Below are 144,179 nucleotides of genomic sequence, written 5' to 3' on the forward strand. Positions count from 1 at the left end.
GGTATGGACTTGGTATGTGTTAGGATCTATACTGGTATGGACTGGGGAATGTGTTAGGATCTATACCGGTATGGACTGGGTAATGTGTTAGGATCTATACTGGTATGGACTGAGTAATGTGTTAGGATCTTTACTGGTATGGACTGGGTAATGTGTTAGGATCTATACTGGTATGGACTGGGTAATGTGTTAGGATCTTTACTGGTATGGACTGGGTAATGTGTTAGAATCTATACTGGTATGGACTGGGTAATGTGTTAGTATCTATACTGGTATGGACTGGGTAATGTGTTAGGAAGGAAAGGATGCTACATTGTTTTATGTAAATGAAAATTATCACCCTACAGGGCTGAATTCAAAGACAGGTGAATAAAGTGTGAAATGTGCTCAGGTGTGACCATACAAAAAATGTAATATGTAAATCTAAATAAAGTATTAGGTGTAAATAAGTACGATAAAACCTAATTATACCAGATAGTATAATCATACTTATTTACACCTTGCACTTTATTTATATTTCCATATTACATTTTTTCTATGGTCACACCTGAGCACATTTCACACTTTAGAATTGCAGGGAATTGTGATGAGAATTTTAAACTTTAGGCAGAAGTAGTGCAGCTGAATGGGAGAATTATTCCAATTCTGCTTCTTTGGCCTTAAGTTTTCAATTTCCTGTAATTCTCTCTTTATGAAGTAGACCCTATAATCTGATAAGTAGGCGGAGATTAATTATACGGAGTGGGCGGAGCTTCGGGGAAGTGGGTGTGGTAAGTAATTGATAGCTGTGCTGCAAAGTGTCCCTGGAAATATTTTTCAAATGTTGGCAACTATGTATAGACACTTACCTGTCCAGGGAGCCCACGATGTCAGCACTTCAGCCGATTTTCGGATCAGCTGTTGGGTGCTGCCGCGACCCTTTGGTCTAAGGGAAACCAGCAGTGTAGCCTTTCAGCTTCACAGCCAGTTCCCTGCTGCGCATTCTAATTGGCACGGCAGCGGGGGAAGAAGGAGGGGGGGCCGAACTTCCGAGGGACAGCGCCGCCACGCTGTCTTCCGGAAGTGGTGAAGGATACCTGTCAAAAACAGGTACCCGTTCCCCCCTCCCCCCATCCCCCCTGAAAGGTGCCAAATGTGGCACCAGTGGAGGGGAGGAAGCAGATGACTGGAAGTTCCACTTCTGGGTGGAACTCTGCTTTAACCTTAAGGGCCAGTTCACACCATAGAAACGCAGTCCAGATGTGTTCTAGATGCTTTTCTGTATGCGTGTTTTTGATGCATTCTAGTGCGCTTTTGACACAGTCCAGTGCATTTTCCGCCCTCTTTTTTCTTGACCTTAACCGGTTGCCGACTGCGCACAGTATATTTACTGCGGCAGTCGGCCCCGGCCAGGCAGAGTGACGTAGGTCTACGTCGCTCGCCTGTCACTCCTTCTAGAGCCAATAGCGGGCGCGCGCCCGCCTCGGCTCGTTCACGGAGGAGTGCGGGAGTGTGACTAGCGGACCCGATGTCCGCCGGTCACACTACGATCGCCGGTACAGCGGGAGAAAGACAGAGCGGCTTATGTAAACAAGCCGCCTGTCAGTTCTCCCTGTGTAAAAGTGAAGATCAGACAGTTCTACTATGTAGAACTGTTGATCTTTGTTTTTACACTAGTAGACCTGTCCCACTACAGTTAGAATCACGCCCCTAGGACACACTTAACCCCTCCCTGTCCAATACTGTTAACCCCTTCCCTGCCAGTGTAATTTTTGCAGTAACAGTGAATATATATAGCACTGATTACTGCAGTAATGTCACTGGTACCCCCAAAAGTGTCAAAAATGTCAGTCAAGGGTCCGATCTGTCCGCCGCAATGTCGCAGTACCGCAAAAAAAAATCGCAGATCGCCGCCATTACTCGTTAAAAAAAAAAACACCAAAAATGACAAAAATCTTTCCCTTTGTTAGTAAACGCGATAACTTTTGCGCAAACCAATCAAAATATGCTTTTTGCGATTTTTTTTACCAAACATAGGTAGCGTAAAACAAACTGGCCGAAAATGTTAAAAAATTTTGATTTTTACATTTTTTTTTGGGGGAATTTCATATAAAAAAAAGTGAAAAATATTGTTGTTTTTGCAAAAATTACGCTCTTTTTTTTGTTTATAGCGCGTGATCAAAAAATCGCACAGGTGATCAAATACCACCAAAAGAAAGCTCTGTTTGTGGGAAAAAAAGGACGTGAAATTCGTTTAGGTACAGCGTCGCACGACCGCGCAATTGTCCGTTAAAGTCACGCAGTAAAAAATCGCAAAAAAACCCCTGGTCTTTTAGCAGGAAAATCCTCCGGTGGTAAAGTGGTTAAATAAAGGACATGTTCATTACCGTGTGTTTTTGGTGCATTTTACAGCGTTCCAGTACAGTGCAGTGCAGGAAAAATGCAGCATGTTCTACTTATTTTTCTGGAACTGGAACACACTGGAACTAGGGTTGCCACCTCATCCCTTTAAACCAGGACACACATTAATTACACAGGTTCTGTGGCTAAATAAGGTGGTAATTAACCAATTGCCGACCACCCGCTGCAGATATACTGCGACAGGCTGGCTTGGCTTACCTATACAGTGGTTCACGAGAGCGCTCCTAGGGGATGCCGATCCACGGGACCGGCGGCAGCGATTGCCACCGGGCACCCGCGAGTACTCCCTGCTGAGAGAGAAGAACGGTCAGGTGTTGTAAACACAGCAGACCGTTCTTCTCTCTGAAATGATCACAGAGCGCCTGTGATCCTTCTATATCCCTCCCCCATACAGTTAGAAAACACTCCCCTAGGCTCACACTTAACCCTTTGATCACCCCTAGGTTAACCCCTTCCCTGCCAATGTCATTATTACAGTAACGGTGCATAGTTATAGCACTGATTACTGTAGCAATGTCACTGGTTCCCCCAAAAAGTGTCAAAAATGTCAGTTAGGCATCTAATCTGTCCGCCGCAATGTCGCAGTCCCGCTAAAAATCGCAGATTGCCGCCATTACTAGTAAAAAATAATAAAATAAATAAAAATGACATAAATCTTTCCCCTAGTTTGTAGACACGATAACTTTTTGCGCAAACCAATCAAAATACGCTTATTGGGATTTTCTTTACCAAAAATATGTAGCAGAATACAAATTGGCCTAAAAGGATGAGAAAAATAGATTTTTACTTTTTTTTTTTTGGAATGTTATATAGCAGAAAGTGAAAAATATTGTTTTTTTTTTTTCAGAATTGTCTTTTTTTGTTTTTAGCACAAAAAATAAAAATCGCACAGGTGATCAAATACCACCAAAAGAAAGCTCTATTTGTGCGAAAAAAGGACATCAATTTTATTTAGGTACAGCGTTGCACGACCATGCAATTATCAGCTAATATTGCAGTGCCGAATTGCAAAAAATGGCCTGGTAATTAAGGGGGCAAATCCTTCTGGTCCAGAAGTGGTTAAACTCACTTGGTGCCTCATGTGCATTATATTAGCTTCAGAACCTGTGTAATTAAAGTGGAGTTCCACTCATTTTTGTGTTTATTAAAAGTCAGCAGCTACAAAAAAGTGTATCTGCTGACTTTTAATAAACACACACTCACCTGTCCCAGGATCCAGCGATGCGTCTGCCCGAAGCCTCAATCCTCTCCCTCTCCTATCGACTGCGCCAACATCTCTAGTGTGGGCAGCCGGCTGTGACAGCTTATGGCTTCACAGCTGCGTGCGCGCTGTGAATGGCCGGGCAATCTTCTGGGACCTGTGACGTGTACCAGAAGATTGCAGGGAGGGAAGGGGAGATGAGAACTTCTGCTCGAGCCGCCTAGGCGGCCTGAGCAGATGTGGGGCCGGGTACCTGTCAAATCTAGGTACCCGTTCCCCCCCCCCCCAAAAAAAAAAAAATGACATGCCAAATGTGGCATGTCAGGGGGTCAGCAGTATTTAACCACTTGCCGACTGCCAACAGTAATATTACTGCGGCAGTGCGGCTCCCCTGGGTCCAGCGACGTACACTTACGTCACTGGACTCCTAGTGATTCCAGCGCCACACGTGCACCGCCGGAGGCGCGCTCCCGCTGTGTTTAGACACAGCAGGATTCAGGCCGGAGGAGGAAAAGCGGCGATTGCCACCTCCCTTCCCCGATCGTCGGGGAAACTGTGCGAAGACCCGCCTGCTTATGTAAACAAAGCAGGCGGGTCATCTCTGTGACAGACAGGAAGAGATCACAGGATTCAGCATAGCTGAACCTGCGATCTCTGTGTCTGTCACAGAACCCCCCCTCCTCCACACACATCAGTGAGCATGAGGCATACATTTAACCCATTGATCACCCATAGGGGTTAACCCCTTCCCTGCCAGTGTCATTATTACAGTAACAGTGCATATTTATAGCACTGATTACTGTAGTAATGTCACTGGTCCCCCCGAAAGTGTCAAAAATGTCAGTTAGGGGTCCGATCTGTCTGCCGCAATGTAGCAGTCCTGCAAAAAAATCGCAGATCGCTGCCATTACTAGTAAAAAAAAAAAACAATAAAAATGACATAAATCTTTCCCATAGTTAGTAAACGCCATAACACAAACCAATCAAAATATGCTTATTGCGATTTTTTTTTACCAAAAATATGTAGCAGAAAACAAATGTTAAAAAATTAGATTTTTACGTTTTTTTTTTTGGTAATGTCATATAGCAGAATGTGAAAAATATTGTTTATTTTTCAAAATTGTCGCTCTTTTTTTCCAAAAATGAAAAATGGCACAGGTGATCAAATACCACCAAAAGAAAGCTCTATTTGTGAGGAAAAAAAAGGTAGGTACAGCTCGCACGACCACGCAATTGTCCGTTAAAGTAACGTAGTGCCGAATCGCAAAATATGGCCTGGTCAGGAAGAGGGTAAAATCTTCCGGTCTTAAAGCGGTTAAAAATACGCTCATTGAGAATTTTTTTGTCAAAGACATGTAGCTAAATACATTTTGGCCTAAATATATGACAAAAATTGAATATATTGGATATTTTTTAACTGTCAAAGTAGAAAATGTCAATTTTTCGTAAAATTTTCGCTCTTTTTTGATTAATATTGCAAAAAATAAAAAGCACAGGTGATCAAATACCACCAAAAGAAAGCTCTGTTTGTGGGAAAAAAAGGACGTAAATTTTGTTTGGGTACGGCGTTGCATCACCGCGCAATTGTCAGTTAAAGTCGCACAGTGCCAAGTTGAAAAAAGTGGCCTGGTCTTTGAGCAGCCACATCCTCCGGGGCTAAAGTGGTTAATATGTGTCCTAGAATAAAGGGATGAGGTGGCAACCCTATCTGGAACTGTAAGCTCTGGTGTGAAGTGTGAACTATGCCATTAAAAAACCATATAACCTACTTGCCATGTGTTTTTGAAGCACTGGACTGCATGTGGTGTGAACTGGCCCTGAATGTTTTACATAGCTATACCTGAAAATGAGCCAGCCTGCAGGGATGTAGCAGGACCTCATTTTCTGACTGACTTTAATTCATACCCAAGCAACAATAAGGGGTCAGCCATTTCCCATATCAAACTGTTTATTACCAGCAATGGCCTTTATGAAGGGGATGGAAGCTGCAGCATTCCCCTAAAGGATGACACGTGACCTGCAAAACTTGAACGAGAAACTTGTTGTGAGTGAAGTAATAAAGAGGCGTGGCCGAGCCTTGTCAGCTGACTCCATTAACATTAAATATCACCGCCCCGTACAGACGTGATCATTCATCGACTTGTCTGCCAAAGAGGGTGGGAGGGGAGAGGAAAGTTTTGGTGAGCTGGGAAAAGTTAGAGCCGGAGGTTGTGGTCGCTGGCCGGGGACGATGGACGCACTCAAGTCTGCGGGACGGGCGATTATCAGGAGCCCCAGTCTGGCCAAGCAGTCGTGGGGAGGCAGCAAGCATAAAAGTAAGTGGAGGAGGCCAGCCTTTCCCATGGGACGTCCAGACCAGCAGCACTCTCCAGCTGATGGCTGAGCTCAGCACACTTCTCACTGACAGTCTCCATAGAGCCCTGGGGGCAGTGTGTGTACAGGGGGGGGGGGGGGAGTAGTGTGATCACATTATACGGACTTCTGATTGGGGGAGCTGATTCTATATGAACATTGACAACTCCAGCCAGATCTTTTCTCATCACCCACCTAGGGATGGCCTACTATGGTGCACCTTTATTTCCCAGCACACCTCACCGGTCCAACCTACCGCTAACTTGTGTTGTCGTGTCCGACTATCCGTGACCTCATGAACCGTAACGCGCCAGGCTTTTCTGTCCTCCGCTGCCTCCTGGGGCAGGCTTAAAGCGTTCCTCCAATTTTGTTGAAAAAAAACATTTCCCTCTGGGTCATCTCTGTACATTAAGGCCTCGTTCACACTGGGGTGACGCTACTTCCCGGGGTGACCTCACAGGTCGCGGTGTGCTGCTTGCACCGCGACCTCGGAGCGGCCGGCACGGACTTCATAACATTGAAGTCAATGCAGGTTGCTCCAGGTCACCCCAAAGAAGCTCCATACCCTTTTTCTAAGTCGGAGCAACTTGTGTCGCTCCTATTAGAACGAGTCCACAGCTTCTCTATGCCAGGTGACCTATGGCAACCTGTCAGGCGACCAGGTTGCCTGACAGGTCGCCCCAGTGTGAACGGGGGCTTACAAGGATTATAACAAACTTTGTTGCACATTCCTATCTTTTTTGTTTTCTGAAGAAATCGTTGTTTGTTCCTCTGTTCCTGAGTGGGTCTAATGGGAGTGGCTTCATAATTATCAACAAGCTGTGCACCTGCAGAGCTGAGGAAAGCTGCTGGGCCTCCATCCCTTTTGGGGCTCTTTCACATGGAGCTGACCACATTGCGATCCGCTCCGGCACTTTTTTTTTTTTTCACGGAGCGGATGACACTTGTGTCATCCGCTCCGTATGTCCGCATATCATCCCATCCGTTTGTGGATGATATACGGACATAATGTATGTCTATGGGCATTGCGGATGTCAGCGGATGACACCGCTGACATCCGATTTTTGCATCCGTTACATTTTTTAAACAGAACAAAAATAGGGTTCCGTTCCAAAAAACGGGAACAGAACTGAAAGGACGAAAATCGGATGTCAGCAGATGGTCATCCGCTGACATCTGCAATGCCATTGACATACATTATGTCTGTATATCACCCGCAAAAAAATAGGATGATATATGGACATGCGGAACGCCCGTGTGAAAGGGCCCTTAGACGTGTTCCTATTGGGAGTATCTCACCCAAAAAATGACATTTTTGTTGCAGGGGATGCCTGAAATCTGACTTGTATCTTAGGGAGCCAATCACACAAGCAGAAAATATTTTATTGGGGGGGGGGGGTGGTCGGTCAGTATACATTCTGTCAAACAGGTACCTGTCTGTTCCCAAAAAACGTTACAACCACTTTGAAGCAGAGTTGCGCCCACCCCCCCAAAAAAAAAAAATTAAGTCAGCAGCTACACATACTGTAGCTGCTGACTTGTAATATTGGGACACTTACCTGTCCTGGAGCCCAGTGATGTCGGCACTGCAGCCAATGTTTCCTTGGCTGTCAGGTGCTGTCGCTGCCATTGCTGGTCAGGGAACCTGACAGTGAAGCCTTACGGTTTCACGGGTGGGTCCCTACTGCGCATGCGCTAAGCGTGCTGCACATTCAAATTGGCTCGGCAGCAGGGGAAAGAGGCGGGGGCAAAAACTTCATAGGGGCGATGCCGTCTCCCGGAAGTGGGGAAGGGATCCTGTCAAAAAACAGGTACCCCCCCCCCCCCCCCGAAAGGTGCCAAATGTGGCACCGGAGGGGGGGGGGGGAGAAGCAAATGAGCGGAAGTTCCACTTTTGGGTGGACCTCCGCTTTAACTTCATCTTCAATGTTTTCCATGATGCTATCTATCCATGTTTTGTCCTTTTTCCGTTTCCCAGCATCAGGGTCTTTTCCAATGAGTCCTCTCATCATTAGATGGCCAAAGTATTTGAGTTTCAGCTTCAGGATCTGTCTTTTCAGTGCATATTCAGGGTTGACTGATTTGATCTCCTTCCTATCCAAGGGACTTTCAAGAGTCTTCTCTAAAAGCATCAATTCTTTGGCATTCAGCCTTCCTTATGGTCCGACTTTTACAGCCATAGGTTACTACTGGGAATACCATAGCTTTGACTATATGGCACTCTGTCGGTAGGGTGGTCTCTGCTTTTTTTTATAATAAAGTTGTCTAGGTTTGCTATTGCTTTCCTCCCAAGACGCAAGCATCTCTTAACTTCATGGCTACACTTGCTGTCTGCCGTGATCTTGGATTCTAGGAAAAATCGGTCACTGTTTCCATCTCTTCTCCTGTTTGCCAAGGAGTGATGGGACTGTTTGCCACGATCTTAGTTTTCTCAATGTTCGATTTCAGGCCAGCTTTTGCACTCTCCTTTTGCCTTTAAGTGACCCTTTAATAGTTCACTTTCTGCCATTAGGTGGGTATCTGCGTATCTCAGACTGGTGATATTTTTCCTGGGGGTGTGGAGGGCAGCAGCCCAGACCCATGCCCACAACAGAACACCATGTCCTGTGTATGTGCCAGAGAATTGAGACAAACCATTTACCGCTGACAGGTGCTAACCATAATCAGCCTATGTAAAGGCCCCTTTTCACATGGGTGATCTGATCAGGTCCATTTTTCAGGCTGACCTGATCATATCCTCCAGTCTCTTCTATGAAATGGTGGATGCCAGCAAACCCACCACCATTTGATCTGATGAATGGGGGAATAGCAGATCGGATTTCCATCCGACTGCCCCCAAGAGCGAGTTGTGTCCGTGTCCACTCTGCATAGCGGAGCGGACACAGGCCTGTCATCTGCCCACTCAGCGGGGGATCAGTGGAGGGATTGTAAATGGATCCTGCTTCAGAAGTGCCTGTGTGAAAGGGACCTAAAATTTTTATCTCAAAGGAGCAAAAGTGTTAGCTGAAGTTTGGCCTCAATTTTTGTTAGTGTGTTAAATCTTCTAATCTATTCCACCCTCACCCCACCCCTGACTGACAATGCTGCTGTCTGAATGTGCTCATTCATCCAGAGTGGGGGGTACTCTAATACAGGAAATGTATTACTGGATAGGTCACTAGGTGTAACGGTGGTTGAGGAAGCCTGAGAAAAGAGAATGAATCCAGCATGTCTAATGAGTTGGCATCACGACTTATGAGACATGTAGTTGATAGGGAGATGAGCAATACTGAACAGTTATTGCTCGCTGTATAATCTGCATGGTGATAGTGGGTGCCAGGCGTGTGCTGTCACTTTTCAGTAGGTGCCAAATAAGTGGGGAACTCTGCTTGTTAGAGTCCAGAATCTGTATTTAATAGGCACTGGGCTTGAACCATATAAATGCAAGGAAAACTTCAAGCAAGCTCACTGGCTCTAATGAGGCCGCTCTCAAACATTTAAGGTCATTCTTGATCATCAACTTGAAGGTATCAAACCACAAAGTCAGAGAGCCCACAGTATCTTTAATTTGTGATACCATCACATAACAGCCAATGCATTTTTGGAGGCAACAAAACTCCTTCATTACAGCATTGAGGAGAATTTACTAAGGCTGGAGCAGCTGTGTATGGCAACCATCAGCTTCTAGCTTTCATTTTCAACGCTTAACTGAACGAGCTGAAGATGGAAGCTAATTAAGTACTACATACAGCTGTTCCAGATTTTGCTTGCGCTCCAGTTTTAGTAAATCTCTCCCATTACTTCAACAGACACAAATCAAGTTAGTAATTGGAATGAAAACCAAAAATAGAGCCCATTTTTGGCGCATCTCTCACTATAGTTTGCCTGTTTTGCCACTTCTGAGTGGTAGGACACTCATCTCTAGCACCCTTTTGATGTGTCAACTTGGTATGAACCCAGCATTGGCTGTTTTACAAGCAATTAAATTGGTAATCGACCCAAAAGCAAACCTTTATTGCAGCTTACCATTTCTTAGATGTGATCCATGGATTTTTTTTTTTTCTTGTGGTCCATCCAGTAACTATTAGAGCCGGTTCACACTGAGGCAATCTGACTTCGAGGGGCGTCCTGTGTGCACCGTGACTTCGGCGCGACTTGCAGGGACTTCACATAATGGAAGTCAATGCATGTCGCTCCCAGGTCGCCCCAAAGTAGTACAGGACCCTTTTTCTAAGTCGGAGCGACTTGTGTCGCTCCTATTAGAACAGGTCCTGTGCTAATCAATGGCGAGCGACCGAGCGCGACTTGTCAGGCTGATAAGTTGCGCTAGTCTGAATGGGGTCTTAATCAAAGAAATGGGATCTCCAGCAGAAGATTAGTTGCAGAGATGAGACAACCTATTTACCACTGACAATGGGTGCTTAACAGCGATCAGCTTTTTTTTTTTTTTTCTGTAAAAACTTTATCTCAAAGGGGGCAAAAATGTTTGCTGTTACTGATTATAAAGAGTTTGGCTTTAACTTGTTAGTGTGTTTTTTAAACCTGCTAGTTTAACACTACACCTCCCCAGACTGACAATGCTGCTGTCCAAAGGTGCCCTCTGTGCTCATTATTCCAGAGTGGCGGATCTCTAATACAGAAGGTGTTACTTGGTCAGATCACCAGGTTAAAAGGGGGGAGCCTAAAACAGAACTAATGAATTTTGGGTTTAGAACCGCTTTACGGCACATTAGACTTTCACTTTATGGTTTGGCACCCATTTATATATTTAGGTCTCTGTGCTATTATTTACCTGGCTTTGTTTTGCAGAATTCCTCTATCAAAAGCTAAACTCCAAAATCTAGCTATCTGCATTTGCTATCTGTTGACCCACTGACAGTGTAAATGACAGGGCCTTGCTTTTCTTTGAGCAACAATTTTCAGCCCCAGTGACCTCATGATATCCTTTGGGAAAGAGTGCTCATTGGTGCTGGGAAGAGGACTTTATATCTTGCTGCACATCACATCCAAACAGGGAGAGAGGACTACATTTCTCATAATTCTACATAATGTGACCATGGTGTAATTGCCAAAATTCATCAAATCTAGTGATTAAATGCCTGCCCATGCTGTCACTGAGTAGCCCATGGCGTTGTTTTTGTGTAGATCTACTGTTCCTACTCCTGACTTGTTGAGTGAATGTAATCACACTTGTAATTTCCTGCTGGATCTCAGACATTGATTGGAAATTATCCGAATGCTGGCGCAATGGTAAAAGTGGATAGGGTAATTGATGAGCAGTAGATCATCAGCTTGATTGTGTTTCCACAAGTCTTTAGTCATGTTTTGGCAAGCATCCTTATGGGATGTTTCATAAAACCTTGTTCATGCCACAAAGATGCTGCAGGTCCAGTAGGAACAATGTAAACCGGGGTATTTAACATTCATTGAGGTCCCGTCAGCAATGTCTTCCAGCGGAGGTCTGAATCGTGTGTTTGTGCTATGGGTCAAATTCTTCACGTTTGCAGCCCCCCTTCCTAAGCTAGGTTCACATCTCTGGCTGGGCAACATGTTTCCCATTACTGTCCTGAGCCCCCCCCCCCCCAATCCTACAGACAGGGAGGTTTGGACAGTGGGTGGAAGCTGCAAGCTGGCAATTGGTTGCTAGGACTGCTCTGCATCCCTGTAACCAAACACCACCCCCTTAACTTGGGCAGGCTCCCCCACTCCATCCAGCGCTGTCCCGCCTCCTATTGGCTCCTAAATGGGAGAGACTTGGGGCCCCTTTCACACGAGCAGACAATTCAGATCCGCCTGGCCATTTTTCAGGCGGATCTGAACGTATGCCCCATGCATCTCTATGGGGCATCGGATGTCAGCAGAGACATGTCTGCTGACATCCAATCCGTCAAATCTGGAAGGATGGAAACTATTTTCCGTCCGTCCAGTGGATCGGATGGGATCGGACAGACGGTTTGTTCCCATCTGATTCCCCCATAGAGAAGAATGGGGACCTGACAGCCGTCTTCGCACACAGCCCGGAGACACAGCTGCCATCTGCCTGCTTAGCGGGGGATCGGCTGATCGCTCCCCCACTGAGAAAAACGGAGTCCGCTGACGGCATACCATGTGTGAAAGGGGACTTGGTGATGCAATAAATGCAAACTCACCCTAGCTCTACTGCTTGGTGGAATGAATATGGAACGGAGTGTTGGTGCTCAGGCTGCAGCATCCAGATGCATGCAAATGCTTCCAATTAAAGTCCCGTACACACGTGCCGAACGATCGGCTGTCTTTTGTCCAGGGCTTGTAGTACATATTCCTATCGCACACCTTCCTGGTTTGTAGGCTCTTGTGTTGGGTGCTGAAGCAATCACCAGTTGGCAACTGGATTCGATACAAGTAAATACATATTCACCAGCACACCAAGGCTCTTGCAAAAGCAGTCCAAAATTTATTGAAGTTACGATCACATCAAAAAATGGTGCAACGTTTCGGAGCCGCACAGGACCCCTTCGTCAGGCATGCACCATTTTTTGATGTGATCGTAACTTCAATAAATTTTGGACTGCTTTTGCAAGAGCCTTGGTGTGCTGGCGAATATGTATTTACTTTTGTCCAGGGCTGTCGTGTCTGTTGAAAACTGCAAAAGACTGCACATGAATTTTGTCGGCCAACAGCCGACTGCAGAAGTGATGTCATGTGATGGTTAACTTTCCTTGTCTTTTTTTTTTTCTTTTCTGAGCATGCCCAGTCTTGCGAATCTGCTGTCTGTCTGCCGAAATCTGTACTGACTGGTGAACAATTGGCCTTTCTGGTGACAGCCAACAAAAATTTTAATGCCTGCACGACAGATTCTGTTCGGCCGAAAATGCGCTGTCGGCTGTCAGAAGCATCATACTAACAAGCCTACAATCGGCCGATCGGTCATCGGCCGAATATTTACGGCCGACAATCGGTACGTGTACGGGGCTTAAAAAGCATGCTGGAATAAATCTCATCAAAAGGAAGCATTTGTGTGACAGCTTTTATTACAACTTAATGATGCCTGGTGTAAACTTATTGTAAGTTAGGGATCCCTACAATGCACACAGAATTTCACTACGGTTGAAGACTTTTGTACATATGGTCATTGGTGGATATACTCAGTTTGCAGTGTCATTATGCACTATCTGTATTGTGGATCTGATTTTATGTTTAAGTAGAATTGTATTGCCACCATGACATGCTCTATAAATTGAACAAAACCAGTATTTACCTAGAAGTGCTATACCAATAAACTACTGAACTCGGTCTTGTTATGCTTGCTCATAGAATATGAACTACACCCAACAAATCAATATATTTTTTTTTTATATATTTAATATTGGATTTCTTTTTTTTTTTTATGTTCATGTAGATCCAAGAATACATTGCATCTGTTTCTGAGACATTCAAAATGTTTAGGGAAGGATCAGAATCCTATTTCAGTTACCAACTTAATATCTTCAGATGAAAAAAAAAAGGGGGGGGGGGGTGTAGCATGAGAACCTATTAATGATGCCACACAGTAATATGTAAATGTTGTTACCCATAGTTCTTGTAAGTTATTACACAGCCATTCATGGTTAAAAAAATAAACCTTATATTTACTTCCAGAAATTCATTATTTATACTCCATTTTTATACATTTATATGCAGGGAATATATATTAAAACCCAGACATGATTGAACAGGGTTACATCGGCAAGAGTTGCAATGCCTTTTTATTCACCTCCTATGTTTTACATGTTGCATAATGCACTCTGTCATTAATTATGCAAGTGGCCCAAAGCTTGGCAGGCTGGCTGTAGATTTAATCAATAGGATTAAAAAAGTGTAGTGTTACTGTTGGTACAAATGATGGTGGATAATACAGACTTTTTTTGATTGTCTTTTGTAGTGGGACAGTGCATCATATAGACAAATGGATACTATGGAACTGATTGTAGAATGCTGTCATTTAAAATTAACCACTTCAGTAGGAAGTTTGGTCTCTTGGAGGCAGGATCTTGTGACTGGCATTCCTCAATTGCCTGTATCTGGAGTCCATCTGTCCCAACCCATTTTTGTCATTCTACAGATGCATACAGTAAGCTTCGAATGGTGTTGGGGTTTTTTTTTTTTTTTTTGAGAAGCTCAACAATTGTACAACCTAATGGCTGGAACACACAAAGTGCTGCTACTTTTTCCCACAAGTGTCCAGAGTGACACATGCATGTAAATGGCTTTGCCAGATGCTGCATGCCATTGTGAATAGTATAGGCTTATGGACCCTTTGGTATGTTTGAAATTGGCCTGCTCTACTGCAACACATGCGTAATACACAGCTTTGTTCCCTGCAGCTATGTAAAATGCACCCACCATATGTTTTAACTTGAACCCTAATGGTCAAAGCCTGTGTGAAGCTGGAGGCCAGCTTTTAGTTCAGACTGGCACTAAACCTTTTTATACTGTTCGGAGTAAGGCAGCATTTAGTGTTGCACTTTCCCTAATTGTAGAACTGGGGCCTATGAACAAAACACCTGTGACCTGCTGGCATGGAACTTGCCTTCCTACAACTTGCTGAAACTGGAGTTCAGCTTTACAATGTTTCCTGTAATCAGATATTTAGGCTGGGTTTACACTGCAAATTGGATGTGGGTTTCCTCCCAACCAAGCCGCATGACCAGTTTCTCAATGGAGCCGGTTCACACAGCTCCAGGGTCCACACTGGAAAAGGGTCCTGTGTTTTCTGGTCCAGGGTGTGTGGTTCGTTTGTTAACTGGGGAAAAAAAAAAAAAAAGACGCACCGACCCCCTGCTGTGAATGGTGGCCGCAGCTAGAGTGAACCCGGCCTTAGTGGGGCCTTAACCTTGAAAGGGCAGCTGGATGGATTTCCAGATTACTACTCTTCTTGCAATGTCACACCCACTGAAACCCCAAGGCCAAAGGATTTATTTTGAAAAATACTTCCCACAGAACAATATGGGGCCTGGTCTGGCAATAACAGACTACCATTTTTAATACCCCCCTCCCCAAACAATGAGGACCTCCTCTTAAGGATCCCTGAACCTAGGGAGGTTCTTTAGGCCTCTCTGGCATCAAGAACTGGTGGCATTGGCAGTACCTTGGGTCCCTGTGGCAACTATTTCTCTAGGAGTGGTGTCCCTTCATTAGAGCGCAGGGTCTCAACAGCTGTGCCTTCTGTGTAGATATGGCAGCCCAGTCTTTCTGACACCATGGGGAATGCTCATGTGTAGCGGTCTCTGGTCAGCTCTCATCCTACATGAGACTGCCCTGAGCTGGAGATTCTTTTCCTGCTGTCTCAGCTTTTTGTTATAGTAAAGGACAGCCTGGCCCATGTGGCAGGAAACCCCTTGGACCTGCTGCTACATTCGTGTGTGGGGGGTTTTCTCTTGCGTCCTCTGACAGACGCAGCCACATCAGTTTCCTCAGAAATGGGTAATACACCACCTACAGGAGTAGACTAGGCAGTGAAACTATTTAGAAAAACTTTTCACTAGACACACCCTTGGGGGATGTCCCTTTAGACATCACCCTCAGACACCTCCAGCTTACTAATCAGTTTCTTGCTGCCTAGTGTTAGGAGTGGACCTAGGTTTCCCTGCTGGGACTCCGGTGTCGGCTTATTTTCTTTGAGAAATGTTTTATTTCTTTACTCCTATCGCTAGCTAATGTCAGGGGGATCCTCCTGGTGAACTGCAAGTGACAGCCAGGCTGAGGTTTTGCACTGGTTAATCTAGATCCTTATGGTCTCCCAGCCGGGCCAGTGAGCGTGCGCAGGTTGTGGTCTGCCCAGGCCTTGCCACAACGGTGCCCCGCCGGACAGGGACGAGCCTGCAAACAGTTTTTTTTTTTTACGCTGGGACGCATCACCCTGATTACAGCGTAGCCTTCTTGGCTGGCAGCACCCCCACTCAGGGTGGGAGGCGAGCTGCCTCGGAGCGGAGCCCGCAGTCCATGGTATGGTGAGTGATGCTGCCTCCCCATGTCCCTGGGACAATCATCAGTGGGGGATCTGGGCCCACTCCTGGGGATGTCAGAGCTGCAGTCTCTGTAAGATCACTCTGGCCTGTCAGGACAGGTCCTGCCTTCTCTGCTCCTAATGGGGGTGCTATAGCGATGTTTAACGTCGGGGGGGGGGGGTGTATGACCACTGCCTTGTCCTGGAGGGGGTCCCTGAGGTTGATTCCCACTGTGGTCTTGTTCCCTGGGCTCCTGATCAATGGTGCCGTATTCGGCTGCCATTTTGGGTGTGGGCAGGCAAGCTGCATCAATATAAGGGCAGCAGCCATTTTCTGCTTTGCTGAGGGTTTTGGTGCTATTCGGGCACCATCTTGCCGCTCTATATGGGCAGCAGCCATTTTTCCTATGCTTCTATTTATTATGGCACAATTTTCTTGTGGCTCAGGGGAGTTCGGCCTCCTAGTGATCTGAGGTCACTTCCTCCCAGTAGTTTCACTTTCTGCTGACAGCGTGGAGAGCGGCTGCTCATCCTGTTTCTCTGTACACGGGAAGGGTGTTTTTTTTTTTTTTTTTTTTCTCCCCAAAGGAGTCCCAGGGTGGGAATTTCCCCGCTGATCTTGTGTGTGCATCCGGATCTCATTCCCTAGCATCCCTGTCTGTAGTCTTTGAAGCTCTGGCGTCCAAAGTTTATCTTGTCATGTCACAAGTTCCTATTAACCACTTAACCCTGGAGGATTTGGCTGCTTAAAGACCAGACCCTATTTTGCGATTTTGGCACTGCGTGACTTAACGGACAATTGTGTGGTCGTGCAACGCTGTACTCAAAATTTCCTTTTTTTTTTTTTTTTCCACAAACAGCTTTCTTTTGGTGGTATTTGATCACCTGTGACTTTTTTTTTTTTGCGCTATAAACAAAGAGCGACCATTTTGAAAAACAAGATTCACTTTTTTTTTTATGAAATTCTCAAAAAGATGTAAATCTAAATTTTAACATTTTTAGGCCAATTTGTTTTCTGCTACATATTTTTGGTAAATAAAAATCGCAATAAGCATATTTGATTGGCGGTTTGCAAGTTATTGCATTTACTAACTAAGGGAAAGATTTATTGTCTTTTTGCCGGATTGCTGCGGACAGATCGGACCCCCTGACATTTTAGACACTTTTGGGAGTACCAGTGACATTTCGACAGTAATCAGTGCTATAAATATGCACTATTACTGTAAAAATGACCCTAGCAGGGAAGGGGTTAACCTTACTGGTGATCAAGGGGTTAAGTATGTCCCTAGGGGCGTGATCTAACTGTGGGGGCATGGCTTGTAATGTTATCAGAGGCATATGGTCCTACATAGCAGGATCACAGACTCTGTGATAACTTTAGTGAGAATGACTGACGGCTGTTTACATCAGCCGTCTGTCTTTCTCCCTCTCGTGCGGGAGATCGCTAGTGGCCAGCGGACATCGGAGCCACCGGTCACATGCGCTGGCTCAGCAGGGAACTGGTGGGGGTGGAAGAGTGCCCCCTACAGGCTCGCGGGCGACGTAGTACTACGTCTCTTTGCCTGTAAGCGGCTGAGTGCCGCAGTAAATATACAGGAGGCAGTCGGCAAGTGGTTTAAACAGCCGATGCCCTCTCAATCTTCTGAATCTGAGCCTGAAGTGGTGCCACGGAAACTGCCCTCCCTGAGGGTTCCCTGTCCTCACACTCGGATGGCGAGGAGGAGGAGTCCTCCACTGCAGTGCGGGAACGCACTTTGGTGGAGGCACTGATTTGCTCCGTCAGGGAGACTTTGCATATTGAGCCCAGTCAGGAAAGCGGGGGGGTTGTCTTCAGCTCCCACAAAGCCCTGAAGTCGGGTCAGGTTTTCCCTTGCCCCGAGGAGTTTCACAAGACCGTCAACGAGCAATGGCGGCGCATTAAGCACATGCTGGCAGTGCCAAGCGTTTTCAGCGTTGCTACCCTTTTGCAGACGCAGTTTCCACTCGTTGGACTGTTACCTAAAGTGGACCACACTGTTTTTGAATAAATCCACGGTGGCTCCCGTTGAGGACTCCCCGGCGTTTAAGGACCCGGTGGACAGGCGCCTGGAATCTTTCGGTGGCAGGCTCACTACTCAAGCCTGTGTTAGCTTCCGTGCTGGTCTCTCAGACGGTCACGGAATGGATTAAGGTGCTTAAGAGCAACCTGCTGGCGGTGTTGGTTCCCCCGACTCATTAAGCTCACGGCCCAAATGGCGCAGGCCATGGTGTATCTGGGTGACGCGGCCCTGGATGAGGCTCCTCTGGTCGCAAAATTGTCTGCGGTGGGGGTTGCTATTCGCCGCATGATCTGGCTGAAGAGCTGGTCAGCGGACCGAGCCTCTAAGAAGACCGTGTCTGATCTCCCCTTTTTGGGGGAACACCTATTTGGTGACTCCTTGGATGACATGATCAAGGGTCTCACAGGGGGTAAGAGTACTCTTCTGCTCCAGTCCGCGAAGGGCAAGGCGCTCCGTGGTAAGCGGGGTCCCTTAAGGCTCACCGGGGGGGCTATTTCATGCCTCGGGCGCAGGAAAAAAACACCGTTCAAGGCCTCCGGCGGAAACGAGGCTTGGTCAGGTAAGCCCAAGGCTGGTCAGTCCGGTGCTGCGGCCAAGTCTTCCTCCGCATGAAGGGACGCCCTCATCCAGCTCAGGGATGGGGGGGACGTCTGCGTTACTTTCAAGAACACTGGACGTCTCTGATTCAGGACAAATGGGTTCATGAACTGATTCATACAGGGTACAAGATCCAATTTCGATCTCGTCCAGCAGACTGGTTCTTTCCATCGAATCTCCGTCTGTCCCTGGATCATTTAAGGGATCTCAGGGGGGCTGTACAAGATCTTGTCACACAGGGCGTCATTGTCCCGGTTCCTCAGCGGGACAGGTTTCGAGGCTGCTACTCGAACCTGTTAACGGTACCCAGGAAGGAGGGCAAGGTGCATCCTATCCTGGACCTCAAATATCTGCACAATTTTGTACGGGTGCAGAATTTCCAGATGGAATCCTCCCGGTTGGTGGTGGCGTCTTTAAATCTGGGGGATTTTCTGGCCTCCATCGTTAGATGTGCAGATACGCATACATATGCGTATCTATGAAGGTCACCAGCAGTGTCTCTATTTTGCAGTAGCGGAGGAACATTTTTCAATCTGTGGCATTACTCTTTTTGGTCTAGCCTCGGCTCCCAGGGTCTTCACCATGGCCTCTGTGCTGGCTCTGCTGCGCAAGAAGGGGATTGCCGTCCTCTGTTATCTGGACGATCTCCTGCTATGGGTAAGCTTGTATGCCACTGTCGGGCGATCTGACAGTCACGGTTCAGGACGCTCCAGGAGTTCGGGTGGACCATCAACGTCCAGAAGTCTACACTGACCCCGTCAGTGCGTCTGAATTATCCAGGCATGGTCTTGAATTTCGCTCAAGCAAGTTTTCCTCCCGGAGGAGAAACTTCAGACCTTGCAGGGTGAGATCAGAGTCCTCAGGGACAGCGATCTCTCCTCCCTGTGGACCTGCATGCAGTCCCTGGGGCTGACAGTGTCTGCCTTTGAGGCGATCCTGTTTGCCCAGTCTCACACAAGGACTCTGCAAGCAGAAATTCTTGAAAAATGGAACAAGGACTGTCCTTGAACAGCATGGATTTGTTTGAGCTGTCTCATGAGGTCGGAGCTTTCGTGGTGGCTTCGGTTGCCCGCCAGGGCAAGTCCTTTCTGCCACTGTTGTGGACGGTGGTCACCAGATGCCAGCCTGATGGGCTGGGGTGGAGTTCTGGGCACTTTGTGCCCAAGGTGTGTGGTCAAGGGAGGAATCTTCCTTGCTGATGTCATGGAGCTCAGGGCGGTAAAACTCTGCCTGCTACATTGGGCGTCTCAGTTGCATTGTCACCCAGTTTGGGTTGACAATGCCACGGCTATGGCCTGCATCAATCACCAAGGAGGCACCAAGATTGACAGGGAAGTGGCCGAGATTCTGACTTGGGCAGAGGCACACGTTCCAGCTCTCTGCTGTTCACATTCCTGAAGTGAACTGCCAGGCGGACTATGAGTCGTCAGTCCTTGGATCAGAGGGAATGGTCCCTGCATCCAGAGGTGTTTCGCTTCTGTGTGCCCGGTGGGGGACATTGGACGTGGATCTGTTCGCGACTCATCTCAACAAAGGTGGACCGTTCCCTGGCCAGGGCTCAAGATCCTCTGGCGGATAACACTGACGCATTGGTGTTGCCTTGGCACTTGTATCGGCTGATTTATGCCTTCCCTCCAATCAACTGTTCAAGTTCCTCCACAGATTGGTATTAGTGCAGGTGATTCTAGTGGCTCCAGACTGCCTCGTAAGGATGGTTGTCAAGCCTCCCTGGTGGCTGCCTCTGCGGGAAGATCTACTTTCTCAAGTGCCAATCTTCCATCCTGCTTTACAGTCTCTGGCTTTAACGGCGTAGCTGTTGAAAGCCAGGTGTTGAGATGGAGGGCTCTCTGATGCTGTGCTTCCTACCTTGTTGAGGGCTCGAAAGGCTACCTCCAGGAAGATTCATCATCGCACCTGGAAGGCATATATTGCCTGGTGTGAGTCGTAAGGATTGCATCCTCATTCCTTTTCGTTGGCGAGGGTCTTGGCTTTCTTGCGGAAAGGTGTGGAGCAACCTTTGGCTTTGGGCACGCTTGAGGGTCTTGGGCCATTTACTTCCAGCATCCCTTGGCAACTAATTCCTTGATTTGCACCTTTGTTCAAGGGATGCGTCATCTGGCTTCTCCCAAGGAGATCAAACCCCCCCCCCCCCCCTGGCCTCCGTGGAATCTGAACTTGGTTTTGGCTGCTTTGCAACAACCTCCCTTTCTGAATATCCGAGGTCTCTCTGCCTGTGTTCCAGAAGGTTGCGTTTCTGGTGGCTATCACCTCTGCTCGCAGGGTGTCTGAGTTGGCGGCGCTGTCTTGCTGTTTGCCTTATCTGGTCGTTCTTAGGGATAAGGTTGTTCTGCGACCCAACCAATCTTTTCTTCCTGAGGTGGTGTCTGCTTTCTACCTCCAAAGAAGATATTGTGTTGCCTTCGCTTTTTTTGCGAAGCCCAAGCATCCCAAGGAATTTTCTCTGCATACTCTGGATGGATGTGGTCGGGGGTTTACTCGTCGGCATGGAATCGTTTCAGAAGTCTGATTCCTTGTTGTCCTTCCTGGGCACCTCGTAGGGGTTCGGCTGCAACCATTTCCAAGTGGATCAGACAGACTATTCAGGCCTATTAACAAAAGGGTCAGGTTTCTCCTTTCCCTGGAAGGGTACATTCTACTAGAGCCATGAGTGCCTCTTGGGCTTTTGGCCATCGGGCTTCTGTGGCTCAGGTGTGTAAGGCGGTGACCTGGTCGTCGGTTCACTTTTAAGAAATTCTACAAGATTGACTTATTGGCATCCTCTGATGCTTCCTTTGGCCGCAAGGTGCTGTTTGCTGAAGAGACTTTTTTTTTTTTTTCTCTTCCTGGGGTGAATTTTCATTTTGGGGGTTAGCTTCTGTTGGGCTTTTTTTTTTTTTTTTTCCCTGGCCTTGATGGATCGTTGCAGTTTAGTGGTTGTTTCTTCCCACCCCTCATGCCTACACTGCTTTGGAACATCCCATTTGTGAGGAAACGTGGCTGCGTCTGTCAGAGGATGTAAGAAAATAGAATTCTTGTAAGAACTTACCGTAAAAATTTTCTGAGTCCTCTGACAGACGCAGCCCCCGTCCCTCTATTGGGGTTTGTTTGTGTGGTTTTTTTCTTTCCTGCACTGCTTACTACGAAACTGATTAGAAAGCTGGATGGGTCTGGGGGTAATGTCTAAGGGGACAGCCCCTAGGGTGTGTCCAGTGAGAATTTTTTTTTTTTTTTCTAAATGGTTTCACTGCCTAGTCTACTCCTGTAGGTGGTGCCTTACCCATTTGTGAGGAAACTATGAAGTGGCTGTATCTGTCAGGACTGAAAATTTTACACTAAGGTTCTTACTATATATATATATATATATATATATATATATTTTTTTTTTTTTATCCTGCTATGTTGCTCAAGTCAGCTCAACGCCACTTAGTAGTACAAATTTGGGCAGATTTGTTACGATCTGTAGTGGTATTTTGAGTCTTAGATGCTGGCAGTGGTTTACACTGTCTCCAGGCAACTCGTTATGCTGTTCTTAAAGGGGGGTGTGTGCATCCTATACATTAAAGGTAAGCCTTCAGCCTCTCCCTCCAACCCCCCTTATACTTGCCTGAACTCCATCTTGATCCAGCAATGGGTGCATGAGAGCAGCGTCTCTACTCATTGGCTCACACCGCAGGGGTAGCCTTGTCTCCTGTCATTCACAGCCACTGAACCAATTAAAAGGAGGGGGGAGAGGGAAGGGGGGGCAGGGGGGTTGGGGCCAAGCTGCACTCCATGCATGGGCGTCCGCAGGTAAGGGGGGGGGGGGGGCAAATGCGCGCGCCCCCCCCCCGACTCTCAAACTTCCCTTTTCAAGTAGTTGGTAAGCCATTTTATACCATCCTGTGTGTCTCTGTGTTAAAAAAAGCCATCCTTCCTTTTCAATTCCCTTTTTGATCTCATTTTAAGGAAAGTAAAACATACAAAATAAGGTCTAAGACTCCCTCAAAATTAACCATCTTGCCTAATACAAACTTGCATGATACACAACCTATTATGATAGAAGTATAGGTACCTAACTTTCAAATATCAGGCAAACACCTTAATTGCATAGAATAGTTCAGCTTGCTTATCATTAATTAATAAAGCCAACTCCTATCATAAATATGGTCCAGGAACTTAATGCTCCTTCGAGTATAACATGGAACCAAATTTATCATTTCATTATGTCAAAGTGCCTTACTAACTTGATGTAAACATTCGATCTAACTACAAAACTAAGGGGATATTATCCCCTTAATTCATAGGGCCCTTATCCTTCAGAAAAGACAAAAAAAAAGATTTAACAGGAAAGTAAAAAAAAGCCGTTCTTTACCAGTTCAGAGGGCTAAGCGCTGCTCACGTGACTTGTCGGGCCCTCTCCTCTCCCCATCTGACAGCTGCCTGCAGGGGTGGGGCCGTGGAGGGGGAGAGGAGAGAGGCGGCGGGTCACGTGAGCGGCGTTTGGCACTCAAACTTGTAAATGGCTTATTTTTATAAAACAGACAGGGGCACACAGGGTTATTAAACAGACTGTAGCCAGGATTTGAAACTTTAAATAAAACTACTGCAGCAGGAGGGACACTGACACAGGAGCAGACAGGCAGGGAGAGGGGGATGGAGAGAGGACCGAGAACAGGAGGGCTGCTGATGACGGAGGCAGGTAATCTGAACACGTTGTCAGGGCTCAGCAGCCCTCCTGTTCTCGGTCCTCTCTCCATCCCCCTCTCCCTGCCTGTCTGCTGGGGTGGCCTAGCCTACGGAGCTGGGGGAGGGGGGAGAGTGAGAGGGTTCCTCAGGTTTCCTGCAGATCCTTCCTTTTTCTTTATCTCTCCTCCTTCTCAAAGGCTGGGTCCTGGCTAGAGAGCTTAGGAATACTGGGAGGGGGGTGGCAGTTGGTGTAGGTGCATCCTCCTCCTTTGTGTGTGGGTCTGACCTTTTCCCCCTCTTGGTTTCAGGCTCAGCCCAAAGAAGCAGAGAAATCTAAGGAGTTGCCCGCCTGTACCACTAAATTTAAAGAAGGCTGGAGCAAACCTCTCTGTAAGCCTTGCATAGACAAATTGGGCTATAAAGAGATGACAGGGGCGTGTAAGTACTTAATCGCAAGAGTTCCAAAGGCAATGAAGGCCATGAAATCCCATGTTGTCTGAGACCCCCAAACAGCTAGCGGAAACCCTTGTTTCAGCCCCAGAGGAGGGTAAAGAAACAGGATAAGGACTGATTCCCTTGAAGAGCTTTAGAGTGAGGCAGCTTCTTCCAATGATGGCTTTGAGCTTGGGACAATATCTCCTAGATATAAGCTTTCACTAGAAGTGGGCGATTTATGAGACCTTGGAGATTAGAGGAACGGGTCTCCTTGTCCCTGCATGACAAAATGTACCAAACCCTAAAAAGCCCAATCTAGGGTTTCCGGTACACAGCACATTATCGGACTCCATCAAAGTGGGCGGAAGAAAACTATTCTTTCCAAAAAGCTTACAGAAAAGGTTCCCCTTTGCCAAAGATCCCTCCTGCATTTTGTAAAAAGGTTCCAAAATTGGATGTGGCCTTCTCACGATGCGCCAAATCTACTGACCTTGTGTTGAGGACATGGGGGTCCTTTTTAAAGAGCCCATAGACAAAATAGATTCTTCTCAAAAGATCATGGGAGTTGATTATGGCAAATTTAAAGCCAGCTATGGCTACAACAGTGGTGGCCTGGAATTTTTTGAAGTCTGGTTGGACCAGCTTCAGGCCCATCTAGGAGGGACTTCCCAAAAAATAGATTTTGGATTCCCTACTGATGCTGTCTAAAGCGGCCGGCTATATGGCGGACGCATCAGCAGAATCCGTCTAGCTGTCAGCTAGAACAGCAGCCCTGGTGAATTCTTCGCCGGGCCTTGTGTTTAAAATCTTGGTCAGACTCCGCCTCAAAGATAAAACTTTGCGGCATTCCCATTGAAGGGGACCTTCTGTTGGTCCAGACCTAGAAAAGGTCTTGGACCAAACAGCAGATGGGAAGAAAGCTTTCCCGTCAAAAGCCAAGAAAACTCCGGAAAGGCTTTTTTTTTTTTTTTTTTTTTTTTTTTTCTCCCTCAATTTCTCATTTCATCTACCTCTGAGTAGGATTTGGATGGGAACAGTATTTTATTTCACGTTTGCAATAAATATATGGAGTTATGCTTGCAATAAATATATGGAGTTATGCTATGTGTCCCAGCTTCATTTGTATTGTTCCATGACATGGATGTGGTGATTGGAATACATATGGAGGTTTGATTATGATTCACACTGCAGCCTATTCAGGGTCCAATGAATTGAGATCTGTCTGAGTTACAGGCTTGATTTTTGCAGCAGTCTGGTGAGTGCCCACTTTGACGGGGAGCACGTCTGGATGGTGGAGGTTTATGGGGTGTTTTTAGGATTCCTTCACACTCTTCCTCTTAAGAGTTTGATATTCAGGCTGGACTGATCAATTCTCAGCTGTGGGCTTTTTATGCATGCATGCGGTCTTTTATATCAGTGGTCCTCAACTCCGCTCCTCAGGGCCCACTAACAGGCCAGATTTTAGGTATTACCTTGGGGAGATGCAGACTAGAGTACTGCAATCACTGAGCAGCAAATTAGATCACTTGGGATGTATTTCAGTTATCTTGCAAACCTGGCCCGTTGATGGGCCCTGAGGACCAGGGTTGGGGACCACTGTTTTATATTATATGCATATAGATGGTGTGCACATTTTAGCGCTGTTGGTGTTTTAGATTTATTTATACTGTTGAGTGAGTCTATTGAACCTTGTTTATAATCTGGTTTTATAGCAGCAGCTTTTTTTTTTTTTTTTTTTTTTAACGATTTTATTTATCAATTAGCGCTGGGTGAGCAAATTATTTGGATCTGGTTAAGTTTTTTGATTCTCTTGCTCCATTTTTATTTTTAGGATTAATAACAATATTCAGTCCTGGAGGTGATGGCTTGGCCCATCAGAGGCCCTCAACATCTGGGATTGCATGAATAGACAGAAGGCTTTGTGGCAGCCTACATCCACAGATCTGTGGCTTGGTTTTCAAAGATGTTTGGAAACCACCTACCTGCTGAGTTCCTTCAAAAACTGTGTGCAAATGCACCTTAAAGAATTCATGCTGGTTTGAAGCCAAAAGGTGGTCACACCAAATTTTATATTATAATTTTCTTTCTTGTTTACCCCTTTTGCGTTTTGTAAATTGGGGGGGTGTTATGGCTTCAAAGGTATTTTACAGCATTTGTTCACAACTACAAAAATCAATAACCTGCACTGTATTATGTATGTAAAATGTATTTATTTTTTTCCCCCCCATAATTCCTGTGGATGGGTCATTGGTGGTTGAGACCCAGCGGTTGCTGGTGTCTTAGCAACCCTTAAGCAGGAGGCTACCACATTCATCACAGCTTCCCACAACTGTAAACATGCCCCATTCTGAGCAATTCTAAATCTGTATGCCAATTTCTAGTTGGTCTTATTGAATTCTCCTATGTGTTCAAGCAGAGGCAAAAAGCCTACAGAACGCTGCAGATACAGTGGGTACGGAAAATATTCAGACCCCCTTAAATTTTTCACTCTTTGTTATATTGCAGCCATTTGCTAAAATCATTTAGGTTCATTCTTCCTCATGAATGTACACATAGCACCCCATACTGACAGAAAAACACAGAATTGTTGACATTGTTGCAGATTTATTAAAAAAGAAACTGAAATATCACATGGTCCTAAGTATTCAGACCCTTTGCTCGGTATTTAGTAGAAGCCCCCTTTTGATCTAATACAGCCAGGAGTCTTTTTGGGAAAGATGCAACAAGTCTTTCACACCTGGATTTGGGGATCCTCTGCCATTCCTCCTTGCAGATCATCTCCAGTTCTGTCAGGTTGGATGGTAAACGTTGATGGACAGCCATTTTTAGGTCTCTCCAGAGATGCTCAATTGGGTTTAAGTCAGGGCTCTGGCTGGGCCATTCAAGAACAGTCACGGAGTTGTTGTGAAGCCACTCCTTCGTTATTTTTAGCTGTGTGCTTAGGGTCATTGTCTTTTTGGAAGGTAAACCTTCGGCCCAGTCTGAGGTCCAGAGCACTCTGGAGAAGGTTTTTGTCCAGGATATCCCTGTACTTGGCCGCATTCATCTTTCCCTCGATTGCAACCAGTCGTCCTGTCCCTGCAGCTGAAAAACACCCCCACAGCATGATGCTGCCACCACCATGCTTCACTGTTGGGACTGTATTGGACAGGTGATGAGCAGTGCCTGGTTTTCTCCACACATACCGCTTAGAATTGGGGCCAAAAAGTTCTATTTTGGTCTCATCAGACCAGAGAATCTTATTTCTCACCATCTTGGAGTCCTTCAGGTGGTGTTTAGCAAACTCCATGCGGGCTTTCATGTGTCTTACACTGAGGAGAGGCTTCCGTCGGGCCACTCTGCCATAAAGCCCCGACTGGTGGAGGGCTGCAGTGATGGTTGACTTTCTACAACTTTCTCCCATCTCCTGACTGCATCTCTGGAGCTCAGCCACAGTGATCTTTGGGTTCTTCTTTACCTCTCTCACCAAGGCTCTTCTCCCCCGATAGCTCAGTTTGGCCAGACGGCCAGCTCTAGGAAGGGTTCTGGTCGTCCCAAACATCTTCCATTTGAGGATTATGGAGGCCACTGTGCTCTTAGGAACCTTAAGTGCAGCAGAAATCTTTTTGTAACCTTGGCCAGATCTGTGCCTTGCCACAATTCTGTCTCTGAGCTCTTCAGGCAGTTCCTTTGACCTCATGATTCTCATTTGCTCTGACATGCATTGTGATCTGGAAGGTCTTGTATAGACAGGTGTGTGGCTTTGCTAATCAAGTCCAATCCGTATAATCAAACACAGCTGGACTCAAATGAAGGTGTAGAACCATCTCAAGGATGATCAGAAGAAATGGAAAGCACCTGAGTTAAATATGAGTGTCACAGCAAAGGGTCTGAATACTAAGGACCATGTGATATTTCAGTTTTTCTTTTTTAATAAATCTGCAACAATGTCAACAATTCTGTGTTTTTCTGTCAGTATGGGGTGTTTTTCTGTCAGTATGGGGTGCTATGTGTACATTCATGAGGAAGAATGAACCTAAATGATTTTAGCAAATGGCTGCAATATAACAGAGTGAAAAATGTAAGGGGGTCTGAATACTTTCCGTACCCACTGTATAAAGAAATTTGTCAGCTTCAGTTTGACGTGTCTTTGTAGATGTGTTCATACATCTACATCAAGGGTGGGGAACCTGCGGCCCGCACAATTGTTGCGTCCGCCCTCCCCCTCCAATGCCACTGGCCAAGGAGGAGGCGGCAGGACTCAAAGACGCGGGGACTGAAGAGAGGAAGCCGCCGCTACAACAGGTAAGTCAAGTGCACTGGTCTGGGGGGCTTGGCACGCTGTTCACTCTGCATTGTAAGGGGGCACGATGATCTCTGCATTGAAAGGGTGCACGCTGTGGTCTCTCTGCATTGAAAGGGGGCACACTGTGGTCAAATATAACAGGATAAATTTTAAGTTGATGATTTTTTGTACGCCCCCCCGAATGATGTTACAAAAATCCAAATGGCCCTTGGCAGAAAAAAGGTTCCCCACCCCTGATCTACATCAAGGTGAATTCTTCACGTACTTGCACTTTGGCCCTCTTCCTCTGTTTGCATCTAGTTAAAGTTCATGGCTAGACCGATCCAGATTCCTGTTGGCTGACCATTGTGCAAATGCTTTGAGACCGTTACCAACTTAAAATGGCAGTATGTGTTCAAAATGCAAAAATCCAGTGTTTTAAGTGTGTGGTGTGTTTTTACATTCAATCTTGATTTTAGTTTTGCTCAGTCTGACTAAAATGCCATTTTAGTTGACTAAAATACAATAAGTTTAGCTAAATTGTAATATCTTAAGCATTTCAGTATTTCCAAACTCCTTATACACTCTGGGGTAAAAATCTATGGTATTAAGATTAGAATGTGCGCTTTGGACACAGATTTAGTCGTTGTGCTATATTACTACTTTAAATCCAAGTTTCATAAACAAGATGGAAGTGCAGCTCTAAAATATAAAAAAAAAAAGGTAAACTCTATTGGCTGTAATGCCATTGTACACATTGGCAACATTAAATATTAGGAAAACATTTATTTATTTTTTTAAACTTAAATGGTGGTTAGTGAACTAAAAATTTTTGTTGACAATTACTGCTTAAAATGCTTGCGGTTAGTATGGTGTTTAATATAAATTATGAAGCTGCTGGTGAGGCATCTAGGCGAGTATTATAGTGCCGACAGATTTGAGTCTTCTAGTGTCACAAACATGACTTTCATGGTGGCACCCAGCAGCAGTCTGAGGACTCTTGGATATCTACACAAGGGAGGGGCTTTTACATGTAATGCAATATCTGAGTGACTGATGGGTAGCCCCAGTGGAAGCAAAAGCATCATCAAATCAAAGGGAGCTTCTGGCAGAGCAGAGAGCCTTAGAGGGGTTTCAGGCAGAGGTCCGAGGACACCATCTGCAGTTTCGGTCCGACAACATGCAACAGTAGCGTACCTTAACCACTTCTTGAGCAAGCCCATTTCTGACACATGTTGTCCAAAAGTTAAATCTGTATTTTTTGCTAGAAAATTTCTTCGTACCCCCCCAAACCTTTATTAAAAAAAGTGTGTATGTATATGGCAGTCGTTGCAATATTTTGTCACGTGGTATTTGCACAGCAGTCTTTCAAACGCCATTTTATTTGGAAAAACTTCACTGAATTAAAAAGCTAAACAGTAAGTGGGTTTTTTTTTTTTTTTTTTTTTATAGCCCAAACAGATTCTTTTCCCTGAACCCAAGGGACTAGTCTCTGTTCTCTCCCATCAGGCTGATCTCAGAGGTCCTCCTAAGTGTCTTCTGGAAGACACCAATTTTGTTCCTGGTAGTCCCCTTTTTGGTCCAAAAAGCCATGGTTTTCACGCCTGCAGGCACTAGCCTAGAAATCTCCAGTGACTCCCTATGAGACGGGACCTGTTGTCTCGGGGTCTGGTATCTCATCCTCAGGTGGTATCCGAGGAGCAGATATTAAGTTCTTAGGGCTTCTCAGTCAAGTTTGTGAAGACCCTAGTTAGTTCCCGGAAGCATGTCACAAGAGCTATATATTACAAAATTTGGAAGAATTTTAACTCTTGGTGGTCTGCAAATCAAAGCTTTTCTCTAGATGTTCCATCTATTCTAGAATTATTTTCCCCAAGAGGCTGCTGACAAGGGTCTATCCCTTTTAGTACTTTTAAAGGTTCAGGCTGTGGCAAGTGTTTTCCCCCTGTACTCCCTTTTGGCAAAGCATGTTATAGCAAGTTTTTTTTTTTTTTTTTTTTTTTAAGGCAATCGCCAGGTCAAAACCAATTGTCAGATCCATGTCCTACTTGGGAACTAGCTCTAGTCCTTCAGGCCTTGGTGACTGTTCCCTTCGAGCCCCTGATGGGTTTGTCAGTAAAATACTCGCACTGAAAACTGCGTTCCTGGTTGCAGTTCCGTCAGCTCGCAGGGTCAGCGAGTTGCAGGCTCTCAATTGGGGAGCCTCTCCACGATAGTGGTAAGAACCGATCCGGGTTTTTGCCAAAGGTAGCCACTTTCATAGATCAGATTTGTACCACTAACCTTTTTGTAATTTTTCCAAAAAACGAGCGCAAGGGATTTTTTTTTTTTTTTTTTGGATATCAGAAGGGTTCTCGCATACCTAGAGGTTACCAAGACCTTTAGGAAATCTGAGGCCCTATTTATTCTGGGACACAAGGATAATGGAGCCCCTAAGGCCACCATAGCCAGATGGATAAAGCAGACAATTGCCAAGCCTAGAGTTAGGAATGCTTCTCTGCCATTTGTCAATGCGCATTCAACAAGAGCCTTGTCCATGTCCTGGGCAGAAAGGGCTACAGTCTCGCCGAACTAATGTAAGGTAGCCACCTGGTCTAACTTTTTTTTTTTTTTTTTTTTTTTTTTTTTTTTTTTTACACCTTTTGTTAAACATCCCCTGGACCCCCTCTCCCCAGGAGCAGGCGTTTGGTTGAAAGGTGGTCCAGGCAGTGGTCCCTCCCCTAGACAAGTTCTGGCTCATCTCATGGGCTGTCCTGGAAGATGACTTGAGAAAAGCTGAGTTGACTTGCTGGTAACTCCTTTTGAGTCTTTCTGGACAACCGGATTCCCACCCGGTGATGTATTGTGTTTGTTTGTTTTTTTTTTTTTTTTTTTACAGGAACGTCTAGACTAGAGGACTGCCTCTTTATCTAGTGGGGTTAACTGGTTTCCTGTCCTGGTAGGAGGAGCCCTAGGTCTCATGGGCTGTTCTGGAAGACTCTCTCGGAAAAGGAGTTGCCAGTAAAACACAGCTTTGCGGTCTCGGGGTGCACGTGGGCCCCTCCTTGGAGTGGTTGGACACCCGGGGTTCCCTTCCCTCAGCCCCTCTTAACAGTCGCAATGGTCTTTTGTCCCCTACCCTGCACCTGGAGCTGTTTCACCTGGTAGGGGGACACCTGACGTTGACCTGTTAGCCTCTTGACTCAGCAAGAAAGTAGAGGTTTGTAGCCAGGTCTCAGGATCCTCTGGCCGATGCCACAGACACTCTGGTGGCTCCTTGGGGTCAGTATTGGCAGATTTATGTGTTCCCTCTCCTGAAGCTGCTGCCGAGGATTTTGCGCAGAAGGGATTCTGGTAGCCCCAGACTGGCCTCGCCGGTCTTGGTACACAGATCTGATTGGTCGCTAATGCTCCTTGGAGACTTCCCCCTCAGGGAAGATCTGCTGTCTCAAGAGCCGATCTTCCATCCTGCTTTACAGTTGCTGGCTTTAATATCATGGCCGTTAAAACCATGTTTTGAAGGACAGGGGGCTTTTATGACTCAGCGATTCCTACACTGTTGAAGGCTGTAAAATCTACCTCAGGAAGATCTATCATCGTACGTGTGACTCGCTAAAGGTGCATCCTCTTGGACTATTACAGAAGGTAGCCTTTTTGGTGGCTATTAACTCTGCTCACAGAGTATCTGAATTGGCAGCGCTAGCCTGCCATTCACCTTATCTGGTGGTCCACAGAGATAGTGTTACTTGGACCTAATCAGTTTCTTCCTAGGGGATTGTCTATATTTGCCGGGAACATATCCAGATGGATCAGACAGACGGTGGTACAGGCTTGTTCGTTGAAGGGTCAGGTTCCACCTTTCCCTGTGAATGCGCATTCTACTAGGGCACTGAGTGCTTCTTGGGCTTTTCGCCACCACGCGTCAGTGATACAAGTTTGCAAGGCGGCAGCAATTTGGTCGTCTATGCACACGTTCACAAAATTCTACAAAGTATGTGTTGGCATCTTCGGATGCTTCTTTTGGCTGCAAGGTTTTGCTGTTTGAAAGTCTTAAGTCTTTGAGGTTGTTCCAGGTGAGCACCAGTTGTTCCTGGTTGAGCTCCATGTTCACTGGTTTGCTAAAGTGTTTTTTTTTTTTTCTGTTTTTTTTTCCTCTCCCCCCCCCCCCCCCTCATGCAAATACCGTAAAATCCTGTTTCTCTGAAGTTCGAGACGCAGCACCCGCCCTCTATCTTGAGTGGGTTGGGGTTTTTCCTTTAAACACTGCAACTAAACTGAAGCCTATAGCAGTGTATGCCTGCAGGGTGTGGTAAAGCTTTTTTCCCTAAAACGTCTTTCAGGACAGCACCTTAGAGAGATGGCTCCTCCCTCTCCTCATCAGGAAACACCCCATCCACCAGATTTTAAAAGGAGGCTTCTCCCACCATTCGTCAGTTTTTGTTTCCTCCGGCCGAGGAACACCTCTGTGGGGAGCTGGGCTCTTAAGGTGCTATCCTGAGACCGGGCTTCCTACGTCCACCTACCCTTGTTTGGAGACGATTGCTTCTCCCATTCACGCGACCGACTGCAGTGCATGGGCTCCTTCTTCCTCTTCAGTGCTCTAGGCTGAGTCAGGACCCCGCAGAGCACAGCCCTGGGAAGGCATCTTGGAGGAGCGGAACGATTTTTCTTAGACTTCCGCCGCCTTTTTCAAATTTGCCGCCATTTCTCCGGATTGAGTGACGCTCGTCCGGACCGGAAGTGAGGTTCCGGAAAGGGCAGCGTTCTGCAGGGGGCGTATGGCGTCATTTCTGCCGGACGCAGAGGAAGAAGGGAGGAGCAAGCTGGTGCCTTATTCCGGGTCCAGTGCAGGTGCGCTTTGGTCTCTGGAACCGGTACCGAAGCCAGGGGTGATACCGCTGCCAAGCGATGGAAGCTTCATCAGCGAGTGGGACAGGCACAGGCACCAGTAAGGCCCATGTAAGGGGTATCTTTATTATGGCCTATCTTACTGTGGGGTGTCTCTCCATCCCTTCTATCTTTCCCCCCAGTGGCTGGGGGCCTGTCAGGGCACATGGGACTTCCCTTAAAATGTCTTCCTGTGCACCTTGGTGGCCCTGAGAATCAGGCTGACTCTTAAGAAGCATGTGTATGTTTTCCCATTCATGTCTTCCAGGCTAAAGGCTCTGAAACTGTTTTCAAGAGAAAGTGTCCTTCATGCAAAGTTGTCCGAAAGCTGGAAAAAGACACTTTGCCAGGGGTGTATTGATGCACTAGTAAAAGAAGCATCTGCAGTTTGTGGCGACTTAGTCGCATCTGTGAGGAAGGAATTGGATGCTACCATCCAATCCTTTCGGTCATCCCTACAGGATCCTGCCCTGAGTCAGCCATCAGCCTCCCTTTCCTCTCAGGGTTCACAATTGGTTCCTTCGGTGGGGACAGAAGGGGTTCCTTTCACCCAAGGAGATCATTCCCCCTCACATTCCAAAGAGGATTCAGAGGAAGAAGAGGGAGGGGCACAAAGTAGGCCCACTAAATACAAACTATCCTTAGCAAGTAGATGGTCTCCTGAGGGCAGTTTACATCACCCTGGGTCTAGAAGAGGATAAGAAGGAACTGTCCCTGCATGATAAAATGTATGCAGGCTTGGAAGAGCCTAAGGGCCGTATCTTTCCAGTGCATCAGACCATCTCAGATGCAATAAAACATGAGTGGACTGATCCGGAAAAGAAAACCTTCTTCCCTAAAGCCTTTAAAAGGCGATTTCCTTTTGATGAGGACCCAGGAGCTCCCTGGAATAAGATGCCAAAGATTGATGCAGCCTTCTCCCAGGTTTCTAGGTCAACAGACCTAGCATTTGAAGACATGGGAGTCCTGAGGGATCCCATGGTTAAGAAGATGGACCAGCAACTTGAGAGATTCTGGCAAACCATCATGGGGAATCTGAAACCTGCCATGGCAGTAACCTGTGTGTCCAGGAATCTGGAATACTGGCTTAGCCAGCTAAAAGCACACATCACAGCAGATTCACCTAAACAGGAAATTTTAGATTCCTTCTCCACGGCCATAGCCTTCATTGCTGACGCTTCAGCAGAGTCAGTGAAGATGACAGCAAGATCTGCAGCTTTATCCAACTCAGCCAGAAGGGCTCTTTGGTTAAAGACATGGCCTGGGGATACGGCTTCTAAAAATAAGCTGTGTGGACTTCCTTTTCAAGGAGATCTACTATTTGGGCCTGGGCTAGACTCTGTTCTAGATAGAACAGCGGACAAAAAGAAGTATTTTCCTGTGAAGAAGAAACGGGCAGCAAAAAAGCTTTTTCGACCTCAAAAAGCTCAGCAAAATGGCAGACCCCAGGAGAAAAGAAACTGGTCGACACAAAAACCCAAAGGGAAAGGTGTTCTCTTCCATCCTCCTGGGTCAACCAACAAAACACAATGACAAAGCATTGCCGGTGGGAGGAAGATTGAGGGAATTCCTCCCCTATTGGGCAGCCATGACAGAAAATCAATACATTCTGGATATGCTGTCACAAGGCTACAACATAGAGTTTGCAGAGACGCCACCCGAAAGGTTCTTTGTCACAAGCCTCCCAAGAGATGCAGAAAAAGCCCTGGCTATGATGGACCTGCTAAAGGACCTGAGACGACAGGGAGTTGTCTGTCCAGTACCAGTGGAGGAACATCAGGGATTTTATTCCCACATATTTTTGATAAAGAAACCATCGGGGGATTTTCGTCTTATATTGAATCTGAAACCACTAAACAGGTCAGTTCTGTACAAAAAGTTTCAAATGGACTCAATTCTTACAGTCAGAACCCTGTTAACAAAAGGATGCTTCATGGCATCAATCAACTTAAGGGATGCTTACCTACATATCCCTATTGCCCCTCGCTCACAGAAATTCCTAAGGTTGGCAGTAAATCTGGGAAAGGAAATGCTTCATTCAATTCAAAGCACTCCCTTTCGGGCTATCATCCTCCCCTCGTATTTTTACGAAGGTTATGGCAGAGTGTTTAGCTCCCCTCCGCCTTCAGGGAATCTCTGTGGTGCCCTACCTGGACGACCTGCTTTTCTTTGCCCCGTCAAAGGAAAAACTTCAAGAGGACCTGCACAAGGCAAGAGGTCATCTAGAGTCTCTGGGATGGATAGTAAATATCAAGAAGTCGAATCTCACACCGGCTCAACGGGTTCAGTTCCTAGGGTTTCAGATATGCTCGGTGGAACAAAGAATCTTCCTACCAGAAGACAAACAGGTCAAAATACAAAATTTGGTAGCAAGGCTACAAACAAATCAGTGGTGGTCGATCAGAGAGATCATGTCAGTCCTTGGAAACCTGACTGCATCAATTCCAGCCGTCCAATGGGCAAGGCTTCATTTTCGACCACTCCAATATTTCCTCCTCAGAATCTGGGATCACAATCCAGAGACTTTGGACTTAAAGGTAATGATCCCCACCAAGGTCAAGAGGTCCCTTTGGTGGAGAAATCCGATAACCTTGTCCCAGGGATTGGCCTGGTCCTTCCCAGCAGACCAGAGGTTAACAACGGATGCCAGCAGATGGGGGTGGGGAGCCCACTGGAACCAAAACCTGGCACAGGGGGTTTGGTCTCACACCGAGACAAGGAAATCCTCAAATTGGAAGGAGTTGAAGGCAGTCGGCCTAGCCCTAGCTGCCTTCTCTCAAAATCTTCAGGGACTCATTTTCAAGTCCTTTCAGACAACGCCACTACAGTGGCATATCTAAACAAGCAAGGGGGCACAAGAAGCAAAACCCTACAGCTGTTGGCAACGGAAATTCTGCAATGGGCGGAAAGTCAGTTACTTTCCTTGTCAGCAATCCACCTAAAAGGTACACTAAACAGTGTGGCGGATTATTTAAGCAGGCAGAAGATCCGAGAAGCAGAATGGAGCTTGAACCCAGAAGTCTTTATGTTGATAACCAAGACTTGGGGAAAGCCAGAGGTGGATCTGTTTGCAACGAAAAAACGCAAAACTTCCACTTCTCACTCCACAGAAACGACAACTCTCTGGGAGTAGATTCCCTGGCACATCCCTGGAGGTTCAGGTTGGGGTATGCCTTCCCCCCCCCCCCCCCCTTCCAGCTCATTCCATTGGTATTGCGAAAAATCCCAAATGGAAAGAGCCTCGGTGATCCTGATCACTCCTTATTGGCCCAAAAGGGTTTGGTTTTCGACTGTCCTTCCAACTATCAGTCAAACCTGCCTTTCAGCTCCCTCTTCGTCAAGGTCCAGTCTATCATCCAGAAGTGGAAAAGCTAAAGCTCACCGCCTGGTATCTGAGGAGCAACTGCTGAAAAGGAAAGGATTTTCAGATGCATTAATTGCTACTCTACTTTCCAGTAGGAAAAAAGTCACAAGGGATATATATGCAAAGGTTTGGAAAACCTAGAATACCTGGTGTGAATCGAAAGATCAAAAATTGGACAGTATTGTTTCAATTTTGGAGTTGCTACAGGAGGGCGCAGGAAAAGGTTTGGCAGTAAGTACCCTCAAGGTACAAGTAACAGCCCTGGGGGTATTCTTGGAATGGCCCACTTCTTCAGAATCTCTAATCGTCATTCTTCAGGGCCCTTACCCGCTCCAGACCAGTGCCTATCAGAAGCTTCCCTAAATGGGACTTGTCGGTGGTCCTTCAGGCCTTCACAAAGGAACCTTTTGAACCACTGGAAACGGTTACACTAAAAAACCTTACCCTCAAGACGGTCTTCTTGGTGGCAATAACATCAGCAAGAAGAATCAGTGAATTACATGCTTTATCAGCTATCGAACCTTTCTTGCCCATATATCCAGATAGGATAATTCTCAAGACGGATCCAGGGTTTCTCCCAAAAGTAGCTTCAACGAGAAACCGATCACAAGAAATTGTGTTACCTACCTTCTGTCCTAATCCATCAGGAGATAAGGAAGAAAGCTTTCACTACCTAGATGTAAGAAGGGTTCTTATACACTACTTGGAGGTTACTAAAGAGTTTAGATCATCAAACTCTTTTTGTTCTTTTCTCTGGCAACAAAAAAGGTCGCCAGGCATCAAAAGTATCAATAGCCAGATGGCTCAGATCCGCTATTTCAGAGGCTTACTCCCAAATGAAATTGTCTCCCCCACAGGGGATCAGAGCTCACTCTACTAGAGCGCTAGCCACTACATGGGCAGAGAAAGCTGGTGCCACTCCAGATCAAATCTGCAAAGTGGCTACGTGGTCAAGCTACTTTACATTTGCAAGACACTATAGGTTGGACCTTTTGGCAGCTGAAGATCAGGCTTTTGGCAGAAAGGTCCTGCAAGCTGTGGTCCCTCCCTAAATTGAGTAAGTCTCTAATCCTCTCTAAGGTGCTGTCCTGAAAGACGTTTTAGGGAAAATTCAAGTTAGACTTACCGGTAACTTGTTTTCCAATAGTCTTTCAGGACAGCAGGAGGATCCCGCCCTATTGTATAAAATGTATTGCTGTGATTAACCATATCAGTTTGTGTTCCAGCATGGGCCGGAGGTACTCTTCTACAAACTGACGAATGGTGGGAGAAGCCTCCTTTTTAAAATCTGGTGGATGGGGTGTTTCCTGATGAGGAGAGGGAGGAGCCATCTCTCTAAGGTGCTGTCCTGAAAGACTATTGGAAAACAAGTTACCGGTAAGTCTAACTTGAATTTTTTTTTTTTTTCTCCTGCCTAGTGTTCTATTCCTGTAGGGATCAGCATAACCCAATGGTCAAGAATTATATGGAGCTGCATCTGTCAATTTCAGAGAAAAGGATTTTACAGTAAGTCAAAAATCGTTCTCAATCTGTCTGGATTTCATGGATAGTGGCGGGTGTCAGTGGACATGTCACTGACATCCGCAGCTCCATGGGGGTGCATGGAGAGTCTGATCAGGTCCGCCGCCTGGAAAAACTGGCAGGCAGACCTGATTGTAAAGCCTGTGTGAAAGGACCCTAAGTATTTTTTTGCTATTGTATTTGGCTTTTTTTTTTTTTTTTTTTTTTTTTTTTTTCCAAAACCCCCCAACTGTCACGTTTTTACTACCATTGTGGAATGGTCTGTGAAGCTAGGAATTCCAGCTATGCATGTTTTGTAACAGTAGTTATAATCTTGGCTGGATAAAACATCCTCCACATTTATTCAGGCAGCGACTGCAGAGTAAATTAAAATGTTGGCTCGCTAAAAATAGGATTTTGTTTTAACCAAGGTCCAGCTGAAAGTGGTGCCTCTAATAAACATGACTGCTTTATGTTAATTGGAAATTCAGACACCCCATGATTTCCAGTAAGTACCATTCTTATCTATACAATTTCAAAGTAGTCCCTGCACTACTTTGGTCCATAGACCTCAAGATTACACAGGCATTGCTTCATGTCACATGGCAGTCGTGTGACTTTCAGGTTGTACAAGTAGGAAGGGGGCCTTGTTTGATCCTGCATTTTCCAAGTTTAGATGAAATGACAAATCTCAATCTGCACAATTATCACAATCGCATCAGGGAGCAACTGCCCCCCCCCATAAGCATATACTGATTGGTTTAGTGAATGTTTGTAGCATCTAAAAAAAAAACTTTTTTTTTTTTTTTTTTTTTTTTTTTTTTTTTTTTTCATGGGACAATGAAGAAATTACTTTGCTACAATGTAAAGTAGCGAGTGTACAGCTTGTATGAGTGTTGTCCCCTCAAAATAACTCGCTACACAGCCATTAATGTCTAAACCACTGGTAACAAGTTAGTACACCTCTGAGTGAACGTGTTCAAATTGGGCCCAAAGTGTCAATATTTTGTGTGGCCACCATTCTTTTCCAGCACTGCCTTAACTTTTTTTTTTTTTTTTTTTTTTTTTTGTGCCGAAACCCGGGAACGAAGCCTTAACCCTCTTGAGCATGGAGTTCACCAGGGCCTCACAGGTTGCCACTGGAGTCCTCTTCCACTCCATGATATCACTGAGCTAGTGATGTTAGACCTTGCGCTTCTCCACCTTCATTGATGCTCAATAGGGTTTAGGTCTGGAGACATGCTTGGCCAGTCCCATCACCTTTATCTGTTTCACAAGGCTGTGGTCTTCTTGGAGGTGTTTGGGGTCATTATGTTGGAATACTGCCCTGCGGCCCAGTCTCTGAAGGGAGGGGATCGTGCTCTGCTTCAGTATGTCACAGTACATGTTGGCATTCATGATTCCTTCAATTAACTGTAGCTCCCCAGACCATGACACTCCCGCCACCATGCTTCACTGTAGGCAAGACTCAGTTGTCCTTGTACTCCTCACCTGGCTGCAGCCACACACGCTTGACACCATTTGAACCAAATACGTTTTATCCTGGTCAAGTCAGACCACAGGACATGGTTCCAGTAATCCATATCCTTAATCTGCTTGTCTTCAGCAAACTGAGCTTTCCTGTGTGCATCATGTTTGGAAGAGGCTTCCTTCTGGGACAACAGCCATGCAGACGAATTTGATGTAGTGTGCGGCGTATGGTTTGAGCACAAACAGGCTGACCTCACCCCTTTAACCTCTGCAGCAATGCTGGCAACACCCCTACATCTTTTTCCCCAAAGACCACCTCCTGGATATGATGCTGAGCACGTGCACTCGACCATGGCAAGGCCTGTTCTGAGTGGAACCTGTCTTGTTAACCACTTAAGCCCCGGAAGATTTTACTCCCTTCCTGACCAGGGGCTATTTTGTGATTCGACACTGCGTGACTTTAACGGACAAATGCGCAGTCGTGCGACGCTGTACCCAAATGAAATTGACGTCCTTTTTCCCCACAAACAGAGCTTTCTTTTGGTGATTTGATCACCTGTGCGATTTTTGTTTTGTTTCGGGATTGCAGCGGACAGATCGGACCCTTGACTGACATTTTTGACACTTTTGGGGGTACCAGTGACATTACTACAGTAATCAGTGCTATACATATGCACTGTTACTGTAAAAATGACACTGGCAGGGAAGGGGTTAACTTGGAGAAGGAGGGGTTAAGTGTGTCCCTAGGGGCGGGGTTAAGTGTGTCCCTAGGGGCGTGCTTCTAACTGTTATGGGATGTGGCTGTTCCTGTAACTACAGAGATATATGATCCTGCATAGCAGGACCGTATGATCTCTGCACTTACACAAGAGAGACTGACAGGCTCTGTTTAGCCGCCTGCCTTTCTCCCTCTGTAACGGACGATCGCGAGTGACCGGCGGACATCGGGTCCGCCGGTCACACGCGCAGGGATCACAGTGAGCGGGAGCGCGCCGCTGCACGCTCGCCCCTATTGGCTCGCAGGCAAGTGACTTACCCATACATCACTTTGTCTGTATGGGGCTGACCGCCGCAGTATATGTACTTGCGGCGGTCGGCAAGCGGTTAAACCGCTGTATCTTGGCCACTGTGCTGCAGCTCAGTTTCAGGGTCTTGTCACTCTATCGCCTAGGCTATCTTTATGTAGCGCAACTATTTATTTATATATATATATATATATATATATATTACATTTTTTTTTTTTTCCTTCTGATCCTCAGATTTCCTTGCCAGGAGGTGCCATGTTGAACTTCCAGTATGACAGAGCGATAACCCCAAATTTAACACACCTGCTCCCTTTTCACACCTTAGACCATGTAACCGTAACAAATTGCATGACACTGGGGAGGGAAAATGGCTAATTGGGCCCAATTTGGACATGTTCACTTAGGGGTGTACTCACTTTTGTTGCCAGCGGTTTAGCCAGTAATGGCTGTTTTAGGGGACAGCAAATTTACACCGTTATACAAGGTGTACACGCACTACTTTATAGCAAGTGTAATTTCTTCAGTGTTGTCACATGAAAAGATATATTTAAATATTTACAAAAATGTGAGGGGTGTACACACTTTGTGTGTGTGTGTGTGTGTGTGTGTGTGTGTGTGTGTGTGTGATACACTGAGCAAAATAAACGCAACACTTCTTTTTTTTTTTTTTTTTTTTTTTTTTTTACACAAGGTGATTTCTCTCATATTCACAAATCTGTCTAAATTAGTGTTTCTCAACTCCGGTCCTCAGAGCACACTAATGCCTCGTTTCCACTGAGCGGGTCGGTTCGGTACGCTAATTTGAGTGTTTCCATTATGAAAGTGGCCCATGCAACCGAACCAAACCGCACCATTCCTGGTCCTGCTTCAGATGTAGGGCCATAGGAAATGGTATGGTTAGGGCGGAGCTACTGGCATCACACGATAGATTCCACTGACTGGTGGACAGGAAACAATCAATGCTCACAAATGAGAGCAAAACAAACACCTCATTTGGTTTAAACCCCGCATGGTCCCTGGTGGCCCGACTTGCAGTGGAAACGCTCACCTGAATAGACCGGACCATTCTAACCCTTCCAAACTGTACCGACCTGAACCACTCAGTGGAAACGAGGCATAACAGGCCAGATTTTAAGTATTACCTTGGGGAGATGCAGACTAGAATACTGCAATCACTGAGCAGCAAATGATATCACCTGTGATGTATTTCAGTTTTCTTGCAAACCTGGCCTGTTGGTGTGCCCTGAGGACTGGAGTTGAGACACACTGGGTTAGTGAGCACTTCTCCTTTGCCGAGGACCCATCCACCTCACAGGTTTGGCAGATCAAGATGCTGATTATTGCACAGGTGTGCCTTAGGCTGCCCAGAATAAGACCACTCTAATGTGCAGTTTTATCACACAGCACAATGCCACAGATGTCGCAAGTTTTGAGGGAGCGTGCAATTGGCATGCTGACTGCATGAATGTCCACCAGATCTGTTGCTCGTGGATTGAATGTGTTCATTTCTCTACCATAAGCAGTCTCCAAAGGCGTTTCAGAGAATTTGGCAGTACATCCAACTGGCCTCACAACCGCAGACCTCGTGTAACTACACCAGCCCAGGAACTCAACATCCAGCATCTTCACCTCCCAAGATCGTCTGAGACCAGCCATCCGGACAGCTGCTGCAACAATCGGTTTGCATAACTAAAGAATTTTTGCACAAACTGTCAAACAGTCTCTGAAGCTTGTCCTCATCGGGGTCTCAACCATACTGCAGTTTGCCATCACCGTACAGGGTGTATGGCGTTGGGTGGGGGAGCGGTTTGCTGATGTCAACGTTGTGGATCGAGTGGCCCGTGGTGGAGTTATGGTATGGGCAGGTGTATGTTATGGACAACGCACACAGGTGCATTTTGAATGCAGAGATACCGTGACAAGATCCTGAGGCCCATTGTTGTGCCATTCATCCACGACCATCACCTCATGTTGCAGCATAATGCACGGCCCCATGTTGCAAATGTAGCACTGCCCCCCTTGAGAATGGCAGAATTCAAATTTTTGGGTCCCTCTGGGTTACCGTTAGCAACTGCATGCAGAAACTTAACACTTTACTTTTCGGCTCAGTCAATGAACAGTCTAGGGGTGTTGGTGGTTTTATTATAAATGGAGAAGGGATAGTGGAATACTCCAAAACTAACTATTTACAGTTGAGGACTCTATCTGAAGGTACAGCCAGGCTGCAGATTCACTTTGCCACTAGAATTTTAAGTAAAGTCTCTGTAATGAAGGCTTAACGTAACGATCTTCAGGGTACTCACCTAGCGCCCTCTTTCATTCCACCAGCTGACACCCGTCCTCTGACTTCTCCATTTCGGGGTGGCCCCCTTCCTGAGTCCTTACTATGGACAGACCAGGCCTGGCCAGATCTATTTGGGCTATGGACCTCTACGTGTTCTATGTAGACAGCCTGTCCCAAACTCCAATTTGCTTTAACAGACTGGAAGGTCTTCCACACTTCAGGCTTTGACTGGTTGCGGTAGGGTTTCGGGATATAAAGTCCCACACAGCCGTGTCACACCAAGCCTCTCTTGGCTTCTACCTCAATCGCTTCTCTGGGAGCGTAGAGATAATCGTAGCCATATTCCAAGGCCACCTTCCGCTGTATCAGCCGTTAAAACTTGAGAACCAGGGAAGTTTCTGCCGATCACCTCTCCAAGGTGGGGAGTATCTGGTTTCCTCTGGTTTCCTCTCGCTATATTAGATGGACATGAGCAGTATCCTGGTCCCGAGCTCTGGTGTAGGGGTGGGCACAGATCTATGACCCTTGTGGTGTAGGCCTCACAAGAACCCCAAGTTCTTTGCATACGTACCAGAGACTCCTTAAGTTTCTTCCAACCAGTGAACTGGTTGGACTAGACTTTCCTTCAATCCCGTAATTCCACTGTCTCTTCCTCAGAAGCCCACTCATCAATCCCCCCTCCTCCAGGGATCCAGACCAGTGTATAAACTTGGGTGACCCACATCAATGGCTCTGGCTTCTTCCTCACTGCTCACACTCTGTCTTCCCCACCGAAGGCCATCGACTTCCCCTTTGCCACTTTTTTATGGTGGCACTGGTGTCTGCTGCTGTGGGTTTTAGTGCATCAGGTGGCCGCTCCTCAGCCCTCAACTGCCTGCATGCACATTGCTTCTTTAGTATGGGTTTCCCTCACTTGGCACACTGTAGTGCAGGCAAGCATCACTGGTCCTGGCCCCAGCAGCACCCTTGGCACTACTCTGCCTCTGCCCACAGGGATTCCTGATTCAGAAGCCAGCAGAGCTTGGGTGACTCCACTCTCCCACATCATTCAGTCTCCTGGGCTGGCAATCGTGCCTCTGTTTGCAGCAACAAATTGCCGCAGTGCCCACATGGGCTCCACACTTGCATCTGCATGGTGACATTCGGAAGCTGATTACATACCAGGCCCAGATGTTCCATGCCAGCTCCAGTACACAACACCAGTCTCCCAGCAGGCACAAGTTGCACTCCTGTATCCCACAGGGTTGACATCGGCATCCCAGTCTGCTCTGCAAGATCTCAACCAGCATGTGGGATAGCCTCTGCGTTCCGGCTCACTCTGGCACCTGCCATCTTGCTCCTCCACACGTGTCTGCCTCTCAGCTACACCTGATAGTGGAAGTAATATATTGTCTTCCTTTCTCATTCCGGATTGGCCATTCGTGGGTGGTGACTCCACCCACAACTCTAGATTAGCTGGCTCTCCGGCGGTGGCTCCTCCTGCTCTCCGGCGGTGGCTCCTCCTGCTAGGTAGATCTCATCAGCGCACGGTACAGTAACCTCTTCACTGCTGTGCCAACTCTGCTCAGCCAGCACTAAGATCACTGTACAGCAGATCATGTTCCTGCATCCGCCATTACTGTCTGCACCTGGGCCTCAGTTGCACTTCCATCTCGCCAAGCCAACTGATCTCCCTTGCGGCTTTGGAAAATTGTCACATTGCACTGCCAACTTTTTTTTTTTCTTCTTCTTTACAGCGCATGAGCAGACATAACTTGCCACACTGCTCTGGAAAACTGTCCGCTGTCATGGATTGCACAGTCAACACTTTTCTTTGTGCATGTCCAGACATCACCCCCGACACGACCCTTGACCTTCCATCCGACTCTCCATAGTCCCTGTAGAGCAGACATCACACTCCTTCGCTGACACTCCAGCACATTTCTTGAAAAATAACTTTATTTTGCAAGATTTTCCAGCTGTTGCTATTAGCAACCGTTGCAGTAATCCCGGATGCCCCCAAATGTAGCACTGCCCAATGGACTGCTGATTTTTTTTCATTTTTTTTGGGTCCTTCTGGGTTACCATTAGCAACTGCATGCAGAAACTTAACACTTTACTTTCCGGCTCAGTCAATGAATAGTCTAGGGGTGGTTTTATTTTGTTTATAAATAGGAATGGGAGACAGGATAGAGTGGGATACTCCAAAATTGAACTATTCAGTTGAGAACTCGTATCTGAAGGTACAGCCAGGGTGCAGATTCATCTTGCCACTAGATGAATTTAAGGTAAAGGCTCTGTAATAAGACTTGATTGAGCAACTATCTTCAGGGTACTTGCCTAGCACCCCCTTTCATTCCACCAGCTGACACCAGTCCTCTGACTACTCTACTCCGGGGTGGCCCCCCTTCCGGTCAGGCTCCTAGACATGATCCCCTGTACTCGCAATACGGTTTTCCAGGTTCTCTGATGTCTTAACCCCCTCTAGTCGGCTCTCCTGGACCACTGGGTTCAGCTCCTTCTGGTTCACCAGGCCGACTGCCTGTGATCACATACCACCAATGCAGAGGAGGCGACAGCTGTCACCCTCCCTCTGGGACTCTGCTCACCAGCCAAAGACCCCCTCCAACCATATGTGCTCCTGGCTTTTATACCACACCCCAGTATGCACCGAGACAACCAGGCTGTATCAAAGCCTGTGTACCCATTGGTCCAGGTTTTTTCCACTGTCCACTATGCCTCCCTATTGGACCAATGTGAAACGCTCCCCTATAGCAGATGAATCGCACTGAGCACCATGAGCAGACCTAACTCGTAGATTCAGATCCTGCTCTCTGTTAAGTAGAAAGCGATATAGAATTTGCCTGCTGCTCCTCTGATAGGCAGACACAACTATACTCACTCTATAGCACCTACCTAGTAGGGTGCTACACAAGGATCTGTACACAATTCCTGGAAGCTGAAAACATCCCAGTTCTTCTCACCGAACATGTCACCCATTGAGCATGTTTGGGATGCTCTGGATCAGCGTATACGACAGCGTGTTCCAGGTCCTGCCAATATCCAGCAACTTCGCACAGCCATTGAAAAGGAGTGGACCAACATTCCACAATCAACAACCTGATTAACTCTATGCGAAGGAGATGTGTTGCACTGCGTGAGGCAAATGGTGGTCACACCAGATACTGACCAGTTTCTGGACCCCAATACAGTAAAACTGCACATTTTAGAGTGGCCTTTTATTATGGCGAGCCTAAGGCACACCTGTGCAATAATCATGCTGTCTAATCAGCATCTTGCTATGCCACACCTGTGAGGTGGATGGGATTCTCTCAGCAAAGAAGTGCTCACTAACAGACTTGTGAACCATATTTAAGAAATGGGCATTTTGTGTACATAGAAAAGGTGTTTCGATCTTTGAGTTCAGCTCATGAAAAATGGGGTCAGAAACGTGTGTTTTGGGGGGGTACCCAGTTTTGGCAGGTTCTCCTTCCTCCCCCCGAAAATTGCCCGGCCATTCAGGATGGGCAGCATGACTCGCGCCCAGCTATGAAGCTGCCAGCTGTCACAGCTGGGTGCCCACACTAGTGATGCTGGCACCCCGGGCAGAGGCGAGGGAGAGAACCAAGGCTTCGGACGGCTGGATCGTGGACAGGTGAGTGTGTTAAAGTCGGCAGCTACACTTTATGTATTTTTTTTTTTTTTATTATGGAATTCCACTTTCAATTTTCCTCAATTCTACAAACAATACCGCATAATGACGACATGAAAAGTTTGTAACCTTTGCAATTATTCCCCCCCCCCCCCCCTTCTCAAGTTTGAGTATGGTGCTACAAGCTAAGCACACCTATTTTTGGTCAGTTTCTCCTATTCTTTGCAGGGCCTCTCAAAAGCTCCATCAGCTTGGATGGACTAGCGTCAGTGCACAGCCATTTTCAGATCGCTCCAGAGATGTTCAAGGCTGGGCCACTCAAGGGAATTCAGTTGTCCTGTAGCCATTCCTTTTTATCTTTGCTGTGTGCTTGGTGTCATTGTCCTGTTTTGAAAGATTAACTTTTCGCCCCAGTGTGAAGTCAAAAGTGCTCTGAAGCAGCATGATGCTGCCACCACCATGCTTCACTGTAGAGATAGTATTGGCCAGGTAATGAGCAGTACCTTTTTTTTTTTTTTTTTTTTTTTTTTTTTTTCCTCCAGACAAACTCCAAGCGGGCTGTTGTGTTCTACCCCCCCCCCCGAGTTGCTTTCGTCTGGCCACTTTACCATACAGGCCTGATTGGTGGAGTGCTGCATAGATGATGGTTCTTCTGGAAGGTTCTCCTCTCTCCACAAAAATGCTGAAGATCCGTCAGTGACCATTGGGTTCTTGGTACTTGGTCACCTCCCTGACTAAGGCCCATTTTCCCCTAATTGATCAGTTGGCAAAAGGCTTTACATATTTATGCACATGTGACTTATTTGCAAAAATTTCCAAACCACTTTTTCAGGTTGTCATTGTGGGGTATTTGTAGAATTTTTGAAGGAAAACTTAATCCATTTTGGGAAGACTAACGGAATCCTGTGGCAAAGCGCTGTGAATACTTTCCAGGTCCACTGTATAAGCCATCTCCCCACAACTGAAACGGTTGTAGAGATCACACTTTCAGCATTCAGACTGCGGGAGCCAAGCAATGTAGTTTGTGTAAAATGGGGACAGGAACTCCTGTGCTTGCACAGTGAAACTGTTAACTTTTTTTGTATTTTTTTTTTTTTTTTTTTTATTCTAGAGCTTCCAGAAAATTGGACCGATACCAGAGAAACGTTGTTGGAAGGAATGTTATTTCACATAAAGTATTTGGGCATGACCTTGGTAGAACAACCAAAAGGGGAAGAATTATCTGCAGCTGCGGTGAAGAGGATTGTAGCAACAGTAAGTGTAGGATTTCCAAATGTCAAAATTTCAACTCCAAACTTCCCTTATACTTCAGTTCTCTAGCAGCCCTTGCAAGATATTCCAGCCACAGCTGTTTAGTAATCCAAAGTTGACTTGCTTGGTTTGCTGACAGATGCTTTGGTTTACATGTCAGATAGAAAAACTTTGGTTGCACATGATGGGGATTTTAGGGGTCATTCACAACATGCTGATTGCCATTGATCAGAAAATAACATAATAACTTGTTCTTTTAGGGTACATGATTAGTCTGCTTGAAAAAGAAAACCAGTCAGTCTAGCTTAACCAATAGAACAAATATCTACATTTTTTTTCAATGTATACATGTTTATACCTAGTATATAGTTGGTGAGTTTGAAAAGACACCAGTTCAACCTATGAGTGTTTGTCAAAATTACATTGTATACCCCTGCATGTTGTGGTCGTTAAGGTGTCCATCTGATTAGGCTTTTTTTTTTTTTAAAACTATTAGCTGGGCATCTCGGTAAGAAAGCATGATCCGGTTTGCTCCAGTGGGTGACAACCTATTCCCCCCCCCCCCCCCCCCGATCCCTTAAAGTGATACTAAACCTACTGTTAAATTTACATTGTCCCTTCTATTTCTGTATGTGGATGATGGCATTGTAATTATTAAAAAATATATACATGCGTAGCACTGCCCCCTTCAGGGTTGCTGGTTTTACACACTTGTGCATTCCCCTGGGTTACCCATAGCAACTGCTTGCAGAAATCTTAGCACTTTCTTGGCTCAGTCAAACAGTCTAGGGGTTGTTGTGGTTTTATCTTATATTGGGATGGGAGAAGGGATGAGTGGGATACTCCCAACAATCTAACTATTCACAATGCTGAGGACATCTTATTGAGAATGCGGCAGGGCCGCAGCTTCATCCTGCCACAAGATGAATCTGAGATAAATGTTCCTTTAGGTATTTCTCTTTAGGGCACACACCTAGCACCCGCTTTCCTTTCCTCCAGCTGACGCCTGTCCACTGACTACACTACTCAGGAGTGGCCCCCTTCCTGGGCAGGCCCTTAGGCAGGCTCCTTTGTACTCGCAATACTGCTTTTCATGTTCTCGCAATGCCTCAACTCCTGTAAGCTTCTCCTGGACCTCTAGGTTCAGTTCCACACTTCTGGCTCACCAGGCCAACTGCCCGTGACCATGCACCAGCTACTTAGAAAAGGAGGCAGCCGCCACCCTCCTTCCGGGACTCTGCTTCCAAACAAAGACCTTGAGCACATGTGCCCCTGGCTTTATATACTACACCCCACAATGCACCGAGCTTGCAGTCTGCCAATCCCTGGGGCTGTAACAAAGCCTGTGTCCTCATTGGCCAGGTTTCCTCCAATGTGCCTCCTCATTGGGCACAGTGGGGACACTCCCTCAGACCATATGAATCGCGCACTGAGCAGACCTAACTCACAGATCCTGCTCCTTGTTAAGCAGGGTGCAATATAGAATTTACCTGCTGCTCCTCTGATAGGCAGGCAGAGCCAAAAAATACATTCCCCCCCCCCTTAATTGATACAGCTGTCACATGACCTAGCTCTTTCCCACACGGTCTGTGAGGGGAAACGAGCAGGGGAGCTTCTAGTCCTCTGCTGCTGGTCACATGTACAAAAACCTAATTTGAATACAGAGAAACAATTGTCCAACTAGTGTGTGTGTGTGTGTGTGTGTGTGTGTGTGTGTGTATATATAAATATAATTTTGTAAATCAAATCTTTTTTCCCTTTTTGGGCAATAACCTGCTGTGTGGATTTCTGCCAGTCACCAGCTTTCACACTCCTCCAGCCTGTGTCTTAGAATAACAGGGAGGTGAAGCCTCCATTAATTTACATGTAATACCCCACATGCATTGAGTTCAGCTGGTCAGTGGGCATAGAGGGAGTGGGTTGTCACTTACCACTGTATATGCCCACATGTGACTCTATAGTCACATGAGCTGCTCAGATGTGATGGGGAGGAAATGCTCAGAATGAAAATTCACTGAAAACTTAGCATGTGCAGAGTTGCCAACACACAATTGCTGTTTTTTTTTTTTTTTTTTTTTTTTTTTTTTTTTTTTCCTTCCCTCTATCCCTCAAAATTTCTGCTCTCATTTGGCAAGAGGAATTTGAGGGCGAGTGTTCCAGCTTGGCTCAGGTGGTGGTGGCTCGGCTAGGGTGGGGGGTGGGTCTGGTCAGCTTTAGACAAGCCGCACGAGCCGCCTCCCCCAGTCATCTCTATAGAGGACTCTGAGCCGTGCTGCATGCGGGAAGTGTAGTTTCCAGCACAGCCCCGTGGATTCTCTTCTCACTGACATTCCGGACTTGAGGCGGCAGAGAAGATGCGATTCCCAGGGCAGCGAGGAGGAAGAAGACTCGGCAGCGAGAGAGACTTCAGGTAACAGCCTACTGGGTAGAAGTTTGAACTGAGAGGTCGGGGAGACAGCCTACTGGGTAGAAGTGTGAACTGAGAGGTCGGGGAGACCATCAGAAAGAGAAGTCAGAGTATGTAAAGTTTGCGCAGGCTGCTAACTTACTGACTCGCACTCCTACCTACCCACCTACCTTATTCAAAAAAAGTGGCGCACAGTGCATCCACCCGGAACAGCCTATCGGAACTCGGATCACTGAGACACAGATCCCGCCAATGTAAGACAGGCTGTTTGGTTACTAGGAATACTGCACTGAGTGTTCAGGTTCTAGTATCTGTAGTGTGAGGAGGTACAGACAGTTGGGCCTAGTCACTCATTGCAGTAGCCATATCAACTGTACTGGCTTCTGAATGGTTGCTATTAGGCCCCATTTACACCTAGCGTTTTATGCACAACATGCATAGGGCAGCCCATTCATTTTATGAGCTATGTAAGGCAAAGTAGCTCATTGAGCTTTTTCTGCATTTTTTTTTTTTTTTTTTTTTTTTCATACCCCTCATTTTACAGCAGTGCTTTCACATTTTTGCACACAGAAAAATACGTCAGGTTGGGATGCCATAACAACAAATGGCGCAGCAAACATGGGTTTTGGCATGTTTTTTATAAATGCATGCAAAAATACCCAATTTTGCATGCGTTTATAAAACACGCAGGTGTGAGTGGAGCCTTTAAGGATGGGGTCAGTGCAACCCAGAAAGGGGTCACTCCCGCCCAGTCACCTAGTGTAGCGCACCTCTCAATCCTGCACTCTGTATGTAGCGCATATTTACTTAACCAGGCAGTAATGATATGTAAAGTGCCTATAGTAGCCAATCGTATTATATCCTTATTTATTTATCAGTCAATTCAATGAACTACACTTTATATTAATGTTAATATTTATTTTTGTAACCTAATTCTGCATACATTTAACAGTGTAATTTATTGAGAGAATTTAAGAGGGCGTGTTTAGGGGTGGAACAATAGGCGGGGCAGGGTAAGGTTGGGGTGGGGCAACTGGTGGTGAGTAACTCTTAAGGCCTGGCTAGTAGCTCAGGACTTGGAAATTATGTATGTCAGCGGGGGAAAAAGTCGGTCGTCTTTGAAGGTTTAAACTTTTTCTAATAGATGCAAGGTGTTCCCTATTAACATCATAGAAGTGTGTTGAAAAAAGCACAACAATGCATTAGAACACATACGCAAAATTATTGCAATGTTCTGTTGTGCTGCATACAGTTAAATTAAATATAATTTTGGACATTTCAGTAAAAAAAAAAAAAAAAAAAAAAAAAAAATTTAGGGAAGTAAACCTTGTTATATAGGCAGGATGGAGCCTACCTAGAAGATTTGAGATGGGGTTTGGAAAGGCTGTACATGGCCTACAGTTAATACTAAAAAGGATAATGTATAATCTTTTTTTAAATTTATTTTTTTTGTAGTAAAGTTTACAAAAGACTAACAAAGGCATAATGTGCCATTCATGCGGTGCATCATGAAAAACTTAACTTGGAACTAAGCCCTCCAGTGGAATGTGTCACCTCTGCAGGAGCTTCCGGGTTCGTTCGTGGGCTTTGTATACTGACTGGCCAAGCTGCGACAAGGTCCCTCCCATGCATGCATGTGGGAGTTGCTGTTTACGGCACAGGGCCCTGAAGGCACGGCTGCTGCTCGTGGATTATCTCCCAACGGCAAATTTTTAGATATTTCTGTAAGCTTTTACTTAGGCTTACCTGTAGGTTAAAATAAACCTTCAGTTTTACTACTACTTTTAATGTACTGGGGTGCTGGTATGCCTGTGTAACTTTTACGCTTTAAAGGGTTACATTATAGCCAGAACATTTTGTTTTGTATAGGGGAAGATTTTGATTTGTCAGGTTCACATATATGCCAATTGGATGCATTTTGAACTGCATCTGATCCGCATGACATGTACTTTAGTTTCTATTGTAGCTGTTTGCATATATGCGGTGCATTCAGTCAATTGAGTCCAGTAAGGTGGGATGTATTTGGTGGGGTGCTTTTTTGTGTGGAATGTGAGTTCCCCTTAATCCATACAGACCTGAAGTGTCTATGTATTGAAGTGGACCCCCATGCAGGCCTGCTCCTTAGGCTCCGTTCCCATGTGAGCGTATGGATCGCGGGCAGAACCGCCGCGGTTCCGCCCGCGATCCGGAGATTTATTGCAAATCGCGGGACGCCTAGCGTTGCCCCTTGATTTGCAATAGCCCCCCAAACGCCGAGCGATGTTGCCGCGATTTCCGCCTGCCGAATCGCGGCAACATCGCGCAAACAATCGCGGGACGCAATACGCTCCAAAGAAGCTCTTGTACTTTGGAGCGTATTGCGTCCCACGATTTTGTTTGCGCGATGTTGCTGCGATTCGGCAGGCGGAAATCGCGGCAACATCGCTCGCCGTTTGGGGGGCTATTGCAAATCAACGGGCAACGCTAGGCGTCCCGCGATTTGCAATAATCTCCGGATCGCGGGCGGAACCGCGGCGGTTCTGCCCGCGATCCAAACGCTGACATGTGAATGCAGCCTTAACCAGCTATTGAGGATGCCAGCAGCCACCTGCTCCTAAAATTCATGTATCTGACTTGCCAATTTGCAACAGAACCGTATCTAGATCACAGCTGAACCGCTACTTAAAAGGTTTGCACTAAAAACTAACCTGGAAATTGCTTTGCACTTGTATGAACTGCATAGTGTTTTATATACTAGTAAATTCAAATTTGTACTTTAATTTAGGCCAAAGCAAGCGGTAAGAAGCTACAGAAGGTTCTTCTAAAAGTTACTCCTAGAGGAATAATACTTTACGACAGTATCACAAACCAACTAATTGAGAATGTGTCAATTTACAGGTGAGTAGATTTGTGTAACATTAACCCTGCACATGTCATCGTGCATCCCCAGTTCCCTTTTTAAGGAATGCACATGTTTGTTCTAATACTGGGAAATTACATCAGACCACATTCAGCTTAAATCTGTGTCCCTGCTGTGTTGAAATAGGTTTTTTTTTTTCCTTCCCCTTGGTGCTTTAATATTACTAAGACTGAACACAGACGGGAAGATGTATAGTACATAATGTCTATCATCTGTGCCTTAGCGTTGTGTGTTACTGAGATTTTTTCCTACATTAGAATCTAGTCTTGTATGCAGTGGGGGCGCAGGGGTGCCCCAGCCAATGCATCCGGCACCCTAATCTACATGCAGGGCGCTGAAAGCATGGATTCCAATAGGGAATTTTTTTTTTTTTTTTTGGAAGCATGTGATTAGAGCCAGAGGCTCTAATAGGCTTCAAAAAAGGGTGGGCTCGGGGCGCAGAGCACTGCACCCTGAGCCCACCCAGTTGTATGACAATAGTGAATGAATATTCGCTATTATCTCACTGATTTTCTTTCCAATCAGGAAGCGGGTCGGGAGACCCCCCCCCCCCCCCCTTTCCTGATTGGCTGAAAAGAGAAGCGATTTTTACTGGCCATTGGCCAGGAAGAGGGATGAGTCGTATGGCCGGAGGAGACTCACAGCCACTCGGAAGGAACAGGTAAGGAAAGATGCTGGCTGTACGGCTGGGCAAGCCGTCCGTCCCGTGAAGGGATGGTAGATTTGATTGCCGGCTGTCCTGCCGTGGGGGGGGGGGATCTTGGTTTTGTCTGTCTCCCCCCCCAAATTTTCATTCACCAGCTGCCACTGCTGGTATGTTTGGTTGCTTATTCTATTCAGACTGATTCATTAAGGTAAAATGCTAATTTTAAATGGTACCATAACACACCGGAGCAGCACACCAGAACACACTGATCTGTTAATGTTGAAAAAATGGTTCAGGTATAGTTTTGAGGCTGTCTGATTCTAGCAGACCATTTAGGGTCCTTTCACACGAGCGCTCTGATCAGATCTTGTCAGTTTTTAGGCGGATCTGATCAGATCCTCCATGCATCCCTATGGAGCAGTGGATGTCTGCTGACATCCGCATCTGATCCTGTCTGTGAAATCCGGATGGATGGAAACCCCATTTTCCATCCGTCAGGGGATCGGATGAGAGCGGACAGGCCCCATAGAGATGCATGGGGCTCTGACGCCTCCCTCTCCGCACACAGAGCGGAGAGGGAGCTGTCCCCTGCCTGCTCAGCAGGGATCTGTGTATCAATCCCCCCCCGCTGAGCAGCACCAATCCACCTACGGCGGCGTACTGTGTGAAAGAAGCCTTAGCCCTAGTTCACATTGGACGTGGCTTTGATATCGCGTGACTTCATCTGAACTCGCACACTCTATCAAAGTCTCATTTAAGTCTGACTTTGGGGGCGGCTTGAAAGACTATCTGTATGGGTTCATGCACAGAGGTCTATTGAATAATTGGTGAGGTGTCAAGAAAATGATTGATATCAAAGTACAAACGTCCTGAGAGTTGAATAAAGGAGTGAGGGTGGCACGATAGAACTAGACATGGAGATCACAAAATCATCATGTACATTTATTAAATCGCATTAAAAAGGGTACATGAATACAGACGCAAACAAAGCATCTAAAAATCAGGCATATAGAAAACGACTCTCATGCTACCACAGAAAACATGGTGCCTAGTGTGTAAACATCTTACCCAACATGTTTCGCGGTAAGTCGTCCGCTTCTTCAGGGGTCTTTAAGTTTTTCTACACCTACATAGAGAGCTTGTATTCAGATCTATCAAAGATCTAGATAAGTTAAGAAAAAATACAGAATCAATTGCATAACGTATATCAAAAAAGCCCGTCAGCCACCAAAGGGCCTAGGGTCAGGTATAACATAACATGTCATTTGTACATAACGTAGCTTGAACTAATTTTGTAAATTGGTGCAGCGTCGCACCGATTGGGACAGTGCCGTTGCCTGCGATTTGACCTGTCAAATCACGCAGTTGTGAATGGGGGCAATTTGTTGGCCTGTAAGCATGGCCTACAGCACAGGTGTCAAACAGAAGGCCCGCGGGCCGAATGCGGCCCCCCCCCCCCCCAGGCCATTTCATGGGGCCCTCGCACCTCTCCTGAAGCTGCTGCACGCCCCTTGTCTCTGCCCCCACCTTGTCTCTCTAGCTGGCAGCAGAGAGGACAGAACTCCTTTGCCAGATTTTGCACTCTTCTGTGCAGCTGCAGAAAGGCCCCCCTCCCCCCATTTCTCAGCAATTTGCAGCAGAGAGGAGGGAAGAACTCCTACAGATCCTGCACCTGATCCGCATGACATGTACTTTAGTGGGGGTTTAAATCTTTTGGAGCTTAAGTGGATGTAAAAAAGACCTTGAATGTCCTGTGAGACTGCTGGAGTATGTATGTCGTTTCTTCAATCTAGCACTAGTGCAGGTGAGAGCAATATTGCAATTGGATCTGACACAGATACAAACAGAAGGTTTAACCCCTTTCTTGACCAGGCAATTTTTTTTTTTTTAGAATATCGGCACTGCATTACTTTTAACAGACCATTGCGTGGTTTTGTGACGCTGTACCCAAACAAACTTTGTGTTCAAGTCGTTAGACCATTGAGCTTTATGCTGTCTCTTCAGGAGTAGGACTAGGCGGAAACCTTTTTGGTTACACCCCTGGGGCAGTCCCAGAGGGTATACGATCACTTCCTGCTGTTGGACTTCGTTTTTTCTGTGTAGTCAGGAGTAAGGACCTGGCTCTCTGCTGGGATCTGTGGTCCTGGCATTTTTTCCTATTTAAATGTAATTTTTTACTTTTGTAGTTCACCAAAAAAATAAACAGCTGGACTGGGCGACTCACTGGATGTTCTAGATCCTTGCAGTCATCCCAGTCTGGCCTGCGAGTGTGACCCAACTATTTCCACACTAGGTTGGCCGTGACATAGCCCCACTGGACTGGGGCTGACCAGTGAGCGAAACTCTTCGCTAGGTTGCATAGCCCTGGTCGCGACCAGAGTCGCAGCGTACCTCAGGCCGCAGGCTGCTGGGAGTGGCGCCTGCCTGGTGAGTAGTTCTCCACCCCCCCTTCTGTGGAATTGCTGGGGTGGTCGCAGGGCCCCCCGTGTGTGCTGCCTCCTCCTTGTGGGTTGCCCTCATCTGTTTCACCCATGCCCCCCATCCTGGTTTGGGGGCATGGGTGAAATTGGGTAGGGGGCTACATGGTGCTGGGCTGGAGGACGTTTTTCCATGGGGTCCACTGTGCCACGCAGCGCCGCATGGTGCTGACATTTTTTCTGTGTCCTGGTTCAGCAGCCATGTTTTTGGTTTCCCTATAGACTTGAGTTGGCCATTTTCCTGTAGTTGGAGATGGTGCTGAGGCTGTTGGGCCCTCTAGTGTCACATCAGTGTTTCCTCTTCCTCTTTCCAGCAGTGTGACAGATCGTCTTGGTGCTTTCCAGCTTGGGTGGGGAGTCTCTGGGGGTACACTATCCTTCCTCTGCTGTATACAGCGCCGGGCTGTGCTGGTTCTTGTGGTGCACGGAGGGAGGGGCCTCGTGTGTTTTTTTTTTTTGCGGACTAGTGCGGTTCCGCTTAACCCTTTATGATCATTGGAGTGGGTTTCACCACCCGACTCGCTTCTGGAAGCTGCAGGACCCTCTGGGTCTCAGTCTGCCCTGGCGGCTATGACCACAGCCCTGCAGTCACTAGTAGCCAAAGGAGACCTGGCAAGAAGTTGATGAGTCGCCCTCTACAGCCGCGCATGAAAGTGCTGGTGGAGGCCCTGAATGTATCAGTGCGGGAAACTTTAAACCTGGAGAACTCTGCTGCAGCGGAGTTGGCGACGCCGGTGCAATTTGGCACCCACAAATCGTCTAAGGTGAATAAGGTTTTTCCCTTTCCTAGTCAGTGGGGTTTCCTGAAACGCATGGTTGAAATATCTAAGCGTTTTGCTAAAAATCACTTTGAGGAGTCTCTTCTGAAGAAACTGACGGTTCCATCGGTGGATTCAGGTTTCCAGGCTGAATAAGAACACACTTTGCCGGTGGAAGATTCCCTGTCTTTAAGGACCCCTGTGGTCAAAAGAGCTGAGGCTCTGGTCTGGTACCTCTTCACTGTTGCTGGTTCAATTTTGGCCACGGTCTTAAAAATGGCGGATGATTCTATAGCGTCGGGGACGCAGGTGTCTTTTGGCACCCACAAATCCCAGAAGTCTGGCAAGGTTTTTCCCTGTCTGGAATTTTTGAAAACATTGTCAATGAACAGTGGGGGCGCATCAAATGTTAGGGGTGCCTAAGTGCTTTAAAAGACGCTACCCCTTCGCAGATGCGGTATCCGCTAGATGGACCGTACCACCAAAGGTGGATCATCCAGTTTCCAGACTAAAGTCTACTGTGGAGTCCCCAGTATTTACAGACCCAGCGGATAGACGGATTGAGTCCTGCCATTTGCATGTGATAGCAGGCTCAATCCTGAAACTGGTATTTGTAATCACTCTGGTGTCTGTCGATAACGGAATGGGCAAAGTTGCTGAAAGATGACTTGGAAACCACATGCAGCTCTCACTGGGCCTAATGGAGCTAATGGCTCAAATGGGGTGTGTGTATATGTATGCTCCACTGGTAGACAGTGTGTGTGGTGGGGGTTGCTATTAGCCACACCATGCGTCTAAAAAGCTGCTCTGCAGACCAGGCTTCCAAAAGGGCTCTTTCTGACCTTCCCTTTACAGGTGACAGGTTGTTTGGATCCTCCCTGGATGAGTTGATCAAAGGCCTTACAAGTGGGAAGAGTACTCATCTTCCACCCCCACCCCCCCCCCCAAATCCACCAAGGGCAAGGCACCGCGTAATAGGCTGGGGCCTTCACTTACTGCTCCTAGGAGTCTTTCGTACCTCCCAGGTCACAGGAGAAAGGAGCGAAGCCATTCAGGTCTTCTGGGGGTTCCAAGAAGACCTGGTCAGGTAAGCCAAGAACAGGCCAATTCGGATCTGCAGACAAATCAAATCATCTGCATGAAGGGGTGCCCTCACCCCTATCTGGGGCAGGGGGATGTCTTCACTTCTTTCCGGAACCATTGACTGCCTTGATTTAGGACAAATGGGTTCATGAACTGATCCATCAGGTTACAAGATCGAATTCAGGTCCTGACTGTCGGACAAGCTCTTTCCGTCTGACCTCCGCCTATTTCCAGATTGGTTGACTGACCTACGACAGGCAGTACAAGAGTGGTGATTGTGCCAGTTCGCTCGAGGGAAAGTGTTTCTCCCCCCCCCCCCCCCGTTCACTGCCCAGGAAGGGTGGCAAATAGGGTCCAATCCTGGATCTCAAAGCTCTGAACTGCTTTGTGCGGTTGCAAAGGTTTTTAGAATTGATTCTGGTAAAATGGAACAAAGATCCAAAGTCGTTGGATTCTATGATTCGTGAGTCACAACAGACTACTCCTAGAGGGGCTTCGCTCGTTGACATTGCACCAGGGCAAGTCTTTCCTTCTGTGTTCCACGGATGCCAGCCTGTCCAGCTGTAGAGGAGTGCTGGGGAAGCGGTGTGCCCAGGGGTCTTGGACAGTGGAAGAGTCCAGACTACTGATCAATGTTCTGGAACTCTGAGCAATAAAGCTTTGCCTCTGGACAAATCGTCTACAAGGTTGTCCAGTCCGGATTTAATAGGACAATGCCACGGCTGTGGCTTACATTAGTCATCAAGGGGGCACAAAGTGTCCTAGCGGCCCGGGAGGTGGCAGACTTGTTCCAGCTCTTTCCATGGTACACATCCCAGGTGTGGAAAACTGGCAGGCAGTCTACCTGAGCTGTCAGGTGTTGGATCAGGGGGTATGGTCTCTACACCCGGAGGTGTTGTGCTCAGTGGGGGGACCTGTTGGCCTTGCGGCTCAAAAAGGTTCAAAGGTTTGTAGCCAGGTCATGGGATCCCCTAGCAGATGCTGTATGTGCACTGGTGGCTCCTTGGGGGTCTTTATCGGCTGATCTATGCGTTTTCTACCGCTGAAACTCCTGCCGAGACTTCTGTGCAGAATAGAGGCAGAGGAGATTTCAGCCATTGTAGCTCCAGACTGGCCTCGCCCATCTTGGTACGCAGATCTGGTAAGATTGGTCGCCAATGCTCCTTGGAGACTTCCCCTCAGGAAAGATCTGTATCGAGGGCCGATCTTCCATCCTGCTTTAGTTGCTGGCTTTAACGCCGTGGCTGTTGAAAGCCAGGTGTTGAAGGATAGGGGTCTTTCTGACTCGGTGATTCCTACACTGTTGAAGGCCAGGAAGTCTACTTCCAGGAAGATCTATCATCGTATGTGGAAATCGTAAATCCTCTCTCCCCTTTTTTTTTTTTTTTTTTTTTTTTCCCCCCTCAGTTGCTAGGATCTTGGCATTCCTTCAAAGAGGTGTCAGAAGTTGGCCTTGGCTACTACTAAAGGTCAAGTGTCATCCTTGGCTGTTTTTTTTTTTTTTTTTTTTCTTCTTCTTCCCTAACGCCCTTTAGCCTTGCATGCGTTGATTCGCCCTTTTATCCAAGGGGTCTGTCATGTGGCCCCTCCCGAGGCGATCACCCATTACCTCTGTTGGATCTGAATTTGGTATTTTCTTTTCTTCAAAAACCTCCCTTTGAGAACATTTGGGGAGATTCCTCGGCTTACCTTGTATCAGGTTGCCTTTTTGGTTGCTATTACTTCTGCTCGCAGAGTATCAGTTTTGGCGGCGCTTTCCTGCTGTACGCCTTATTTGGTGGTCCACAGAGATAAAGTGGTACTTTGACCTACTAGTGGTTTCTGATTTCCATCTAAATGAAGACCTTGTGCTGCCTTTATGTCCTAAGCCCAAGCATCCTAAGGAAATTACTTTGCATTCTTTGGATGTGGTTCGGGCGATCAGGGTTTACCTGGCGGCTACTGAATCCTTCACAAAATCTGAATCTTTTTGTCCTTGAAGGCCCTAGAAAGGGATTGGCTGCTTCTGCTGTGACCATTTCTAGGTGGTTCAGGCTTATTCACTGAGGGTGAGATTCCATCTTTCCCTGAGAAGGCTCATTCTACTAGGGTGCTGAGTGCTTCTTGGGCTTTTTGCCATCAAGCGTCGGTGTTTATAAGAGTTTGCAAGGCGCAACTTGGTTGTCTATGCACACGTTCACAAAATTTTATAAGTCGATGTGTTGGCATCCTCAGGTTTTTTTTTTTTAATTATGCAACAAGCTTTGTACACCTGGCTTGGGGGATTTTCTGCTATATATTTTTTTTTTTCTTTGCGCAGTCAGGTTGGATGGGATCTCTCGGACAGCCATTTTCAGGTCTCTCCAGAGATGTCAAATCATCCCCAAGCCACTCCTGTGTTGGCTGTGTGCTTGGGATCATTGTCATGTTGGAAGGTCAACCTTTCAGTCTGAAGTCCTGAGCGATGTGGAACAGGTTTTCGTTGAAAATATTTCTGGTCAAGGGAAAGCTTAATGGAGCAAATTAGTCTCCCAGTCCTGCTGCTGAAACACCCTCATGGCATGATGCTGCCACCACCATGCTTTACTGTTGGGATGGTATTGGACATGTGATGAGTGGTGCTGCTATGTTTCCTCTAGACATAACTCGGCTAGGCCAAACTGATCAGAGTTTTTTGTTTGTTTGAAACGAAAATTGGAACTAAGTCCTTCAGCTATGGTGACTGGGCAATTTTCCACTTCATGCCCAGACCAATTTTCAGCTCACACTTCAACAATTGCACGTTCATGCAACACTGTACCCATATTTTTTTTTCCCTCTTCAGACCAGACCAAAAATCTTCAAAGGAAAGTTTCTAAGGGTTCGTACACACTGTATAAGGAAATCGGGTGAACCTTTTTTTTTTTTTCCGAAATTTTCGTATAGTGTGTACTCAACTTTCAACAGCTTTGATTCGGACTCTTCGTACGAAAATTCACGAAGGGATAAACTCAAATATATTTTCATACGGAAAAAAGAGCAAACTATTTTCGTTTGTGTTCAATTTATGTGTAAGTAAAATCTGACGAAGGACTTGAATGATCAGAAACCATAAACCGCAAAAAAGCCTGTCGTATGAGAACGTTTGCTCAGATTTTGCTGTGAAACAATGAGGTAAAATCATTTGCCAGATTTTAACTTGGTGTGTACTTCAGTTTGTTATAACATTTTTCAATCCCCCTCCCCCCCCCCCCCTCCCTCCACTGAGGCTGCACTGGTAATCCGTACCCTGCTTCTCAGTGCAGATGTCCCCTTGTGGTTACCGGCTCGTGTGACAGTCTGAGGAAAAGAAATGACGATCGCGTGTTAAAAAGCAGCTGTGATTGGCTCTTTACAGGCTATGTGATCAGCTGTGTCTTAAGGACACAGCGATCTCGGGGCCGGGTGGGCGCTGTTCTGGAAGGATGTAATTTGATGCCCTCCCAAAATTAGACAACCATGCTGTAGCTGTCATTTGGCTATAGTCGACAAGCGGCTAAAGGAGAGGCTGGACTTCCAAAGTCCGATCCGTGGAGGGCTGCAGTGTCTTGGAACTTTGTCCCATCTCCACACAGGATCTCTGGAATCAGTGACCATGGGATTCTTGGTTACCTCTTAAGCCCTTCTCCCCTGATTGCTCAGTTTGGCCAGGCAACCAGCTCTTGGAAGAGTCCCAGTTGTGCCAAACTTCTTCAATTTGAGAATTCTGGAGGCCACTTGGAAACCTTCAGTGTATGTATTTTAGAGGTTTTCAAATCCTTTCCAATTTAATTTACCACAGGAAGACCCCAATCAAGGTGTAGAAACATCTCAGCAATGAGCAAGATAAATTGGGCACCTGCGCTATGTTTTTAGTGTTCTTACAAATGGTCCTTTCATACGGGCTTTCCGCCCGGCTGACTCTTTTTGCTCAGCGGGGATCGATTCCCCTCTGAGCAGGCAAATGATGGATCTGTCTCTGCTTACTTGCAGAGAGACTTGTCAGATCCCCGCTCTCCTCTATGGGAGTTCGGATGAAAACTGACTGCCTGTCTATCTGATCCTCCAGATGGATGGAAAATAGGGTTTCCATCTGTCTGGATTTCATGGACCACATCAGATCAGATAGCAGCGGGTGTCAGCGGAGATGTCACTGCTGCCCCATAGGGATGCATGGAGCATCCGATCAGGTCCGCCTGAAAAAAAACGAACAGGGGCCAAAGGGTCAAACTACTTATGCCAATGTGGTATTTCATACATTTGCAAACCTTCTGAAATTCTTTCACTTTGTCATTATGGGGGTACTGAGCCTAAAGTAGCTGTAAAGGTAGGGTTTTTTAATCCTCCTTCATACTTGCCCACTGTGTGCAATGGAATTGCACAAAATTGCCCAGAACCTCCTCTGAGTCCCCTGCTGGCTCCTCCTTTCTAGTGCCCCACAGGAAGCCATTTCCCATGGGGGTGCTCGCTCCAGAGCCCAGCTGCTGGGTCTGACACAGCAGAGCTTGGCTACACTCCTTTTTCTTGTCACTGGCTTTGACCGCACTGAGGCCAATGGCTCCTGGTGCCCCAGCAAAGCCAGTGAGACACAAAAGTGAGGGGCGAGAAGAGCTGCATACGTGCACAGCTCTGGATTGATTGAGGGCTCAGGTAAGTATAGGGTATGAGGGACCAAAAGCAATGCCTAAATTCCCCCCCCACTAAATTCAAGGAATGCATCAAGTAAGTCTAAACTTTAAAACTACTTTAATGAGGGGAAGAAATTCAAACTGGTAGTATCGGGCTACAATATAACAATTGAAAGCGTAGTATCTGAATATTTCATGAACTATGAACGCACTGTATGTCAAGCTTACAGTATAGCTTTTTCAGGAGCGGGTACCTCTGGCAGTGGCATTAAAAAATAGTTCTTTAACCTTGATGGCACACAATTGCATTTTATGTGACCTTTAAATGTTGCTGAAGTGTGGTTTTTTTTTTTTTTTTTTTTTTTTTTTTTTTTAACCAGCCTCAAACGTTCCAGGGATGGTTGTTGCCCCAGAGCCTAGATGCACACAAAGCCTTTGATATTGAATGGTCCTACCTATCACTGTCCTACGTAAATTTTGGTTTTGGGAGCCACTTTATAACTTGTGTTGTGGGTTGGGTATATAGGATATAAACCCATCTTGGAGTCAATGGGTGCATTTTTACCTTTCCTATTCAACAGGGTACTAGGTAGGGTTGTCCACTGTCCCTTCTTAATCGCCCTGGTGATGGAACCATTGGCAGCCCATATCCCGAACTTTCCCCACAACTAACCTGGATATACATTGCTACCCTAGAAGCATGTGTCACTTTACACAGGTTACATGCCATTTACATTTATTGGACCTCTAATCCACCCTCAGTTTTGCGTATTCTACAACAGTTTGGTTCCTTCCCTGGGTCCTGGGTTAATTGGTCTAAATCACACACGTTCTCTATGGATCCGCATTTACCCCTTACTCTAACCCCCAGACTGTCCCCTGAAACCCACTGACCACTTTACATACCTTGGAATTGAAAAACTGGTTTCTATATTGAAAATGTTTTGCTTCCTTACATTGAAACTATGAAAACCAAATGTATGCTGTGGTTTGAGACTTTTCCTTACTGTAATGGACAGATTTGAATTTAGTTTTTTCTACCAGAGCTACAATGTATACGCGGACTCCCCCTGTATATGTACCAAAAAAACTTTTTGTCTTCAAGAACCCTGCATTGCACCTGCGATCTGCTTGGGGTTTTGGAACACCAGTCTGTGTGCTGTGTGCTCGTACGAAGACTCAATGAACTACAAGGCAAAGGCTGTCGGTACTTGTAATTTTCACATTCACAGGATACTGTGAATGAATGATGTGGCTGGGTGGGACTTGGCCTTTTAAAGCTTTGGTTTCAAGTGCCCAAAGCTCCTGAGGGAGGCAGCATAACCCTACTTCTCTGAATAACCTACATCCTGTGTCCTGCAATGTACTTAGTTTTTACAGTCAAGACCAACATTCTATTTTTCCCTTCCCTTTTTTATTTTTTTCAGGATATCCTATTGCACAGCTGATAAGCTACATGATAAAGTTTTTGCCTACATTGCTCAGAGCCAGCAGAATGAAACCTTGGAATGCCATGCATTTCTCTGCTCGAAACGGAAAATGGTAACCTTAATGTTTTTGTATGTGAATTATTGGACCACTAAATCTTGATTTTATGGATCTAGATTGTGACCTTCCCTGACACCTTCTGTGTGCTGCTTTACTTCTGTAGTTCTTATAGTATGTTTTGTGTTTTTTTTTTTTTTTTTTTTTTTTTTTTTCTTTTTGTCCCACTGTGAGATAATTAAAGTGGAGCTTTTTAAAGCTATTTAATTTTTAATATTCAAAGCAAACTCTCCATCTCTCTCAATGCTTTATTTTTCTGCAAAATCCATTTGAGAAAACGCCCCTTGGCATTCCCTTCCCAGAATTTATCTGCCCTTAGCTCGGGCATGCTTAGCTGAGAGCCCCTTCTCAAAGATGAAAGAAATGCTGATGAAGACTTTTAGGATGTATGAAATTTTTGCCTAGGCAAGAAACCAGTAAGCAACTGAAGAGATGAAAGAAAATTTAATTTTCAGGGTCAGTTGGCAAAACAGTGGTGGGCTTTTAGTAGTTTTGTAGGTTTTAGTAGTAATATACTGTAATTTTGTTACTGCTTACTACTTGTATAGTGCAAGCTGTGTACATTTTTCTTCCTAAACAGGAACTTCTGCTCTTTTTTTGTTTAGGCCCAAGCTGTTACATTAACAGTAGCTCAAGCTTTTAAGGTGGCGTTTGAATTTTGGCAAGTATCTCGGGATAGTGAGTATACCATGATTTTTTTTTTTATTGTAATGTATTGACCTGCTCAAGAACTAGGTTGTCTTAGATTTTAGGCAGATGTAAAAACCTAATTTAGTAGTCGCATAATTTGACTGAAACTGCTAAACTGGCCTTAAGCTGTGCTTTTGCTCTAATTACCTGCAATATTTCTTAAATATCTATACAGTGGTCTTGCATTGCTGATTATAACTTTGCATTCATCTGCGTTTTACTGCTAAGATGTATAAACTCCTTAATAGTTAATAGTTTGTGGTAAAGTGGGAATGACACTAGACCCAATAGACTCAGTTCTCAAGCTATAACAAACCTATAATATAACACACACACAATTTTATTCTCACAAAGGGGAGTACATTAACTTTTTAAATTGTTGCTTGGCATCTTTAGAGGCAACTTAGAGACCCTTATCTGAAAGAAGCCACCCAGAATTGGGTTAGAATTCCTCCAATGCCCTAAAGACTAAGGTGGTTTTGCAGCACCAAATCCCTGGCTCTATTTTCTTGCTGTCCAACTCCCCAACGGCTGGTTGCTTAAAAACTCTAAGTTGATCAAAGGGTTTTTCAGGGGGTTGGGTTCTCTCTATGCATTTGAGACCTCTGCATATTTGAAGTCCCTTCCACAATTCCCTACTATTTGATAGGACATTTTTGGGCCTCTGTTAGGCTTTACTTGACACCGCAGGTTACACTAGGTTTATTCCTATATGGTTTAATGATTTGCTCCCTGAACTTGGTAAGCTGCAGGGTTACAAAGTTGGGCCACGATGGGCATTCTGACAATTTCTCACTTATGCGATGAACAATCCTTTAAATCATTTCTGCAAGTATGATTAGCGTTTTCTCTAGATAAGAGGTCTTTCTACCAGTACTTCCAAATCAGACATGTATTCCTTGTCCAAAATGGCTCCCTTAGCTTTTAGATTAGGTACCCCACTATTTAAATGCAAGTTTTAAGCTGTAGGATTCAATGGAGCCTACTTCTGAGATTTGTGTTCTCTAATTTCAGTCCTGTTGTGACTCATTTTTCTCATTGGACTCAACTGAAAAAAATGCTTATCCTGGTGTTAGCGTTGTGAATTGAGACCATTGTCCTAATTTGTGCTTTGGGAACACTTTGTATTCAGCTAGACAGCTAAAATTTCAGTTGACTTTGGGCCATGCATACATTGGGTTATGGCCCTGGAGATACAGTTACTACCACGCTTGATTTACTGTTTCAGATAAAGAGAAGCGAGAAAAGTCCGGCTCTGATGGTGAAGTGGCAAGCAGCTCTCAGTCTGAAAGTTCCTCAAGTCTCACCAGTGTTAAAGGAGGTGAGCTCAAAATTCTTTAACCCCTTCATGACAGGGTAAAAAATCTTAATGCCTGAACTTTTAAGTATTTTACTAAATGCTTGTCACTTTCCCACAAGTGGGAAATATGGATTACCGTTCACCTGGATACACAAAGTAGTTTGTGTGTGTGTGTGTGTGTGTGTGTGTGTGTGTGTGTGGTTTTTTTTTTTTTTTTTTTTAACTCTTGACCATAGGGTTACAGCGCCACCTTCAGGGGTAGGACTCTAGGTAGAAACAGCTGGGACACTTTAGGGGCAGCGTTAATTGGCAGTCACCCCCCCCCCCCAAATCTGCCAGCTGAGCTTTGTCGCGGTGGGTGTTTTTATTTATTTTTTTTATCATCCATGGACAGACTCAGCCTGATCATCAGCTGAATAGGTTATGCTGCCCCCTGCAGGAGTAGTCAAGGCAGTACAAAATTTAAAATGTACACACCCACAGGGCTGTCCCCGCAGGCATTACCCACCCACACTAAGCTCAGCAAACCAGTTTGTGCCTTCCTAGAGGGGAGTAGGACATAGGTTTCTCTGAGGGACTCGGGTTTTTTTTTTTGGTTTTTAATATATATATATTTATATATAATATAATATAATATAATATAATATAATATAATTTCTCCTGGTGATCTACAAGCAATGCCAGCTGGGGCTTCTAGATCCCTATGGTCCCCCCAGCCTCTCCTACGAGCGTGAGCAGGTTCTAGCCCTGCACTAGGCCTCGCCACAACAGTGCCCCTTCCCAGATGGGGACGAGCCTGCAAGCGGGTGCCTCGCCAGGAAGTGACGACCTAGAATGCCCTGAGTCGCAGCGTACCCCTCGGCTGGCAGCACCCCCACTTAGGGTGGGAAGGAAGTCTGCCCAGAGTCGCGCCCACCCGGTCCATGGTATGGTGAATAAATGTGACGACCCCTCTGCCCCTGGTGGCCTTGGGGGGGGGGGGGGGGGTTGATGTGGGCCCTCTCCTGGGCATAATGGGACCTGTGCCTCCTAAAAGATCCCCCTGGCCTGCCCGGTACCCAGCCTGTGTGCCTATCCATCTTTTTTCCATTCCCATGGGAGGGGGCAGAGACTGGGGCGCCTTGAGAGGGTAGCATGGTGGCTTGCTGGATCCTTGAGGCCTTCATGGTGTCGGTCCCTGGCCGCATGGCAAGCCGTGGGTGACACCATCTGAAGTGTGGGCAATGTCCTGAATTCTCCCATTGACTTGTATGGAGCAGCCATTTTTCCCTGCTTCCAATTGCAATGCATTGGCAACTATGTTTGTGTAGTCCTCTGTACTGCATTGTGCAGTGTGACCTTTTACATCACTTCATGTGCTTCTGCTTCCTGCTGCTGCCCAAAATTTCCTGTCTCTTCTCCATGCTGCTGAGGATGATCAGGAGGGTTTTTTCTCTGGAGGTGGGTACAGTACTGGTGTCTTTGCGGGCGTATTCCTGCACACTCTGCTGTTTAGTTTAAAGGGGAACTCTGCAGACCGCTGCATCGGTGGTGGAAACCGCGATTGGCGTTTCTTAAAGCGACAGTACTCCAATTTTTAACTTTTAAATATGGAGTCCCAGACTGTAAATTCACCCTCAGACCCACTCTGCAACTCCCGGACAGTTCGGATCGCAGTCGCTGGCCACAATTTCAACAGCTTTGGTAAGCCTGGCAACAAAAGTTGATTTTGTCATGAAAAAGGTTAATGACCGGAAACGGCTACTGCCTGATTCAGAGGCTGTGGTTGCCCGGACGCCCCCTCCTTGAAGGGTCACTGTCAGATGCTGAAGAGGACCGGTCTTTAGCTGCAGCGTGGGAACGCGCTTTGGTGGAAGCCCTGATTATTTCAGTGTGGGGTACTTTAAAATTGGCTGAGCCCACACCGGCAGGGACGCGGGTGGCTTTTGGCTCCCGCAAGATTGAAAAATCTGGCAAGATTTTTTCCTTGTCCCGACACTTTACGATCTGAATGAGCAATGGTGGCGCGTTAAGCACGTTTAGTGGTGCCAAAACTCTTTAACGCCAGTATCCTTTTGCTGATACGGTTTCAAACCGTTGGACGGTGCCACCTAAGTGGACCACCCTGTTTCCAGATTGAATGAATCTATTGTGCCTGTGGAAGATTCCTCAGTTTTTACAGATCCGATGGACAGGCAGGTGGAATCACTTTCCCGCCATCCACGTGTTGGCGTGTTCCATTTTGAAACCGGTTTTTGTCTGTCTGTCTTGGTTTCAGATGTTTACGGAATGGATTAGGGTCCTGAAGGGGTCTTTGGACCCTCAAAGTTTCTCTGGAAACAGCTGGAACTTTTGGACCCGGTGGCCCAGGCCCTGGTGTTCCCGTGTGATGCCTCCCTGGAATCAGCTCCCCTGGTGGCCAGAGTTTTGGCTGTGGAGATTGCCTTGAGATGCATGGTTTGGCTGAAGAGCTGGTCGGCTGACCAAGCTTTCAAGAAAGCCCAGACGGATCTCCCTTTTCTGGGTGAACGTTTGTTGACTCTTTGGATGAGTTGATCAAAGGTCTGAAGGGCGGAAAGAACTCTTCTTCCTCAATCCTCAAAGGTAAAACACCTCCGTACTAAGCGGGGCCCTTCCTTTACTGCTCAGATGTGTTTTTTGTGTTCCTGGGGCGCGAGAAACGGGTAAGCCGTTCAAAGCTTCTGGAGGGGCTAAAAAGCATTGGAGTATGCCCAAATCCAGTCAGTCCAGTGCTGAAGACGAGCCCTCTTCAGCATGAAGGGGGGTGCCCTCACCCGTCTGGGGCGGGGGTAAATCTGCACTGCTTTCAGTATCTCTGGGATTCCTTCATTCAGTACAATTGTGTTTGCGCTGGTTTTTTTGGGTACAAGATAGATTTTGGTCTCGGCCGGGGACAGGTTTTTTTTGACAATTCTTCACCTGTGTCCAGAGCGTTTAAAGGATCTTCGGGCAGCTGTGTAGGATCTCCTGGCTCAAGGGGGTGATTGTGCTGAACTGTTCACGGAACCCAGAAAGGAGGGCAAGGTGCGTCCCATCCTGGATCTTAAGGCTCTGAACCGCTTTGTGCGGGTGCAGAAGTTTCGAATGGAGTTCATTCAGTCAGTGGTGGCATCCTTGAACCAAAGGGATTTTATGGCCTCCATAGATATCAAGGATGCGTATCTCCACATCCCCCATCTTGGAGGGACATATCCCTTTCCTCCGCTTTGCTGTGGCAGAGGAGCATTATCAATTTGTGGCGTTACCTTTTTGGTCTCGCCTCCGCTCCAAGAATCTATACCAAGGTCCTGGCCCCTGTGCTGGCCTTGTTACATCAGCGAGGTATCTCTATTGTGGGATATCTGGGCAGTCTCCTGTTGCAAGCAGTCTTATTCGGATCTGTTGGGCAACGTCTCAATTACGGTTCAGACCCTTCAGGACTTCGGGTGTATGGTCCAATTTACAGAAATCTGCTCTAAAGCCATCCGTATGGGTTATCTGGAGCGGACTCTTGACTGCTCTGGCAAGGGTCTTTCTTCCCTTAGACAAGCTTCAGTAACTGCAAAGGGCAATCAGGTTGCTGATGGAAACCATCAAACTTCATTGCAGACTTGCATGAGGGCTCTGGGCCTGATGGTGTCGACCTTTCAAAGCAGTCCTGTTTGCCCAGTTTCACTCGAGACCTTCTGCAGAAGGAGATTCTGGTAAAGTGGAACAGGGATCCTCAGTCATTGGACCAGAAGATTCGTTTGAGCCATCTCATGAAGTTGGCTCTATCCTAGTGGTGGATCCAGTCACCTGTTCTGTGCCAGGGCAAGTCTTTTTCCTGCTGCTGTTCTGGACAGTGGTGCCCATGGACGCCAGCCTGTCGGGTTGCGGTGGAGTGCTAGGGAAACTTTGTGCCCAGGGGACCTGGGCAGCAAAGTCTCTCTCCTGATCAATATTCTGGAGCAATCAAGCTATGCCTGCTCAATTGGACAAGCTGACTTCACGGCTCTCCGGTTCGGGTACAGTCTGACAATGCCACGGCTGTGACTTGCATCATCAAGAGTGCCCTGGCGGCCAAGGAGGTGGCGGAGATTCTGGTTTGGGTGGGAGCCAATGTTCAGCTCTTCCTGCAGTCCACATTTCGGGTGTGGAGAATTTGCAAGCAAATTACCTGAGTCAGGTGTTGGTCCTTTCATTTGGAAATGTTTCACCTACTGTGTGCCCAGTGGGGGACTCCGGGGGTGATTCTGTGTCTTGTTTCATCAGGAAACTTCAGCGGTTTGTGGCCAGGTCTTGGGATCCTCTGGCCGACGCCACAGACGCTCTGGCGGTTCCTTGGACCCGATATTGCCTGATTTTATGCCTTCCCTCCGCTCATACTCCTGCCAAGGTTTCTTCGTCGGGTGGCCATGGAAGGCATTCCAGTCGTTCTGGTGGAACCAGACTGGCCTCGGCGGTCTTGGTACGCAGAACTGGTAAAACTGGTCGCGCATCCTCCATGGCGACTTCCTCTAAGGGAAGATCTGCTGTCTCAAGGGCCGCTCTTCCATCTGGCTTTAACTGCCTGGCTGTTGAAAGCAAGGTGTTAAGGAATAGAGGTCTTTCCATCTCCATGATTCCTAACCCTTTGAAGGCCAGGAAATCGACATCTAGGAAGATCTATAATTGTACGTGGAAATCGTACATTTCATGGTGTGAATCGCTGCAGCTGCACCCTTGCTTGTTTTCTATAGCTAGGGTTTTTGCCGTTTTACAAAAAGGGGTTGAGCAGGACTTGGTGTTGGGCACTCCTAAGGGTCAGGTGTCTGCCTTGGTAGCCAATGGATGTTGGAAGTAAATGGCCTATAGCTTGATTTGCACTTTTGTTCAAGGGGTGCATCATCTGGCTCCTCCGAGGAGATCTGTTACCTCTGTGGGATCTCAATCTGGTGCTGTTCTTCAAAAACCTCCTTTTGAGAACATTAGATTTCTCTGCTTTCCTTGTCGCAGAAGGTTGCCTTCTTGGTGGCTTGAACTTCTGCTCGCAGAGTATCTGAGTTGGCGGTGCTGTCCTGTCCGACTTAGTTGGTGGTCCACAGGGATAAAGTGGTCCTCTGACCTAATCCGTCTTTTCTCCCTAAGGTGGTGTCAGATTTTCACCTTATGAAGACATCCTGTTGCCTTCCGTCCGAAGCATCCCAAAGAAATTGCCTTGCATTCCCTGGATGTGGTCCGGGCGATAAGAGTTTATCTGACGGTTACTGAGTCCTTTAGAAAATCTGACTTTGTTCTTATGGAGGGCCCTCGCAAAGGTTTGGCTGCGTCTGCTGTGACCAATTTGAGATTGATCTGGCAGATGGTTGTTCAGGCTTATTCCATCAAGGGTCAGGTTCCTCCTTTTCCTGTGAAGATGCATTCTACTAGAGCGCTGAGTGCTTCTTGGGCTTTTTGCCATCTGTTCTACAAGTTTGTAAGACAGCGACTTGTCTGTCCATGCATACTTTTACTAAATTCTACATGTTAGATTTGTTGGCATCTTCAGATGCATATTTTGGCCGCAAGGTTTTGCAGGCTGCTGTTTATAAGAGAATGTTTGTTTTTCTCTTAGGGTCCTTTCACACTGTCCGCATCCGCCGGCGGACTCTGTTCTGCTCAGCGGGGATCGATCTGCCGATCCCCCGCTGAGCAGGTGGCTGACAGCTCCATCTCCGCTCTGTTAGGAGATGGAGCTGTTGGATCCCTGCTGTCCTCTATGGGGGACTTGGATGAAAACGGACCGCCTGTCCGTTCTCATCTAAACCGATCCGCTGGACGGATGGAAAATGGGGTTTCCATCCGTCCGGTTTTCACGCGGACATCCACTACCCCATAGGGATGCATGGAGGATCCAATCAGGTCCACCTAAAAAAAACTGACAGGCAAATCGATCGTGTGAAAGGAGCCTTGGGTCTTTTTACCTGGGTGAGCTGTTTGGTTGAGCTCCATGTTACCCATTTTGGCTAAGTTTAGCCTTTTGGAGTTACTTTCTGGTAGCTTTCTTCCCACTCCTCATGCCTACACTGCTTTGGGGACGTCCCACTCAGCTGATGATCAGGCTGCGTCCGTCAATGGACGATGGGGGGGGGGGGAAGATTTTTGTAACTTACCATAAAATCTTTTTCTCTCTGAAGTCAATCGACAGACGCAGCACCTGCCCCTCTTATTTGGGGATTTTTTTTTTTTTTTTTTTCCACCGATTGCAACTTACCTGGTTTTCTGAGCTGTGTGGGTTGGTTATGCCTGCGGGGACAGCCCCGTGGGCTTGTACATGTTACATTTTTGTACTGCCTAGACTACTCCTGCAGGGGGTAGCATAACCCATTTGGCTGATCAGGCTTCATCTGTCTATAGACTTCAGAGCGGATTTATGGTAAGATCTTACAGAAATTTTTTTTTTCTCTCCTCCCTCACCAGGGACATGCATGACTGTGCTACTGCTGTTTGCGTCAGTGTTCCTGGCCAATGGCCCACCACCTAGGGGCAAGGAGGTATATCTATCTCTGCAGGGATATCTGCGATCACTCATCAACTAAGTATGCCCTTCCTCCCCCCCCCCCCCCCCCCCCTGTAGGCTGTAGGTACTCCCTGGGATAGTCAGCCCTGCAGAGTATCCACTTCCTCTTCCTAACGGCTGGATGTCCGTGCACTCTGCAGGGACTTAGTGGGTAGCACAGGCCATTACTTTTGGGTGGCAGCTATTTTTGTGTAGTCTGCAGCTCTTTTGGAGTAGCCACTCTCAGTTGGCTGTTCTGGCAAGGCCTTTTTTCTTCCTGGGCAGTTGTCTTTTGTGAGTCACTCCCAGTTGCCCGTTTTGGCAAGGACTCCTGACAGTCATTTGCAGTGCCCTGTCTGCAGGTCCAGTGTAGGGGCAGGTACTGGCACAGAGCCCGTGCTTCTGCACAGAACACAGCCAAGTCCCTCTCAGGTGTCTGTGTTGGGTCCTCTCCCAATCTGAGCAGCCCTAGGTGGGTGGGATGCCATTCTCACTGACATGTGTTTCTCCCAGCAGTTCAGTGTCACAGGGGTTATCGCCTATGGAACCTCATGCACGCTGACCACTTGGTCCATTCAGTGGAGGCACAAGATCCCTCTGGCCAGTCTATCTTTTGGACGCACTTTTGGTGGTCCTTGAGTCCTTTGTTTCCTGGATGGTGGTGAAGCTGGGGCGCAAGGTGGGTAAAAAGCATCCTCCATCCACTGCTTCCTCTTCCAAGTGATGGCATGGGCCTTGAACCCTCACATAGCAAGGATGACTCGGCTGCTACAGTTGATGCTTGAGGCACTGGTGGCTGCAATTATTACCTGTGTGCAGGAAACTCTAAAAAATTTGAGGTTTCCACTGGGGCAACCGAAGAGGTTGCTGTCACCTCTGATACTCATGAGCTGTCAGTTTTTACTAACCCTGCCTACTTTAATACATTTTTACTAGTGTAGTCCTTAAACTTTTTTCAGTATGTTATTCTTTTTGGTGAGGCCCTTCTGGAGTGGACCTCTTCTCGCTATCCCCCCGCCCCATCATAAAAAATCCTCCCCATTTCTTGGTTGAACAAGCCATTCATAGTTCTGGTGGAGAAATCTTCATCCGTTTGCTGGCTCAGACCTACACACTGTCCTGGCTACAGTCCTTGTATCTAAAAAGCTCACCGAGCAGGCAACACTTCTCCGACTGGTTAAGGAGCAGGTTTCCCTGGTCTATGTGGAACTGGTGGACCAACGTGTGTGTTGCTGCTGCTCGGTTGCTTTCAAAATTAATCTCGGCTGCGGCCATTCAGAGTCCTCTGGCTTAATTGTTAGTTTGTGGACTGGACTTCTAAGAAGGCTCTGGCAGAGTTGCTCTTCCAGGACCAGTGGCGCTATGGTACGCTGGGTGAGGTTTTCAAGAATCTTATGGGAGGGAAGAATTCCTTTCTTCCACAAGAGGACAAGAAGCTGCAATGTATGCAGGGTCCTCCTTTTTTTTTTTTTTTTTTTTTTTTTTTCTGCTACTCCTCGGGCAAGCATTCAAAGGCCTCCTTAGGAGGCCTGAAATACAAAAAAAGCGCGTTCCCAGCTCAACTCGCCAACCAGTCTTTAAACCCCTATTTGCAACCAACTGAATTATCCTGTTGGCACACTTTTGCAAATGCATGTGAAAACTGCAGAGCTACTCCAAGGCCACCCCAGGCTCTTCTGGCCGCTTCTTCTCTTCCGGTGATGTCACATCCGCCATGCATTCCACACTGGGTGGCCAGGACTTCCTAGTGCCCACAGGATGTTCCATCTCCAACGGTTCCCTGGCACAGCGCGGGGTCTGCAGGACGGAGAAGAGTGATATTTTTATATTGTGATGAGCCTATTCTCAATTCTGTGAGGATTTTTAACCTTGGTGAATAAACACAACTTTTAACTGCTACACTTGGGTGGCACTTCCATCTCTTCCCTTTGTTCTCACTTCACAAAGCACCCCAGTATTATCTGCAATCCTAAATCTTAAAAATTTGAGAGGTTCCATAGAAGCACATGCAATTCTAATGGATAGAGGGCAGATGAGCCTGGAGGGAGCCCACCCCTCAAAGGCACGGGGGCACACTGGACACATAGCACAATGGCAGCAAAGGTGTCCAGTAGGGATCGACCGATTAAAAAAAGAATAACAGCGTTTTAAAGTAGGGATCGACCGATTATCGGCAAAGCTTATATATCGGGGGCTGATGGGCACTTTGCCTGATGTATTGGAATTGGCCCCTGAGGTTACCGATATTGCTCATATTTCAGTAAAGTGCTTGTACCGGAGTGATGCCTGCACCTAGAGGCATCACCCTGGTACCGGTACCCCCCCCCCCTCCCCAACCCCGTGGCTACAGCAGCCGAAGACCCGATCAAAGCCGCGTTCGGCTCTGATCGGGTCTCCATGCAAAAATCCGGAAGTGATATCATGACATCACTTTCGGGTACTGGCGCCAGATTCAGAAGAATGACTGCATTCAAAACAGCCAAACTTGGCATTTTGAATGTTGAGTGCAGAGGAGGGGTTTGGGGTCCTCCAGATCTCTCCAAGTACCTGTCAAAAAAAATAATTTTGTACATTTAAAAAAAAATAAAAAATTTACCGATATGCATTGGCCAAAATTCTGGCTGTGACCTTCAATGAACACTGAGAAATTAATTTTTTTGCTATGCACTGTAAAATTTCATTCATGTTCCTTCATTGAAGGACCCAACACCCACTACATCTTTGATGGACTGCTCAGTTAGTCAAAGCAGGAAAATTAGGGGCTGCCCATTGGTGGTGCTGTAGTCCTTTTTATGCCTAGTGTTCTACTCCTGAAGGTGGTGCTTTAATCCTACTGTCAAGAATGCTGACAAGCTGTGCCAACAAACTGAGAAAGGGATTTTATGCTGAGGGTGAACAATGACTGATCCCTGTGATGGGAAATGGGGGGGTGTATTGCAGCAATTGGGTAACAACCAGACCTCCCAGTTATCGATCTTTAGTACAAGATCTAGGGCTCAGTCTGCGCTGGGCACAAACACTGGTACAAGGCCTTACAGGATGAAGACCTACTTCAGTGAGGTTTTATAAATGCATACACTTGAAGGAGTTAAAAAATAGTTTCTCCAAAACATGTAGTTGGGCTTTAATTCAGTCATGGTTTATTTATAGAAATACTACATTGCCTTTTTGTGTAACATGACTTGTTTCTGTGCTAAATTTTAAAGCTGCAGGTAATCTCTTGGAACTAGATGAAGCTAGCAAAGCTTTGGATATACTGAAAGCCAGAGACAATCACTTTGAAGGTCTGTTTCAACAAGATGCTGCTAGTGAAAACAACAACATTGTATGGGTAAGTTAACCACTGCAACACTGGATACTTTAAACCCTTCCTGTCCAGGCCAATTTTCAGATTTCAGGACTGCTTTGACAATTAGTTATGCAACAGTGTACCGAACTTTCATTTCTTTTGGTGGTAATTAATCACCACTGGGTATTTCTTTTGTTCATTGACTGACACAGCTCCTGATTCTTCTTAACCGCTGGGTTATACTGCCCCCCCCCCCCACAGGAATAGGAAAAAGCTTGACTACCCCCTATGGGCAGTCCCAGGGGGGTATACACCCACTCACAGCTATAGGCACTTTGTTTTTTTTCCTGCCTAGTCAGCTGTAAGGACCCAGTTCCTTGCTGGGATCTCTGGTACTGGCAATTTTTTTTTTTTTTTCTTCGTAATTGTGTGATCTAGACTCAAGTGTCGGACTGGGTGACGAACTGGATAGTTTAGATCCTTCGGGTCCCCCCAGTCTGACCAGTGAGCCTGTGCTGTCTGTAGCTCCACGCTAGGTTGGCGGGCTAGCCTGCGAGGTAAACACCTTGCGGGAACACATACGAACTGGCTTCAGCCCGAGGCGCAGCGTTTCCTCCTGGCCGACGGCACCCACATTACAATGAAGTACTAGTCTGTCCAGAGCAGTGCCCACCCTTTTCCTGGTATGGGAAATAGCTGCCCCCCCCTTTACAACTGGAGGGTTTTGGGGTGGATGTGGGGCCCCCTCCTCCCCGGGTGAGGTGATGAGCTGGCTTTGCCACATGCTCTTAAGGTGTCCCAGCTAATAAGAGGGCAGATGCTCTGGCCTGCCATATGTGCGCTGTGGCTGGTTCGGCAATTAGGCCGGTAATTACAATTGCCCTGATGTCATGAACTGAGTGGGCTAAGCTTTTACTCCGGGACCTGAAGAGAGAATAGCTTCCTATAGTCTTTGCAGAGCTGGTGGACCAGTTTTTCCAGGGGCTAAAGCTTGTCTGTGATGCCTTTTTTGGATGCGGCTCCTTTTGCTTCTAGTGGTCCTTTAAGTAGACATGGCACCCTCCCTGGGACAGTGGGACCCCAGGGCGCCCCCAGCCTCTCAAACTTCAGTGGTCAATGTGGGCCCTTTTCTTCCTCCCTGGGTGTGGTTATGAGCTGGCTGTTGCCACATGCTCTTAAGGGGGGGGCTGGTTTGAGTTGCTGCTGACCGTGTGTTCCTGGTGTGCAACGAGGGTTAAGCAGGGTTCCCTGCCACATGGGGATTGGTGACTAAGGTAAGGCAGGGATGTCCTCCTGGGCTCCCTGTGGAGAGGTTGTTGTGCTGGAGGAGCAGATAGTTTAGCATCCACGGTTGGGCGCCTCACTTTGCGGCCTACTAGTCGGGAACTACGTGAGGCGGCCCCGTTGAGGATGGCTGAAGCCACTGCCTCCCGTTTAGGCATCCGCCCTCCCCTCCGCTGCCTCTGGTGGTCGGCTCTGCGTGGGCTCGCGTCCAGGCAGCTGGGTGCTCACAAATTTAGGCTGTGACTTGCAGCTTTCGGCCTACAAGGCCATGCGGCCGAGTCTGGTGCCTCGGGGGGGGGGGGGGTTGAGGGTGTCGCTAGGGCGTTAGCTGAAGTCCCCACTCTTTCTTTGGGCATCTGCTGGGCTGGCCTCTTTTGACAGCCTTGCTGCCATTGTGTGGGGCACCTGTCTCTTTTAGCACAGTGGGTCCGTCTGGGTACCCTGCGTCATGACAGGCGGCCCATTTATAAAGGGCATAATAGGAAATGGCCCCCTTAGAGGGCTTTTTTTTTTTCTCCCAGGGGAGCTTGGTATATAGCGACCCTACTGGGTCTACATCCATGCACCCTGAGTGCTCAGATAGTGAAGTAGTTTCCTCTAGTCGCGCATGAAAAGGTGCTGGTGGATGCATGTCAGTGCGTGACACTTTAATAAAAAGGTTGCAGCTGATGCTGGGTCAGAGGCACCAGTCCCTTTTTGGCACCCACAGGCCCTCCAAAGCTGCTTACTTTGACAACATTGTCAATAAACAGTGGGGTTGTCCAAAATGCAGTTGTTCTGAAACCTTCTGCTTGTGGAGTCCTTATGAGGATTAACTGCGTGGGTTTTTTTTTTTTTTTTTTTAAAGATGAACAATCCCGCCTGTAGTGGACTTGTCGGTTTCCAGGGTAAGTCAAGCTACCTTCATTCCAGTGGAGTCCCCGGTCTTTAAATATCCAGCTGATAGGAGGGCAGAGGCTTTGGCCTGCCATATGTGCGCTGTAGCTGGTTTGGCGCTTAGACTGGTCTTTACCAGTGCCCTTGGGTCGCAAGCTCTGACTGAGTGGGCTAAACTTTTACGATGGGACCTGGAGGGGAAACCAGGGGCTACAGTTTGATGCCTCTTTGGATGCAGCTCCTTTGCTTCTAGGCTGACTGTATCAGCAGTGGGCCTTCTGCGTTTTGTTTAGCTGAAATGCTGGTCTGCGGACCAGACTTCTAAGAAGGCTTCATCTAATCCCCCCCCCCCCCCCGTAGTGGATTGCATGTCCTGAGCTTCATTGGATACATTAAGGGTCTCACAAGGGTGGAAGAGTAATCTACGATGGGGCTCCTTGCCCTTGGTAGCCTGCGTGGGCTATTCTTCTCAGGGTCGGCCCTCAGGGTTTCAAGACAAGGGATCAAAAGTCAGGGCCTCCACTGCAGGTTCCAAGAGGACCTGGTCTGGTAATCCATGAGCAGGCTCTTCCAGACCTGCGGACAAAGCTGCCTCTGCATGAAGGGGCACCCTCACCTGTATCTGGGGTGGGCGGACGTCTTTGCTGGTTTCTGGATCCATGGACCTTCCTGGTATGGGACACATGGGTCCACATTCGGCCAGGCTACAAGATCAAGTTGGGGGCTTATCCTCCGGAAAGGTTCTTCTTTCAAACTTGCACTTGTCCCCAGATAACTTGTGTCTCTTTGGAGTGGTGCAAGACTTGTTCCTTCAAGGGGTGATTGTTCAGATTTAGGAACGTTTTCGGGGGTTTTTACTTAAACCTCTTTACAGTCCCCAGGAAGTAAGGCAAGGTGGGTCCAATTTTGGACCTCAATGCGCTAAACTGCTTTGTGCGGGTACAGAAGTTCCGAAATGGAATCCATTCGCACGGTAGTGGCGTTCCTACCTCAGGGGTTTTCTCGCTTCTTTCGTCATCAAGGACGCCTACCTGCACGTTCTAATATGTGCCGGTTACCAACACTTCCTCCGTCTTTTGCCGTGGGCGTGGAGAGTTATCTATTTGTGGCGTGAACCTTTGGTCTCGGGTCTTCACAAAGTGTTGGCCCTGATGCTGGCATTATTTGAGTCAGAAGGGCAATTGTGGTACTGGGGTACCTGGACGATCTTCTGCAAACAGAAGACTCCAACTGCTCTGACGGACAACTGGAAATTGCTCTGCGAACTCTGGTGTTTGGTTGGGTTCTGAATCTTCAGTAGGCTTCTTTTGGTTCTGTCCATAAACTGGACTATCTGGGTCTGACTCTGGACTCTGCCTCAGCCAGTTTCTTCCTCTAGAAAAACTCCAGAGATTGCAGGAGGCAATTTGGCTTCTGTTCAGCAGGGGATCATTCCTCTGGGCTTGCGGTTGCTGGGCCTGATGGTGTCCACCTTTTTTAAGGCGGTCTGTTTGCACAGTTCCACACATAGAAACACAGAAACATAGAATGTGTCGGCAGATAAGAACCATTTGGCCTATCTAATCTGCCCAATATATCTGAATCCTATGAATAGTCCCTGGCCCTATCTTATGAGGGCCAGTCAGTCCTAGAGGTGGCTTCGTTCTCTGGCACTTCGACAAGAGAATTTTTCTTACACCCCCCCCCCCCTGTACTGAACGGTTATCACCACGGATGGAAGCCTGTCTAGATGGGGATGCCTCCTCAGCACAGATATGCTCAGGGGGTTTGGACTCTGGCAGACTAGTCAGATTGTTCTGGCACTCTATCAGCCTTTGTCTGGACAATTCGTCTTCAGGGGTGTCCAGTACGAATTAATTTGGATAATGACATGGCCCTGGTCTGTCAATCTCGAAGGGGGCACAAGTAGCCTGGCTGCTCAGTAAGTAGTTGGCATTCTAAGGTGGGCTGACCGATTTTCATTCCACCAATCTCAAATTTCTGCCACGACTCCTGTGCAGGATTAAAGCAGAAGGGATTCCGTCCAGACTTGCCTTGCTGACTTGCCTTGCTGGTCTTGGTACACCGATGCTCCTTGGCGCTTCCCCTCGGAGGTTTGGATGTCCCAAGGACCGATCTTCCATCCTGCTTTACAGTCGCTGGCTTGCGGCTTGGCTGTTGAATGCCAGGTGCTGAAGGATGGAGGTTTGTCTGAGTCGGTGATTTCCTACGTGGTTGAAAGGAAATCTACTTCTAGGAAGATCTACCATCGTACATGGAAGATGTACATTGCATGGTGTGAGTCTTTCTCGGTGGATCAGATCTTAACCTTTAATGGGGGGGATTGGCCTTGAGTACCATCAAGGGCCAGGTATAGGTTTTGGCTTTTTCCAATGACCTTTGGCCTCACTCTAGTGCATACTTTTCTTCAGGGTGACCGACCTTTTGGTTCCTTTAGTGCAGGCTCCGTTGCCGCCCTGGGATCTTTAATGTGGTGCTTTCAGCTCTACAGAAGCCTCCCCTTGAAAATATTCAAGAGGTTTCCGTGCTTGCACTGCCCCGGAAGGTGGCCTTTTTTAGTGGCTATCACCTCTGTGTGCAGGGTGTCTGAACTGGCGGCTTTATCCTGTCCACCTTATTGGTGATTCACAAGGATAAGGTGGTACTTCATCCCTGTCCAATATTGTGTTGCCTTCCCTGTGTCCCAGGCCAACATCTGAAGAAATTCCCTTGCATGCCTTGGATGTGGTTTGGACAATTAGGGTGTACCTGGCAGCTACAGAGTCTTTTTAGGAAGTCCAACCCCCTTTTTGTGCTCATGGAAGGACCTCCTAAAGGGTTGTCTGCTTCTGCGACCATTTCCAGATTGATCAGACATACGGTGGTTCAGACCTATTGAATCGGGTCAGGTTCCTCCCATGTCAAGGAGCAATCTACTAGGGCGCATAGTGTCTCCTGGGCTTTCCATCAGGCGTCAGTGATGCAGGTTTGCAAGGCGGCCACCTGGTCGTTGGTGCACACTTTTACAAAATTTTTATAAAATGAATGTGTTGGCTTCTGCGGATGCTTCTTTTGGCCGCAAGGTTTTTCTGGCTGCAGTTTAAAGCACCTGGTCGTCTTTGAGGGTGTATTGTTTCAGGTGTGCTCCAGTTTATGGTTTAGCTCCGTGTTACCTGGTTGGCTATGGTTAGCCTTGGAAATTTTTCTGATTTTCCCACCCCTCATGTTTTCACTTCTTAGGGATGTCCCAATGGTTAAGAATCAGGCGCTGTCCGTCAATGAACTAAAGAAAATGGGATTTTTGACATACCGTATTTCTGATGTTCATTGTCTGACACAGCACCCATCTGTGGAGTTGGCTTTCTTCTGACACTGCTTGTAACAAAACGGAGTGCCTATAGCTGAGTTGGTGTATATCCCCCTGGGACTGCCCATAGACTTGGACAAGAGGCAGGAGAAACCTTGACTTACTCCCTGTAGGGGGCAGTATAACCCAATGGTTTAGAATCAGGAGCTGTCCATTGAGAGATGTATTTTGCGTTAAGTCAAAAATCCCATTTTCTGTCATTCATTGATGGACACTGCTCCATATCTTAGACTATTGGGTTATGCTCCTCCAATCAGGAATGGGCACTAGGCAGGAAAACTTTACCATGGCTATAGGGGCTGTCCCTGCAGGCATAACCCCACACACTCTGCTACAGCAGCCAGTTTTTTTGCCTAGTTTAGGAATAGGACCTAGTTCCCTGCTGGGACTTCGGTCTTCGCCACTAATAGGGGAAATTTGTTGTTGTTGTGGGGGAGAGTTCCTGGCAAACTAAAAACTCCAACAGCCAGCTGTGGTTTCGGACTGGATATTCTGATCCTTATGGTCTCCCAGCCTGGCCAACGAGCGTGAGCAGGTTCTAGTCCAGAACTAGGCCTCGCCACGACAGAGCCCTGATGGATGGGGACGGGCCTGCAAGTGGACAAGTCGATGGGACGCGATCGAACTGGAATGCCCTGAGTCGCAGTGTACCCCCTGGCTTTTGGCACCCCTGGTTGGGAGGTGGTCTGTGCAGAGTGGCACCCACCTGGTACTGTGGTATGGTAATACTGTTTCCCCCCCAATCCTCTGGTGGTCTCGGAGCGGATATGGGCCCCCTCCCTGGAATAGTCTGACCTTCAGGGCTCCCTTGGTTCCCCTGACTTTTGGGATATTAGGCCTACCCATAGTTGGTCCTACCTCCGGGGGCAGAAAAGTTGCAGCCTTTTTCTTTGGAGGTGCCCTTGTCCTGGCGGGGGTCCCTTCTTAGGGCCCCTCTGATGCCTTTTGTCTGGGCCCTCTCCGGGGGTCTGGGAGACTGCATGGCGTGCCGTGGGGACCACCATTTTGCTGTAGATTCATGCTTTTTATTCTCGCGTTGAATTGCATGGGCAGCCCTTTTTATTCCCCCTATATGAATTCATGGGGCGGCAATTTTCTTGTAGTCCTCAATGCCTCATGGGGCGGCCATTTTCTTGTAGTCCACAATGCTAGACAGGTTAACGGCATGTAACTTAAGAAATCTATCTGACTGGCTTGTCATTTCCTGTGAAGGAACTTTTACTTTCACTTTCATAACAACGTGCTGGTAGTCTCCTGAGCAGTCTGTTTTCTGGGGTCCCCTGTAGGTTTTACTTGCCCACTCTGCTAAGGCTTGTATTGGATTGGGATTATGTATACCGCTAGATGGGATCGTGATTTAGTGACTTTTAAAAGTGACCCTGCATTTTTTCATAGTGTAATATGGAGTCCCAGGGTACTACTTCATTTACAGACCCCCTAGGAGTGGCTGCGGAACCTTCTGGGTCGCAGCCCCTGTCTGCGCTTATGGCAGTCTTGGAAAGCCTTGTGTCTAAGGTAGATTTTGTATGTAAAAGCATTGCTAGCCGCAAACGCCCTCTGCCTTCACCTCCCACGGTAGTTTCCTCAGTTTGTGAGGCAGACTTGGCCCCCGCAGACGCACCCCACCCTGAGGGGTCGGTGTCGTCGTATTCTGATGGTGAAGAGGACCTGTCGTCCGCCGCACGGGAACACCCATTGGTGAAAACACTTAATTTTCAGTGCAGGAAACTATAAATTTGACAGATGAATCTACAGCGTCTGGTTCGCAGTTGTCTTTTGGCTCCTGAAAATCGGGCAAGGTGTTTCCTTGTCTGGCACTTTGACGATATTGTCAATGAACAATGGGGGCGCATCAAGCACAAGTTAGTGGTGCCTAAGCGCTTTAAACTAGTGATCAACCTATATCGTTTTTTATTACTGATGCCGATATTTTGGTCATCGCATATCGGTATTGGCCGAAATTTTCGTACATAAAAATTTTTTTTTTTTGGCAGGTACTCTTGTGGAGGGATCTGGGGGGTCTAAAAGACCCCAAACCCCTCCTCTGCACTTAAGAGCATTCAAAACGCCAAGTTTGGCTGTTTTGAATGCTGTCTTTTTTTTTTTTTTTTTTTTTTTTAATCTGGCGCCAGTACCCGAAAGTGATGTCATGACATCCCTTCCGGGTTTTTACATGGAGACCCGATCAGAGCCGAATGCGGCTTTGATCGGGTCTTCTATTCGGCGGCCATGCAGGCTGCTTGCCTAGGTCTTTCGGTGAGCCGCAGGGTGGGGGGGGCGTCCCCTTCCGCTCCTGCTCCTTGTAATGACAGGGGTAACTTGGAAGCTGAACCGCTCCCCCCTGCGGTGCTGGAACTAATGGACAAAGATGGTTCAAGCTTTGGTGTTCATGTGTGATGGCGGCTCCCCTAGTGGCCAGAGTGTCGGCAGTGGGGGTTGCGATTTAGACGCATGGTGTGGTTGAAAAGCTGATCTGCGGACCAGGCTTCCAAAAAGGCTTTGACTGATCTTCCCTATTTGGGGGAGAGGTTGTTTGGATCCTCTCTGGACGAGTTGATCATAGGCCTTATTGGGGGAAAGAATACTCTTCTTCCTCAGTCCTCTAATGGAGAGGCACCACGTACTTGTAAGCGGCTTTTTCATACCTCCGGGTCGCAAGAAAAAAGCCGTTTAGGTCTTCTGGGAATTCCAAGAACCATGGTCAGGTAAATAAAGGACCGGCCAGTCCAGATCCATGGACAAATCATTGTCTGCATGAAGGGGCTCCCTCACCCGATTCTGGGGTGGGGGGGGGGGGGGACATCTTCGCTTCTTTCCAGAACCTTGAACTGCCTTGATTCAGGACAAATGGTTTACTAACTGATCTAATCGGGGGTACAAGATCAAATTCTGGTCTCGTCTGTCAAACAGTCTTTCCGTCCAATCTGTGCCTGCGCCTATCTCCCAGACCGGTTAAGGGATCTGCAGGAGGCGATACAGGATCTGCTGTCTCAAGGGGTGATTGTACCAGTTCCCCTTCAGGAACGCCTGCAAGGGTTTTATTCAAACTGGTTTACTGTGCCCAGAAAAGAGGGAAAAGTGCATCCAATTCTGGATCTCAAGGCTCTGAACAGCTTCGTGCGGATACAGAGGTTTCGCATGGAATCCATTTGAATGGTAGTGGCGTCGCTACACCTGGGAGAATTTTTGGCCTCCATAGATATCAAGGAAGCATATCTACACTGCTGTAGCAGAAGAACATTATGGATTTGTGGCGTTAACCTTTTGGTCTCTCCTCATCTCCAAGGGGATTTACCAAAAGTACTGGCCACGATGTTGGCTTTGTTGCGCCAAAGGGGGACTGCGGCACTGGGGTGTCTGGACGATCTTGGTGAGCTCTCTCATTCATCCCTGATGGGCGACCTGATGATCATTGTCAGCTCCATGCAGGAGTTTGGGTGGACCATCAATTTCAAGAAATCCACCTTCCTTGAGACTGGATTGTCTGGGCCTGACTCTAGATTCAGCCTTGGCGAGGGTCTTTCTTCCCCTGGACAAGCTGCAGAAGTTGCAGGGGGCGATATGGTTGTTGTTGGCAGGCAAACTGTCCTCTCTGTGAACTTGCATGTGAGCCTTGGGTCTGATGGTATTGACCTTCGTGGCATGTTCAGTTTTCTCAGTTCCATACCAGACCTTTGCAAAGAGATTCTGGTCAAAGGAACAAGGATCCAAAGTCTTTAGACAATTTCATTTGGTTGAGCCACAACACAATATCTGCTCTGTTATTATGGTGGCTTCACTCTCCAGCACTATGCCAGGGCAAGTCCTTCCTCCCGTTGTTTTGGACGGTGGTAACCACGGACGCCAGCCTGTCAGGCGGGGTGCTGGGGAAGTTCTGTGCCCAGGGAACCTGGACAGTAGAGTCCAAACTACCGATAAATGTTTTGGAGATCAGAGCAATAAAGCGTTGTCTGAGCCACTGGATGACTCATCTGAAAGATTGTCTGGTTCAGATTCAATTGGACAATGCCATGGCTGGTGGCTCCTTGGGGTCGGTATCAGCTGATTTATGCATTTTCTCCACTGAAACTTCTGCCGAGGCTTCTGCACAGAATAGAGGTCGAATGGATTCCGGCCATTCTGGTGGCTCCAGACTGGCCTCGCTGGTCTTGGTATGCAGACATGGCAAGGTTGGTCACCGAAGCTTCTTGGAGACTCCCTCTCAGGGAAGACCTGCTGTCTCAAGGTCCAATCTTCCATCCTGCTTTATAGTCGCTGTCTTTAAAGGCATGGCTCCTGAAAGCCAGGTGTTGAGGGACCAGCGGTCTTTCTGACTCTTGACTCCTACGCTCCTTGAAGGCTAGAAAGTTGACTTCCAAGAAGATATATCATCGTACGTGGAAAGCATACATTCATGGTGCGAATTGCTGAAGGTGCACCCTCTTGTTTTCGGTTGCTAGGGTTTTGGCCTTTTTGCAGAAATGGGTTAAACAGCTGTTGGCTTTGGGCACTATCAAAGGCTAAGTATCGGCCTTGGTGATATATTTTCAACGCCCGTTAGCTATGCATGCATTGATACGTGCCTTCATTCAGGGAGTGTGCCATATGGCTCCTCAGACGGTCCCCGCTACCCCCGTGGGATCTTAATCTGGTATCTGTCCTTCAAAAGCCTCCTTTTTGAGAACATTCGGGAGATTCCTCTGCCTTCATGGTCTCCAGAAGGTTGCTTTTTTTTTTTTTTTTTTTTTTTTTTTTTTTTTTTTGGTGGCCATCACTTCTGCCCACTGGGTGTCTGAATTGGCAGCGTTGTCCTGCTGTTCACCTTATCTGGTGGTCCACAGAGATAAAGTGGTACTATGACCAAATCAATTTTTCTTCCTAAAGTGGTTTCTAATTTTCATTTTAATGAACACATCCTGCTGCCTTCACTCTCTCCCAAGCATCCTAAGGAAATTGCCTTGCAATCTTTGGATGTGGTTCGAGCGATCAGGGTTTACCTGGCGGTTACTGAGTCTTTCAGAAAGTCAGATGCTTTTTGTCCTTGACTGAGGGACCTCATAAGGGATTGGCTGCACCCTTTCCAGGTGGATCAGGCAGACGGTTGTTCAGGCTTATTCGCTGAAGGGTCAGGTCCCTTATTTCCCAGTGAAGGCACATTCTCCTAGAGCGCCTCTTGGGCTTTTCGTCATCAGGCGTCAGTCATGCAAGTTTGCAAAGCGGCAACTTGGTTGTCTCTGCATACATTCACAAAATTCTACAAGTTGATGTGCTGGCATCTTTGGATGCCTCTTTTGGCCGCAAGGTTTGGCAGGCTGCAGTTTAAAGAGAATCTTTTGTTCTTTTAAGGGTGTATGTTTTTGCTAGGTGAGCTCCAGTTGCTCCAGATTACCTGGTTGGCTACGTTTAGCCTTTGGGGAGTTGCGTTCTTTGCGTTTTTGTCTTCCCACCCCTCATAAAAATACTGACATCCCAGTTGAACAGAGAAGGATTTTACTGGAAGTACAAAAATCCTGTTTTTTTTGGTACTTGCCGTAAAATCCATTTCTGAGTTCATTGGACACAGCACCTACCCCTCTATGGAGTTTTGATACTTCTGACACTGCGAGTTGCTAAACTGAAGGCCTATAGCAGAGGGGGATGTATACCACCTAGGACTGCCCATAGGCGTAGCCCAGTCTTCTTTTTAGTTTTTCTTTCCTCCTGCCTAGTGTCCAATTCCTTTAGGGGCAATATAACCCTGTGGTTCTGAATCTGGAGAGCCATGTCAGTCAATGAACTCGGAAATGGAGGATTTTTTTTTTTTTTTTTTGGTACAAAATCCTTTTTGCATGTTTTCCAAATCTTCATAATGTTTGCCAAAATGTTTTTTTTTTACCAAAGAAATATAGCAGAATACACAAGTCAGTGTATATTTACTGTGAAAGTTGGTCTACAATCTATGGTGTGCAGATTTTTTTTTTTTTTAATATACGATCACCTGAGCAGTACAGTGACACTACTGCTCTAGGGAGGTGACCCAAGAATTTATTTTTTACGCGGATTGCTTATTAGTGATTACTGCATAAGCAATCATTTTTACAATGCAAAAGTGTAAATGACCTCCCATCATGTGCCACTGTGTAATTGTGATTAGCTGTGTAAATGGCCACAACCTACACATGAAACAAGTCTGCTGTGACTGTCCCTGTACCATGCGATCGCTGTGAACAATCCTAGATCATCATAATGGTTCAGTGGTGACGAATGAAAGCCATTAATTACAACGGAAATGTGATCCCTGTGATTGGTCACAGTGAACACATGATACAGGGAAGCGCACAAGGACCCAGTACAATCTGTGTTCTATGTCTGCTGGATACAGCGTGTCACAGATCACGCTGCGGTGTGGTCCCCATGGTGCGCACAAGTAGGCCGTCAGGACTTCAGCCTGTATTACAATAGGCTGGACAGGAGGTGGTTAAACATTCTTTCGGTGTTCAAACCTATGTGTTTTTCACCTAATTGTTTAGGTAACAATCTAAGGAAATGGGACAAATCGGGGTTTGGTGACCATATTGGAGCATTAACAGTCCTTCAGTTTGGGCTAGTATACCTCCTGATTAACCACTTCCATACCGAGTCATGTAAAATGACGTCGGCAAAGTGGTTGTAAGGATCCGGGCCGCCGTCATAGGACGTCGCCCGGATCTCCCCTCTACTGCACGCCCCCGGGGGCGCACAGCGCGGTGATCGGGGGTGAGGCTCGTCCCTCGGACATAGCCCATCCCTGATCAAGGTAAACGGCCAATAGAAATTGGCTGTTTACCATGTGATCGGCTGTGTCAATCACAGCCGATCACATCAGCGGCTCCAGCACGAGCCGCTCGTTCTCTCTGCAATGCGCGCCCCCGGGGGCGCGCAGAGCAGCGATCAGGGACGAGGCTCGTCCCTCGGACAGTCGATCTCCGATCTAGGTAAAAAGCCAATGAAATTGCCTCTTTACCACGTGACCGGCTGTGTCCAATCACAGCTGGTCACAAATGTCAACAGAGAACACGTTAACTAGCTGTCACCGTGTTCTCCTCCTCACACACTGATCCTGTGTGAGGAAGAGTGTGGTAACAGCTAGTTACCAATTACAGTGCACCCCAAACACACTGATTGCCCCCCCCCCCCCACCAATAAAGAGCACCTGTCACTAGCCCATCAAAGTACCCAAGTACCTGTCACCAGCCCATCAGGTACTCAGATGACAGGTACTCGGGTACTCTGATGGGCTGGTGACGGGTACTCTGGTGACGGGTACTCGGGTACTCTGGTGACGGGTACTCGGGTACTCTGGTGACGGGTACTCGGGTACTCTGGTGACGGGTACTCGGGTACTCTGGTGACGGGTACTCTGGTGACGGGTACTCGGGTACTCTGGTGACGGGTACTCGGGTACTCTGGTGACGGGTACTCTGGTGACGGGTACTCTGAGTACCTGTCAACGGAGTACCTGTCACCTACCCATCAGAGTACCCGAGTACCTTCCACCTGCTCATCAGAGTACCTGACGCCTGAAGTACCCGAATACTTGCCGCCTGCTCATCAGTACCTATCAGTACAGTATCACCTATCAGTATCAGTACTACTCATCAGTACCTATCACCTGCCTATCGGAGTACCTGCCACCTGCTCATCAGTACCCCGAGTACCTGCCACCTGCTCATCAGTACCAGAGTACCTGTCACCTGCCCAACAAAGTACCCGAGTACCTGTCACCCTTCATACAGCCATGTCCACAAGTCCAAAAAGGTTTATATACGTCCTCCGTTTAAACCTAAATACCGGTGTTATGGCAGCAGATAGCTGCCATAACCCTGGTATTTTTTTTAAACGGTGGACGGTTGGCTTTCCGATAAGGGTGGTCCCAGTGGCGGATTCACCGTGGGATCACCCTTCCGGGATGGCGGAAGAGGCGCCCCCCCCTCCCACCGCGTTCCGGTCCTTTTCCCCGCTTTTTTTTTTTTTTTTCTATCTTTTAGTGTACTTGTGAGATCTGAGGACTTTTTGACCCCAGATCTCACAAAAAAGAGGTCCTGTCGTGCCTTTCTATTTTCTATTCTAATTTTGAAACCTGACATGTTGGGTATCTATTTACTCGGCGTAACATTATCTTTCACATTATGGAAAAAAATTGGGCTAACTTTACTGGTTTCTTATTTTTTTTATTAAAAAAAGTGAATTTTTTCCCAAAAAATTGCATTTGGAAGACCGCTGCGCAAATACGGTGTGATAAAAAATATTGCAATAATCTCCATTTTATTCTCTAGGGTCTCTGCTAAAAAAAAATATATATGTTTGGGGGTTCTAAGCAGTTTTCTAGCAAAACAACTGATTTTAGCTTGTAAACACCAAATGTCAAAAATAGGCCTAGGCAAGTGGCTAGGATGCATGATGCTCCTTGGATGTTAGGCCCCTCTATATGGCTAGGCTGTGAAAGTCTCACACATGTTGTATTGCCATACTCAGGAGGAGTGGCAGAATGTATTTTGAGGTGTAATTTTTGCTATTTACATGCTATGTGTTAGAAATATCCTATAAATTGACAACTTTGTGTAAAAAAAAAAAAAAAAAAAGTTTTCATTTGTTTCCCACATTTTCCAAAAACTTGTGGAAAAAAATGACACGTTCAAACAACCCATAATGCCTCATAGAATATACATTGGAGTGTTTGCTTTCCAAAATGGGGGTCATTTTGTGGACTTTTCCATTGTATTGGTGCTCTAGGGCCTTGAAAAGTGTGATGGGTAGTAAGAAAGTTTTATGTGGATTTATGCTCCTAGAACGCCTGAAGGTGCTTCTTGGACGTGGAGTCTCTTTGTGGCCAGGCTGTGTAAAAGTCTCACACGTGGTATCACCATACTCGAAAGGAGTAGCAGAATGTATTTTTGGGTGTAATTTTTGCTGTGTACATGCTATGTGTTAGAAATAGCTTATAAATTGACAACTTTGTGGGGAAAAAAAAGAAAGGCAGTAAGTACATCTGGTGTGATCAATTTTCAGTAATTGGTACCATAGCTTCTAGACTCTAACTTTCACACAGACTAAATATACACTAATTTGGGTTAATTTTACCAGAGACATGTAGCAGTATACATTTTGGCCCAAATGTATGAGGAAAAATTTATTTTTTGCAAAATTTTTTAATTGAAACTAAAAAAAAGTGTTTTTTTTTCAAAATTTTTGCTCTTTTTTTGCATATATCACGAAAAAAAAAAAAAAAAAAAAACCCAGTTGTGATCAAATACCACCAAAAGAAAGCTCTATTTGTGTGAAAATAATGATAAAAATTTTGTTTGGTTACAGTGTAGCATGACTGAGCAATTGTCATTCAAAGTGTGAGAGTGCTGAAAGCTGAAAATTGGTCTGGGCAGGAAGGGGGTCTAACTGCTCTGTATGGAAGTGGTTAAGATAGCATTGCTGTACTGTCAGAAGCAAAGGCCACAGGAAGCTTACAGTCATATACACAAATGTCATATCTAGCGTTAAGTTATGGACTTGGCTCAGCTTTGCTGTACTGACTGTTCTTTGCAATCAAAGTAAGGCAAAAGCACAATTGGCCCGTTCCTTCACATGGGCATTATAAAAGTGATCCAACCAACTCCTTAACAGTGTTACATGTTGCTTATACATTGAATGCTACAGACATGGAATATGGTTAATCTTTGCAAAGGTATATAATATAATATAATAAATAATATAATTAATATATAATATAATTAATATAATATAATTAATATAATAATTTTTTTCCTTGCTAGTGTTTTAAGGGAGCATGTGTACTCGTATATAATTTTTTTTTTTTTTTTTTTCTGCAGGAACTAGATGATGGGCTGGATGAGGCTTTCTCAAGGTAAATTATGGACATTACTTCTAATTGCATTAGATCTATACTGTGTTTAAAGCCTAACTCCATGTTTTCGTAAAACATTCAATGGTATTTTCTAAATGAATAAAATTCTTCCTCTGGCTGAGGCAGGCGGATGACCTCTTGATCTCCACCTTTTCATTAAAAAAGGTTTCCTGTGAATTGCTCAGTGGCGCTCACCTCGCCTGTTTTCTTCAAGCACAATGGGAATTCCCTATCCTGCTGCTAGAACAGTGCTGTATATGGTTTATAGCTGAGGCTGCATGCAGTTCATACAGCCTTGACAGCTGCTGCATGCATTCATAAACAAAATGGTTCATTTAGACCAGTTTGGTCCAAGTGAACTTTTTTAAGTTCACTAAAACATGACTTTAAGCCTGAGGAATCTTTATCCATGCCTTTTGACATAGAACTAACTTTAATCTGTGTAGCTGTATTAGCAATGAAGCTTGTGTTCATATATTTTATGTAATTAAGGGGAGCTGGCTATGCTGATTGTGCTTAAAGCCTTGCATTGGTCCTGTTGTTGTGGGTAAGCAAGCATAGCCCAATAAAGGTAACTTTGTATAGAGTGGAGAAGTGGATATAGGGCAAATAAAACCTGCCACATGCTGTTTTTCATCTCTCAAAAACAGATTTTAGGTTTAGGCTGCAGTGGTGCCTTAACAAAATCCTTAATTAAATACAAAAAATAACTGGTATGGTTGCTCACATATTGCTAAATTATGCAAGGGCGAGCTCTTGGCTGTTATCCTTCTTTCAGTAATTGTTTTTGTAACAGCTCCTATACCTGGATATGATGCTTTTTGTCAGGATAGATGTTGACCTGGAACAAGTACAGTATCTCACAAAAGGGAGTACACCCCTCACATTTTTGTAAATGTTTTATCTTCATGTGACTACATTGTAGCAAATTAATTTCTTCAGTGTTAAGTAGTAAGTGTACAGCTTGTACAACAGTGTAAATTTGCTGTCCCCTCAAAATAACTCTACGCACAGCAATTAATGTCTAAACTGCTGGCAACAAAAGTGGGCCCAATTTGGGCATTTTCACTTGGGGGAGAACTCAAAGTGTCAATATTTTAAGTGGCCACCATTTATTATTCAGCACTGCCTTAACCCTTTGGGCATGGAGTTCACCAGAGCTTCACAGGTTGTCACTGGAGTTCTCTTCCATGATGACATCACAGAGCTGGTGGATGGTGGAGAGCTTGCGCTCCTCCACCTTCTGTTTGAGGGTGCCCCACAGATGCTCAATAGGGTTTAGGTCTGGAGACATGCTTGGCCAGTCCATCACCTTTACCCTCAGCTTCTTTAGCAAGGCAGTGGTCGTCGAAGGTGTGTTTGGAGTCATTATGTTGGAATACTGCCTTGCGTCCCAGTCTCTGAAGAAAGTGGAACATGCACTGCTTCAGTATGTCACAGTATATGTTGGTATTCATGGTTCCCTTAATGACCTGTAGCTCCTCAGTGGCAGCCCAGACCATGACACTCCCACCACCATGCTTGACTGTAGGCAAGACACTTGTCTTTTGTACTACTCCCCTGGCTGCCGCCACACATGCTTGACACCATCTGAACCAAGTAAGTTTATCTGTCCTTATTAGGCCACATGGCATGGTTCCAGGAAACCATGTCCTTAGTCTGCTTGTCTTTAGCAAACTGCAGGCTTTCTTGTGCATCTTTTTAGAAGAGGCTTCCTTCTGGGATGACAGCCATGCAGACCAAATTGATGCAATGTGTGGTGTATGGTCTAAGCACTGACAGGCTGACCCCCACCCCCCCGAGTGGAATCTGTCCTGTTAACCACTGTATGGTCTTGGCCACCGTGCTGCAGCTCAGTTTCAGGGTCTTTGCAATCTTATAGCCTAGGACATCTTTATGTAGAAAATATTTTTTTCAGATCCTCAGTTATTTTCCATGAGGTGCCATGTTGAACTTCCAGTGACCAGTAAGAGTGAGAAATGACACCAAATTTAACACCTGCTCCCTAATCACATCTGGGACCTTGTAACAGTCGCATGACACCAGGGAGAGTAAATGGCTAATTGGGCCCAATTTGGGCATTTTCACTTAGGGGTGTACTCATTTTTGTTGCCAGCCAGCAGTTTAGACATTAATGGCTGTGTATTGAGTTATTTTGAGGGGACAGCAAATTTACATGGTTATACAGGCTGTACACTCCCTAGGTTACATTGTAGCAAAGTGTCATTTCTAAAGGGGTTGTCGCATCAAAAGATATAATTAAATTATTTATAAAAATGTGAGGGGTGTACTCACTTTTGTGAGATGCTGTATAGACAAGGTATTCAGACTTTCTGATTTTTGTTAAATTCTGTTTAATGAATGCTTTCATGCCTGGTATGTTTTAGAAGCCTTCAGAGAGGCCGCCTTCTGTTAGACCTGGGATAATATAAAAGTGACTGTTTCCTCTCTATCCCCAATTCCAAAGTTGGGATGCTGTGCAAAATCGAAATCAAACCGAATGCAATGGTGTGCGAATTTTAAACCCATATTCCTTTTAGTTGACAGGACACAGCTTCTGATTCTTAACCATTGGGTTATGCTGCCCCCTATAGGAGTAGGACACAAAGCAGGATAAGGTTGACTACGTCTATGGGCAGTCCCAGGGGGTATACACCCACTCTCGGCTATAGGCACTCAGTGTTTTTTTTTGCTCTTGTGAGAATTACAATTAAGTCCTGGACTTGGCAGCAAACTGGATCATATAGATCCTTGGGGTCCCCAAGTCCGGCCAGCGAGCGTGTGCAGACCACAGCTTCGTGCTAGGTCAGCCGTGACATAGCCCCACTGGATGGGGGGCTGGCCTGCGAGTTAAACAGTCGCAGAGTTTCCTTCTGGCCAACAGGACCAACGTTACATTGGAGCAGTGTCCTGTCGAGCGGTACCCACCCTGTTCCTGGTGTGGCAAGTAGCTGCCCCCCCCACTACCACTGGAGGGCTTTGTGGTGGAAGTGGGCCCCTCCCTGGGATGGTCTGCGCTTGCTGGGCCTGATGGTGTCCCCCCTTGAGATTCTGGTGAAATGGGTCAAGGATCCATGATCTCTAGAGGTGGCTTCACTCTCTGGCACTAAGACATAGAAAAATCCTTTTCCTCCTGTACTGGATGGTTGTCTCCACGAATGCCAGTATGTCCAGGTAGGGAGGTGTCCTCAGTACAGATGTGCTCAGGGGTCTGGACTATGGCAGAGCCCAGACTGCCAATTGGTGTACTGGAAATCTGAGCGATCAGACTGTCTTCCTCATTGCACAATTATCTTCAGGGATGTCCGGTACAAGTTCTGCCCATAACCAAAGGGGCATAAGAAGTGTCCTGATGGCTGGGTAAGTAGCCGGCATTCTAAGGTGGGCTGACTGATTCATTCCAGCCCTCTCAAACTTCTGCCAAGACTCCTGTGCAGGATTCAGGCAGAAGAGATTTCTGGTCATTCTAATGGCTCCAGACAGGTCTCCGCCGCTCTTGGTATGCCGATCTGGTATGGCTGGTCGCCGATGCTCTTTGGGGACTTCCTGTCAGGCAGGGTCTGCTGTCCCAAGGACTAATCTTCTATCCTGTTTTAGTCGCTGGCTTTAACGGCTTTGCTGTTTTGAATGCCATGTCCTGAAGGGTGGAGGTTTGTTTGTTTTTTATCAGGGATTCCTAGGCTGTTAAAAGCTTGGAAATCTGCCTCTAGGAAGATCTACCATCATACGTGTAAGACGTACATTGTGTGGTGTGAGTCTCTGGGGGTCCGCTCTTTCTCGGTGGATCGGATCTTAATAGTCAACGGGGGGTTGAACAAAAATTGGCCTGGAGTACCCTCATGGGCCAGGTATCTGGTTTTGGCAGTCTTTTTCCAACAACCTTTGGCCCCACACACCCTAGTGCATCCTTTTTTTTTTTTTTTTTTTTTTTTTTTTTTTTTTTTTTTTTTTTTTTTTGTTCTTTAGAGTGTCTGACGTTTTGGTTTCTTCAGTGCAGGCTCCATTGCCTCCCTGGAATCTTAATGTGGTGCTTTCAGCTCTACTGAAGCTTCTCTGAAAATATTTGGGAGATTTCCCTGCGTACATTGACCAAGAAGGTGGTCTTTGGTGGCTATCACCTCTGCATGCAGGGTGTCAGGGACTGACAGCATTATCCTGTCCTACACCTTATGGTGCTTTGCCTCTGTCCGTCATTCTTTCCTAAGGTGGTTTGTCATTTGAAGACCTTGTGTTGCCTTCTGTGTCCCAGCCTTAACATCTGTAGGAAATTGCTTTGCATGTCTTGGATATGGTCCGGGCAATTAGGGTGTACCTGGCAGCTGCAGAGTCTTAGGAAGTCAGACTCATTTGTGCTCATGGACGGACCTCACAAAGGGTTGTCTGCTTCTGTGACCATTTCCATATGGATCAGACAGACGGTGGTTCAGACCTTTGCATCAGGGGTCGGGTTCCTCCTTTCCCTGTTTAGGCGCACTCTATTATTATTATTTATTATTATTATTATTTATTATTATTATACAGATTTATATAGCGCCAACAGTTTGCGCAAAGCTTTGGGTGCTTGGTGTCTCCTTGGCTTTCCGTCTTCAAGCCTCAGTGCAGGTTTGCAGGGTGGCCACCTGGTCGTCGGTGCACGCTTTACAAAAATTATTTTTTTTTTTTTTTTTTTTCTCCAAGGTTTTGCTGGCTGCTGTTTGGAGGACCTGGTCCTCTGATAGTATATTTTTCAGGTGAGCTCCAGTTTGTTTGAGCTTTATCTGCTGTTTCCCAGCCCTCACGTTTGACACTGCTTTTGGGATTTCCCAATTGTTAAGAATCAGCTGTCTGTCAATGAACGAAAGAGAAAATGGGACTTTTGACTTGCCATTAAATCCATTTCTCTGATGTTCAGTGACGGACACAGCACCCACCCCTCTGGAGTTAGTTTTGTTACAAGCAGTGTCAGAATAAAAGCCGAGTGCCTATAGCTGAGAGTGGGTGTATACCCCCTGGGACTGCCCATAGGCATAGTCAAGCTTTTTCCAGCCTAGTGTCCTCCTTCTGTAAGGCACAGAATAACCCAATAGTTAATCAGGAGCTGAGCTGTATCAGTCAGTGAACATCAGAGAAATGGATTTTACGATGAGTCAATCCCATTTTTATACAGTTGGGGGGAGTACCGCGCTTTAAAAGTGCTTAAATAACATAAATAAAATATATATATATGTAAATACGTGAAAAAGTGCTTCTTAAATAATATTAAAATTGATGTGTCTTAATGTATACAATAATATAATCCGATATGCTTTATACAATAAATATAATAGGTGATGAAATATTCATTAAAAAAATATAAATCTTATTGAAACCAACTATATCAATCCATCATACAGTGAAAAATTTATATAAAATTAAAATCGGTGACTTATTTAAATATAAAGTGCTCTAAATAAGTGATAACCAATAAAGTGCTGAAGTGTCCTTTTAAAATTATTTTTATAAATATATAATGTGATGAACGCAATCTTCTTAATCCAAATTTCACATGCAGGTGCTTCGTGCGGTGCCCACTAGGTGTCCTAAGCGCTCACCTCACTGCTCCTTTAAAAGAGCCTTGGTTGTATTTCTCAGTATGTTGTTTCTTCCTCCTTATTGTGCCATTATAAATCCTTGGTTATATCTCCCTTGTAAATGCAGCTATCTTTCAGGGGATATAAGCGGTTCCTTGTATCTCCAAAAAAATCAAATTGGGGCCAACATAGTGAAGTACGTCCCATAAATTTATTTAAAAAAGATAGAGTAACACTCACATTGCTTATCGTCTTGTTTCAAGCATAACATACAATCCTTTGCCGATACGTCACTTCCGGTTGAGCTATCCTACGCGTTACGCTGCGTCATCACGCAGCTTCTTCCAGGGATGACGCAGCGTAACGCGTAGGATAGCTCAACCGGAAGTGACGTATCGGCAAAGGATTGTATGTTATGCTTGAAACAAGACGATAAGCAATGTGAGTGTTACTCTATCTTTTTTAAATAAATTTATGGGACGTACTTCACTATGTTGGCCCCAATTTGATTTTTTTGGAGATACAAGGAACCGCTTATATCCCCTGAAAGATAGCTGCATTTACAAGGGAGATATAACCAAGGATTTATAATGGCACAATAAGGAGGAAGAAACAACATACTGAGAAATACAACCAAGGCTCTTTTAAAGGAGCAGTGAGGTGAGCGCTTAGGACACCTAGTGGGCACCGCACGAAGCACCTGCATGTGAAATTTGGATTAAGAAGATTGCGTTCATCACATTATATATTTATAAAAATAATTTTAAAAGGACACTTCAGCACTTTATTGGTTATCACTTATTTAGAGCACTTTATATTTAAATAAGTCACCGATTTTAATTTTATATAAATTTTTCACTGTATGATGGATTGATATAGTTGGTTTCAATAAGATTTATATTTTTTTAATGAATATTTCATCACCTATTATATTTATTGTATAAAGCATATCGGATTATATTATTGTATACATTAAGACACATCAATTTTAATATTATTTAAGAAGCACTTTTGCACTTTTTCACGTATTTACATATATATATTTTATTTATGTTATTTAAGCACTTTTAAAGCGCGGTACTCCCCCCAACTGTATTTATCTTTATTGTGTAGGTTACCAATTTTAGTACCTGCAGCATTAAAGGTGCCTATTTTTTAGACAATAATTAGAGAAGACAGCGCGAGAATTTCACCAACCCTCAATCCCATTTTTAGTCACAAACTTCTCAAATGTGAATTTACCATTTTTTAAAAATTTATTTTGGAATTGATGTCAGCAACACTTCTCAAAAGTTGGGACAGGGGAAACAAAAAGCTGGCAAAGTACTAACCAGGAAGAGCTGAAAAATTTTTGCAAATAATTGGGTTATTTGGCAACAGGTCAGGAACATGCGTGGATATATAAAAAGGGCATCTTCAGTAGCTCAGAATTAAAAATCGTCAGAGGTTTGCCAATCTGAAAAGCTGCATCTAAAAATTTGTCTCCTTTTTCAGAATCTTCAATCAATGTAAAATTGCAAAGACTTTAACCGCTTGCCGACCACCCGCCGCAGTTGTACGGCGGCAGTCTGGCGCTCCCAGGCAAAGTGCTGTACATGTACGGCGCTAGCCTGGGAGGAGCTAGGGGGTGATCACGCGCCACCGGAGGCGCACTCCCACCCCCGCTTGTCTGCTGGGGAGTCAGTGCGTGTGACCGGCGGCTCGTATGGCCGCCGGACACTCATGATCTCCCGCTGCAGTGAGAAGGACAGACTGCTGATGTAAACACAGCCGTCTGTCATTCTCACTAAAGTCTCATTCTCACTGAAGTAATCAGAGGCTATGCGATCCTGCTATGTAGGATCATATGTCTGTGATTACATCACAAGCCACACCCCTTGACAGTTAGAATTACACCCCTAGGGACACAACCCCTTGATCACCAGTAAAGTAAACCCCTTCCCTGCAGTGTCATTTTTACAGTAACAGTGCATCTTTTTAGCAGTGATTACTGTAATGTCACTGGTACTCCAAAAGTGTCAAATGTCAGTCGGGTCCGATCTGTCTGCCGCAATGTCGCAGTCCCACAAAAAAATCGCAGATCGCCGCCATTACTAGTTAAAAAAAAAAAATGACAAATCTTTCCCGTAGTTAGTAAACGCAATAACTTTTGCGCAAACCAATCAAAATACGCTTATTGCGATTTTTTTTTTTTTTTTTTTTTTTTTTTTTTTTTTGAGAATTTCATATAAAAAAAAAAATTTCAAAATTGATGCGTTTTTGTTTATAGCGCAAAACATAAAAATCACACAGGTGATCAAATACCACCAAAAGAAAGCTGTGGGGAAAAGGACGTCAATTTCGTTTGGGTACAGCGTCGCACGACTGCGCAATTGTCCGTTAAAGTCACGCAGTGCCGAAACGCAAAATGGGGCTTGGTCTTTGAGCAGCCAAAATCTTCCAGGGCTAAAGTGGTTAACTATCACCATCCATAGTACAAAAAAAAAAAATTCTGAGAATCTGGAGAAATCTAAGGACAAGGCCAAAATGCAATATTGAATGCTAATGATCTTTGGGCCTTAAGATGGCACTGCATGATTGTGCTGGACATCTCTGTATGGGCTTCACTGTCTGTGAATACAGTTCTCTGTGCCATTTGACTTTTTATTGGGGGTGGGGGGGGGGGGGCGTGCACGTGCAACGAAGGACACTGCATCCTCCAGACTAAAGAGGACATTCCAGTATATCAGTGCTCAATTCAAAAGCCTGCATTGCTGATGGTATGGAGGTGTAGTGCCCATGGGGTGGGCAGCTTGCACATCTGGAAAGCCACCATCAGTGCTAAAAATGTGTATCCAGATTTAAAGCTCCATATTTCAGGACAATAATAAACCATTTACTGCATCTTAACAGCATGGCTTTGTAGTAGACCGGGTGTTTAACTGGCCTGCCTGCAGTCCAGACCTTTTTCACCAATTGAAAATGTGGCGCATCTTTGAAACAAATATGAGCGATCAAATACGGTTTAGCATTTCGAATCTTATTTCGGTAAAGAATGGGACAACATTCCTTTGCCAAACTCCAGCAGAGCAATTTGTCTCCTTTTTGTCAGTTCCCATATGTTTAGAATCTTTTTGTCAGTTCCCATATGTTTAGAATCTTTAAGGCTGGCCATACATGATACAATTTTTTCTTTCAGTTTTCTGTCAGATTTTCTTGAAATTTACCTTCAAGTATGTAGTACGAATGCCTGCCTATTGGATACAAGTGAATGTTTAGCTTTGTCCTCACATTATGTGGTTTGTGGTAGATCTGACCGAAAATTGTACAACAAAAGTTGGACATGTATGGCCAGCCTAAGAGGGGATGCTACAGTGGTAAACATTGCCCTGTCAACTTTGAGACTTTCTTCCGTCAATTTAAAAATGTGCCTTTTTTTTTTTTTTTCTCCATTTTTAAATATTTGATATGTTTTTATATTGTGAATATAATAGGTTTGAGATTTGCAAATCATTCTTTATATAGATTTTAGTGTCCCAACTTTTTTTTTCCTGTGTATATTCTGTATTTTTAGACTGTACAGATGCAAAATATAACACTTTGCCTATTTCCTGTTCCCTACAGACTGGCGGAGTCTAGGACTAATCCTCAGGTTCTTGATATTGGGCTGACTGCAAATGATCTTCAAAGTGAAGACTGCTTGTCTCCCTGCAACTGGGACCGAATGGAGCTGAGTCCAACAGATGGAGATGAACTGTTTATGTTCTGACATTTGTAAAGCACTCTAACAGTTTTCAGTGCAATAGTCCCAAAAAGAAAAATCACACTTCACTGAAAATGAATACAGTCAAGTGGGACCTCTAAAACCAAAGTTTTAACATGTGCTTTAGATATTTGTCATACAAGAACAAGGAGAAAATTTTATATTACCAGCATGCCACAGCTTGCTTATTCTGGAGCAACTTAAGGACATTTCATTAAAAAAAATAAGTTTTTTTTTTCCTTAGGAATGTTTCAGTTTGTTACATAATTATCAGTATTTTTCCAATCTAGCTGTTGCAGCATACTATGATGAATTTATTACATGGCTTACCCCAGTTTTTCTGTACTGGGAAATATAGGCATCACCTTTTTGGTTTATTGTATTAAATTCTGTGTGGTGACAAATATGGCAGCAAATCCTATTATGGCTTTCTACAGACTGTGCATGCTGCTAACCTATTTGTTCTCAATCTCACACACCTTCCCTGGAAAAGTGAAATCATCCTGATATTGGCAGCATGTTGTATATAAACCACCCCCTCCATTTCCTAAACCACTCCCTCCATTTCCTAGACATCTGTATAATATTCTTGTTGACTGGATATCTGGCAAGTTATCATCCAGGTCCTAAAAACTGAGCTGTTGAATGTAAGCCTTCATACCAACTAAAGTCTCCATTTATTTATCCAATTCGTTTGAGATCTCAAGATTTCTCTTCCATTTCTTGTATAGACTTTGTCAATCTCAGTACATTTCAGTGACTGGACACTTACAATTTCGCACTTAACTTGGCTCTGCACTTATATTACTGAAAGGTTAAAATGCTTTTGTGTCTCCATGGCCTATTTGTGGGCTAGCGTGGGAGAAGAATTAAATGGAACCTTCTCAAAAAATGTTCCTGATTTACTCGTTTAAATTATACAATCTAGGAATCGCCAATCATGGTTGACGGTCTCTCCATTCCTTCCATATAAATACTACACTGTTGGTTTATTTAATAACAGTACACCAAATGGTTCCATTCAGTAACTCGCAGCACCTAACCAGAAATCATTTTATCGGTGTGTGGGTGTTAAGGGACAGCAGCTGATTTCTAATTGGTTGCTAGCAGTCACTGTACAAAGCTGCTTGTTGTACCAGACTATAGTGCTTAACTGTGATGGCAATAGTAATTGGCCCAAAAACTCAATTACTTTTTTACATAACTGGAACTACTTTTTTACATAACTGGAACTACCCACAAAACACTTGGGCAATTTCCTAAAAGGTGGAGGGATTGATCATATATTTTTTTAACACTACTGTCTTAGGCTCACACATTTTACACTTATTATATATTTTTTTTTTTGTCGGGTACCCTTGGTTTCCAGTATGGTGACTGACTGGTATACAATGTTACAGTTTACAAGGTGGAATTTCTTCTCATCTATGCTTAAAACAACATTTAGTGCAAGTCCTTAAATGCAGATGTTTGAGTTTTGTCTTTTTATTTGTTGAAATGAGCAATTTATAATGGAAAAGTATATGCAGTATTTTGAAAATTCTTTTTTGTATGCTTTATTATATGTAATATTTTATTAATACCTATACTATAAGACAATCATCTTGTTTGAATGTTCTGCTCTAAAAAGTGGAAAATTGAATGTGAAAAGTTGTTGCATTTTTATAATTTCATAAAGCTCTGTCCATGCAAAAAGTGTGGGCTTTTTCATCTGATGAATCTCATCTGGGATCATCCTGTAGAGTTGCCGATTTACTTTTATAGGCTGCTTATGTCTAAAGGTTGTCATTGTTCATAGTATGCCAAATATGCCCTTTGTTCGGTCTATGATTGCAACCCATTCCGTAACCACCACAGAGATGCTAGTTTGCATCTACAGAAGCATTACTGGCAGCTAGAACTAGCGCAATTCTCAAATGAAATGTTTATAAAATTAGAACATTCTGTGTGCAGCTCTAGAGAACCTATGGTGATGTGCAATTATGAATTCAATTTTTTCAGATCATTTTACTTACACAATATATTGATGGGGAACTAGGAAAGGCCAAATTGTAGCATTTGAATATTTCACTCACCCGCTTAAGGTCAGTGGTCTGTCTGCATTTCACAATAGCAATTTCTTGAGCCAGATAAAATATTCCTGTGGAGAGAGCAAAAATTTAAATTTATAAATAAATTTAGTCTTGTACAGACTTTAACATGTCAATGCTGAACAAGTTGCATCCCATATGATATTGGTAATTAAAATTGTAGTAATCGCTATTGCTGCAATGAGAGCGTTGTGTGTGGGTTTTTTTTTATTTGTTTTTGTTTTTCCCCTTTTCTTCTTTAGAATGATGTGCCTTTTCTGGGTTTAGATACACAAAGCTTTACTGGTTAATGCAGTGTACATTAAATATTTTAATAGCAGTATCTTTCCATCTTCAGATACACTGTAAATGCTTTCCAAACCAAAATTAAAACTTTGGTTTAACGCACAATCAAGTTTCTGTTTTGTTTTTTTCTCTTTACCTTTACCAAGAAAGCCTTTTAAAAATTTAAATAGCTTTAATCCTCCAGTTATCTGTGTAATCTGCAGTCACACAAGGACACAGGTGCAGCTCTGTACATAACACTGCTTTTGCAGACAAATATTTGTTGTACTTAAATTTTTTCATTTAAAAGAAGTTGTACCTTAATGACTATTCATCTGCAGAGCATTAAATCATTGAATAATGTGGAGACTGCAAAATTGTACCTATTGAGGGACACTGGAAGTCCAATACCGACGCTCACAGTAGAATTTAACACAACCAAAACAAATCTCTAGGAGAAACAGTGCCTCGACGTGTAATATTTATTGAACAATTTAAAGCATCCAGCCAAGTTGAGACTCGCATGAAAATAAAGACACAGGCTTGTCTGTAGGTGACAATCTGATGGAAGGATGAATCTTTGCCTCCGATTCAAGATGCTGTAATGCCACAGTATGACAAGGATACAAATCTCTGGGCCAACCCTGGATAACCATTACTGTACCCAGCATGCCTCAACCTTTACTAATGCTCTAACAGGGCTCTCCAAATTACAGCACTCCAGCTGTTGCGTAATTACATGTACATGAGGCATTGTAAAACTAACATTTACAGACTTGGCTAGTCATGATGGGAATGTAGTTCCTGAACTGGAGGGCCATAGTTTGGAGACCCCTGCAAGTCTAGGACAGATGTCTTTTTCAGTTCAGCTGCAAAAGTCTAACTTTTTTTTTATTCTAGATCAGGTGCAGCTGCAGTACAGAGGTTTTTCATCTTAATGCATAGAATTCATTAAGGTGAAAAACCTTGAGGCTTTAAAAACCACTTAGTTTTTTTAAGTCAGCATTCATAAGGTCTAGCCCTGTGACTGCAGGAATTTTGGTGGTTTTGGTTCCATCTCAGCTATGATTTGGTCCTCAATCCTTTTGCTACAGAGCTAGGGCATTGGGTGCTGTCTACTACAAAGGGTGGATAATAAATATCTTGGTAGTCTAGATATTGTGCTGGGGGTTTAGTGTTACCAGACACCCAAGTGTATTTTTGGATGGTAGTCTTAATCACTGTTAGGTGGAGGTTTGATCAATAACGCATCTGTCTTTGGAAGCTGCTAATCTAGGATTCCTTCAACATTCGGTAACTTAAAGGAAAAGCATGGCCAAAGCTTTATTGTTAATACGTCTCCTCCTGTGGGTTACAGGAGTGTGTGCTTGGCTCTGCACGCCTGTGCCCCAAATTCAGCTGACAGTGGAGAGATCCTTAAAGTGCCAGAAAGACAGTGCTTGCAATAATGTGCATATCCAAAAAATAAGATAAATATAGGAAACCTCAGTTAATTAAATCCTGTAATGTGCAATTGTGCTTTGTCAATTATAACTACCATCAATTAACAGAATAATTAAAGTGCAATAGTGCCAAAACGAAAAGACAATTTTGTGCATAAAGTGCTGAATGCAAAATAACCAGTGCAAAAAATGTCCAAGATTGGGTAAACAGTCCACTCAAAATACAACTTCAATAAGGTGCTGCAATCAAAAGGAAGGTGCTTGAGGTGCTCCACACAGTGGAAAGGTGCTTCAAAAACCCTCTTGGGGATCCACTCACCAAAACAAAATGGTTAATGAGCCTTGAACATGGAATATCCAGTGGTCCGCCAGTGTAGTATGACCCCTTTTTGGGTTATCCAAAAGGATAGATGAACCTTTGAAGTGGATGGGTCAGCAAACCTCCAGCATCCAATATAGTAAACTCCTCGATATTCACTCAAAGAAGGGAACGGCCCAAGAACAATGAAGCCCGCAAGATATTTTATTATTCAAATGCAAGATTAAAAATACTCACACATATTAAAAGTATAAAAGTTTATGAAAACCACATTAAACAAACAATAACCGTCTGCGTTCCCACGAGATGCAGGCAGTGACGTCGTGTGATTGCTGTCTGCCGGAAGTGTCGACCCGTTTCGCCCGCCTACAAAGGGGCGTTATCAAAGACCTCACTTCCGCTTATGGCAATACAATTTATAGTGCTTCTACGGAGGCCATGGTTATGCAAGGACCAATCAAAAAATGTCACCGGGTTTGTGTCCCTTCCTGTTTACAATGTTAGTAGGTGTCCCCGCACATATAACAGGAAGTTAGACTAATGTCATCCCGGCGACTGTTACATGAATCCAAACAATAATTTGAATTACGGGGTCTAAGGAATTTCTTTATATAAAGAATTAGGAAACCACCTCACTTCCTGCTCACAATTCATGTGTACAGAGTGTTAGGATATCCATGGTTACATATCTTCAAATTATTTTTTTTTGTGATTGTTAGGATATCCATGGTTGCATATCTTAATTTGTATAAAATCACCAAAAAATAATTTTAAGATATGTAACCATCGATATCCTAACACTCTGTACACATGAAATGTGAGCAGGAAGTGAGGTGGTGTCCTAATTCTTTATATAAAGAATTTCCTTAGACCCTGTAATTCAAATTATTGTTTGGATTCATGTAACAGTCGCTGGGATGACATTATTAGTCTAACTTCCTGTTATGTGCGGGGACACCTACTAATATTGTAAACAGGAAGTGACACAATCCCGGTGATGTTCTTTTTGATTGTTCCCCAAGTAACCATGGCATCTGTAGGAGCACTATAAATTGTATTGCAGTAAGCGAAAGTGATGTCTTTGATAACGCCCCTTTGTAGGTGGGCGAACTGCGTCAACACACTTCCGGCAGACGGCAACCACACAATGTCACTTCCTGCATCTCGTGGAACGCACATCGGCTGCAATCCTGGAAGGAGACTGTTATCGTTTAATGTGATTTTCATACGCTTTTATACTTATTTAATATGTGTGAGTATTTTTAATCTTGCATTTGAATAATAAAATATCTTGTGGGCTTCACTATTCTTGGTCCATTCCCTTCTTTTCGAGTGAATATCGAGGGGTTTACTACATTGGAGGCTGGAGGTTTGCTGGCTCATCCCTCCTTTTGGGTAACACTACACTGGAGGACCACTGGATATTCCCTGTTCAAGGCTCATTAACCATTTAGTTCTGGTGAGTGGATTCCCAAGAGGGTTTTTGAAGCACCTTTCCACTGTGTGGAGCACCTTGAGCACCTTCCTTTTGATTGCAGCACCTTATTGAAGTTGTATTTTGAGTGGACTGTTTTTACCCAATCTTGGACATTTTTTGCACTTTAGCACTAGTTATTTTGCATCCAGCACTTTTTGCAGGAAAAAAAAAAAATGTATATTTAATGCAAAAATACACTATATAATTCCTGCTTTGCAAAATTTAAAAGATGATCTTACGCCCAGTACATAGACCCCAAACATGACATGCTTTAAAAATTGCGCACACCCGTGCAGCAGCAACAAAATACATAGTGAGGCTGAAAAAAAGACAGTCCATCCAGTTCAACCTATGATGTGTGTGTGTTTACTGTTAACCGTATATTGTATACCCCTGTATGTTGTGGTCTTTAAGCCGCGTCGCCCAGGAAGCTTGCAGTGTGGATGAGCTGATGAAGCCCCTTGCACCATGTCATGAGCGCCTGAGAGGCCAACACTGAGGCAAAACACAGATTGCAACAGGGAACCTGCCATTAGATAAATGTGGTGGACAAGAGCTTCCACATGCCTATCAGCCGGATCCCTGAATACTGGGAATCCCCTACCGGCAGCAAGGTGGGCTTATTCAGCCTAGACACAGTGTGATCCCCTGCTTGGGGACACTGACCAACGTTCGTCTACCGCCCCTGAAAAACAGAGAGCGGGTGGAAAAACGCTTAGGTGCCACCAACATGCGCTAAATGCGCCGCCACTGGCTATTCACAATCCCGTGAAAATCCACCGGGCAGGAAAAATGCCTGACCCGACAGTCTGGGGTCTGCGGAACCTGAGCAAAACGGACCGCTCACTTGACTGAGCTGGCTCATCGTTAAGATAGAGAGTTTCTGTTATGACGCCCATAAGAGCATCCATCGTAGCGCGTTCCCGCGCTACTGAGGAGGAAGATTCCCCCTCCTCCTCTCCCTCAAAGTGGAGGACCGTGAACCCCTCAGGGGGACCCATCGTCCATGGCAACCAATTCAGGCTCAGAGTCGGAGGACTGGGAGGGCACAGGCCGTTTTTCATGGAGGAGCATGCCGACATCAGCAGATTCACCTGGAATGCCGAAGTCGTCAGAGCAGCAGATATGGGTGCCAGGGGAGAGGATTCAGGTGTACCCGAAGTCCCCACCAGGTCTGCGGGGGATTTATTATTACGGGAGACCATTTTTGCCTTAAATGGAAAAAAAGGACACTGGCCCTTTAAATTGGCGGTTCCCACGCCCCCCCCCCCCCCCCCTCCGCAAACTACACCAAATGAAAAGAGCCCCTTTGAGAAAACACACTAGCAAAAAAAAAAGAATTAGATTTGGTCAAATAATGGCTGAGATATAAGCAAAAATCCCCAGCCTCTCAGCACATTTTACACATGATGAGAAGGAGGAAGTGACCTCACATCGCTAGAGGCCAGCCCTTGAGCCCAGAGCAAAGGTGCCTATTGAAAGTCAATGACAAAAGTCACAGGGAAAATGGCTGCTTGCCCTTACTAGGCATGTTGCCCACATCCAAGATGGTGCCAGAGCAGAATTCTCACATGGCTGCTGTGTTACACAGAGCTTAGAATCTGCAAACCACTAAAGGGGCGGCAGTTTCAAACGGCTCCAAAATAAATGCACCAAACACATTTCTGGCTATTAGCAGAGACCCCCCACAGTATTCCCATGCAGCACCCCCAGCGGGGGCAGGGAGGGGAGGGAAAACCCCAACCCGGCCAGAAGAGAGATCCTACAGAAACCGCCAGCCCTGCTATCCCCTAGAAGTTGGCCCACAACTCCACAAATGTCCCCAGGGACAAGGGGGTTCAGTACTTACCAGTCCAGCAGCGGGCACCGCTCAAAAATGGGAGACCTCCCACCCTAAGTGGGGGTGCCGCCAGCCAAGGAGAGACGCTGGCAACACGCGGGCGATCCGGGTTGAGACATCCTCTGCTCCGCCGGCTCGTCCCCATATGGAGGGGCACTGTCTTTGCGAGTCCTGGGCGTACCGGTAACCTGCGACGCTCGTTGGCAGGCTGGAACTCCATAAGGATCTATGATACCCAGTCCGAGGCCCAGCTCTGCAGTCACTTGTAGTCCTCCAGGAAAGGAATCCCTGACTAACTAGTGATAGTGAGAAAAAATAAAAATCTAGTGTGTAAAGAGAAAACACTGAAAATCTGAAAAAAATATAAGAAAGCCAAGACGCTAGGTCTCTGCAGGAAGACCTAAGCTCTGCTCCTGAAGCTAGGCAGCTTGAAACTGAAGTAATATCAGATTGGGTTCTGGTAATGGCTAAGGGATGGCCCCCTAGTGGCGTGCTGAGGTACAAACGTTTTTTGGTATTAACCTGATAATTATCTGCCTAGCCTGCACCTGCAAAGTGCGCCATTAGTGAAGGCTAATATCATCGGGCGGCGACTGTCAGAGGACGTAAGAGAAAAAGAGAACCTAACAGTTCCGCAGGAAAATTGTGTAGTATATGCACCATTAACCGCCCAAACATCCAAACCCACTTCTTAATAGCGGGTATACATGACAATATTCCACGTATACCTAAAGGTATTTTACCTGCAGTGGTGAAATCAACCTACCACAGCGCTGCCATCAGAGGTATCCATCTATGCTGAGCGCAAATGCGTTTTTTGTCAGAATATATAAAATCAGTGTGGCAGCCGATGAGTACCTGCAAGGCAAAGTGAACAGTAAACATAAAACATTACATTGGTACCTGAAAAGTACCAATGAAAAACAGTAAAAGTAGGAAGAGTATAAGTAGAAGAGCAGAGTAAGAACAGAAAAATAACTCAGACGACAACTATTTTTGGCTTTTTTATTTTGTATTTTTATTTTTTACACTTTTTTTTTTTTTCTTCAACGTTAAAGTTCCAGGTTAGGGTCTCTCAAAATGACGATAGCCATAGAACATCTTTTGAGACCCTGTGTAAGTGTGCCCTAAACTGTGCTGTGCTGTACCCTACGCTAATAATCCACTAGTGTGTGGTAGCGATGGAAGCAGTCACCGTGGCAAAGACCAGGTCGCTCAGGACAGTCGGGACAATAATTACGGGTTTCACGCCTAAATCCGCGCTTGCTGCAGACACGGCATCTTTTTTGGGGGTATCTTTGGGTAGGGGTACTCGGGAGGAATTCCGGAAAATGCCTCTCATGCAGCTGGCTCACTGCATCTGGTTGGGAAAGTTGGGCAGGAGCACCTGCTGAAAACAGAAGGGCTCTGATTATCTCTTCTTGGTGGTGTAGGAAGGATAATGTTCCGGCAGATGCTTTGTATAAGACAAAAGCGTTGTAAATAGATAATTGAAATAAGTATACAGACACTTTTTTGTACCAGCTTCTGGCCTTACAGGCAATTAAGTAGGGTCCCATCATCTGGTCGTTGAAGTCCACCCCTCCCATTTTACAGTTATAGTCGTTGACACAGAGGGGCTTCTCAACAACAACACCGGTGTAGTAATTTTGACTGCTTGTCTGGGTGAATGGAGGACAGAACGAAAACGTTCCGTTTGTCCCTCTACTTCATTGCAAGCAATTCATCGCACCTCAAGCAGGCTCTCTCCCCCGGACTCAGTGGAACATTTACTAGCCGTTGGGGAAAGCCCCGGCGATTAGATCGCACGGTGCCACAAGCGCCAATTTGTAATTGAAAGAGATATCTAAAAAGTGGCACGCTCAAATAAAAATTGTCCACGTACAAGTGGTACCCCTTTCCGAATAAGGGTGACACCAAGTCCCAAACTACCTTACTGCTGCTCCCTATGTAGTCTGGGCAGTCGGGGGGCTCCACAGTGCTATCTTTTCCCTCGTAGACACGGAAACTAACTGTATAGCCTTTGGCCCTGTCACAGAGCTTCTACAGCTTGACCCTGTATCTGGCACACTTGCTGGGGAGATATTGTTTCATAGCAAGGCGGCAAGTAAACTTAATCAGGGACTTATCAACGCCGACATCTTGTTCGGGGGTAAACAGGGCTGCAAACCGCTGATTGAAGTGGTCTACGAGGGGCCGAAATTTTGTGGAGTCAGTCATGTTCAGGGTCTTCCTGAGGACGACAGATTTCATTGTTGTGGAAATGCATGAGCCAAAATATTTGTTCGTATCGAACCATGGACATAGCAGCAGAGAACACGCGCATTTGGTGAATTGGGTCAGTGGACCAATATGACCGCGATTCACTCTTTTTTTTGTAATGCCCATGTTGAAGGATAGAAAGATCTTAAATTTGGAAACCGTTTAACTCAAATTCCGGGTTGGCCAGTGAATGGGAGAAGTTCGGGCGCTGTAGAATCTGTGGGCTGCTAATTAGGATATGCCAGCGCTTCAGGGAGGGCACTATGGGCCCTAAGGGCCTGTCTTCGAATACATGGTGGCTGCGGGCCACTACTTGTGCTATCCACCGCACCTGCTTCAACTGCACTTATGGGACTCACCACGTCACCAAGTCTTATTGCAGTGCTGGTATGTCTAGGTCCAGGGTGTTCTAGGCCGCTCGTGCTTGCCAGATCATGAGAAGTGTGAGCGGCACTAGTACTGGCACTCTGCTGCATACGAGAAACATCCGGTTTTTGCATCTCAGCAACTCCAGAATGGGTGAAATGGAAGGGTTGGGAGACAAGGATTTCGGGCACTGAACTTTATAAAAATAGGTTTTATTAGACAAATTATTTAAAAACATCTATTGTTGCAAGCAGATAAGTTTTCTACATTGAAAACAAGACCGATACATTGGTCAACATCATAGGGTACAATAACTCATGAGGTGTTATGCCTCAACATGGCATAGAAATATACATGTACAAGAAAATTTTTTTACAATCAGTATGAATCAGACATAATGTGTTTCAAATCAGAAGAGTCCTGCCGACGGAAACCCAGATAATCAAGGTGCCGGTCAACAGGGTCAGCTGAAAATTGTAGTAGGTTTGTATCATACATTACTTTACATTTTTGCTCAACATGTTTCGCTTTGCTGTGGAAAGCTTCGTCTGGAGCATACTATTTGACTTATCTGCGTAAAAATGTAAATATATTCAAAAACACAATATATGACTTTTATGCACATTTTTACAATTGAAGTTACTTTCTATGAATATACATTACATGAGTGGATTGCATAAGAAAATAGACATCAATGTAGGAACCCATCTAAATATTACATTACTTACTTACTTACATTACTTCTAGAGCCAGAAGGAGGCTAATGAGGACGTGAGGGAGCAGCCATTTGTGAATGCACGTGGGGACCCACGCCGTACATATGGATAACAGGAAATTCACAAACATGCACAAATCCTTTTATAGAAGATATATATATATATATATATATATATATATATATATATATATATATACACATACCTGTACATTATATATTTCGAACTTCTCTGATAGTTAACGAGGAGGACTATTAAGTGATCGCACAGCTCATATATTGGGGAACGACTGTTCACATGGGTGTGAGGGTAATCACACCATATGTTTGTATCTGGGTAGAATATAAAGGATACATAAATTATACTCAGCTTATCATCCACATATTGTAATTAACATATGAAGACACCCAGTGTTCATATGAATAAAGATAATTTTTAAAGAACCAGCCCCTATGTAATGGGAACACCCATATATAGTGAATTAAAAGGGGAAGGACAGAAGAACCAGCATCCCAAAGAGAATGAGTATGCATAGACATTCGCCGCTAGGGGACCGGATGTTTTTGTGTAACGCGGCGCTTAATTATACACATCAATAAATATATAGGTATTAAAGAGTTGCCACATGTTCAATACATATAGCTCCATACGAGGATATAAAAGGTTATTTATTGACCATATTGTAAGTTTCTATGTAGATATTTTAAATTCAATATATAGTTGGTTCGCAGTTTTGCAGCAATATACGCTAATACAAACCATTCTATTGTCCCCTCTAGCAGGTGTCTATGCATAACAAACAGTTTTAGCTAGATTTTAACCAAAGAGGTAGCTCTTCCTGTGGCACTAGAGCGGACTTTCGGGAGCAATGCGACTCCGGGAGTCTAATCTACCCCCGGCGGCGCTGGTGATTGGTTGGAGCGGAGTTACTTCCGCCCCTGCCATATCGTCACGTCCGGGGGGAGTGGCCGGGGCGGCGACGTCATTTGACGAACCGCCCGGGATCCACGCCATATAAGGGCGCCGTACAAGCGTCCTGGTATGGCGGCGGTTCCCCATCCGGGGAGGACTTGTGTGGCGTGTTGTACAGCTCAATACGGGGTAAGCTAATATCCTGACCTTCATAAATACTGGGCACTATATACAATTCTGATACTTATGGCATTATCTCCACATTTTCTTTTTTTTTTAGCTTCTGCTATCTGCAATGCAGGCTCCAAAACTCTACACTATAAGTGTTTGACTTTTTGATGACTGGTGAGCATTTCAACCAACAATGCTTCCAATATAACCTCATAGCTACCTCTTTGGTTAAAATCTAGCTAAAACTGTTTGTTATGCATAGACACCTGCTAGAGGGGACAATAGAATGGTTTGTATTAGCGTATATTGCTGCAAAACTGCGAACCAACTATATATTGAATTTAAAATATCTACATAGAAACTTACGATATGGTCAATAAATAACCTTTTATATCCTCGTATGGAGCTATATGTATTGAACACGTGGCAACTCTTTAATACCTATATATTTATTGATGTGTATAATTAAGCGCCGCGTTACACAAAAAACATTCCGGTCCCCTAGCGGTGAATGTCTATGCATACTCATTCTCTTTTGGGATGCTGGCTCTTCTGTCCTTCCCCTTTTAATTCACTATATATGGGTGTTCCCATTACATAGGGGCTGGTTCTTTAAAAATTATCTTTATTCATATGAACACTGGGTGTCTTCATATGTTAATTACAATATGTGGATGATAAGCTGAGTATAATTTATGTATCCTTTATATTCTACCCAGATACAAACATATGGTGTGATTACCCTCACACCCATGTGAACAGTCGTTCCCCAATATATGAGCTGTGCGATCACTTAATAGTCCTCCTCGTTAACTATCAGAGAAGTTTGAAATATATAATGTACAGGTATGCATATATATATATATATATATATATATAACTTCTATAAAAGGATTTGTACATGTTTGTGAATTTCCTGTTATCCATATGTACGGCGTGGGTCCCCACATGCGTTCACAAATGGCTGCTCCCTCACGTCCTCATTAGCCTCCTTCTGGCTCTAGAAGTAATGTAAATATTTAGATGGGTTCCTACATTGATGTCTATTTTCTTATGCAATCCACTCATGTAATGTATATTCATAGAAAGTAACTTCAATTGTAAAAATGTGCATAAAAGTCATATATTGTGTTTTTGAATATATTTACATTTTTACGCAGATAAGTCAAATAGTATGCTCCAGACGAAGCTTTCCACAGCAAAGCGAAACATGTTGAGCAAAAATGTAAAGTAATGTATGATACAAACCTACTACAATTTTCAGCTGACCCTGTTGACCGGCACCTTGATTATCTGGATTTCCGTCGGCAGGACTCTTCTGATTTGAAACACATTATGTCTGATTCATACTGATTGTAAAAAAAATTTCTTGTACATGTATATTTCTATGCCATGTTGAGGCATAACACCTCATGAGTTATTGTACCCTATGATGTTGACCAATGTATCGGTCTTGTTTTCAATGTAGAAAACGTATCTGCTTGCAACAATAGATGTTTTTAAATAATTTGTCTAATAAAACCTATTTTTATAAAGTTCAGTGCCCGAAATCCTTGTCTCCCAACCCTTCCATTTCAATGATTTAATTAAGGATAGGGGCACCTCCAGGTGCTACATATAATGGCCCAGATAGCTGCTGTCTGGAGGTTCATTGCTCTCAATATAAAACTCCAGAATGGGGTCGGGTACGCCTGACCTTAGCAGGGATCCATCTGTCATCAGAGCTATCTCTCAGGTAGCCGCTATTCTCTAAAGGTTTGTATACTGACCCTGATTCTGCCAGTGAAGCTTCCCCATCGCTCTCATCTGACATGGTCAGTATACTATAAGCCTCTTCACTACTGTACCAACGTTTGGACATTTTAGCAACTTAATTTAAAGGTACAGTAGTGTGACTAACAGGTAAAAAAAGCACCTGGTTGTCAAGGACTATTTGGCCGCTACAGAAAAAACTGCTAGTGCTAGCAGAGATCAGGCCTGATTCTGCTAACGCAGCAGTTTTGTGTGATTTGTGTTTTTTGGAAGTGACAGTAATCTATTGATTACTGCACTTGCCTGGGTAGGGTGGGCTGGGCGGAGGGGCTAAACGCAGGTGCTGGCAGGAATCGGTGCTGATTGTGCAAACACCGCGTTTTGGGAACGCTAAACTATGGGGACGCTAGTATAGTTCTGATCAGATCAGATATTGATCTGTTCAAACACTATACTAGTAATGGAGGTGTGTGTGTTAGTGTAATTGACTCTGACGCTAAATAACGGTGGTGTGGTGGGACCCTGACGCTAACTAGCGTCACCCGTGACACTAATGCAGTATTCACTGTATATAGTGAACACTGTGACAGGGCAGTGAAGGGGTTAACTGGGGGAGATCAAGGGGTTAAACCTTTTTAGGGGATGTATGGTGGGTGGCCTAAACGTATTTGGGCTTAGCGCAAGCGCAAACTGAGGTCACAAGTGACACTAATACAGTGATCAGTAGTTAGCTGATATACTGTATATATTAGTGCACTGTGTGATAGGGAGTGAAGGGGTTAACTGGGGGAGATCAAGGGTTTAAAAGTTTATTAGGGGATAGATGGCGGGTGCCCTAAACCCCTTCTTGGGCCTAGCGCAATTTAGGGTCATAAGTGACACTAAATACAGTGATCAGTAAAAGATCTGTATACCACTGTATATAGTGTACACTGTGACGGGTTTGGGGGGTGATCAGAGGTGATCAAGGGTTCAAAGTGTGCCTATGTGAGGTGGTGTTAGTGTGCTGTTGGTGGAACTCACATTTTAGATGTCTCTCTATGTTCTCCTGGAACTGAAAGGGCTCCAGGAGGGAAAATTACATCACTTCCCCTGCCTGTGTTTACATTATACAGGCAGGGGACATGAAACGATCACCAGATCCAGACCAAAAATCATTGGTCTGCATCTGGTGACTGATTGGTTCTGAGCCCAATCACACCAGGATCGGCTTGCAGGGCGCACAGGAGCGCGCCCTGCGAGCCGTGAATGCGCGTGACATAGGTCTACATCGTCAGACCTAGCCGTGCGGCTCTGTTGCAGTAGCAGCAACGTGAGTGAGCGGCAAGTGGTTAAGGGCTTGTTCATGCCATATGCGTATATATGTGCATGAAAACTGATAGGAAAACCGTGCAGATTTCACTTGCAGACATCAGTTTTTATGTGTGTCAGTTATGTGCCCAACACCAATGTTGATATCCTGTCAGTTTTTCTTTTTTCTCATGCAGAAAACTGCACACACATTGCAGCTTCCTGCGCAGAAAAAAATCTGCAAGTGATACCAGTGTTATGGTGTAGACAGGGCACATAAGAGAACAGTTAATTTTCTTTTGCAGAAAAACTGGCATCTATCCACCATAGTGTGAGTGAGGCCTAAAGGTACCACAGCAAGAAAAAATTAAAGATAAATACATCCATTTTATTTTATTTATTTTTTTTTGTGTGTGCAAAACCTTAAGGCTCCATTCACACCAATGCATTTTTAATGCTTTTTCCAGAAACACAGGACATTTAACATGGGTGCATATGGAACATGTTTACATCAATGCATTTTAAGCCACTGCGTTTTTTGAAAAGGTCACAAACTTTTTAAATGCAAAACCCTGCTTTTTTGGTTCAAAAGACTCCAATGGAGAAGCTGCAGAAAAGCACCTATTGCGTTTTTACTACAATTTTATTTATTTTTTTTGGGCAGATTTAAAAACACAAATGCAAATTGTGGCAAAATCGCAGTAAAAAAAACGCAAAAAAGCACTGCAGAATTGCTCAAAAGCAACATCCATGAATGAATGGAGCCTAAAATGGATTAAAATGTAAAGCCTAGCCTAGTACACATGGGCCGAATGTCGGGAGGTATTGGCAGTTTTAATAGAGACCGAATGACATTCGGTCTGTGTGTACTGCAGTCGGTCTGACCCTGCTATGTTAAACTTAAAAAAGCTAGGCTTTAAACATCCAAGTGTTGTTTCAAAACAATTACAGTTACATATGCTATTGATGAGGACTATAGCCCAGGTTGATCATAAAGAAGATCTCATGTACTTATCGTCATCTCCCACATGTTACAGCAGACAAAGCCTGCTTCCTCAGGGACGACTAGCATATATCTCTGCTATATAGGTTTGTGCTGCATGTCACTTTTTCCCCAGAGTTAGGGGACCGCAGCCACCACAAATTGAAAGAGACCCTGTCAATAAAGACTATATATCTCTGATAAAGAGTAGCTAGTATATTCCCCCCTTGGGAGAGATGTGGGGGAGAAATAAGGATGCCTTCACTGCTGAACCTAATAGTTCCATGGTCCTGCTCCCCAATGTTTTTCTGGTGTCTCAAAAAACAGGCCGTCCCCTACAGTACACCAGTACAGTACAGTACACCAAGTAGCTAAGACACCTGGAAAATGTTGGGGAGCAGGACCATGGAACATTGGGACTATTATGCTCAACAGTGAAGGCATCCTTCAACTTGCCCCCGCATCTCTCCCAAGGGGACATATACCAGCTTCTCTTTATCAGAGATATAATCTTTATTGACGGAATCTCTTTTCACTTGTGGCGTCTGCGGTCCTCTTATTCTGGGAACCAACTGCATGCAATGCAAACCTTTTTAGCAGAGATATATGCCAGTTCTTCCAGAGGAAGCAGGCTTTGTCTTGTGAAACGTGTCGGAGATGAAGATATGTATCAACTATAGTCGTCGTCAATAATATGTAATTTCAATTGTTTTGTTGAATATATTAGATTTTTTACATTTGCGTTTTAATCCTTTTTAATGTTTTGTTCAATAAAGTAATCAGTTTTCTCTTTTGTTCTTTGACGGACACAGCTACTGGTATTTATAACTATTGGGTTATACTGCCCCCTACAGGAGTAGGACTCTAGGCAGAAAAAAAAAATCTGGCTACACCCATGGGCAGTCCCAGGGGATATACTCCCTCTCTCTGCTATAGCCATCTAGTTTTATTCTGCCTAGTCATGAGTAAGGACCTAGTTCCTTGCTGGGATCTCTGGTCCTGGCAATTTTTTCCTTTTTAAATTGAACTTTTTCCTATCTTTGTTATTTTGTTCCTGTGAGAATCTACAATCTGAAGATGAATCACTGCTGAACTGGGCGACGGACTGGATAATCTTGATCCAGAGGGTCCCCCCAGTCTGGCCAGCGAGCGCACCTCCAGTGTCACTTCCTCAATGGGTACGAGCATCTCAATAATGTTGGCTACTATGTCCCACTGATCTGCAGTAGGACAAGAATGTCCTCCAAGTCCATATTCACCAGAATATATAGTGAGAGCTCTCTTCTGCTCCAGCATCCTTTGTAACGTGTAGTGTTAAGTTCCATCGTGTTGGAACAGCCTGTATCAGGTTGTTTTTGGGTAGGCCAAGGTCTTCCTGAATGCACCTCAGTCACTGCGTGGCAAGAACAGAATGGTGGAAATGGCCTGTGCACTTCTTCAGCATGCTAATAATGTCCAGCAAAACTTTCTGGTTTGACAGACCATCATTTACCACCAGTTGGAGGGTGTGTGCCATGCAACTGAGGTCTGACACAGCAAGTCTCATACCTTTAACCTCCCTGGCGGTATGATTATGTCAGGAATTATGTACCAAAAGCGGTACAATTTTCTTCATGGAAATTTAGCGTTATGTATTAAAGGCCTACAATTCTTAGTAATTACTGACTTAAAACTTACCAAAACAAGACTCTAGTAGACATCCCAGATGTCATAAATTTGAAACACAAACACATGAATTATAATCTAATCAATAATATACTTTTATTCAATAATGCAATGAAAAATAATGAAATTTGTCAAAGAAATTCAATACACATCCTGAGTGTGAAACAGTTTGAAGCATGGCACTAGACAAAGTCCGACGTTGCAATCTGGACAATAGTACCTTGTTTCCTTTCGGACTTTTCTTCCATTGCCATCCTTCTTAGAACAGCAGACGACGCACATCCTGGTAGGCGCCAACCTTTTTGGGGTGGGCGGTACAAAGTCCACAAAATGACGGCCTGTCAGGCGTTCTGGATTGCCAACGTCAACAGCGCGTCGTCCGGGTCTGTTAGCAGATACTGATGGCGTTGGGTGGTTGACAAAAATCTGCTCAGCCACCTTCCAGATAAAGTCCGAATGAACAAGGGTTATGGTAGTGTTTGCTTTATAAAGGATATAGGCGTTCCAAAGGCACTGTTCAAGGAGATGCCTGAAAATCTTTTTGTAGTATTTTTTTTGTTGCTTCCGCATCGCCGGGTAAAATGTCATTGCCTGATCGGCTTGGTCGACACCTCCCATCGTGTGATTGTAGTCGATCACGACTTGCGGCTTCAGCAAATCTGTTCCGTGTTTTGTGCGGACCATGGCAGTGGAGGTGTTGTGCACGGTGCTCATGAGACACACATCCTTTTTGTCTCGCCACCGCATTGCCATCATTTTACCCTTTTGAAAGGCAACCATCTCTCCTTTTTTTTTAGCTTTTTCCTGCTAAACATTGATGGCATGTCACGCCGGTTTGGCCTAACAGTACCATACCCATCAGTTTTGTTTAGGAGCAAAACTTCATAAAGTTCCGGAGAGGTGTAAAAGTTATCCGTTGTCACGCAATATCCCTGGTTCAAAAGGGGGTTCAGCAGTGAAAGGACAGAGGATGTGGCCATCCCATAGCCGCTGTACTTGGGATTGAACTTTGTACCTTTCCCGGTGTAAATTATAGCATTCCATATATATCCTGTGGACGACTCACAGAGCATATAAAATTTGATCCCGAACCGCGCTCTTTTGGATGCAATAAATTGGATCCAGCTCAGGCGCCCCTTGTAGGCCATGAGACTTTCGTCCACACTGACATCCCTGTCTGGCACATAGGTCCGTTGGAAGTTGGTGACAATCATTTGGCACACCTCCCAGATTTTTTTGAGTTTGGGCGCAGGATGCGTGGCCTCATCAAACTCTTTGTTGTTGGCAAAATTCAAATTTTTCATGATCAGTGAAAACCGATATTCGGACATCACTATGCCAAAAAATGGAGTGGCCAGCATCTTATTGGTGGTCCAATACCATTTCTGGAGTGGTTTCCCCACCACCCCCTGAAGGATGATGAGTCCCAGAAACTGCCAGATGTCCTCTTTACTGACCGGTTCCCATTTTCTGGATCGGGAAAATCTGGCACGCAGCGTAGCGGACTGCTGCTCATGGTAGCGGTTGATTTCAGTGACTCTTTTTAGAATTACCTCCTCAGTTAGAAATAACTTCAGGTACGCCAGAGGGTTGTCACTCTCCACATCAACCTTCATCCCAGGAGATGCAGTGAATCGGAATCTCGGGGGCGCTGCCTGGTACTCATCGCTGTTTAGAGGGCACCAAGTGCGCACATCACTTAGGTCAGGTGCGGGATCATCGGCGCCACTTTCGGGGTTGGTGTCGGAGTCAGATGACAAATCTCCCCACGACTCACTGTCACTCTGTTCTGCGAGCAGCTCCGTGTCGCTGTTGCTGTCGCCGTCGCAGTCGCTCATCTAATCCAAAAGCGCATATGTAGGACAGCGCTTTTTTGATGCCATTTTCAAATGATTTTATTTGTCACAAATGACAATGGCAAGGGGCACTGAAAGGGCACTGTGTCTTTTACCAAAGTAATACAGTGTAATCCTCTCAGATAACACTGTATCACCTCCTTTTTATATGTTTGTGTTTGGTGCAACATTTGAATTTCCCTCCCTAGTTTCGCTCCCATGCAGCATTGCTGCTGCAGAGAACGGAACCAGGAAGTCTTCAGACCGACAGACGAGCGGCGGGGATCTCGGCTGGCGGTCACAGCAATGAGAGATCATCGCTGGATCGCCAGGACAAGGTAAGACACACCGCTGCGCTCTCTGCACATTCACCCTGAGTGGGACTCGGGGATACCGATAGTAGCAGGAAAATTCTACCCCAAGTCACGCTCGGGGTTACCGCTAGGCAGGTTAACCATGTTCGCTCCACTGTCTCGCAGCACAAGCATCACTCGGTCTTTGGTGATTCCCCATTCTTCTAGCATGCCTAGAAACATTTCTCTAATGTACTCCCCATTAGAGATGGCCTTGCAGTTTGCCCGGCGGTCGGTTCGCGGCGAACTTTGCTCGTTCGCGATTCGCCGAACATGTGAACACATGGCGATGTTCGCGACCACCATATTAGTTTACATTGTGAAAAACTTCGACCCATGACACATCCATCAGGTGGTACAGGACAGCCAATTGAGAAATTCAGCACATGGACATACCCCCTACCTTATAAATAGACCTGATCTGGCTGCCATATTACATTCTGTCTTTTGTCAGTGTAGATAGAGGTTGCTGTGTGGTGCAGGGACAGTCTGTTAGTGACACAAATCGCTAGGTAATAGTTCCACGAAAGTCCTTTTAAGGACTGGTATAGGTGTACTATTGTTTGGCCTATATTCTGTCTTTTGTCAGTGTAGGGAGAGTTGCTGTGTGGAGCAGGGACAGACTGTTAGTGACACAAATCGTTAGGTAATAGGTCCACAAAAGTCCTTTTAAGGACTGGTATAGGTGTACTTTTGTTTGGTGTGCAGTATATAGGGGTGTAATACACTTATAATATACTTTCTAATATAGAAAGCATATTAGAGTGGATTTGAAGCGGGGTGTTATATAACAATATAATTTCATAATAGTGTATTTGGGTACTGCAGAAATGTTGCCTCTTTCGCTGCGTTCTCTCTGCTGCACACAGTGACAAACGTTACTGGGAAAAAAAGTATAACTGGTGTGATATACCAGTGGCCCCCCAAAACGACAGATTGAAATGGGGTGTTATATAACAATATACTTTCATAATAGTGTATTTGGGTACTGCAGAAATTTTGCCTCTTTCACTGCTACACACAGTGACAAAAGTTACAGGGAAATTTTTTTTATAACTGGTGTGATACACCAGTGGCCCCCCCAAAACGACAGATTAAAGCGGAGGTGTTATATACCTTCTTCCACATATACTGCACTTCTCTAGAGACTTTTGTCACAGGGTCATTTAAAAAATGGCAGGCAGAGGAAGAGGCAGGCCCTTCCACAGGGGTGGTAGGGGTAGGGCAGGAGCACCAGGCCGGAGCCAAAGTGGGAAGTTGCAGAAGGTACGTTCGATTACGTCAAAGGACGCACCAGATTTGGTTGAGTGGCTCACTCAGCCTTCCTCTTCTGCACCTTCCTCATCCTCTTTATTTGCACCCTTTTCACTCTCTTCTGTGTGCACCCCCAAAGACACCACCAGTGCTGGGACAAGGTCATATGGTGCCCAGGGCGAAGATGGCAAACTGCGCCCCCCCCCCCCCCCCCGCAGTTCAGCATTCTTACAGAGTGCCAAAATATGCCCGGTATAGAAGTGGTTAACTGTCCCAGGAACCTCTTATGGCAAATGGACCCACCGTCCAGGAAACAAATACACAGATGGTCCCCAAAATACAAAAGTCTCGCTCGTAGTAGTCTAAAAATCTTTAAAAAATGTATTTAAGGTATACAATATTGCACTTATAGCAAGAAGAACATGTCATTTCATTAGGATCAAAACAAGCCAGCTGGCTAATCGCAGTTACCTGTCCTTCCGGGATTCGAGATGCGCGGTGACGTCAGCTGACGGAGTGATGTGCTGATGTCACCCCAGTACCGGTCACATTGGTACTTTGTGTTTATCACTGGTGTTTGACTCAATTTGTATTATGCAGCATGAGGGGGTTAATGTATTGCACTGGTCACTGATACATTAATGACCAGTGGCAGTTAATGAACCCCTTTGTGCTGCATTAGTGGCATAAGTGTCAGTGTTACTGATGTATCAGGGACAATACATTAACCCCCTCATGCTGCATGTTACAGAAATTAAATGATAGAGAGGGAGAGAGAGAGAGAGGTGGAGGGAGAGAGAGGGGGGAGAGGGAGAGAGAGAGAAAGAGAGGAAGAGAGAGGGAGGGAGAGAGAGAGAGGGGAGAGAAAGAGGGAGGGAGAGAGAGGGGGAGAGAGAGGGGGAGAGAGAGAGGGAGAAAGAGAGGGGGAGAGAGAGGGGGAGAGAGAGAGGGAGGTGGAGGGAGAGAGAGAGAGGGAGAGAGAGAGGGGGAGAGAGAGGAAGGGAGAGAGAGAGGGAGGGAGAGAGAGGGGTAGAGAGAGAGAGGGAGAGAGAGGGGGGGAGAGGGGGGGAGAGAGAGAGGGAGAGAGAGAGCGGGAGGGAGAGAGAGGGAGGGAGAGAGAGGGGAAGAGGGGGGAGAGAGAGGAAGGGAGAGAGAGAGGGGGAGGGAGAGAGAGAGAGAAAGAGGAAGGGAGGGAGTTACATCAGAGTACTCACTGGGAAGCAGAAGAGAGGGAGTGGATGGATGGGATGGATGAATGGATCAGACTGCATCTTTCCTCTTCTGGTGCTTAGTGTTCAATCTTCCCGCCCACACATCTTATCTGAGGCAGTCAGACAGAAAACTGTCGGGGAGTGTGGGCGGGGCAAGCACAGGAGGGGAGGGCGGGAGGAGGAGGAGCAGCAGAAGGAGCTCTGTCTCCTCTCCTGTTTGTGGGGGAGGGAGGGGGGAAGTGTCAGCGCAGCGGCTCTATCTGACTGATCTGAAATGAAAGGATGAAAGGCTGGACTGCTCTAAGGCTTGTGCCGAGTGCAGGAGCGCACTCGGCACTTCGAGGTACAGCAATCACACACAGTTGTCCTTTTTAGAAGTGCACTTCACTGCGCCCCCCTCCCTCCAATAAATTGTACCGCCCAGGGCACCCGTCCCTTCCGCCCACCCCTTGTACCGGCTCTGGACACCACCACCACCATTTACCCTCCTCTTGAGTCGCAGGAATTATAGGTTGGTCCCTGCTGCTGCTGCTGCTGCCTACTCCGAGATCTCTAATGTTAGTGGTGGGGAAGGTGACGTTGATGATGCAGAGGCAAAATTTCTGCAGTACCCAAATACACTATTGTGAAAGTATATTGTTATAAAACACCCCGCTTCAATCTGTCGTTTTGGGGGGGCACTGATCTATCACACCAGTTATAATACTTTTTTCTAATTGCGTTTGTTACGCTTTGTAGTTGTAGTATCGCTGCAGAACCGCTCGCCAGTCACAATGCTGCACAATACAAATCCACTATAATATGCTTTCTATATTCATCCAGCATTGCGACTTCCTCATCTTCCTGCTCCTGCTCCTCGATGGCTTGATCAATGACATGACGCAATGCACGCTCCAGAAAGAAGGCAAAAGGTACGATGTCACTGATGGCGCCCTGGCTGCGACTGACCAGTTTGGTGATCTCATCAAATGGCCGCAGACGTCTGCATGCGTCGCGCATGAGCAGCCACTGGCGCAGTGAAAAAAAAAACAAGCTCCCCAGAACCTGTCCTGCCGCAGAGTTCGTACAGGTAGTCGTTAACTGCACGTTTCTGCTGGAGCAGCCTATCAAGCATATACAAGGTTGAGTTCCATCGCATCGGGCAGTCACAAATAAGACGTCTGACGGGCAGGTTGTTTCGCCGCTGAATGTCAGCAAGGCGAGCCATGGCTGTGTAAGATCTTCTGAAATGGGCCGAGATTTTCCTGGTCGCAAGATGTCCTGGACCCCAGGGTATTTGACAACGAATCGCTGCACGACCAAGTTCAGGACGTGTGCCATGCATGGCATGTGTGTAATTTTGCCCTGTTTTAGCGCGCTGAGCAGATTGGAACCGTTGTCGCACACCACTTTACCAACTGTCAAATTGAGCGGTGTTAGCCACTGATCTGCCTATGAACACAAAGCTGAAAGGAGTGCAGGACCAGTGTGGCTCTTGGCTTCCAGGCACAACAGATGCAGCACAGCATGGCAATGTCTTACCTGGCATGTCGAATAGGTTCTGGGGATCCTGGGCGGCACAGCGGAAGAGACGGTAGCAGCGGAAAAGGAGGAGTCAGCCGAGGAGGAGAGGGAGGATGGAGTAGGAGGAGGAGAAGAAGAAGCAGGCCTGCATGCAATCCGTGGTGGTAAAACCAAATCTGCATGGGTGCCACGGGTTACATGCTTGACAGCCATCAGAAGGTTCACCTAGTGGGCAGTAAAAGTTATATACCTTCCCTGCCCGTGTTTGCTAGACCACGTGTCTGTGGTCAGATGTATCATGGCACGGACACTGTGTGCCAGAGATACATTCACTTAACGCTGAACATGGCCATATAGCTCTGGGATGCTCTTCTGCAAGAAATATTTCCTTCCTGGGATCTTCCATAGTGGTGTTCCAATGGCCACAAATTTTCGAAAGGCCTCCACCAGTTTATATGGCAGTAGTTGGCGGGCTGTCAGTTCCGACAAGCCAGCGGTCAATCGTTGGGCAAGAGGGTTATCCAGCATCATCATTTTTTTACTCTTGAACATTTGGGCCTTGGAAGCCTGCCTTTTTCTAGAAAAATGTGAGGACGGCATGATGGAAAATGAAGTGGAGGATAATTGTGAGGAGAGAGGAGAAGAAGAAGAGGCTGGACGGTGAGAGCCTGGAGTGTGGCTTTGTGGGTTCTAACGGCCTTGCTCCCACTGGGCTCGATGATGGGAGTCCAGGTGCCTTCTTAGGCCCCTTTCACACAGGCGGACCGTTCAGATCCGCCTGTCCGTTTTTTTGGCGGATCTGAACGGTCCCCCCATGCATGTCTATGGGGCATTGGATGTCAGCGGAGACCTGTCCGCTGGCGCTGACATTTGATCCGTCAAATCTGGACAATTGGAAACCCTATTTTCCATCCGTCCAGCGGATCATCCCTAGGTGAGTGTTGGGCTTACCGTGACTTATACGTTGACTGCAAAGGCTCCAGCATCAGGGAACGCATAGACCGACAGGTGTCCGACTACATCTGGTTAACGGCCGATGTGGATGCTCTGAGAAGTGATGAACTCCTGGACTACTGGGTGGGCAGGCTTGACCTCTAGCCAGAGCTTGCGCAATCTGCAATGGAACTGTTGGCTTGCCCCTCGTCCAGTGTCCTGTCCAAAAGGACGTTCAGCGCAGCAGGGGGGATCGTGACCGATAAGCTCACTCGCCTAGCTCACGACAGTGTTGACTACCTCACATTTCTAAAAATGAATGAGGCATGGATCTCGGAGGAATTCAACACATGTAGACCATGTTTGATTCAAACTCCTCATGACAGGCCACAAATATCCGCCACCACCCATAACAATTCATGGTCCCTGTCTTAGGTAAATACAGCGGCATAAAAGGCCAAGTCAGTTGAATGCCTAATTGCTACAGTATGTCCTGCTCCACACAGCAATCTCTCCCTACACTGAGAAAATACTTTTGTGGACCTATTAGCTAGCGATTTGTGTCACTATATAGTCTGCCCCAGCTCCACACAGCAACCTCTCCCTACACTGACAAAATACTTTTGTGGACCTATTAGCTAGCGATTTGTGTCACTAACACTCTGTCCCTGCTCCACACAGAAACCTCCAGCCACAGAATACAAAGTTCTTTGCTGTCAGGTGAACGCCTGTTGGCTAATTTTTGGGGCCTGTACTGGCCAACACTTACTTCTGTATCCTGTGTATGCCTAATATACCTCCAGCCACAGAATACAAAGTTCTTTGCTGTCAGGTGAACGCCTGTGAGCTACTTTTTGGGGCCTATACTGGCAGACACTTACTTCTGTATCCTGCGAATGCCTAATGTACCTCCAGCCACAGAATACAAAGTTCTTTGCTGTCAGGTGAATGCATGTGGCCTAATTTTTGGGGCCTGTAATGGCCGACAATTACTTCTGTATCCTGTGAATGCCTAATGTACCTCCAGCCACAGAATACAAAGTTCTTTGCTGTCAGGTGTACACCTGTTGGCTAATTTTTGGGGCCTGTACTGGCCGACACTTACTTCTGTATCCTGTGTATGCCTAATGTACCTCCAGCCACAGAATACAAAGTTCTTTGCTATCAGGTGAACCCATGTGGGCTAATTTTTGGGGCCTGTACTGGCCGACACTTCTGTATCCTGTGAATGCCTAATGTACCTCCAGCCACAGAATACAAAGTTCTTTGCTGTCAGGTGAACCCATGTGGGTTAATTTTTGGGGCCTGTAATGGCCGACAGTTCTGTATCCTGTGAATGCCTATGTACCTCCAGCCACAGAATACAAAGTTCTTTGCTGTCAGGTGCACACCTGTTGGCTAATTTTTGGTGCCTGTACTGGCCGACACTTTCTTCTTTATCCTGTGAATGTCTAATTTTTCAGACTGGAATTGAAAATCAATGGGTCTGTAAACGTTCCACTAAATTGTGGAAAGGATGCGGACCCATTTTACAGACTTGTGAATGGACCCTTTATGTATTTGACATTTATTTACCGGCTGCTGTCAGTTCTGGCTGATTTAGAAAAAATATATATTTTTTTGCTGGAAAAAAATATTTTTTTTTTATTTTTTATGGCAACTTTCCAATAGCAATACTTCTGGTATGTCAGTGTCCATGTTGTGGGACTATGTGTGCACAGCTAGTAAGTACAGTGGGTACGGAAAGTATTCAGACCCCCTTAAATTTTTCACTCTTTGTTATATTGCAGCCATTTGCTAAAATCATTTAAGTTCATTCTTCTTCCTCATGATTGTACACATAGCACCCCATACTGACAGAAAAACACAGAATTGTTGACATTGTTGCAGATTTATTAAAAAAGAAAAACTGAAATATCACATGGTCCTAAGTATTCAGACCCTTTGCTGTGACACTCATATATTTAACTCAGGTGCTTTCCATTTCTTCTGATCATCCTTGAGATGGTTCTACACCTTCATTTGAGTCCAGCTGTGTTTGATTATACTGATTGGACTTGATTAGGAAAGCCACACACCTGTCTATATAAGACCTTCCAGATCACAATGCATGTCAGAGCAAATGAGAATCATGAGGTCAAAGGAACTGCCTGAAGAGCTCAGAGACAGAATTGTGGCAAGGCACAGATCTGGCCAAGGTTACAAAAAGATTTCTGCTGCACTTAAGGTTCCTAAGAGCACAGTGGCCTCCATAATCCTCAAATGAAAGACGTTTGGGACGACCAGAACCCTTCCTAGAGCTGGCCGTCTGGCCAAACTGAGCTATCGGGGTTGAAGAGCCTTGGTGAGAGAGGTAAAGAAGAACCCAAAGATCACTGTGGCTGAGCTCCAGAGATGCAGTCAGGAGATGGGAGAAAGTTGTAGAAAGTCAACCATCACTGCAGCCCTCCACCAGTCGGGGCTTTATGGCAGAGTGGCCCGACGGAAGCCTCTCCTCAGTGTAAGACACATGAAAGCCCGCATGAAGTTTGCTAAAAAACACCTGAGGGACTCCAAGATGGTGAGAAATAAGATTCTCTGCTCTGATGAGACCAAAATAGAACTTTTTGGCCTTAATTCTAAGCGGAATGTGTGGAGAAAACCAGGCACTGCTCATCACCTGTCCAATACAATCCCAACAGTGAAGCATGGTGGTGGCAGCATCATGCTGTGGGGGTGTTTTTCAGCTGCAGGGACAGGACGACTGGTTGCAATCGAGGGAAAGATGAATGCGGCCAAGTACAGGGATATCCTGGACAAAAACCTTCTCCAGAGTGCTCTGGACCTCAGACTGGGCCGAAGGTTTACCTTCCAACAAGACAATGACCCTAAGCACACAGCTAAAATAACGAAGGAGTGGCTTCACAACAACTCCGTGACTGTTCTTGAATGGCCCAGCCAGAGCCCTGACTTAAACCCAATTGAGCATCTCTGGAGAGACCTAAAAATTGCTGTCCACCAACGTTTACCATCCAACCTGACAGAACTGGAGAGGATCTGCAAGGAGGAATGGCAGAGGATCCCCAAATCCAGGTGTGAAAGACTTGTTGCATCTTTCCCAAAAAGACTCCTGGCTGTATTAGATCAAAAGGGGGCTTCTACTAAATACCGAGCAAAGGGTCTGAATACTTAGGACCATGTGATATTTCAGTTTTTCTTTTTTAATAAATCTGCAACAATGTCAACAATTCTGTGTTTTTCTGTCAGTATGGGGAGCTATGTGTACATTCATGAGGAAGAAGAATGAACCTAAATGATTTTAGCAAATGGCTGCAATATAACAAAGAGTGAAAAATTTAACCACTTGCCGACCGCCGCACGACTATCTACGGCGGCGGTCAGCCCCTCACAGGCAAAGTGACGTAGTTCTACGTCGCTCGCCTGTGAGGGTTTAGGGAGCGAGCGCGCGCCGCCGGAGGCGCGCTCCCGCTCCCGCGTGGTCACGGACCCCCCCGCGCGTGTGACCGGCGGACCTGATCGCCGCCGGCCACTCTGCGATCGGCGGGGGAGAGGGAGAAAGTCAGGCAGCTTGTGTAAACAAGCTGCCTGTCATTCTCCTCTCTGTATGAGAGATGATCACATGGATCTACTATGTAGATCCATTGATCACTCTGCATACAGTTGAAGCCACAGCCAATCACAGTTAGAATCACGCCCCTAGGGACACACACAGCCCCTCCCTCTCAAATAAAGTTAACCCCTTCACTACCAGTGTATTTTTACAGTAACAGTGCATATATATAGCACTGATTACTGTAGAAATGTCACTGGTAACCCCAAAAGTGTCAAAAATGTCAGTCAAGGGTCCGATCTGTCCGCCGCAATGTCGCAGTACCGCAAAAAAAATCGCAGATCGCCGCCATTACGCGTTAAAAAAAAAAACAACAAAAATGACAAAAATCTTTCCCTTTGTTAGTAAACGCAATAACTTTTGCGCAAACCAATCAAAATACGCTTTTTGCGATTTTTTTTACCAAACATAGGTAGCATAAAACAAATTGGCCGAAAATATTAAAAAATTTTGATTTTTACATTTTTTTTGGGGGGAATTTCATATAAAAAAAAGGGAAAAATATTGCTATTTTTGCAAAATTTACGCTCTTTTTTTGTTTATAGCGCGTGATCAAAAAATCGCACAGGTGATCAAATACCGCCAAAAGAAAGCTCTGTTTGTGGGAAAAAAAGGACGCCAAATTCGTTTAGGTACAGCGTCGCACGACCGCGCAATTGTCCGTTAAAGTCACGCAGTGCCGAATCGCAAAATACCCTCTGGTCGTTTAGCAGCCAAATCCTCCGGGGCTTAAGTGGTTAAGGGGGTCTGAATACTTTCCGTACCCACTGTATTTTGTGGCTGCAAATATGACCTGGAGGTTTTTCATGTTCGCCTGCCATTAAAATGAATGGGGTCCGCCGCGAACCTGTGGTTCGCAAACATTTGAGCGAGTTTGCGCGAACTGTTCGCAAACTGTCCCGGCAGATGTTCGTCCATCACTACTCCCCAGTGTGGGATCCTTGCATCACTTTTGTATTCAACACCAAATGCCTTCTTGTCCATCCACTGTCAATGAAGTGGCATGTAAGACTCATTAGTGATTCTGTTTGTCCTGACCAGCAATCAGTCGTGAATGAGAGTGAGTTGCCAGCATTCTCTGGTTGCAGTATAGTCTTTACTTTGTCAAGGACCTTTTGGTGAATCTTTTGCAGCATTTCAGTTGGATAAAATTTGTCACTCTTCAGTGTGTACCTTGGCTCAAGCATGGACAGCAACCGCTTAAATCAGACACTATTGTATATGGCTGGTTATCAGTGACCATCATCTCTGTGATTACTCTGTCCAGCATTTGGGATCTTTCATCCTGGCAGGTTAATGTTTCATGGATAAGGTTTCACTAAGCCTCCTGCTGGTGAAAGGTGTAGACAGGATGGCTGCCTGAGTGATGCCAAACTGTCCTACGTTGTATATATGGATCCCGTAAGGCGTAAAGGGTTAAGGTAAGTAAAATTGCTTTTAAATGTTCTCCGGAGACAAAAACCCCCACTGCAAGGTTCGTTTTTAAGTTTCCTTGGGTTAAGCTTAAGGCTGGGTTCCCCGTATCCAATTCGCATGACTGTAGAGTATGCTAAGCTCTCAATGGAGCGGCCGTGGAACGCATTTCACAGGGTTCCTGTGCGTCCGACTCCATTTCAGGTCCAAATTCAGGCAAAAACACTGGGACGCACAGGACCCCTGCCGTGAAGTGCATCCATAAGTGTGAACCCAGCCTTAAAGAAAAGTGGACACCTTTATAATTGCATCTATTGGATAGATTGGATGTACACATTAGATATTGCAAGATGGGCTACATTTCAATAGTTATTTTTTGGAATTCTACCTTTTAAATGTGTACACAGATAGAAATGTGGATAACTGCGGTTGCAGCACTCCAACAAAATTCACCAATAGCACTTTCTCTATGCTCATAACCAGCTGCTTGGCACACAACAACCCTTAAAAAAATTCAAGCAAGATGTAACACTGAGAAGACTATTTTTCTGAGATTTTTGCACAAGAGAATTATTTTCTCTATCGTTCATTGATGGACACAGCGCTCCATATTCAGAAGGGTTATATCACCTCCTACAGGAGTAGGACACTAGGTAGAAAAAAAGACTTGGCTATACCTATGGACAGCCCTAGCTGGTATACATTTTTCCCTCTCTGCAATAGGCCTTCAGTTTCTTTCTGCCTAGTCAGGAGTAAGGACCTATTTCCCTGCCCGGATCTTTGGTCCTGGCATTTTTTTCCTTTTACTGCCATTTTTTTCTACTAGTTTTTTTCCTGTGAGATCTACAATCAACTGTTGGGCTGGGCAGCTAGATCCAGTAGTCCCCCCAGTCTGGCCAGCGAGGGCACGCGTGCAGACCAGAGTTCCGTACTTGGTCGGCCACGACATAGCCCCACTGGACGGGGGCTGGCCTGCAAGGTAAATGCCTCGAGAGGTTGCATACAACCGGGTCTAGGCCCGAGTCGCAGTGTTCCTCCTGGCTGACAGCCACCCATTTAGATGGTGAGGAGGTTCTGTCTGGAGTGGTGCCTGCTTGGTTCCTGGTATGGTGAGTATGATGTCCCCCCCTCTCCCCCTAATGCGGTTTGGGGTGGACGCGGGCACCCCACTGGAACGGTCGGATCTGCGGGTTCCCCCCAGACCTCCCTCTCTTTTGGTGGTCCCTGTGGGCCATCTTTGTACCCCTCCTCTGGGGTAGGGCGGTGGGTTGGCAGGTGGATAGGGCTGGTGTGCTGCACTGCAGAGGGGCATGCCGCCAGTGGGACAGACTATCAACTAGGGTAGGCGCTGGCTGTTTGTGGTCCTGTGCCTGGATCTCCGCTTCCGTTGTGGATGTAGCCTGGGCTCAAGGGGTCCCTCCTGGGTCCCTGGGAGCCTCGTGGGCGCCCATTTTGCCTTGGTCAGCGGCATTGCATTGGGGCCTGTGTTATTCTCTATGCTGGCGACCATGTTTGTGTAGTCCATGGGCCATTTTTGGTTGGTCCGGCGTGCATTAGGATCGGCGGCCATGACAGTGAAGCCTCTGGGTGGTGATGTTGGCTGTAGGGGCTCCTCCTTTTTCTCCTGGTGTTGACTCCTGGGTTTCCTTTTTCCCTGGATGCCGCACGTGGATACTGGTTATCTTTGGTGCATACCAGTGATTCTCTGATGGGGTGGTGAGTTCTGGTGGGGTTCCTCCCTCTCTCTGCTGCAGGTTGTGGGGTGCTTTGCTTTTGGGTACCCCTGCGGTGATACAGGTGCGGTGCCTTTGGTAAGTGAGTGAGTTCCCTAGTGGTTTTTTTGCTGGTGGGTTCCCACTTTACCTTGAGTCTCAGGAGCATGTTTCCCCACCTGACCCCCTTTCAGAGGCAGCAGGCCCCTCGGGGTCCCGACCCTCTATTGATGCACTAACGGTGGTCCTGGAGTCTTTTGTTTCCGGGGTGGAGGTGGCGTTTAGGCGGCAGACTAGCAAAAAATGTCCCCCGCCCTCCCCTGCCTCATCTGTCTCATCAGATCCTGAATCTAGCTCTACCCTCGTGGACGTGACCCACCCTGTGGGGCTTGTAGCCTTGCTCCTTGATCTATCAGATAGGATCATTCCTCCACACCTGTAGCTGCACTGGTTGACATATTGATTACACCCGTGGGGGAGACTTTGAAGATGGAGGATGCAGCTGAAGCAGCTGCGGAGGTGGCCGTCCCCTTGGCACCCACAAGCCATCTCGTATGCCATAGGTGTTTCCTTATCCTTCCTATTTTTACAAGTTTGTCTATGAAGATTGGGAGTGTCCATAACGTCCCTTTGTGGTTCCCTAAAAGCTTTGTGGTGAGGTACCCCTTTGAAGAGTCACTCCTCAAGAAGTAGACTGTCCCACCAGTGGTGGACCCTCCTGTCTCCAGGTTGGACAAGGCAAAAGCCGGGTATTCCTCTACCGGAATCATGGTTAAGGATTAGGCTGACAGAAAGGCAGAGTCTGTGGCCCGCAGTATGTTCACTATTGCTGGTTCGGCGCTGAGGCCAGTCCTGGCCATTGCCCTGGTGTCACAAACACTAACTGAGTGGGCTAAACCTTTGTGCAATTATATGGGGGTTGAGCAAATTCCCCCTGCCTTTGCTGAGTTTGCGGACCAATTGGTCCAGGGGCTGAAGTATGTCTGTGACGCCTCTTTGGACGCGGCTCTCTTGATTTATAAGCTATCTGTTTCAGCAGCAGTGCTTAGGCATGTGTTGTGGCTTAAGTGTTGGTCTGTGGACCAGACTCCAAAAAAAAGCTCTGCCTGATTTACCCTTTGAAGGTGATCGCCTGTTTGGGGCTACCCTGGATGACATTGAGTCTAACGGGGGAAGAGCAACTTTCTTCCACAGTCTGGGAAGAGGAAAGAACCTCGTCATAGACGCGGCCCTTCTTTCTCGGCACACAAAGTTTTTTTTTTTTCGTCCACTGACCAGGGTTCAAAACTTTTCAAGCCCTCCTCGGGAGGTTCCAAGCGGCCCTGATCTGACAAGCCGAGAGCGGGATTCTCTAGACCCATAGACAAGGCTCCTTCAGCATTAAGGTGTGCCCTCACCCATGCATGGGGTGGGGGGGACGTCTTCATTGGTTTCTGGGCCCGTGGACCTCCTTGGTAAACGAAAAATTGGTCCGCAAAGTGATTCTGTCCGGTTACATGTTAGAGTTTCATTCTTGCCCTCCGGAAAGGTTTTTTCCTTCCAATGCACATCTGTCCCCAGACCGTTTGCAAGCTCTCTGCAGGGCGATGCAGGACCTGTTGCTTTGGGAAGTGATTGTTCTGGTTCCGGGTTTGGAACGGTTTTAAAGGTTTTTATTTAAACTCCTCTACGGAGTTAAGTGAACTTGACAAAGCTACATTTGTAGCGAAATATGTCGTTGTGGCAATCGGGAGGCTCCACAGAAGTGCAGACACTCAGCTCTCCGCCCCTCACGGCCTCCGAGTGACTCCTCGGCTGGCTATTCACGGATTCCCGGCCCGGCGAGGTGACGTCATCAGCGTGCGCCTCCGGTGCTCACGGCAGGCATTGAGTGAGCGTAACACTGAGGCTCCGGTCTAGTAAGGCGGCCGCACACTAGACCGTTTGAGCCCCCCCACTGTCGATCCGGTCCGTTGTTTCATCTGCCAGCCACGACCCTCCAGGCTCATCATCAGGTCCCCATGAGCCCACCAAGGGTCTCTACATATCAACTTGTGAGGAGACACAGAGGCTTCTGGGAGCGGTAGGACTGTTAAATGTCAGTGCATTTGTATTGTTTATTATTGGATCTACAATAAATTTTTAAGAGACTATCTATTGGAGTCCATACTGGGATTGTTTTGTTTATAGTATACACATCTGAGCGCCATCCCTCAATTCTCTTACAATATCTGCATGTTGTCCTACATTTGGGATTGGGCGAACAGTGTGGCTACAGGTACTTTTTATATATGCCTTTGTGCATTATCTGTTAAGAGTCATTACAGGAATATTGCAGGACCTTTCAAGCTCTTGGATTAGCGCCAGAACTTCTAATTGGAGTTATTTGGTAATTAGTTTCAGCTGCTTTGGTGTTAATTAAATTAACATGTGCACTAGATGGGCAACAATGAGACAACCTCCAAATCAGGGATGGTTTTACAGGTGGTGGTAACTGACTTTTTTTTCCCTACTTATCTTTTCTGACTGTTTTTCACTAGTTTTACATTTTGGCTAGGGTCAGTGTCACTACTGGTAGCATGGGGTGATTGAAAAAATTATATACAAAGTATATTCCACGCGCCAAGGGATTTTTTAAAATTATTAGGTGTAAAATAGACTCTATTTTTTTTTTTTTTAATGAATGAAATAAATAAAATAGCAGCTGCTATATATAAGGGAGGTGATTAAAATGTATATGATCTCAAAGGAGATCAAATATAGCGCTTGCTTAAAACTCTGATTTCTAAATAAATATATTAAAACATCAGATGACCATAAAAATCCTCTCATTAGTGTTATAAATCAGTGTAAGGTGTGCAAAACAGTGCAAATTAATACGGCATCAATATATAAATTCAAATTCATACAATATGTAGAAAAAAAAATATATATATAATGGAAGACCTCTCTATAGAAATTATATGAATGTGAGACCAATTAATGGTTATTACTATGTGTAATAAAACAATTAAAATAAATGATCCCAAGTGTAAAAGTGACTTTTGTGTTGCAAAACTCCACAAGCTTTAAATTATTATTAAATATATAATCATAAAAAAGATCATAAGCATGGGGCGATACCTGGACCCTATAGTGGTTGCACAGGCAGTCCAACTCCTTCAGGATGGCACTTCACATTATTGGTGTGAATGTCTCTGACCAAACAATCAGAAACAGACTTCATGAGGGTGGCTTGAGGGCTCGACGTACTCTTATGGGCTCTGTGCTCACTGCTCGGCTCCATAGAGCTCAATTGGCATTTGCCATTGAACACCAGAATTGGCAGGTCAGCCACTGGCACCTTGTGCTTTTCCCAGATGAGAGCAGGTTAACCCTGAGCACATGATAGACGTAAAGGATCTGGAGAAGCCGTGGAGAACGTTGTGCTGCCTGTCACATCATTCAGCATGACCGGTTTGGTGGTGGGTCAGTGATGGTCTGGGGAGGCATATCCATGAAGGGACTAACAGACCTCTACAGGCTAGACAATGGCCCCCTGACTGCCATAAGGTAATGGGATAAAATTCTTGGACCCATTGTCAGAACCTACGCTGGTGCGGTGGGTCCTTGGTTTCTCCTGGTGTACGACAATGCCAGGCCTCATGTGAGGAGAGTATGCAGTCAGTTCCTGGAGGATGAAGGAATTGATACTATTGAATGGCCCCCACTCTCGCCTGACCTAAATCCAATAGTACACCACTGGGACATAATTTTTCGGTCCATCCGACACCGCCAGGTTGCACCTCAGTCTGTTCAGAAGCTCAGTGATGCCTTGGTCCAGATCTTTGAGGAAATACCCCAGGACACCATCAGTCACCTCATTAGAAACATGCCCCGATGTTGTCAGGCATGCATACAAGCATGTGGGGGCCATACAAACTAATGAGTACCATTTTAAGTTGCTGCAATGAAATTTCAGCAAAATGGACTAGCCTGCTGCATTATTTTTTCACTTTTTGGGGTGTCTTTGAATTCAGCCCTCTGTAGGTTGATACTTTTAATTTCCATCAAACAATGTGGCGTTCTTTCATTCCTAACACATTACCCAGTCCATATCCATATAGATATCCAGCATGATATTCTTCCCCACTGCGATCTGATGTGTTTTTCCAAGTGTTCCTTTAATTTTTTAGAGCAGTGTATATACCTTATATACACTATATTGCCAAAAGTTTTGGGATGCTTGCCTTTACACGCACATGAACTTTAATGGCATCCCAGTCTTCTTCCAGAAGCGCATTTGTGAGGTCAGGCACTGATGTTGAATGAGAAGGCCTGGCTTGCAGTCTCTGCTCTAATTCATCCCAAAGATGTTCTGTCGGGTTGAGTTAAGGATTTTGTGCAGGCCAGTCAAGTTCCTAAACCCCAAATTCGCTCATCCATGTCTTTATGGACCTTGCTTTGTACACGGGTCCAAATCAATTGGTGGAGGGGTGATAATGGTGTGGGGTTGCTTTTCAGGGGTTGGGCTTGGACCCTTAGTTCCAGTAAAGGGAACTCTTTGGCCCCTTTCACACAGCTCTGTTCCGTCGACGGAGCCGTGCTGCTCAGCAGGGGATCGGATGAGCAGGCGGATGACAGCTCCGTCTTCGCTCTGGGTGCGGAGACGGAGGTGTCAGATCCCCGCTCTCCTCTATGGGGTAATCGGATGAGAACGGACCGCCTGTCCGTTCTCGTCCGATCTGATCCGCCAGACGGATGGAAAATAGGGTTTCCATCCGTCCGGATTTGACGGACAGGATCGGATGTCAGCGGACATGTCCGATGCCCCATAGAGATGCATGAGGCATCCATTCAGATCCGCCTAGAAAACTGACAGGCGGATCTGAACGGTCCACAAATATGAAAGGGGCTTTAAGGCGTCAGCATACCAAGACAATTTCATGCTCCCAACTTTGAGGGAACAGTTTGGGGATGGCTCCTTCCTGTTCCAACATGATTGCACACCAGTGCACAAAGCAAGGTCCATAAAGGCATGCATAAGTGAGTCTGGAGTGGAGGAACTTGACTGGCCTGCACAGAGTCCTGACCTCAACCTGATAGAACACCTTTGGGATGAATTTGAGCGGAGACTGCAAGCCAGGCCTTCTTGTCCAACAAGAAAAAAATTCCCAGCTCAACTCACTAACCAAATTAACCTGTCTAACAGTATGTGTTAACCGCTTGCCGACCGCCGCACGACTATTTACTGCGGCGGTCAGCCCCTCACAGGTAGGAGAAAGGCAGGCGGCTAATGTAAACAAGCCGCCTGTCATTCTCCCCTGTGTAAGAATAGTGATCATACGGTTCTACTATGTAGAACCGTTGATCACTGTTCCTACACCTCAAGCCACAGCCAATCACAGTTAGAATCACGCCCCTAGGGACACACATAACCCCTCCCTCTAAAAAAAGTTAACCCCTTCTCTGTCAGTGTCATTTTACAGTAACAGTGCATATGTATAGCCAGGGGCGGACTGAGAACCCTCAGGGCCCCCGGGCAAAATAAATCAAGGGCCCCCTTCCAGGCCCCACCCATGCCCCGCCTCCAGTCACACCCTTGCCCCGCCTCCAGACACACCCACATCCAGCCTCCAGACACACCCTACACAATCTTTAGACACAAGGAACAAAAGTGCAATAATTTATAAACAAGTGCAATATAAATAATTCACAAACCAAGACCAGTGCATTACAAAAATCATAAATAGACAAAACCAGAGCAATTCAAATCACAAACAAACAAAACCAGAGCATTACAATAGTAAATTGTCAGGTCTAGGTGGGTTAGGGTTGCTACCTGATCCCTTTAATCCAGGACACATACGAATTACCAGTGGCGGCTGGTGCTCAAAATGTTTGGGGGGGCGCAAACAGAAAAATGTAATAGGCATTGCTTTGCGGCAAAAAACGCTGTAAAAATTGCGTGACTTAACAAACAATCATTAGGTTGGTTCAAGATTGACCAGCGTGTCTCCATTCAATGCACAGTGACCAGCATGTCCCCCATCAATGCCTCTTCTCTGATGGCGGGCAGGAAGGTGACGTCGGGACGGGGGGGATAGGTAGTAGTGAATGATCAGATCTGAAGGGGATCGCATATTGAGATGGGGGGGGGATCACAGTGTTGTGCTGAATTTGGGGGGAGATCATATATTGGTGGGGGGGGGGGCAGTGCTGAATCGTCAGCCCCGGGTGTCAGTGGTAAATTGTGTGTTGGGGAATGAGAGCGGTGGTGAATTTGGGGGAGATCACATTTTGTGGGGTGTAAGGGGGGGTGACACAGCAGTGGTGAATTTGGTGGGGGGATCACATATTAAGGTGAGGGGTGTCAGTAGTGAATTGTGTGGTTTTGGGGGGGCTACACCGCCACTGTATCATACCCCCCCGCACACAATTCACCACTGATCTCCTCACCAAATTCACCACTACTGTGTCATTCCCTCTGAATGACACAGCAGTGGTGAATTTGGTGAGGAGATCAGTGGGGAATTGTGTGTGGGGGGGTGGTATGATACAGTGGTGGTTAATTTGGTGGGGAGATCACATGTTGGGGTGGGGGGGTTGTCAGTGGTATGACACAGCAGTGGTGAATTTGGTGAGATTACATATTGGTGGGGGTGTCAGTGGTGGTGAGGGGGGGGGAATGACACAGCGGTGGTGAATCTTGTGGGGAGATCACATATTGGTGGTGGTGTGGGGGGTATGACACAGCAGTGGGGAATTTGGGGGACATCACATATTGGTGAGGGTGTCAGTGGTGGTGTAGGGGGGGTATGACACAGCGGTGGTGACACTTCCGCTGTGTCATACCCCCCACTGACACCCCCACCAATATGTGATGTCCCCCAAGTTCACCACTTCTGTGTCGTCGTCCCCCCCCCACCACACAATTCACCACTGACACCCCCATCAATATGTGATCTCCCCCAAGTTCACCACTATGGTGAATTTAGGGGAGATCACATGTTGGTGGGGGTGTTAGTGGATGTGGTAGTTAGCTGGGCTTGCCTTGAACAAAACCTGTACTGTACTGTATTCCTGTTATTATCTACTCACTGATGAGGACACCATAGAAAGCCAGCGCCGCCGGGCCCCTCCTCCCACGGAAGCAGCGCTGGCCACCGGGCTCCTCCTCCCACTTCAATAGCATTGGCCGCCGGGTCCCTCCCCTCCTCCCACTTCAATAGCATTGGCCGCCGGGTCCCTCCCCTCCTCAAACTTTAATAGCATTGGCCGTCGGGTCCCTCCCCTCCTCCCACTTCAATAGAGACGGCCGCCGGGCCCCTCCCCTCCTCAAACTTCAATATAGCACTGGCCGCCGGGCCCCTCCTCCTAGTATAGCGACGGCCGCAGGGCTCCTCCCCTCCTCCCACTTCCATAGCGCTGGTCGCTGAGCGGCGGGCCCCGATAGCCCGATGTTGTCTCAGAGACAACATCGGGTGAATTAGTGCTGTACTGGGCGGAGGGTTCCCTTCCCGGCCGGGCCCTCCTTCCCAGCCGGGCCCTCGGACCAGGTCTGAAGTGCCCGACCGCTCAGTCCGCCCCTGTGTATAGCACTGATTACTGTAGTAATGTCACTGGTAACTCCAAAAGTGTCAAAAATGTCAGTCAAGGGTCCGATCTGTCGCAGTACCGCAAAAAAAAAAAATCGAATATCGCCGCTATTACGCGTTAAAAAAAAAAAACAACAAAAATCTTTCCCTTTGTTAGTAAACGCGATAACTTTTGCGCAAACCAATCAAAATACACTTTTTGCAATTTTTTTTACCAAACATATGTAGCATAAAACAAATTGGCCGAAAATGTTAAAAAATTTTGATTTTTACATTTTTTTGGGGGAATTTCATATAAAAAAATGTGAAAAATATTGTTATTTTTGCAAAATTGACGCTCTTTTTTTGCTTATAGTGCATGATCAAAAAATCGCACAGGTGATCAAATACCACCAAAAGAAAGCTCTGTTTGTGGGAAAAAAAGGACGTCAAATTTGTTTAGGTACAGCTTCGCACGACCGCGCAATTGTCCGTTAAAGTCACGCAGTGCCGAATCGCAAAATAGGCCCTGGTCAGGAAGGGGGTAAAATCTTCCGGGGCTTAAGTGGTTAAAACAGGAGTTTAGTTAACACACATTTGCAAATGAATGCATAAGCTGCAGGGCCAATTCACAGCACACTGTATTACCTGCAGTCCTAACTCCTGTAAATCTGAGAGTCTCCACAGTGAGTGGATAGATAGGGGGAAGGTGGGCCTGGAGGTGGCCCAACCCTCCTTATAGGCACAGGGGCACAATAGACACCCATGTGTTCCCACTGTGGAGACTCTCGTAGATTTACAGGAACTAGGACTGCAATTAATACAGGGTGTCGTAAAGTGGTCCTGCAGCTTATGCATGCGTTTTTAACACATACTGTTAGACAGGTTAATTTGGTTGGTAAGCAGACTGGTTGGTAAGTTTAGCTGGGAATTTTTCTGGTTTTGTTTTGCATGGCTTGCCCTTTCATGTGCTCCTTGCTGTGAAGGACAATGATAGGTGGGGGCAGGGGCCATTTTGTTTGTGTTTGATGTATACTGGTGAGGGGACACATTGGACGCCTTTGCTGCCATTGTGCTATGCGTCCATTTTGCCCCAGTGCCTTTAACCACTCAAGCCCCGGGGGATTTGGCTGCTCAAAGACCAGGGCCTATTTTGCGATTCAGCACTGCGTGAATTTAACAGACAATTGTGCGGTCATGGGACGCTGTACCCAAATTAAATTGACGTCCTTTTTTCCCCCACAAACAGGGCTTTCTTTTGGTGGTATTTGATCACCTGTGCGATTTTTATTTTTTGCACTATAAACAAAAAAAAGCGTCAATTTTAAAAAATAACAATATTTTTCAATTTTTTTTATATGAAATTCCCAAAAAACAAAATGTAAAAATCTAAATTTTTTAACATTTTAGGCCAATTTGTTTTCTGCTACATATTTTTGGTAAAAAAAATCGCAATAAGCGTATTTTGATTGGTTTGCGCAAAGGTTATTGCGTTTACTAACTAAGGGAAAGATTTACGTAATTTTTATTGTTTTTTTTTTAACTAGTAATGGCGGCGATCTGCGATTTTTTTTTTTTTGGCGGGACTGTGACATTGCAGCGGACAGATCGGACCCCCTGACTAACATTTTTAACACTTCTGGGGGTACCAGTGACATTACTACAGTAATCAGTGCTATACATATGCACTGTTACTGTAAAAATGACACTGGCAGAGAAGGGGTTAACTTTATTAGTGATCAAGGGGTCCAGTGGCGGCCCGTGCATAGGGGGCGCCAGGGCGCCGCCCCCCTACCCCTAAAAAAAAGAAAAAAAAATTACAAAAAGAACAAATAAAGTTTTGAAAAAAAAAATTGTGTTCGGTGGTACAGTCTACAGCCTGGACCAATCATCATCCAGGACATCCCATGGCCCCATGCTGACCCTGCTGACGTCGCGTGCGTCAGTCAAGCTGCCGCACCGACTGGAGCGGACACTGGACTGGACGCGGTGGACGGATGGTCACGGCGGGAGTGACACCGGCACCAGCATTGCAGAGAGCGGAGCGGAGACCGGAGGAGAGGGAGAAGCCGCCGTGACTCACAGGGCTCCAGCCTCCAGGTAAGTGCACTGCTCTGTCGGGCACGCACGCATAGCTCTGCATTGGGGGACATGTATACTTGTGGTCACTGCACTGGAGGCACGCACGCATAACTCTGCATTGGGGGACATGTATACTTGTGGTCACTGCACTGGAGGCACGCACGCATAGCTCTGCATTGGGGGACATGTATACTTGTGGTCACTGCACTGGAGGCACGCACGCATAGCTCTGCATTGGGGGACATGTATACTGGTGGTCACTGCACTGGAGGCACGCACGCATAGCTCTGCATTGGGGGACATGTATACTTGTGGTCACTGCACTGGAGGCACGCACGCATAGCTCTGCATTGGGGGACATGTATACTTGTGGTCACTGTACTGGAGGCATGCACGCATAGCTCTGCATTGGGGGACATGTATACTTGTGGTCACTGCACTGGAGGCACGCACGCATAGCTCTGCATTGGGGGACATGTATACTTGTGGTCACTGCACTGGAGGCACGCAAGCATAGCTCTGCATTGGGGACATGTATACTTGTGGTCACTGCACTGGAGGCACGCACGCATAGCTCTGCATTGGGGGACATGTATACTTGTGGTCACTGCACTGGAGGCACGCACGCATAGCTCTGCATTGGGGACATGTATACTGGTGGTCACTGGCTGCACTGGAGGCACGCACGCATAGCTCTGCATTGGGGGACATGTATACTGGTGGTCACTAGAGGCACGCACGCATAGCTCTGCATTGGGGGACATGTATACTGGTGGTCACTGGCTGCACTGGAGGCACGCACGCATAGCTCTGCATTGGGGACATGTATACTGGTGGTCACTAGAGGTACGCACGCATAGCCCTGCATTGGGGGACATGTATACTGGTGGTCACTAGAGGCACGCACGCATAGCTCTGCATTGGGGGACATGTATACTGGTGGTCACTGGAGGCACGCACGCATAGCTCTGCATTGGGGGACATGTATACTGGTGGTCACTAGAGGCACGCACGCATAGCTCTGCATTGGGGGACATGTATACTGGTGGTCACTGGCTGCACTGGAGGCGCGCACGCATAGCTCTGCATTGGGGGAAATATATACTTGTGGTCACTGCACTGGAGGCACGCACGCATAGCTCTGCATTGGGGACATGTATACTGGTGGTCACTGGCTGCACTGGAGGCACGCACGCATAGCTCTGCATTGGGGACATGTATACTGGTGGTCACTGGCTACACTGAAGGCACGCACGCATAGCTCTGCATTGGGGACATGTATACTGGTGGTCACTGGCTGCACTGGAGGCACGCACGCATAGCACTGCATTGGGGACATGTATACTGGTGGTCACTGGCTGCACTGGAGGCACGCACGCATAGCTCTGCATTGGGGACATGTATACTGGTGGTCACTGGCTACACTGAAGGCACGCACGCATAGCTCTGCATTGGGGACATGTATGCTGGTGATCACTGGCTGCAATGGAGGCACGCACGCATAGCTCTGCATTGGGGACATGTACACTGGTGGTCACTGCATTGGAGGCACGCACGCATAGCTCTGCATTGGGGACATGTACACTGGTGGTCACTGCATTGGAGGCACGCACGCATATCTCTGCATCGGGGACATGTACACTGGTGGTCACTGCATTGGAGGCACGCACGCATTGCTCTGCATTGGGGACATGTATACTGGTCACTGCATTGGGAACATGTATGCTGGTCACTACATTGAAAGGGGGCATTTATACTGGTCACTATATTGAAGGGGGCATGTACTGTGGGGTTTGTGCTAGGGGCCTGTACTGTGGGGTTTATGCTAGAGGGCCTGTACTGTGGGGTTTGTGCTTGAGTTGTTTGTGCGGGGTTTGTGCTTGAGGGGTTTGTGCTGGGGGGGGGGTCTGTACTGTGGGGTTTGTGCCACTCTCAGTCCATGTATCCCATAATAGGATGTCTCTCACAGTATATCCCATAATAGGGCCCCTGTTCCCTATTATGGGATATACTAATACTGATGGGCCCCTTAATATGTGATATATTGGGAGAATTGGTTCACGCAAGCAAAATACAGGGGACAAAATGGGTGGAGTCTATAAGGGGTGGGGCTTCTGAGAAATGGGAGGGGTCAAAATGGAAGGGCGGGGGTCTTGTGCCCCCCCATCTTAAAACTTCACCAGCCGCCACTGAAGGGGTTAAGTGTGTCCCTAGGGGCGTGATTCTAACTGTCAAGGGGCGTGGCTTGTGATGTAACCACAGAGACATACGATCCTACATAGCAGGATCATATGATCTCTGCAGTTACACCAGGGAGAATGACAGGCGGCTTTGTTTACATTAGCCGCCTGCCTTTTTCCCTCTCCAGCGGGAGATCGCGAGTGGCCTGCGGACATCGGAGCCGCCAGCCACACGCACGGGATGGCCGTGAACGAGCGGGGACGGGAGCGTGCCTCCGGCGGCGCACGCTCGCCCCCTACAAGCTCCTGGGTGAGCAACGTAGTACTATGTCGCTTTGCCCAGGAGGGGCTGACTGCCGCAGTAAATATACTGTGGGTGGTCGGCAAGCGGTTAAGGAGGATTGGGCTACCTCCAGGCCCACCTGCCCCCTATCTAAACATTAGAATACATGTGCTCCCACTGTGGAGACTCTCATAGATTTACAGGAGTTCGGACTGCAGGTAATAGAGTGCTGTGAAGTGGTCCTGCAGCTTATGCATGCGTTTGCAAATGTGTGCTAACTAAACCCCTGTTTTTAACTCATACTGTTAGACAGGTTAATTCGGTTGTTAAGCAGATTGTTTGGTGTGTTGAGCTGGGAATTTTTCTGGTTTTGTCTTGCATGCATTGCCCTTCCATGTGCTCCTTGCTGTGAAGGCCAGTTATAGGTGGAAGGGCCCGGGCCATTTTGTTTCTTCTCGTCCAACATCAATGCCCTTCTCGTCCAACATCAATGCCTGACCTCACAAATGCCCTACTGGAAGAATGGTCAAACATTCAACTTGTCAGATTTAGGTCGGCCATGCACGGAGTGAATTTCTTTCCTGCAATTTACCTACTGCGTTGATGTGGGA

General features: G+C 46.1%; 1 protein-coding gene across 1 annotated transcript; it reads left to right on the forward strand.

Annotated features, from left to right (window-relative positions):
- The first annotated feature begins 5,769 nt into the window (after positions 1-5,769).
- LDLRAP1 (low density lipoprotein receptor adaptor protein 1) lies at positions 5,770-100,318 on the forward strand. Its single transcript, XM_082246540.1, has 9 exons — positions 5,770-5,916; positions 47,148-47,290; positions 52,459-52,571; positions 63,589-63,703; positions 64,312-64,384; positions 65,625-65,717; positions 75,381-75,505; positions 90,791-90,825; positions 99,978-100,318. The coding sequence occupies exons 1-9, from the start codon at positions 5,832-5,834 to the stop codon at positions 100,120-100,122; spliced, it is 927 nt and encodes a 308-aa protein (XP_082102666.1). The 5' UTR covers positions 5,770-5,831; the 3' UTR covers positions 100,123-100,318.
- Positions 100,319-144,179: the final 43,861 nt, after the last annotated feature.

This window comes from Pelophylax lessonae (assembly GCF_965119305.1).
Source record: "Pelophylax lessonae genome assembly, chromosome: 2".
NCBI classification, from domain to species: domain Eukaryota; kingdom Metazoa; phylum Chordata; class Amphibia; order Anura; family Ranidae; genus Pelophylax; species Pelophylax lessonae.

Bases quoted from the DNA above. Each gene is read 5' to 3' on its own strand.
- LDLRAP1 (XM_082246540.1), top strand. From the start codon at position 5,832: ATGGACGCACTCAAGTCTGCGGGACGGGCGATTATCAGGAGCCCCAGT. The intron at 63,704-64,311 runs GTAACCTTAATG...TTTTTTGTTTAG, and splicing joins TCTGCTCGAAACGGAAAATG to GCCCAAGCTGTTACATTAAC. The intron at 64,385-65,624 runs GTGAGTATACCA...TTACTGTTTCAG, and splicing joins TTGGCAAGTATCTCGGGATA to ATAAAGAGAAGCGAGAAAAG.